The following is a 111,276-nucleotide window of genomic DNA, read 5'->3' on the forward strand; positions in this document are numbered from 1 at the left end:
TGAGCAGGGCACTGCAGGGAGTTGCACCCCGTTCCGGTAAACCAGAAGTACGACACCAGTGCCTTAGTTTTTGTGTTGTCATTTACAGGTCCTTTCGTTGAAATGTAAATTCAGAGGGGGAGAGGTGGTGGAGTTAGTTGTTTTAGCAGACAGTTTGAGGATCCAATGCAGGTAAGAGGTTTTGTCCGAAGCGCTTTTTACTACTTTCATTGGTTGAATATTCTTTTTAACCAACACACAGATGGTAAAGGGTGTTATAATTAAGTTAGGTTGTTTCCTCCTGACAGCAACGATATACAAATAAATACAGGTCTGTCTGTCTGCGTGCGTGTCCATATCCAGTACTCACAAGACACATTCCGTCCTATTCTCACGTGCAGCGATGTGAAGAGGGGAGTCACCGTGGACGTTGACAGCTAGAAGGTCACAATGTGCATCCAGGAGCAACTGTGCGATGTCAACACTGCCACTGAACGCTGCCCAGTGAAGGCAAATGTTCTCCTCCTGAAGATGCGACAAGAACAATCCCACATAATAACCACATGAACTTGTGTGAAGTGAGGGGTGCCTTTGGGGGGCACCCACTACGTCATAGTAAAAAGTTGGGGGGGGGGGTCACACACAAAGCCAGGGAACACAAAGTTGGAGGGGCTAGTGCCCCTCACAAACGGATAAGAAAACAACGTGTGATATAAGAATGACTTATTTTATTTTCCTGAACCAATTATTTAAAAATTTATTAGTTTCATAAGCTTGACCACTCGGCTTGCATTGACTTTAATGTATTGATGACATTTGTACTCCTTTGGAGTTAAAGTAACACTGTGGATTGTACTGTGTATGTAAGGCGTGACACCATGATTTCATAATAGACTCTCACTCTCACCTTGTCCCTGATGCTGATGTCAGCCTCTTTAGACAGAAGCAGCTTCACCTGGTCCAGGTGCTTGTATTCTGTAGCCCACATCACAGCCGTCCAGCCACCATCATCCTAAACAACAATCAAGCAGATCAAAGTAAATCAATTATTTGATGACATAACACGGTAAATAGGCTACGGTATATTTAGTCTGGGTTTCTCCAAATCTTCCTGTTAGATTGCCTTTTACCTGAAACGAATCTGATATGGAAGGAATCATAATAAGTACCGGTATTAAGAAAAAGTAAATCAAAGACAGGGCACAGCAGTGATCACAATACGAGTGGAGTCACTGACAGAGCCGTGGAGAAGCAGTACATACTAACCTGACAGTCGATGTCTACCAGTCCAGAGAGAAGGTACTCAACAACGTCGTAATGACCAGACTTTGCCGCTAGGTGGAGACACGTGAACCCCTCTACATCCTGAGGAAAAGAAACATGTCACATGAACCTACTGTAGACTACAGTGGTTAGCTTGAAGCTAACACTATAAATAACTTCATTGTCAAACAACCATTTTAGCTGTTGGACATGAACTTAATAATAATAACTCAGAATTATATAGCCCTTTTCTAGGGCGACGACAGAGAAAGCCCTATCCCCCAGGTATGGTAGGCCTACTTGGCCTTGCGGACCTTCAGGAGGTTGGCTTCACTGAGCAAACAGGAGGGGGCATAAGGTAAAGGTTCGAGAAGGTAGGGTGGATTGAGTTCTGTAGGTGCTGATCAGGGTTTTGTAGTGAATTCTTTAAATGAGCTTCCTTACCCTGTGTCTGGAGCTGGCTCCAGCTCTCAACAGGTAGCATGCTGTGTCTATGTGGTTGTTCTCACAGGCCTCCATCAGTGGTGTGCGCTGGTCCTCGTCACACATATTTAAGTTAGCACCAGCCTGAATGGGACACAACACAAAACAAACATGGCTATAAATACTTATGTAACAAAGGCAAATTGGCCTGGGCCGTGGCTCAGCGGTCCAGGCACCTTGGCTGGTAATCCAGTCTGGCAGTGTACCGCGGGTTCAACTCCCGATCCCAACGGCCTTTACTGCATGTCATCCCCCCATCTCTCTCCCCATTTCCTGTCAGCCTACTGTCTCTCCCTCCATAAAAAATATAAAATAAAGGCGAAAGCCACAAAAAAACCCATAAAAAAAACAAAACAAAGGCAAATTGAGTTTGAGCAAAAGGGAGTTCCACCACGCCTCAAGCCTGAGGTGGACTTCTGTTGCGTCTCAGAAGCAGGACTGATGAATAGGAAGGAAGACACTGGAGCATGGCAAATTGAGTTTGATTAGCTGTAGCCTCTAGTCTGTACCCAGGCTTTTATTTCGTTTGCATTCGGTCTAGGAGTGGGATTGAACTTCTGTACAGTGCAGAGTGGCGTCACTCCAATTATGGTGATGTCGGTTTTCTCCGCTGTTTTCTACCAGCGAGCAGAGGGGCGGAGGGGGGCAAGGGCGGGTGGCGTGCTGAGATCGGTGAACCAATATTCTCCAGGGCTTGCTCCATGCGCTACCCAATCAATGAATCAATCAATCAATCAACCAACCAAACAAACAAGAGTAACGTCACCTGTCTGTTACATTTGCCTATTATGACATGACCAGAAAAGGGACACTGGGGTTCATGTAGTTAATTAAATCATTGCAGACATCAGTGACAGAGTCTTACTTGTACGAGCATGTGACAGATCTCTTGGTGGCCCGTCTCAGCTGCAGCATGGAGTGGTGTGCGTTTATTCTGGGTCTCCATCTTGAAGTTGGGGTCTATTCCTTCCACTGGAATAAACAGACACATTTTCCATCACAAGACAACATGTCTCTGGAGTGAGACGTTTGTAATAGCCAATTACAACCACCAGAGGGGGTTAACACACCTAACATCAGCATGACGTTGTTGAGCTCCCCTTGTTTGGCTGAGATGTAAAGCTGCTTGGGATGGAAGCGAAGTTTCTTGGGTCTAATTAGAAACAAAATGAAAATCATTTAAAATCAACAATCAAAGCAGTGTGTAGTTTGATGCAAATCACATGATACTTTAGAGAAAATACTTACTTTTCTGTATCAAGGGCCAGCAGAATACTGTCCAGGGTTTCCTTCGGTGGTCCTTGCAGGGTTACAGGAACGTCCCCCATCCCAGCCAGAGCTACGCCTATCTTGGACCCTCCAGGAATTGCGGAGGTATCAATCCCCTGTCCAGAACAACTAGGCGGAGAGTTGTGTGCCCTGTCATCCACCTCACCACTTACAGCTAGATGAGCTGCAAAGACAAAGAGGGGTCCACAGTAACCATATGAGCTGGTATAGCCTACCTACACGCACTGACTGATGTGATGGAACTTGCGGAATGGTTGGTCAGTGCTGCTCAAGTGTGTGTGTGTGTGTGTGTGTGTGTGTGTGTGTTAGAGAGAGACAGACAGACAGACAGACAGACAGACAGACAGACAGACAGATGAGATTTCCACACACCAGATTTCTTGGCAAAGTTGGCATTAGAACATCATGCTTTATATACATGGGGAATTGATTCAAATAAAATAAACAATTACAGTAGGCTATCTAATTCTAATATGCGTTAATTAAAAGAAATACAATCGGGCAGCCATAGCCTATTCCACAATTAATAATTTTCTCCTGGGTGTCTGTCCATTCATTCATCCTCCATGGAATTAAAACGGGTAAAAACTAAGTTGTTGCCGGCGGGTGCTTCAGTTCGATAAATTGTAGACTACAACAATTATAAGTTATTTCATTAATATTATCATTATATTATTATTATTATATTGAGTTGTGCTTGAAATGTAGGCCTACACTGTAATTCTCCAATCTGTTAATAAAATGCATCAATCAATCAATCAATGTGTGTAAAATGATAACATTGGTAATTAAGGGAAAGAAATTTGAAACAAACTGTGTTCTGTTATAGGGCGGCTATACTCACGGTTGAGAAGCCCCCAATCAGCTCAGCTCTGCCACTATCTGCACTCTGCAGTTGCCTGGAGAGGCTGCTGGAGCGCACCGGCTGTGGGCTGACTCTGAGAGAGACTGTAGGCTAGTCACTGTCTGTAGGCTACAGTGTGCAAGCTACTCTAATCAAAAACATCAAACACATCAGCTGTATCATATTAAATTCATATCATTTCCCCAAAGGAAATGCATGTAGACTATTTAATTTAGTCTGACCAGAAGCAGCTATAAAACAGATCCCCACTGGCCATAAAGAATTAATCACCAAATGGAGGACATCAAAAGCAGAGGACTGGATGGATCCCCCGCCCAGCAATTCAACCCTGGCAGTAACCTTTGTGGAGTCGACACATGACACTTTTGACTAAAGTCATACAAAATGGTAGCTTCCCGCCGAACATATCCGATTCAGATGTACAAGCCTATACTATACAACAGTTCACAGAAGCTTGTAGATCAAAGCTAGTCTGCAACAGTCAAACATGCGATACCCAGGCTCAGTTTCGTCTGCACCTTCAGTTTCAATGTAGCATTTAAACGTAATGATGTTGTCTTGAGTTGATCATTTGCAATGACTCAAACAGGACAATGTAGAGACAGGATATGGATGGCTAAGATTTATTTTATTCTCCTCTTGTATGCAAAGGAGTAACATGAGCCACTTTCCATACTTATAATAATAATAATTTAATCTATATTATAGATAAAATGTTTAAACCTAAAGATGAGCTGGAGAAAGATAGGCAGTCCAGACCAGTGGTTAATAAAGTGAGGGTGTAAAATGTGTTCATATAGCATCAGTTTAACCACTTTAACAATACACACATCGGATATTTGAAAACAGCTGTTAAACAAGTCAAGTCAATTGTGGATATTAGCCTACTGTAATTTGTGGTTTGATCCCTCAGGGACAGAGAGGGTTCAAGTTCATAATGAACTGCACTGTGCCTTCTGGGTTGTAGGAAACCAGGATTGTATCTAGCACGTCTGTTTCCCTACACTTATACTCAACTCATCATATCAAACTTCTTTCTTTCAGAACCAAATGGAACGGATCCATTTGGTTACATGTGTACACACTTAAAGAGTAAAACATTTTTGTGTAGGCCTATAGTCAGAATTGCTGCATATATTATTTTGATTGTGAAAATCAATGTGGTGAACCAGTTCAGTTCATTTCATAATTACGGACCTTAAGACAATAATATGTTTTCAATATTTGATATTAATATCTTACTAAATTTAGTTTTTCTAATAGATGGAGTCACAACGTGACTGTCACAGCCATGTCTCGGGCGAGAGTAGTATGTGACATTCTGTACCCTTCTGCTATGCAGCGGTGGAGACTATGTTCTACTGTACAGCAGTGAATGCTGGACCCTGAGGCCTGCAGAAGACTCTAGAATGGGTGCTACACCAGAATGCTGCGTGCAGTATTGTTTCCAGCTGAAAATCAGGGCAAAAGTATAACAAGTAAGTATATAAAGTATAACCTATGCTTTAGGAGGGGCTAGAAGCAGTGGTAGAAGAGCTGGTGTCAGGCAGAGTGCTGTCTTGCTGCTGGTCCTCTGGGGTGCTGTCTGCCTGTAGCTGGGTCATGGCCGATGCTGAATACTTGCACTTTGGGGAGCCGCACTCACAGCTGAAGTATTTGCCTTTCACCTGCCAGTAGTCGTCGCCATAGTTAAATCTGACACAGGATAATGTGATGAAGAGGAATGATACGATTACTACACCATGCTTTGATTAATCACTTCTGTGCAGCAATAACTCTGTAACGTAAAGCAGTGGTTCTCAAACATGTTCATGTCAATGACCTCCCAGGGGGATGTGTTGGACCACCATTTACATTTATTTTGTGACAGGGATAAGAGAAGACTTCATAATTTTTCAAAAAGAACAAATCTGCCAGCTCACAATGTGAACTTGTGAGCAATGAGTATGTAGATGTTTCCTCATTTTGCTGGAAACCGGATCCCCTTCAAGGACCCATGGAGGTCCCCAGACTCCACTTAGAAGACCAGTGACATAAAGTTTGCTGTTCTTAATCGAGTCAAAATCTTGCATGGTCCTATGCAAGTCTCATGCCCCAAATAAAAGCATTATCATTGGAAGACACAATTGTTTTGTTTTAACAGGAAAAACAAATCACAAACGTACCCAAGCTCCTCTCCAGCCTTAATGTCTGTGCGCGTAAACAAAGCAATGTGTGGGAACCGCAGGTCCTGGTGAGTTGTGAACACTCGACAGGGAAACAAGTTGGGCTCGCACATGTGGTTAATGAACCGGCTGATGTTGCCATAGAAACGGGCATCAACGCAGTATGTGTACGAGTCTTCCAGCTGAGAGGGGAAAGAAATGAAGGCTGAAATACAACATTCATACACAGCGGAGAGCAGAGTTGTACAAAACAAATACTGTACCTCACAAAATAAATTAAAAGATGTCGTAATAGCTGAACAGAATAGCTGATGTCTGTCCCAAGATAACTCAGAAATGACTTGAGGATATTGTATGACATTTGACACAGTATGAACTGGTTAGGTGGCCACGGTGGTAAAAGGTCAAGGTCAATGTTCATTCATTACATTACAGTAGGCCTACATCAGTGGTTCCCAAAGTGGGGTCCGGGGACCCCCAGGGGTACCTGAGGGAGTTCCAGGGGGGACCCATCTATTTTGTTCATGTTCATAAAGTGCTAAAGTGTTTAAAGCAGTGGTTCCCAAACTTTTTCATGTCAAGGACCCCTACATTTAGACGTCTACATTTAGACGTCTACATTTAAACGTATACATTTAGACGTATACATTTAAACATTGTGTGTGTCTTGACCGGATGTTGATCTCTCGCTGGACGATGAGAAGTACAGGCCGACGCCATTACAGCGACCGCCAGGCTCCGTGCAATAAGCGTTGTTTTGACCAGAAATGGGATGATAGATTGGAGATAGATTTGATCTATTGGAGATAAAAGCGACGTGCGTGCGCTCGCAAATCTGATCTGATCAAACACATTTATACAACTGAATTAACGCAACTTGCGTTTATTGGCGAGGAAAGTGACATTGTGAACTTATAGCCCATGTTTTTTGAAATTTTGAAAAAAAAGGTTAGCCTCGTTTCTCATCATTTTGGACCATGGGCTATATCCCATATCGTACGGCATACTATAGCGCGCCGTTTTTCATCATTTTTGAGGATTTAAAAAAAATGACGAAATGACAAAAACGATGGGTTATAGCCCATGTTTTTTGAAATTTGAAAAAAGAAGTTAGCCTCGTTTTTCATCATTTTGGACCATGGGCTATAGCCCATATCGTACAGCATACTATAGCGCGCTGTTTTTCATCATTTTTGAGGATTTAAAAAAAATGACGAAATGACAAAAACGATGGGTTATAGCCCATGTTTTTTGAAATTTTGAAAAAGAAGTTAGCCTCGTTTCTCATCATTTTGGACCATGGGCTATAGCCCATATCGTACGGCATACTATAGCGCGCCAATTTTCATCATTTTTGAGGATTTGAAAAAAACGACGAAATGACAAAAACGATGGGTTATAGCCCATGTTTTTTGAAATTTTGAAAAAAAAAGTTAGCCTCGTTTCTCATCATTTTGGACCATGGGCTATAGCCTATATCGTACGGCATACTATAGCGCGCCGTTTTTCATCATTTTTGAGGATTTGAAAAAAAGTGACGAAATGACAAAAACGATGGGTTATAGCCCATGTTTTTTTAAATTTTGAATAAAAAAGTTAGCCTCGTTTCTCATCATTTTGGACCATGGGCTATAGCCCATATCGTACGGCATACTATAGCGCGCCGTTTTTCATCATTTTTGAGGATTTGAAAAAAATGACGAAATGACAAAAACGATGGGTTATAGCCCATGTTTTTTGAAATTTTGAAAAAAAAAGTTAGCCTCGTTTCTCATCATTTTGGACCATGGGCTATAGCCTATATCGTACGGCATACTATAGCGCGCCGTTTTTCATCATTTTTGAGGATTTGAAAAAAAGTGACGAAATGACAAAAACGATGGGTTATAGCCCATGTTTTTTTTAATTTTGAATAAAAAAGTTAGCCTCGTTTCTCATCATTTTGGACCATGGGCTATAGCCCATATCGTACGGCATACTATAGCGCGCCGTTTTTCATCATTTTTGAGGATTTGAAAAAAATGACAAAATGACAAAAACGATGGGTTATAGCCCATGTTTTTGAAATTTTGAAAAAAAAAGTTAGCCTCGTTTCTCATCATTTTGGACCATGGGCTATAGCCCATATCGTACGGCATACTATAGCGCGCCAATTTTCATCATTTTTGAGGATTTGAAAAAAATGACGAAATGACAAAAACGATGGGTTATAGCCCATGTTTTTTGAAATTTTGAATAAAAAAGTTAGCCTCGTTTCTCATCATTTTGGACCATGGGCTATAGCCCATATCGTACGGCATACTATAGCGCGCCGTTTTTCATAATTTTTGAGGATTTGAAAAAAATGACGAAATGACAAAAACGATGGGTTATAGCCCATGTTTTTGAAATTTTGAAAAAAAAAGTTAGCCTCATTTCTCATCATTTTGGACCGTGGGCTATAGCCCATATCGTACGGCATACTATAGCGCGCCGTTTTTCATCATTTTTGAGGATTTGAAAAAAATGACGAAATGACAAAAACGATGGGTTATAGCCCATGTTTTTTGAAATTTTGAAAAAAAAAGTTAGCCTCGTTTCTCATCATTTTGGACCATGGGCTATAGCCTATATCGTACGGCATACTATAGCGCGCCGTTTTTCATCATTTTTGAGGATTTGAAAAAAAGTGACGAAATGACAAAAACGATGGGTTATAGCCCATGTTTTTTTAAATTTTGAATAAAAAAGTTAGCCTCGTTTCTCATCATTTTGGACCATGGGCTATAGCCCATATCGTACGGCATACTATAGCGCGCCGTTTTTCATCATTTTTGAGGATTTGAAAAAAATGACGAAATGACAAAAACGATGGGTTATAGCCCATGTTTTTGAAATTTTGAAAAAAAAGTTAGCCTCGTTTCTCATCATTTTGGACCATGGGCTATAGCCCATATCGTACGGCATACTATAGCGCGCCGTTTTTCATAATTTTTGAGGATTTTAAAAAAATGACGAAATGACAAAAACGATGGGTTATAGCCCATGTTTTTGAAATTAAAAAAAAAAAAGTTAGCCTCGTTTCTCATCATTTTGGACCGTGGGCTATAGCCCATATCGTACGGCATACTATAGCGCGCCGTTTTTCATCATTTTTGAGGATTTGAAAAAAATGACGAAATGACAAAAACGATGGGTTATAGCCCATGTTTTTTGAAATTTTGAAAAAAAAAGTTAGCCTCGTTTCTCATCATTTTGGACCATGGGCTATAGCCTATATCGTACGGCATACTATAGCGCGCAGTTTTTCATCATTTTTGAGGATTTGAAAAAAATGACGAAATGACAAAAACGATGGGTTATAGCCCATGTTTTTTGAAATTTTGAATAAAAAAGTTAGCCTCGTTTCTCATCATTTTGGACCATGGGCTATAGCCCATATCGTACGGCATACTATAGCGCGCCGTTTTTCATCATTTTTGAGGATTTGAAAAAAATGACGAAATGACCAAAACGATGGGTTATAGCCCATGTTTTTGAAATTTTGGAAAAAAAAGTTAGCCTCGTTTCTCATCATTTTGGACCATGGGCTATAGCCCATATCGTACGGCATACTATAGCGCGCCGTTTTTCATCATTTTTGATGATTTGACAATATTGAAAAAACTGCATAGTGCATTTACTACCAGCTAAGCTAAGCCTGCCAATTGTATTTATTTTACACCTGTTTTAATACTAATGTATTGTTCTGGTATTGAGTGAGAAGAGATTTTGTAACTTTTGTACTGGTTCAAATTTGTGCAAGCTAAATACATGAGACATGTTCTTACTCTTGGATTTAACCTTTGTGTGTTTAAATCATTCAGTTGATAAAACCTTTACAATTATACAAGCTTTTTACTAAATGTACTCTGCTTTCATGCCAGAAGACTGGAGTAGATCATGCTAAAATTCTATTTAATTGTTTTTAATAAAATAAAATAAACTGCTTTAGAATCGAAAAAAATCTTTTTTGAATCGAGAATCGGAAAAATCGAAAAGATCGTTTTTGAATCGAATCGTCACCCCAAGAATCGGAATCGAATCGAATCGTGGGACACCTAAAGATTCGCAGCCCTAATTGTGATGCTGGCGAACCAAGAGGTGGAAGCATAGTCAAAGGACGGCTGAATTAGAGCTCCCACTAAGAGTTTTCAGAGCACTTTTGTTGTTAATGATTCTTCCCAAAATCTTGTTCATCACCTTTGTTGCCATGCTTTCACCCGTCAGCTTGTTGTCGAGAATACAGCCCAAATATGTAATCTCTTCTTTGTTGGAGATTATGTCATCACCTTTAACCTTGAAGTCATTTATGTTGACAGTTGACCTTACTGAGGGAATGTTTGGAACCGAAAAGATGTAGTGAGAGTTTGTTATCAGTAAGTATGGATTCGGAGCTGAGCTGAGCAGTCCGCAAAGTAAGAACAATTTGCAGTCACAGGCAGCATTCTTGTCGTTAATGCAAAGGAGAAACAGTAACGGCCCAAGTATGCTTCCTTGGGGAACCCCACAGTTCACAGTTCACGAGGACATGGTTCCATTGATGTCAAGCACTTGTTCTCTTCCCTCTGTGGTGGTGTTTATATAATTTAAAACACTCACGCACGAGCACGCAGTCGGACACGGACAGTCGGACACGGACACACACACCCACACACACACCCCTCTATTGAAGCATTGCTGGTGTGGCTGAAACTGCAATATGCTGGCGTTAACATACCTCAGAATCCAAGCTGAAAATGTAGGTATTGTTTTCCCTCATTTGTGCTTCTGCCTCTGAGATGATCTCCCCCACAAACCTATCATATACAAATAAATTAGACTCATCAACTGGCCTTGCTAGACATTAATTCATGCTTCAAATTAGCTATAACTTGTAGATTGGCTAGTTATTGAACAATGTATAGGTTAAAGTGGTTGTTGAGTGGAGTGGTGAAAGTTAATTTATTTTCTTATTCTCATACAGACTGGTAATTTTATATAAACAAAGCATCTCCATCATGAGTTCCTGTATTAGACTTCTGAAGAAACATAAAATAATTCACATCATGTTTCTCATCTTCTGTTATCTAGGCTATTATTACATTTGGCTTTTTCCCCACGCTCACAAAAGCACACATTTGGCAGAATTCTATGCCCACAACAGCACAGCGCGGTTCAGATCCGCAACTCATACACAGAGACGTCGCAAACACTGCGCCGAAACTACCGTCCCCCACTGTACTTATTACCGCTCCTCCTACGTCACTCGCTTCCCCTCCGCATTGCTGGAGCTGTATGTTCACACGCCACGGCACACCACACGCCTCCATTCCCCTCCCGCGACATCTACCAGTTCTCTGCCACCATTTGTGACCGCCACAAACCGCAAATCACAGGCCACGGTTCTTGGTGTTACCCCGATGTCATGTTATCACCAGCTTCTTCTGCTACAGCAGTTCCACCACATAAAGTGGCCTATACAATTTTGCCCGCAAATGAGTGTCAGCTCCGTATCTGTCCATGGCGATTTTTCACTATGGTCATCGTGCTATAGGGACGACTAGTGCTAGACAGAACACTGCTCAATCACTGCCCAGGAATCTCTGTTTTCTGCACTAAGCTTGAAATGAACAAAGCATAGATATTCGGTACTTACTCACATACAAAGGTCCTTTGGGGTATGTCTTGCACTGCCTGAACACCCCAGCCCTTCTTATTGGTCTTGAAGAGCTGAAGTCTGGTACTGGAATATGAAGATTCTCATTAGCAGTTGTATCCATTGTTTTTCGAACTAAAAAACAATGCCAAAATATCAGATTCTTTGCCAACACACAGGAAGATTCAAACCCTGATGGTAACACACAGTACCTTAGTCCATTCTGTACTACACGGTTCTTACAGCCCCTCCAACAGAAACAGGCATGGTTAGTACACTCAACGATGAACGGAGGGTCTTCAAGGTAGAACTCTGGTAGTAAACGCCCTCCCTGATGGTCAATAACAAAAGTGAGAGAGAGAGAGAGTGTGTGTGTGTGTGTGTGTGTGTGTGTGTGTGTGTGTGTGTGTGTGTGTGTGTGTGTGTGTGTGTGTGTGTGTGTGTGTGTGTGTGTAAAGTCTCACCTTCAGTAGGTATGTAGGCTTTTAGTTAGGCTTAAATGAGCCCGATCTCACCCAAACACGGATTGGCAATTCCGTACATACATTACTGCGTCTGCCCAATCGAACTTTGCAACGTTCACCACTGCAGCTCGCTCGCTTTAGCTCACTCTGTGGTGGCTCTCGTTGCCCCTCTGTCGTCGGATTTCAGTGTAATATGTACGGATTTGGGGGTTTTCTAGTAGTGCATGTACGGAATTGCCATTCCGTGATATTTCACCATGTTTATGTGAGACCATGTTGCTTAATTAGTATAGATAATGTTTTGCACGTGTTCTCTTCTGTATTTGTTACGTTGTTATTGTATTGTACTGTGGATGGAAATGAGCTTCTAGCTAAATATGGCATGTTCATATCTTCAATGTTCATTAATGTGCATAGTCTCGTCTATAGATAAACAAATAAAGCTAGCTTATTTACGGTGGATTCATTCTTTACACAGAGAAAATAGACAATCTATAAGCTCATGTTGTTGTGATGTGATGCATTATGTGCATATATCTATTCAGTGTGCAATCTTTCACAAAAGGTCATGGCTATAATTGTAGTTATAGCCGTCCTCAACAGTACCCATCTATTTACCATAGGCAAATAATATCGAGGCACTACTTCTGATAGGTACTGTATATATTGTCTTGAATTCAAATACACATTCATTTTCTCATATATTTGCTCACATATACTCTGATCTCCTCAAAACCAACACAACAGTTGGTCATATTCTTTTCAATAATTACCTTGTCATACCAACATCGTAGACTTAGTTGTCCACACGTGTAGACACTAGCTGCACCGTTTTCTTCACACACACAGTACTGTGGGCCAAAGGTAAAGAAGGAAAGCAGTTATTATTATCTTCCGCTGCTATGCATGACAAACCTGATTTATACTTCATTGTATGCTTGAAGATCCACAGCGTTACGTTATGAGAGACTACAAAATAAGTATTAGCGTTGGTTTAGATTTACTCTACATTAAATCTTAGATCTTTACACCAAAACCAACAAGACAAATTCACAAAAGCAATTTGTTTCTCTTGGACATAATGTTAATGCCCATGGTGTCCTGCTTGACTCACCTGTAAGTGTGTGATGTTCCTATCAATACTCATGGGGGAAGTAACACAACACTCGTTGACGTATTTATAGTTGTCTGGATAAGTGTCACTGTCCACAGAGTTGACACAGGGAATTGGAACTCTCTCATGCCCCCGAGCTATGTCTCTGTAAAGGAAACAGGATTTGGCAAGGGAGTCATGCAATAGTTTTTACCAAACACAGTGTCAGCAGAGCAGATATCTCTTTGAATGACACCCGTTTGTCATTGCCATGTTGTTCCATTGTAAACTGAATTAATTACCGTCATTGTGTTATTGCATTATTGTTACTGCTTTTAATCGTTCAAGCACTTTGTAACATTGTTTAAGAAAGTTCTAGCCAAATAAAGTTGTTTATTATTATTATTATTTGGGTAGTCCAGTCACAACAATTAACATATTCACCTTATCGCAGTTAAAACATAAAACTGACCTGTAAAGGATTATTTCTGCATTCTTAGGGGACGAGAGGTTTTTGGCTTCTCTTTCCCTCCTGTTAGCTTGCAAGATGGCCCAGACTTTGGAGCTGTGGTTGCAGCAGTCTGGAGGAGTCTCTCCCTCTCGATTCTTCAGGTTGACGTCGGAACCTTGAGACAAGAAGAGCCTGGGAAAGAGAATCCCCCCCACTTAAAATTACCTGTTTAAATGAACTGTATCCAGTTTCTTTATAGCACTAACATTTCCTAATGCCTTAATTGCTAATTGTAACACGTGCCATCGTACATCTTAGTAATTTGATGCGTTTATTCTGGGTCTCCATCTTGAAGTTGGGGTCTATTCCTTCCACTGGAATAAAGACACATTTTCCATCACAAGACAAACTAGACAATGTGCGTTGTGAGACATTTGTTATTTGCCAATTGCAACCACCAGGGGTTAACGCACCTAACACCAGCGGGATCCAAATGCAACTCTGAGGGAGAATTAGTCCAACATGTGGTCGGACTACTGTTCGAACATGCACTGCTCCTGTGCTTGCGGTTATAGTTAGGTTAGGGATAGAGGTAGGTTGTCGGTCTACCAAAACACGTGTCGGAACTTAATTAGTACTGCACCCTGCACACCAGCACTACTTTCCTGGACCCCTTGTTTGGCTGAAATATAAAGCTGCTTGGGATGGAAGCGAAGTTACTTGGGTCTAATTAGAAACAACAATCAAGGCAGTGTGTAGTTTGATGCAAATCACATGATACTTTAGAAATAAGACTTGCCTTTCTGTATCAAGGGCCAGAATAATACTGTCCAGGGTTTCCTTCGGTGGTCCTTGCAGGGTTACAGGAACCTCCCCCATCCCATCCAGAGCTACACCCATCTTGGACCCTCCGGGAATTGCAGAGGTATCAATCCCCAGTCCAGAACAACTAGGCAGAGAGTTGTGTGCCCTGTCATCCACCTCACCACTTTCAGCTATATGGGATGAGCTCCAAAGACAAAGAGGGGTCATTTACTTCTACTGCAGTAACTATATGAGCTGGTACTATAGTATAGCCTACCACGCACTGATGTGATGGAACTTGTGGAATGGTCAGTGCTGCTTAACACATAACATTAAAGGGGCTATACAGTATGAAGCTCAACAGCGCCACTTTGTCACCTGTTGGCACACTAAACAGACATACATACACACCGCACGCACACATACATAGGGAGACACATAGCTCCGCAATTAAGTGGTTGCACCACTCAAAAAGTATAGCATAGATGGACCATGAAGTAATATGGCTGCAAACGTTAACTTTCAATGTGGTATATCCTTATTTTGGCATAATGTATGGGTAGACAAAAATGTTCTCACAAATTACCCATAATGGAGCTGGTAACGCCCCTTTACCAACTCGCCCCGGGGCGTACAGGGCGGAACTGGTATTCCTATATAGTCAGAGACATAGAGTAAGACAGTTACGAAAACTCCGTTCACTTCATGGGGTCAGTCCTATGGCAGCTCTCCCATAGACTTCTATTGAGAATGGGGACAACAAATAGGAACAAGTCCTGGACTTGTAATAAACATTACAGAGACTTTAGTTGTTACTGTAGCCTACAATACTTTAAAACAGTTGGCATTTTGCACACATGTCTAAAATTGCTCTTGTTTGCCCCGCCTTTGTTGAAAACAATGTATTTAAAACTCCAGCTTGTCCCTCTCCAGGCTGCATGAACAGCGCTCGATTTCTGCCCCCTCAATATCGCAACTCTTCTCTTAGATGGCTCTGCCTAAAGTGACCCAAGTAAATTAGGCTTTTACGGTTAAACCTAACCTTATTCATACCTGATACAATTTAGAGCAAGAAATTGGACCAATCATGCAGCCATAGGCGCACCTATATACAACAATTAATGACAACAGGTTTCTACCCGAGAACAGATAAGTTGAGATAACACTAGTGTACCATTCTTTCTACCTGCCCCCAGCTGTGCGTGCGCCACTGTGGAGGTGGTCGTATCAGTCTCGGCGATGGTGACCTTCTTGGCTTTGCTTGTCTCTTCTCCACCGACTCCACGGTGGCACAATTTCAAGCATGAGGCGCAAGTAACCCTACGATGGAAATAAAAAATAGCATTGGTTTAGTGAAAATCGGTTTCTCCTGCTGTTTGTCCATTCATTCACCCATGGAATTAAAACGGGTAAAAGTTTGTATAGCCTATATTGCCGGCGTGTGCTTCAGCTCGAATAAAATACCGTAAATTGTAGGCTACAAGTTAAATCAATTAGGCTATAATTATGTCATGAATATAATTATCCCATTTCCTTGTGTGTAAAATGATAACATTGGTAAAGGGAAAGAAAATCAGAAATAAACGCTTGTCCTACTCACGGTAACAGCGAACCGAGCCAATTGCATCTTCCTAAAAAGTTCCTACTCATATGATGGTCATGGTCTGCTTGATTTCTTTCTCGCTGCATGACGCCCACAATCACGGCAATCAGCACCGCTCCGATCTCCGTTGAGCAGTTGTTGTAGTGCTAGTTTAGAAGTGGGGGGACGCCACATAACGACACGTGCGCGCACTCATGCACGCGCATTTGAGTGCACGTGTGCAGCGCAACGCAGACGCGCAACACACACACACACACACACACACGCGCGACACTCTTGATGAAGGCATTCAGAGAAATACAAGGTTTCAGCCTGACAGCAGATACTGTATGTTATTCACTGTTACATTACAATCATAGGCTGTAGATTACAATGTTGCTCTCGTAATATTCTTATTGTGAGTAGGACCCCACTGCGAGACCCACTGTTCTAGTAGAAATTGTATGAAGCATGTTAAAAGATTAAAACGTATATTCAAGATTAATGCATTAGTAGTAAATTTATTGAAAAAAGATACAACCAATTAGATGGATGTTTCACTGTCCGGAAATATGTAACAGAAATTAACAGGTGCGTTATAACATTTTTTTTATGTATTCCTTCAAGAATTTGCACAAGAGTCACTGCTTTACTAACAACATTGAAAAAGACATAGTAATGGGTTGGTTTCTGTCAACACGAGATTATGGAACAAAATTGAAACAGGCTATCTACAGGTAACTACTGTAATAAAACAGTCAAAACATTTAAAAAAAACTTAAACTTTCTTGTATTTTACAATCTATTCACTTGAGTAATACAAAATGAAAAAAGAAAACCTTTGTCAGCACCATTTGCTAATATCATTCCTATTCTCATTTGAAACCAAATCACTTCTGCACAATGTGTTAACATGAACGCTTATCAACATGGGGAAAAAATTAAAACAAAAAACATGGCCATTTCAGTCAAAATATATTCACCTAATGTTGCCGAAAATGTACATAAAATGTGTAAATTTACAAGCTATATTGGGGACCAAAAGAAAAGGAGCACAAAAGAAAAATATCTTTCAGCACCATTTTCTTGTTTATTTGAATTCATTAGTAAAAAGATCATTTATTCCACAATTGTGGTAAAATAGTCCATTTTAAAACATGCTTAAAATGCATAAAAAATAAAATCAAAACTACATTTATTTTGGAATGGTAGGTATCAACCAGACAGGTCCAACAATATGCACCCAACTGTACTGTATATGCTTACGTTAACTTAATTATGCTATACAAAAACAAAATGGAGGAAAAGAAATAAAAAATAACTTGTCCTCTCCCTAACAAAACAAATTCCATAAGTATTTCAAAGAAATTACTCTTCAAAAACATTAAGTATGATCACTATATCATTAAAGGGATAGTTCCATTTTTTGTTTTGTTATTCATAAACAGAATCAAATAGCCAGAAAAAAAGAAAAAGCTAAAAAAAAGTTGCTACAAAATGCTACCAAGTTTCCAGTGGACATTAGAAACCGTAGTGCACTTAAAAACAGTTATTAACCATTTGACAAGAACCTGGAGATGTGCAATATCTAATCCAAACGGGAAAAAAACAGAACCATCCATTTAATGGAGCAGCTTGTGATGAGCCTACATCTCCTCTCTATACATCACTGCCCCCTGCTGTTCCTGTTGGAAAAAAAGAGGGATTAGCGCTTTAGCAATGCTCTCGGATTGTGCGTTAGTTGTCTGGTTGTGTGCATCTGAAGACTTTGATGGGCTTGCTTGACACTCATGCCATCATTTCGACCAGAAACAGTAAGAGATGGAGCGATACAGTACAGGTCCATGGCAGTCTGATTCATACTTTGATGTATGATAATAACCGCAACACATTTGTTTCCAGCTGAAAATCGTTTTTTATTTACGGCGAGTGACACCGCTGTAGAACAAAGTATAACCTATGCTTTAGGAGGGGCTAGAAGCAGTGGTAGAAGAGCTGGTGTCAGGCAGAGTGCTGTCCTGCTGCTGGTCCTCTGGGGTGCTGTCTGCCTGTAGCTGGGTCATGGCCGATGCTGAATACTTGCACTTTGGGGAGCCACACTCACAGCTGAAGTATTTGCCTTTCACCTCCCAGTATGCGTCGCCATAGTTAAATCTGACACAGGATAATGTGAAGAAGAGGAATGATACGATTACTACACCATGCTTTGATTAATCACTTCTGTGCAGCAATAACTTCAAGCAGTGGTTCTCAAACATGTTCATGTCAATGACCTCCCGGGTGGATGTGTTGGACCACCATTAAAAGAATATTTTGTGCCAGGGATAAGAGAAGACTTGTCATCATTTTTCCAAACTAACAGCCAGCTTAGAATGTGTTGTGAGCTTGTAGATGGGCTTTTCTTTTGTAGCCAAATCATTTTCCTCATTTTGCTGGATCCCCTTCAAGATGAAGGAGTGAAGTCCTCAAAGTGGAGGCCAGGGAGGCCTCCACTTTGAGGACCAGTAACATAAAATTTGCTTACTTACTTAATTGAGTCAAAATCTTGCATGGTCCTACTCCAATGCAAGTCTCATGCCCCAAATAAAAGTGTTTAAAACAAAAGCCTTTAAAGTGGCAACATATTTGTAGTTATCATTGAAAGACACAATTGTTTTGTGTTTAAAAACAGGAAAAAACAGATCACAAACGTACCCAAGCTCCTCTCCAGCCTTAATGTTTGTGCAGGTAAACAAAGCAATGTGTGGGAACCGCAGGTCCTGGTGAGTTGTGAACACTCGACAGGGAAACAAGTTGGGCTCGCACATGTGGTTAATGAACCGGCTGATGTTGCCGTAGAAACGGGCGTCAACGCAGTACGAGTCTTCCAGCTGAGAGGGGAAAGAATGAAATACAACATCCATACACAGCGGAGAGCAGAGTTGTACAAAACAAATACCTAAAACATTAAAAAATAGCTGACAACTGAAGTAGTTGATCAAAGTCAAAGCGATCTCATGTCTGTCCCAACAATGAGAAGGTAACTCAGAAATGACTTGAGGAAATTGTACGACATTTGACACAAAGGTCCACCTGGACTCAAGGATGAAGTGGTTAGGTGGACAAGGTGGTAAAAGGTCAAAGCCTTCATTCATTACATATATTACAATATTATGAGTCCTTAAAGACACAGATGTAAATGGCAACTGGTTGGTGGAGGCATACTGTACAAAGGTTATTACAAAGGTTATTCCTGCTTGCAGAGCGGCTATTTTTGGTGTGCAATGCCGCCAGTGCCCGCCACACAATAAAGTATAAAACAGGCTTTACTCTCCTTTGTGTTGGTGTTTTATATAATTAAAAAAAGAGAACACACACACACACCATTGCTGATGTGGCTGAAACTGCTATAATACTGTATACTAATTATACCGGTGTTAATTACATACCTTGGAATCCAAGCTGAAAATGTAGGTATCATTTTCCCTCATTTTTGCTTCTGCCTCCGAGATGATCTCCCCCACATACCTACGTAAATAAATGAGGTTCATCAACAGGCCTACATCTGGCTAGACATTTTGTTATGCTTCAAATTAGCAATAACTTGTAGATTGGCTAGTTCTGAACAATGTATAGGTTAAAGTGGTAATGCAATCACCAATTGTTGAGTGGAACGGTATATTTGATTGAAATGTTCTTGTTCTCATAGAGACTGGTAATTTGTGCCTCTATTAGACTTTGCAAGAAATTCACATTATACAACAGGTCGTTTCGAGGAAGCAATCAGATTGGTTGAAAGAGCCTTCTAGCCGTTCCTTAAGCATTTAGCATCATGGAACACCTAATCAAAACAAAGAACTCAAAGTCGTAGTGGCTTCAACTAAAATGCTCGTAAGGGAAATGAGAGTGTCAGCTCCGTATCTGTCCGTGGCGATTTCCCTTAATTCACCATGGTCATCAGAGAGCAGGCATGCTATAGGGAGGACTAGTGCTGGACAGAACACTGCTCAAACACTGCCCAGGAATCTGTCTCCCAGATTAAACCGTTTTCTGCAACTAAGCTTGAACAATGAATGAATAGATATTCGGTACTTACTCGCATACAAAGGTCCATTGCGGTATGTCTTGCATTGCCCGAACACCCCAGCCTTTCTTATTGGTCTTGAAGAGCTGAAGTCTGGTCCTGGAATATGAAGATTCTCATTAGCAGTTGTATCAATTGTTTTTCAAACTGAAAAATGAACAATAGATGCCAAACTATCCGATTCTTTGCCAATGCCAACACACATGAAGATTCAAACCCTGATGGTAACACACATTTGACCATAACGACTGATATTAAATATAGATATACAAATTAAGGTATGTCTCCATGAACCAGGTACTATCATTCCCACACATACTGACATCTGGTTCCAAATCTAAGTCAGATGACAGAAAGCAAGATTTGGAGCAAGAGGAGGAGGTTGATCTTTAGATTCCATAAAGTACCTAATTGAAATGCAACTTCAGTACCTTAGTCCATTTTGTACTACACGGTTCTTACAGCCCCTCCAACAGGAACAGGCATGGTTACACTCAAAGATGAACGGAGGGTCTTCAAGGTAGAACTCTGGTAGCAAACGACCTCCCTGATGGTCAATAACAATAGAAAAAAGAGTGAGCGAGAGAGAGTGTGTGTGTGTGTGTGTGTGTGTGTGTGTGTGTGTAAATTATCACCTTGAACTGCAACAGCAGTAGGTATGTAGGTTTTTAATTAGGCTTAACAATTTGGGTGCCGGGGAATTTAAGAAATTCAGAATAAAAGGCGCTAGAGTGCCATGAGTCACCATGTTTGGGTGAACCGGGTTGCTTAAATAGTAGCTATTGTTTCACACGTGTTCTCTTCTCCATTTGCTACGTTGTTATTGTACTGTGGATGGAAATTAATTTGAATCCATGTCGCGTCTAGATAGATAAATGAAGTAAAGTAAACTAGCTTATTTAAGGTGGATTTATACATCACACAGAAAAGAGACAATCTATAAGCTCATTTGTGCTGCCCCCCCTCCCGACGAGAGTGCTGCGTTATGTCATGCAGATCGGCTACTTTCACCGTTTGTGAGGTCGAAAACATGGGCGTGCGTTATTACGCTGCGGAGCCGCAGAGAACATTGCTATTGTGAGGGTCGGCTTGGCACTTTTTGGCACATTTTGTTGCGCTCCTCTGCGTGTTGCCATACTTGCAGTGCGTACACGTAGCGACGTCGCTGCTCAACAGTACCCATCTATTTACCATAGGCAAATATCAATCCACAACAATTGACATGGTCATATTCTTTTCAAAATTTCAGCCTTACCTTGTCATACCAACATCGTAGACTTAGTTGTCCACACATGCAGACACTAGCTGAACAGTTTTCTTCACACACACAGTACTGTGGGCCAAAGGTAAAGAAGGAAAGCAGTTATCTTCTGATGCCATGTATCATAAACCTGATTTATACTTAAAGGCAATACTCTGTTGATCTTTGCACTAAAACCAGACAAATTCACAAAAGCAGTAGACTTTCCTTGGACATAATGTTGATGCCCATGGTGTCCTGCTTGACTCACCTGTAAGTGCGTGATGTTCCTATCAATATTCATGGGAGAAGTGACACAACACTCAGGAACGTATTTATAGTTGTCTGGATAAGTGTCACTGTCCACAGAGTTGACACAGGGAATTGGAACTCTCTCATGCCCCCGAGCTATGTCTCTGTAAAGGAAACAGGAATTGGCAAAGGTGTCATGCAATAGTTTTACCAAAAACAGCAGATATCTCCTTGAATGACACCTGTTCTTCATTGCTATATTGTCCTATTGTAAACTTAATTCATTACCATTATTGCGTCATTGCATTATTGTTACCGCTTTTAATTGTTCAAGCACTACAGTATGGAACATTGTTTAAGAAAGTTCTATACAAATAGTTTTATTTATTTTTAGTGACTGTAGGTCGCATTTACTATAAAAACATGCATTTCCGTGTGTCACGGTCACGCCTCCATATATGGTCCCGCCTCGTGTCATCACACCTCCATATATGGTCACGCCTTGTGACATCACGCCTCTTGACACCAGGCCTCCATATATGGTCACGCCTTGTGACATCACGCATTCAACTCCATATATGGAGCTGACCTGTTCTGACATTCCATATGTTGATCTGACCTCATCAAACCTTGTACACTCAAGACACGCTCCATATATGGCCAGACCTCATCAAACCCTGTAGCCCAGGTTCAGGTGGATGCGTGCACGTGACCTCGCCCTCAGGGCGTCTTACTGGTTAGTATTATTATCAATATTATTAGGACGCACACACAGATTAGACACAACATGCGGAAACAACGGTCGGACATGCACTGCTCTGTGCTTGCTCTTAGGGTTTGAGGTAGGTTGTCAGTCTAATGACAGTCGGACCAATAGTACGTCTACTCTAAACTGAAGTCTGTACCCTAATTATTATAACATGGGTAGTCCAGTCCCAATTACTACAAAACCGTCTGATCGCAATTATTTGAGATTGCATAAGCACACGCCAAAGCACCAAACAGCTATTAGAGAAAGAGGCTTGAGGTGCACACCTGTAGTGCACCAGATGCAGTGCATCAACAACGCGGTCCGATACCGGGCTAGATGAGGCTTGTATCGTGTTGCCATTTGTACCCTCAAATGTCTCGTTTCTTTACACACACACACACTCTATTGGACAGTTAAAACATAAAACTGACCTGTAAAGGATTATTTCTGCATTCTTAGGGGACGAGAGGTTTTTGGCTTCTCTTTCCCTCCTGTTAGCTTGCAAGATGGCCCAGACTTTGGAGCTGTGGTTGCAGCAGTCTGGAGGAGTCTCTCCCTCTCGATTCTTCAGGTTGACGTCGGAACCTCGAGACAAGAAGAGCCTGGGAAAGAGAATCCCCCCACTTAAAATGACCTGTTTACCTGGAATGCTAGTTTCTTTGAAGCACTCAGTTGTTCTAAACGCCTACATTCCCTAATGCCTAAATTGCTAATTGTAACACCAAGACATGCCATCGTACATCATAGTAATTTACACTTGTAATAGTAGGTTTACACTTATAATTTACCAGACATACAGAACATAATTAGACTAAATGACACTAGTATAGTGGCAATTAGCAGCGTATACTACTGTACACAGTACACCTGTGTTTGTTACATCACTGGAGGCAAACCTCACGTTATCCCTAACTACTGTAATTAAATGGAATGTTTCATTAACATTTACATGACTTTCATAATATAAAAGCAATCATATTTCTGTAGTCTCATACGTATGATTCAGGTCAGCCTGCTTTACAACGGTGAGAAAATACAATCCAAAAACAAAATGAACAAAAAGGTAATGCACCGATGTATTATCTGTACACGGCCAATATTCGCCTCGTTTACCGCTATTGACTTTCACAGATGGCATTGGCCAATGGTATGTTTTCTGCAGCCTGTCAATCTGTCATCTGCAGTTCCCAACTATATCCCTAGGGGGTGTTATAATACCATACTCACACACTACACATGCCAATGAAACAAGTGCACATGTGCATTGCAACAGGTACTGCATGCACTTCATGTTTACATGCAGACAGAGACAAGATGTCGGCTATGTGGGATTTCTTCACTGTCTCAGAGAAAGATCACCGTTTAGCAAAGAGGGGGTAATACCACCAAGGATTTCAACACCACAAATCTGAGGGTCATTTGAAAAGCAGACACATCAATTGACATGTTACTGTAAGTACAGAAAGTTACATTTTTGTCAATGTAGGTAGTTGTATGGCAGGCAGTTTTCATAGAGAAATATTTGTATTTTGTTGTAATCAGAGGCTCCTATTGTGTTGTGTTGCACAGCAGGCTAGTAGTGACTGGCTACGTTTACATGAGCAGTTAAATCCCCTTTTCATTCCGAATAGAAGTTCAATCCTATTAAACGTTGTTATGTAAACACCTACAAAAACTTACATCCGAATGAAAACGCTCGATGCGATCTAAAAACCATTCCGATGTCACTGGCCGGATTACTCCGATTTTCAATGCGATTGAAAGAAATTTGACTCATGTATACACTGCTTCGGATGTAAATTCATTCTGGTCTTTCTGAGCATGCTCCAAGGCGCTCATATAATCCAAGGCGCGCCGTCGGCGCCGAGGAGTTTGCACATAGAGCGCGTTATTTCGTTCCTTTTTTCAGATCCGAAATCCACAAAAAAAACGTGGAGCAGCAGCAGATGAGATACCCCTGATCTGTGTGTGTGTGTGTGTGTGTGTGTGTGTGTGTGTGTGTTCAACGGTCTCTCTCTCTCTCTCTCTCAAAAATAACGAGCGACCCGATACAATAATAATCATCAGTGTTGCGTTGCGTGCCCTGGCCGTGCTGTAGATACAAAGTATAGTAGTAGGCCTACAAATAAAAACGAGATGATCAACTTCCCAGCGGAGAAGCGGAGCCGCAGCGGGTGGGGAAAAAAAGACGGTAAACACTAAACATATATGCCCGCACCGCCCCTATCCAATCAAAAGCCTTCCCTGCCCCGACGCTAATGCGGAATGAAATTATGGGATCTAAAAGTTTCGTCCATGTAAACAATCATTCGGAATGACCATTTCCAATGTAAACACGCACGCAAAAACATTACATCGGATGTATTTTATTCGGAAGTATTTATTCTGAATGATCAGCCTGCATGTAAACGTGGCCATTGTGATGATTATTTTTACGGATTATTCCTGCAACTAAACTTAAAACTAAGGGGGAACGGGCATTTGCAGTGGTTCTGCGTCTGTTGACGGTTTTAAGAACTTGTTAAAAACGTTTTTATTTCGTAAGCATTTTTATCTTATTTTATCCTATGTTTTACTTGACATATTGTGCATTTCAATGTTTTGCTTTCTCTTGTTGTTCTTGCTCTTATGTTTTAATTTGATTGTTTTACCTTGTTGTCCACTGTACAGCACTTTGTAACAATGTTTTGAAAGGTGCTTTATAAATAAAATGTACTTATTTAATAGTGCATCTTGACTTCAATATATACAGTATAATCCTCCCTATGGGTTTATGATAATTTGTAAGGGTGCAATTGCAAGCATCTGTAGGCCTGGGGTTACTGTTAAATCAAATGTTTGGCTGAATAGGTGTCCCTGTCCATCCATGGCATCTAGTTACACTTGTAACAGTACTGACCATGATTCTGGCAACAATACTGACCATGATACTGAGTTACTGGCCATGATATTACTGACCAGGATACTGACAGTGACAAGATACTGACCACATCTGTTTGCAACAGAAAGTTATGAAGGTTATTTAGCTGGATGTCAGGCAACAGGTTATATTACATAACATTAAACTAAAGATTGTTTCATAAATGTGATTGAATATGTGCTCATTAACAGATAAGAGTGATAAAGGCTGAAGTAATTTAACATTGTGCTTTTTAAATAATTATTTAATTATTTTCCCGGCACAAAGGGGAAAATGAAACAACAAAAACAATCGGTATCAGCCAAGAATGTCCATATCGTTGTATCCCTGACAAAACGCCATTACGTAATGCTCAACATTATTAAGTACATAATTTGGATGTACACAGTAAAAACACTCACATTGTATAGTGTACGCATGCGTGAGAGTGCGAGTGCGTGAAAGTCACACACGTTACCGCAGTGAAATTTGTTCTCCGCATTTGACCCATCTCTTGGAGCGGTGAGCTGCAGCCGTGCCGCGCTCGGGAATCATTTGATTAGTTGATTTGACCCCCCCGATCCAACCCATTGATGCTGAGTGCCAAGCAGCATCATTTTTACAGTCTTTGGTATGACCCGGCCGGGGATCGAACCCCGACCTCCCAGTTTCAGGGCGGACACTCTAACCACAAGGACCACCGTCTGGTTGAGTGTGAGTGTGAGTGTGCGTGCGTGTCCATATCCAGTACTCACAAGACACATTCCGTCCTATTCTCACGTGCAGCGATGTGAAGAGGGGAGTCACCGTGGACGTTGACAGCTAGAAGGTCACAATGTGCATCCAGGAGCAACTGTGCGATGTCAACACTGCCACTGAACGCTGCCCAGTGAAGGCAAATGTTCTCCTCCTGAAGATGCGACAAGAACAATAGCACATATTACCCACGTGAACCCCAGCTTTCCTATTCTGGGCAAGTATTTTAACTTCAAGAGAAAATCAACAGAAAAGAAAATGTGTGATACGTCTTATTTTATTTTCCTGAACTGATTATTTAACAAAGACCCACAGAATTGTTTATTCATAAGCGTGTCCACTCAGCTCTCATGGACAATACATGTCATCCAACTTCTGGTTCCAGTTTGGCTCCCAGTGCCTGACATATCTACCAGACCATAAAGTCTCTGTTCTTTTCTTTTATAACTAGCCTAGGTAAAAAAGTCCTCCTTTTTAGCTGCTGTACCGCCTCTGGAAAAAATTATTTACCCCATGGGATAAATAAAGGTTTCTATCTATCTACTGTATCTATCCATCTATCCGATATAATTAATCCAGAACCTCACCTTGTCCCTGATGCTGATGTCAGCCCCTTTAGACAGAAGCAGCTTCACCTGGTCCACATGCTTGTATTCTGTAGCCCAGATCATAGCCGTCCAGCCACCATCATCCTAAACAATAGTCGAGGAGATCAAAAGTAAATCAATTCTTCAATGACATAACACGATAAAAAGCCTAAAAGAATAGAATTAATTCTGCAAGAATGAGTAAAGACATTTTTAAAAAGTTAAAGAAAAAAAGTCAATTATCTGTACAAATGGCGAATGGAGATTCCTATTGCAATTTTAATTCATTTTTCTCTATAGGACGGAATTAAGTAAGTAAGTCAGTCACTTAAGTTTGCGTCTAAATCAAAAGTGGTCCTTTGGCGATCAGAATGAAGTTTCCATGAAGACAGGGCACAGCAGTGATCAGTATGTGTCACTGAGAAGCAGTACATACTAACCTGACAGTCGATGTCTACCAGTCCAGAGAGAAGGTACTCAACAACGTCGTAATGACCAGACTTTGCCGCTAGGTGGAGACACGTGAACCCCTCTACATCCTGAGGAAATGAGAACAGGTTGCATGAAACCTCAACAAAAACCTCAACACATAAATAAACAGACTCCAGTGTAATTGACAAATTGTTTGAGATTATCCTGGCTGCCTTGAAAGTAACCCATTTTGGGCGGGAACCCCTTTTGGTGTTTTAAATATTATGCTATAATTTAGCTATTGAAAAATAGCAGATCTACAAGCTCATAGCGCACCACCGAGTGGCGCACTCCGAGCTTGGTCTGCTATTTTTGAAAAATCGTGAAAATATTTATTTCAGAAAACTGGAGGATTTAAAAGATTTTTATTTATTTTGAGGTCAGGCCTAAATGTGAATGAATCAATTTAGCTGTTGGACATTGAAGTTAAAGTTCTTACCCTCTGTCTGGAGCTGGCTCCAGCTCTCAACAGGTAGCATGCTGTGTCTATGTGGTTGTTCTCACAGGCCTCCATCAGCGGTGTGCGCTGGTCCTCGTCACACATATTTAAGTTAGCACCAGCCTGAATGGGACACAACACAAACATGGGTTATTAATACTTATGTACTTATGTAGGGGCATGACATTTTAGGGACGTTTGGCATGAAATAAAAACTTCAAATTCAAGAATTTCTGTACAAAATCACACCCGTGTGAACTGAGTGGTGCAACTCCCCTCTCTTCCCCCCCTCCTCTCTCTCTCTCTCTCTCTCTCTCATTAGCAGGCAACAGTGCAGCACTATCTCTCTCTCGGTTTCTGGCACAACAAGCACCCCTACTGGTACTCATAGTCATACTGGTGCTCATTAACGTCACATAGGTGAACACATAGGTGAACACGGACATTGCTGTTCCTTGGAGTGGTTGCACCACTCAAAAATATTACAAATTATCACAGGGCAATCTACAGTCCTCAACTGCACAAGGCAGTAATTGTCATTTGATTTGTATGGTCAGTGAGTGCATTTGGGGTTTATAGCCATGCGGTGGGGTTAATAGCCATGATAGTGGCAGGTTTGTGGAAATTATGCATGCACGCACACGCACACACACACACACACACACACACACACACACACACACACACACACACACACACACACACACACACACACACACACACACACACACACACACACACACACACACACACACACACACACACACACACACACACACACACGTTGGCTGAGAGAGCTGTCTAAAGAGATGAGTACTATGTAAAACACATGGCAAGCCCAGACCCTTGGGCTTAAGCGTGAACCAGCATTCTATGCAGGGCTGCAACTATCCATTCTTTTCTTAGATATATACTATCGACTTCTTTTCAGATTAATCAAACAATCGAGAAGCGAATCAAAAAAAAAAAAGTAAATACTTTTTTTTCTTCAATCATCCAAATTGATTAATATGATGAACCACTTGGGCCCCATTTCATACTTGGTCATACAGCAAAAATAGCGATCTACAAGCTCAGATCTGCTATTTTTGTTATTGTATAAAAAGGAAAATCTTTTTTACCAGCTGCGAAGCAGGCTGGTAAAGCCGACCTCTCAGCCAATGGGATAGTATTGCAGCCTACAACAACCCACTAGTGTGTGTGTGTGTGTGTGTGTGTGTGTGTGTGTGTGTGTGTGTGTGTTTGGACTCAAGCACTGAGACACATGTTTCGAGTGTGTGGGATATCAGAAGTAATTGAAAATATTTGTGCCTAATGTATTTTATAAATGTGGACTCAGATAAAGAAATTGAAGTGTGTGTGTGTGTGTGTGTGTGTGTGTGTGTGTGTGTGTGTGTGTGTGTGTGTGCAGCTGGTAAAATATGTCTTGTTTCAATTCTTTAATTCGTTTTTTTAAATAATTAAAATAAATTATCTATAAATTGATTAGTTGGGTAGCTGTTGGACCACTTATTAAAATTAAGTGATATAGATGTATAGATACATTCAGTACTAGGTGCAGGACTCCCCAGAGTCCCCACCCAGTCAGACATCGGTGACAGGGTCTCTTACTTGTACGAGCATGTGACAGATCTCTTGGTGGCCCGTCTCAGCTGCAGCATGGAGCGGTGTGCGTTTATTATGAGTCTCCATCTTGAAGTTGGGGTCTATTCCTTCCACTGGAATAAACAGACACATTTTCCATCACAAGACAAACTAGACAATGTGTGGAGTGAGACATTTGTAATAAGGGGGTTAACGCACCCAACATCAGCACTACTTTCTTGAGCTCCCCTTGTTTGGCTGAGATGTAAAGCTGCTTGGGATGGAAGCGAAGTTTCTTGGGTCTAATTAGAAACAAAAAGAAAATAAACAATCAAGGCAGCATGTAATGTTATGCAAATCACATGATACTTTAGAGATAAGACTTACTTCTCTGTATCAAGGGCCAGAAGAATACTGTCCAGGGTTTCCTTCGGTGGTCCTTGCAGGGTTACAGGAACGTCCCCCATCCCAGCCAGAGCTACGCCTATCTTGGACCCTCCAGGAATTGCAGAGGTATCAATCCCCTGTCCAGAACAACTAGGCAGAGAGCTGTCTGCCCTGCCACCCACCTCACCACTTACAGCCACGTGAGATGTACTGCAAGGATAAAGAGGACATGTATTACAGTACATTAGTACATTATTTTGAATATCGGTAATGGTAATTATAAAATACTACTCAAAGTTAAGTGACTGGTTATCTAAGTGTAGGACCGGCCACAGTGGTATCCGTCAACCCTCGTGATTATGAAAGAGTATGGATCTAAAGATCCCTGTACAATGTAGAGGTAGTTTGATTGTAAGGCCAAATATCCTGGTTTATACAGAAGCTGCTGGTGGCGGGAGCGGGCAGATGAAGGTTCTAGTCTAAAGGTCTTTGACTCTTTACACATTGGGGGAGCTGTATGGGGGGGGGGGGGCACTTGTGTGCTAGCAGCAGCCACCTGTGGGCTCCGCCAAGCTTTGGTCAACTCAACTATCATCGCATCTCTGTATGTATTTCATGTATGTAACTATGGTGCCCTATCACATATCCATATGACGTGAAGGTGAATGAAAGCCTTAATTACAGTCAGCATTTCTTTGTATATTTCAGTAATAGGCCAATTATTTGTATGACGTCAACTACAGTACCTGCCAGTGGTGGTGTCCGCCCTTCCCTCCAGTGCCCCGGGTGTGGCCGGCCCCTGTGTGTGTGTCAGGGGCACCGTGGAGGTGGTATCAGCGTTGGCGATGGTGACCTCCTTGGCTTTGCCGGCCTCCTCTCCACAGTGTGGGCAGTAGCTCTGGCCTCTCAGCACCGAGGCACAGGCACCATGGAATCTGTGAGAGATGCTGACGTCGGGCTGGCACTCCAGGAAGGTCCCCTAGATGGAAAAGCAATAACCAGGCGAAAATGAATGCCAAGATAAAGAACCACTACAAATTACCTGGATTCTTGGCTGAAAACATTCATAGGTTTGTATATTTCCCCTTCACTGTATCCTTTCTCTTCAGTAAATTGTCTATATGAATTACAATAATATTGTAATTCATACTGAATATCGGTAATGGTAATATATGATACGTCGTTACGTATCATATATTATATGATACGTAGCTTGCGGAGTTAGTTCAGTCAGGTGTACTCGAGGGGTCGATATGCTGCATTACTATGTGGGTGTATACAGTGTTATGCAAGACCAACATGTCATGCTGATGTGGCAATAAGCTGGCCAATGGTGGCGGGGTATTTAAGATCACCTAAGACTGCATTCTTCTTGGAAGAATAAATGAAATGAGTACTGAAAGCATGGTAAGACCTGCACGCTATTTCCAGCATGTCCACTCATTCAAAAAGGTCACAATACACAGGACTGATGCGCTCGCCCCCTTGTAAGTGCAGCCATTTGTTTGACCAGATACCTCAACGGTATCCTTGTGAGGGTGATCCTTTACCTCGAGTCAATAAGATGCCATTAACATGTAGAAGAGTTGATCCACTCACAGCCCTGCAGAAGAAGCCACAGCCTGGGCAGCACTGGTGCTTCACCATGCCACCGCGGTGGTCCTCGCACAGCACCAGCAGCTGCACAGAGTTGGAGGGACGCATCATCTCGTGCTTCAGCACGGCGCCCTGGCAGCGGCTCAGCAGTCCGTCCACGCTCTCCGTGGCCATGCACTTCCGGTCGGCCAGGATGAGGATCTCGCGGCTCTTGGGCGTCTCCATGCGACAGCTGCAGAGCGGCAGCTCCTGAACCAGGTCCTCCTGCACCGGCAGGCCGGGAGACGCGCCTGCTCAGTAGGGGGTGCCACAGTTGATCACACACAGTTTTGGTTATTTAACCCATTCTGACCATTCTAAAAATGTCTGTTTGAAAATGACAGTTTTCTGAAAAAGCTATGTTTCTATGTCAGTCGTTCTTCGATTTTTAAAAAATAGCGATAGTAGAAGGCCTAGTGCACAGAATATACAGTAAATCTGTTTATTGCAAAGCCGCAACTTTGATCTTTACACACGATTTGACAGCCCCACCCCCCTCCCCCAAACCCCCACCCCTTTTCATTTCTAACACTTAATCTACATGCTTGACCACCTATCCAACCACTGCAGAATAAATTCCTAGCATTTCAGCAGATTCTTTCAACACACCATGAGAATACTATTATTATGAATTCATTTTAGCTCCGACCTGTCTTTTGTGAAGAAGCAGTGAGTTGTTCTTGGGCCATGGGGTTGTCCGACACTGGGGGAATCTCTGTGCACTCTGTGCTGGGTTCGGCTGGTGCCTGAACCGCTTCCTCCTGGGGTTCAACTGGAGCCTCGGGGACTGAAGGAGTGAAAGGGTCAATATTGCACCCATACAATCGTGTGACATTATCAACCAACAATATCTGAAATCACATTTTCATTAAAAGCCAATTAAATAGTTTTACCGGTATACATTCTATCACTCATTTGTGTATCACTTATGTAGAAGGAGAAAAAAAGGATCCCGCACACTGTCTTCACTTAACAGCATTTTATTGAGCAACGTTTCAGTGGTTCAGACCTTCATCAGGCATCCATCCAGTTGCCTGATGAAGGTCTGACTCTGAACCAATAAAAAGCTGTAAGTGAAGACAGCGTGCGGGATCCCATTTTTTGTTAGGTGAAACCTGAGCTAACATCAATTTGCCACCTAGTTAGACTGATCTGATTGGAACCTCTGGCCAACAGCAAAGCTGCCTTCTGGCCAATGGGAAGGAGAGGGTCAAATATCCCTGGCAGCCACGACGCAGGCTGCAGACAGGGCAACGCACGCAGCACAGAAGCATGCTCAACACTCACAGGGTGACGGGGAAGGAAGAGTATTCGATATAAATGCGGCTGAAACGGCAGTGACACAAACATACACGTTACTAAAATAATAATCAGACTAATATGGGGGGGGAAACACAACGGAGACAGCGCACACAAACAACTGCTGTGAGGCGCGAGGTTGTGACACAAACATACACGCAATAATTATACTAATATGGGGGGGGGGGTGGAGGACAACGTGGACAGTGCTTCTTTTCACCTGATAAATACCACTATGTGATCATTTCTTGTTTCTACTTCTCCAGTCCCAGGTATCCGACGCACATGTCCTCTGTAGGTGTGCATAAGGACTTTGTTCTTCTATGCATCACTTTTATGCCCATTAATATATGGAGATTTCTGTATCTGTCATTCTGTGTCGCTTCTATGCCAGTTCCAGAGCCTTAGATACTGTATAGACAGAGTTACGCAAACTGCGTTCACTTCATGGGGCCAGTCCAATGGCCCCATACATAGCTTCTCCTACATAGACTTCTATTGAGAATGGGGACAACCAACTGGGACAACCAACCAACCAGGTCCTGGACTGGAATTAGGCAGAAATGCATTGGACTCAGGCAACAGCCCAGCTTTAATGATCTTAAATCCCTTTATTTTAGATTGTTTTGTAGTAATAATACAACATAAACATTACAGAGACTTTAGTTGTTACTGTACAATACTTGTATACAACAGTTGTCATGTCGCACACATGCTTAAAATAGCTCTTATTTGCACCGCCCTCGTTGAAACCTCGAGCGCACGGTTTCTGCCCCCTCAATATCCTAACTCTTCTATTAGATGGCTCTGGCCAGTTCTGTTTCAGGCATGCCCAAAAATGGAGTCCAGGCCAGATAATGAAGTCAGTGCTGTGATGTCACCATTGACACCTCGGGGTACTCCTTAGGTTTGTGATTTTAATCGATATTATTTGGAGATCCACTGATTCAACAATTTCTCACTTGGGGGATCACTGCCTCGAGTTGTATGAGAAGCAGTTTGTCTAAAGTTGTTTTAGAAAAGTGCAATCTATACAAATAAAGTTTATCAGTATAATTATATTATGATATACATTATGTTTTATTCCCGTATTGAAAAAGAAAGGTGCTTGACCACAGTGGGTTGCTGTCCATTGATGGTGGTGCTGAACCACTCACAAATCGATGCATGTCGAGTGACATTTGCTTTCCTTAGTTTGCCCATTTGTAACCATGTGGACCCTAACCTGTTTGGTTAGACTTCTACACTCTCAGGGTTACATTTTACAGTGTAGTGCTGGGGGATGGTACCGTTACCTGACTTGACTTTTATCTTCCTTTTCCGTTTCCTGGAAGGCCTAAGCCAGGCGTTGTCTCCCTTTGTTTTCTTTTTCAATTTCCTCTTCATACTGGATTCGGAGCTCTGAAAAGGTGAAGTGAATTTGTAATTACCAAAGTGAATTTGACTGATGGACAGAAGGCAATTTGTAGGGCCTGGCCCCAGAGTTAGATTAGATTGGACTTTAATGTCCCCAGAGGGGATTTGTTTTCACAAATCTCCCTCTGGGTCAAATAAAAGTGTAATCTAATCCTACCTGGCCCCAAATATTTGTTCAATAGGCTGCTATTCAAACATAATTTTAATATTCTGAAGCATCATTTCTATTTTCTCTCTTTTACATTTGAATCATTACACAGCCACCATGTCACATGTGCACGCGGGAGTGCATCAATTTACAATTTAGGCAGTTGGCAAACGTGATTTACAGTAAGGAAGAACACATGGTAGTACATCAAATACATACAAGTACATACAAGAAGTCATCAAGAATCATAAGCAAGCTAAGAACCCAATATCTGTCTAACAGTAGAATATCTTCTGTACAGTGAAGCTATGAAGCATAATGATCTTTAAAATGTTTCCATTAACAATGTTGGCATAAGTTAGAGATTCACAGATAAAAATCAATTATGTTTTGATCAACTATAATGCAACTTTCCCAAGTTGACATTTCGTGGTTTTACAAAATAATCAATGACTGTGAATTGTGCAACTTCGTATATTTTGCGAGTGTCTCCCGAGGCGTTGCTTACTGTTTTTAGCCTCCAAGTATTTGGATATTTGCTTGGAAAATGTGCAGAATATTAAAAGCTTGACTACTGGGATCAGCTCTAGTAATTCGTCAGTTATGAAAGATTCAGAGTTGTGCCTTAATTATGTCTGAAAAATACCAGGCACGGAAGCTATGGCTGCGTGACGTAGGCGAGGCCCAAGCCGGGGGTCATTTACCTGCGACATCAGTAGCCTCTTTGTTGAATCTTATTTAAAAAGCCACTCTGTAAAGATCGGGTGCATAATTACAATGGATGATCCCGGATGGGGTATGATATATCGGCGAAACCGATCGCTCTAGTCCTCATTAGTCAATTGATGATATATCTGCCAAACCGATCGCTCTAGCCCTCATTAATCCATTGGAGACAGGTGCATAGGTACTAAGATCAAAGTACAGCGTGAAAGGCAATCCACATACTGAAACTTCAACAGAGACTCATTTCCAGAGGGTTAAAAATAAAATAAAACAGAGAGACATATTTTAACATTGTAACATGCACTCCCAGAGCCAGAAATGAAACCTTCACATGAGGATTGGCTGATCTTACCAGGTCTGACTCGGTGCCCTCTTCTTCGCCTTCATCTTCTGCAGACTCCTCAGACTCCTGCTCTTCTCCCAACTGCACGCCACAGAAAACAACACAACTCATCACCAACACATCACAGGAACCCTGCCTCATCCTCCCTGATACAGTTTGTATGAGAACATTGAAAGGGTATGTTTACTTTGTCTCATACTTTAAGGGATGTTCAAACATAGTGTCTTTTTGAGGGGCATCATCAGAATGGTGAATATAAAAATATCTTAGCCATTCACCGTCATATGAAGCAAAACTATTCTACGACTACAGTGCAAATCAAGAATTGCAAACTGATGTTTCACAAGGAAAAAGGAGGTAATGCATGCAGATAGTAGTAAAAGAAAACTATGCATTAAATGGAAACGGTGCATTTATATAGCACCTTTATCCAAGGAGCTTTACAATGACTGAATTACATTCACCCATTTCACACACATTCATACACACACAGACGGCAGATGAAACCATGCAAGGCAGTGCCTTGCTCAAGGACACTTCAACAATAACTCTGGGGGAGCCCGGGATCGAACTGGGAACCTTCCGGTTTCCAAACGGCCGCACTAACTTCTGAGCCCCTGTCGTCCATTTGGACATCATGATCAATGGCACAACACCTACTCAAGATCTGACCACAATCGTCCGGTACCTCCTACTTTTCTGGATAACAATATCCCTACATGTAACTTTAACTGTGGGTCCAGTACACAGTGTAATTTCACTGCCAAATGTGACACCAGACAACACTCTCTCTCTCTCTCACAAGTAAGACTGTTGTATTCTCTCTCTCTCCCTCCCTCTCTCCGTCTCTCGCATGCACGCACGCTCCACATTGTAATTAGCAGGCAACAGTGCAACACTCTGTTTCTAGCTCAACAGCGCCACTTTGGCACCTGCCGGTACCCTAAACATAGGGACATACATACAGACATAGGGACAGACATTGCTGTTTCTTGGAGTGGCTGCACCACTCAAAAACATTTACTGTAACAAAGCGCAAACCAGCATGTTTTGTTATACTCGTTTGATGTGGTGGTTGATATTTCACATAGGTGTGTCTATGACCCCACACCACCATATAAGGGAGACTGTTACTTGATTACTGTCACCTGATGAAGGCCAGTCATGGCCGAAATGTTGTGTACTACGTCTGTGCTTTAATTTAATAAAAGCACTGTGGAGCAGAAGCTATTGTGCAGACTTCCCTGTATCAACCTTTAGTCCAGCACCAGCGAGGGACTGGATTTGCGCAAGCCCCTTGTTTTTTAAACAACACCTACTCAAGTCACGACAAGCCCTTTTAGTATACTAACTGCCACTGGCATGGGCCCCACTGGATTAGGTGCGTTATTTGGATAGAACAATGTTGCATATTGAATTCCAATAGAAAGCAAGAGTCAGTGATGTTATAATGAGGCCTGATGAAGGGCCATGGTCGAAAGCTTGCTATATAAAATATACAAATAAATCTAATTTTGCACAGTTTTGAGTGTGTGGACTAGACTGCCTTTTATTCTTCATATGGTTTCCTTTTGGCTCCAGCACTTCACCCATGCAAGACTACTGGCAGATGAGGGGTGGTTTTATCACTATTAGTATTCAGTGATATATAGCCATATCAGCCCTATAAGTAAATTGAGTGCATTTAATACTGAAGGTCAGTCATCCTCTCGGCACTCATTGCCCACATCTCTCTTCAATGGCCAGTCCCCAAAAAGCAGAAACGCTACGCAAGTATTTTAAAAAGCCAACGCCGTAACAAGGCCAATACTAAAATAAACGGTCTTTTGTTCCAACCTGCGAGGCGGGTTCAGACGAGCTCGTTTCCTGGGTGACGCAGACACTTCCATCTCTGGGCGGTTGCTCCTCCTCTTCGTCCGACTCGTCTCCGTCCTCCGACTCGTCCTCCTCAGACTCATTTTCCACTCGCTCCCCATTCACATTAGCCAGCTGTTTGGGCTAATGATGTGTGAAATGAGACAAAGAAAAAGAAAAAAAAGGAATGGAGATTATTCACCACTTTTGGCATCCTTAAAATAGCCAATAGATAATCTCACGGCGTCCCATCGCGGCCCGTTGTGAGCTTGTAGATCTGCTATGTTCGCTATTCATCGTACGACGCATGTATAAAGGGCTTAAGTACATCCGTTGTAAGGTTATTACACTTAGTCAGACAATGGGAATTAGCTCAGTCCCATCAGTCACCCAGTAGCGTATGGCTATTTCTCAGTCAACTGACTGACACTCTTCATAACAGTTTTGGTTACAATGTGGGTATGATGATCCAACGTTACCTAAATGCACAGACATCGAATGCTGGTATAAGTATAGACAGTATGTCCAAACATCTCATATTTGGCCTATCGTGCGTATGGTGCTGTCCTTTTTCAACTAAACTATATGTTCCATTTTCCCTGGATGTGTTGTATGTGTGCCACAATGTGTTGTGTTTTCACATCAATTATTAGATTATGGCTCTGCTGCATCACTTCTACAGAGAATATATCTGTAGCTGCCCAAAAAAGTGATTTTGGGTCGTCCCTTAAGGCAGAGGTTTTCAACTGGTGGTCTGTGGACCACTGGTGGTCCGTGAAGGTATTGTATGTGGTCCCTGGCCATGCATTTAGTATGTTTTTTATCAACCACTAGTTGGGAAACGAAGAGGAACAAAAGTCAGAACACGAAAGTTGTTTGGCATGAGGAGACGCATGCGTGTATCAAAGTTGTATTGCTGAAGGTGAACGGTTCATGAGCTATGTCTGTTCAAAATTAGCATTTTCAATTGAGTGCTATAGCGCCACCCTTTGGTCAATGGTTGTGTGCTCACTGTTTGGCCTAGCCCTCTACCATATTGCCAAGTAATGCGAAAACTGACTGCATGGTTAAGACAGAACTGCAATTTTTGACGGACGGAAAAACATACGAATACAATAAGGGACCATAGGCCCTTCGTGCTTGGCCCCTTAAAAAAACAAATCATCAACTCAATATTTAAAGGGAAGGGCAAAGACCTGTTGGCTCTCCGCCGAGCGTTGTAGCTGCTGAAACATCTCCAGCACGGTCCGCTGCCGTAGAACTTTGGCTTTCTTCTTGGGGACAAAGCTGTAGGTTCCCATCTTCCTCTTCTTTTTACGAGATGGCATGACTCCTGAGAGAGAGACTGGGGTAACACAAAAAAATAATTTTGTGAGCGTATAGTGAGTGGTGCAAATGTTCCATTCCCGTCTATAGATAACCTCAAAACCAGACAAAGTGGGCCTTAATTGGCCAGTTTTATGTCATGCTAGCCTCGATACCCAGGCTTTCATTTCGTCTGCGCGAAAAATGAAAGCCTGGATTTGCGCATGGGCTGCACTGGTCTAAAAGTGGGATCGCTCCAAATGATGTGTCGTCAGGGCTCTGAGCGGTGTGCACCCCTCAAAATAACACCGTTAGGAAATTATTACCAGTCGAATTCAAACGAGGCTATGCGTGGTTTCTGCTTCTGGTCGACACAATAACAGTGCTGCACTGGGGGGGGGGGGGGGGGGGGAGGAGAGACCGGGGCTGACGGACAGATCGGTGAACCAATCAGGGTGCGCGTTTTTCTGAGCCCTGGCCCTCCCATCTAGGCCAGAAATGTCTAGGGTTAGCTCAGGCTAATGTCATGCATGTTCTCGTCATTGGCTTCAGTGCAGTCTAACCTAGACTAGGCTTGGCTGGGGCTGGCCTTGGGGCTGAAACCACGGCCGACGCTGGGGCTGCTGGTGGTGAGCCTGATGAAGTTGCTGGAACCGAATCTGGCGTTTCCGCTGGGCTCTGAGGTAGCTGGGTCTGTGTGGCGGTCGGCTGCGTGGCGGTCGGCTGCGTGGCGGTCGGCTGCGTGGCGGTCGGCTGCGTGGCGGTCGGCTGCGTGGCGGTCGGCTGCGTGGCGGTCGGCTGCGTGGCGGTCGGCTGCGTGGCGGTCGGCTGCGTGGCGGTCGGCTGCGTGGCGGTCGGCTGCGTGGTGGTCGGCTGCGTGGTGGTCGGCTGCGTGGCGGTCAGCAGCGGGGCGATCTCCTCCTGTGGTGTAACGGGACCCTCCACTTTTGCGCCGTTTCCTTCTCTTAGTTCCCTGTTCAGAAGCTGTAAACGACAAGAACCAAGCCTTTATGATCCAGCATTTATGTGTTACTATGTAAAAAAAAAAAGTTTAGATCATTCCCATCCAGCTTATGTGTATTGGTTACCTTTTGTGCCAGGCTGACAGCAGGCCTGGACATGGTCTTGCGTGCTCGGTTTGTTATAATGAGTGGTGGAGGAGAAGTACTAGGTGCAGGACAATGCAATGGGGCTATGCCATTTTTAGTATCTGTCTGTGACGCCCCTTGTCCAAAAGTGGTTCCGGCACTGGTGTCTGTCCTTAGTGCACCCGAACTCGGGCCACGACCAGATGCCGAGGATGGTCCGCTTTTGACCATATGTCCTAGCATTGTGTGGGGCAATGAGGGAAACCACTTAGCATTCTGTGAGGTAACCCCCAACCTCGATGATGCCGCCACAGAACTACTCTCCTGCTGCTTGCTGAGGATTAATCCATTGCTTCCGGTAACAGAACCATGCGGCAGCTCCCTCTCCAACATTCCATTCTCATTGACCAACAATAACATTTTGCTGTCCTCTGAAAGGCTGTGCTTCGGGCTCCTATGTCTGCTACTGTATTCTGTGCCCTCATAGGTCCCATTTAGTGTTGCGTCACTTCCAGGCGGAGGACCAAGTCTGGTTGCAGCCTCACGGTCTGTGAAAAGGAAGAAGGAAAGAAAAGTCTAAAAGGTCAAACGAAAACCATTCAAAATGAAGGCAGGTCAATGCAGTGACTCCTTTATGAACTTTACATGACAAATTAACCAGTATAAAGACAAATATTTAAATGTATTTATATCACCTCTCTCTTCTCCATTGTTAGGAGAATCCATTCCTTCTTTCCCTGTGGGCTCTCCTTTACCCACGCTATCCTTGGCCAGGCCAGGAGGCTGATAAAAATAATACAGTTCAGGAATAGTATATTAGTGATTTATTAATCTAAATCTACATAAACCTTTTAAATGCATGGCTGTCGTGTGTGTGTGTGTTGGGGGGGGGGGGGCAGTCATTTCGAGAGCATAGATTACTCAAGTTGTTCAAATGCTAAAGTAAAGAAATTACAGCATGAGGGAAAGCCAATTGAATTATGTATGACACATATTATCTCCAGCTAAAACAGAATGTCCATTCGGTAGATTCAAAAGAATCTCCAGCACCCATAGAGGCTGTTAAAAGGTAAAACCAGTAAATATCCCTCCTCTATAACCTGCCAACCCATGCACCAGGCTAGCCTGCTGGCCACTCTGCAGTTGCAGCAGACGACCAGACCGCTTCTAAAAGCATGGGAAAATATCTGCTCTGAAGCAGGTGACAGAGGCCCTCTACCGAGAGAATGTTTTACAGAGAGCATCTGTATCTCACCCACTGTCATTTTTCAGAGACTCTTATGTAACTCTTGTGTTGTCTACTCATTGTCACTTACACAGTGACGATGCGTAACACAGTGGCAACTTGCCAAACCAAAAGCTAAAAGGAAGAGGATATTATTGGATTCACGTCAGTTAGTCCTTCAACATCACCACAGCCAGTGCCTGTATATTCAGTCACCTCATTCTCTGGGTCTTTAGGGGATAACAGAGTGAAGATAGACCTACTGTCAGCTTATTGTCCACCGTGTCCTCGATTTAGGCCTCACCCTTAACATGAACAGAATCCCATTTCATACCTCCCCACATTCTCTCAATTAATCACCAGAGAATGTCAACCAAGATTAATCTAAAGCAGACTTTATATAGCCCATGATCCAATGGCCTACTACAGGCAGGAGGAAGACTAGTTTGCATGTGTGTTAACAAAAGGGCTCCAGCAGACAAAGAAGTCTCTCCTCGATGCCTTCAACAATGAAACACACAGAATGAGCTGCGGCTAGTGAGAGAGACTGAATGGTCAAATGTAGGACTAGTAACTCTGAACTGAACAGCAGGATAATTTAGACCAGTAATTCACCAAACATAAACTGGGGGGGGGGGGGGGGGGAATCTTACTTAGAGACTGAAGCAGCAACATTAAAGCTGATGATGACTGTGAGGGCCTGTTCCAGGGGAGGACAGACCCTGTGACCAGCACAACAGTGAGTTCTTTACAGAGAACATGGAGGACAACATCTAAAGCCTCTATGGTGAGGCATCTGGAGGAATGCCGACGTAAAGGGCAGAGAGAGAGGAAGAACCCTTTAGTTTTCCCTTTATGGATTTTAGGAATGTAAGAGGAAATACTGTCCTCAGATGTCCCCCTAGTGGATGGAAAAGGAAACCACACACGTTAGAGAAAGAAAAGGGAGGGGGAGGGGAGAAAGAGAAAGCAGTCTGCAGATCTCCGCCATTTTGTAAGCAGACTGTTTACTGACACAGCATGCCATTGCCCATTGCAGCAGCTTTCCACTAGATGGTGAAGGTAGTATGGGGCAGCATTCTAGGGACCTGCCGAAAGGAGTTCTATATACCTAATGACCTACAAGTTCTCATGACAATGAATCTGCGCAAAACAAAAATAAATGATCAATGCCCTTCAAAAAACAAACAGATTGAAGCTTCAACAATGACCAAACAAGCAATGACTTCAAATCTGAATAAACTGATATGGAAAAAAATATATATATATATATTTATTCTAAACATGGTGCCGATGTCACTGTAGCTGAAAATACAGCGCTCATGACTAAATCTTACCAGCTTGGGCTATTTCTGAACCAGTGTACTCTGTCTGGAGAGAACCCTACGACAGGAAGATGATATGGTGCCTAGTGTCGAGGCCTTCAAGTGAACACAAACGTAACTGATCTTCCACAACGGGCTACATAGCTATGCCTGAAAAATGTGTCCACCTTGAGACTACCTTTGCAGGAGCAGGAACACATGCTTACATAATGGGTTCTTTTCTATGTGACTGACAGCTCAAGGGTGCCAGCAGCCCCACACCGAGAGCAGGAAGACACAGCAGCCACGCAAAAGGCCACCACTGCATGCATATATACGGGAAACAATCATCTCTCTCATCTTTTTTTAGTTATCGTTTAAACTTTATATTAACCCAAGAAGGTACGGGCAATAACCGGGTCAATGGATTAGTTGATTGACAACTGCACAAACTGAGGACAATGTATCATCATATCATCCCCCATTCCACAGGACAGCTTGTTTCTTTGGGTCCTGTGTGTGTGTGTGTGTGTGTGTGTGTGTGTGTGTGTGTGTGTGTGTGTGTGTGTGTGTGTGTGTGTGTGTGTGTGTGTGTTCAAGTATGTCCCTGATTGTATTGTACTGTATGGCTGGGTTTAGGTTGTCCATCATGCTTGCCCCATGAGATCTCATTAGACTGCCCGTGAGGGATAGTTGGAAGTAACACAAGATGGACAGAGAGAGAGGGGGAGAGAGAGAGACAGACAGAGGGAGACAGGCAGAAGGAGAGAGAGAGAGAGAGAGAGAGAGAGAGAGGGAGACAGGCAGAAGGAGAGAGAGAGAGAGAGAAAGAGAGGGAGACAGGCAGAAGGAGAGAGAGAGAGAGAGAGAGAGAGAGAGAGAGAGAAAGAGAGGGAGACAGGCAGAAGGAGAGAGAGAGAGAGACAGGCAGAGAGAGAGAGAGAGAAAGAGACAGAGGCAGGCAGAAAGACAGACAGACAGAAGGTAAAAACAGACATGCATGGTCTGAGCCTAAACATCTGCCAGGAACGTAAATACCATTGTGCCTGATCTCCATGATGAAGTCAGGCTGCTCCTCCAACATCACAAATGAAACCATTTGCCTTGTGCAGTTATTACTTTCAACACAGTTTTGAGTTCTCCATGAAAACATAAACTGTGCTAACGATGAAGAGCTCTCCAACAACAGGATCCAAGACGCTGGCTTGAAACCAATGACACAGCACTGTTTGCTGTCTTCCCACCCCCCAGCCTCTGAGGCAGAGCTAGAGCCACGGGCTACTGTACCTGCAACAGCAAAGAATCCTCGAATTCACCAAGAGCTCGGGAGGAAAAGGACTGTGATCAGTGTATGTGTGGTTTGTGCGTGTGTGATCAAGCAGCACACACTGTCTGCCACCTTTTAGTACAAACTAAAAAAGAAAAAACATCTCACTAGAAGACAAATCACAGCTTAAAACTGAAATATTCATGTCTGGAGAAAGAAACAAGAAAATAAAAAAGACCAGAACCAGAGCATGTGTATCACCTTTAGAGGTCCATTCAGAACCAATCAAGGATAATCAGTAAAGCCTAGCCCATGTTTTCCTGTGTTAAATGTGTTCCTGTAGCAAACATCATACCTGCTGTCTTCTCATGGCCTCCATTGAGAAGGAGAGCGTGGGTAAGAGAAAGAGAGGGAACTGTGTGCGTGTGTGCATGTGTGAGTAAGCATGTGTGAGTGTGTGCGTGTGTGTGTGTGTGTGTGTGCGTGCGTGCGTGCGAGTGAGATAGAGAGAAAGAGAGAGAGCGAGAGAGCGGGAGTCTCGAACAGATTGTTCCTGTTTTCCTTTCTCGCCCCACATGCATATTCACCTCAGTGGTCATGTGACCTGGTGGCTCCCTCTACTGGTCTCTCTCAGAGAGACCAGATCTTCTCAGTCTCTTCCAGATCTAAATGGCATGTCCTCCTCAATTCCAGCTCTAAAGCCTACAGGAACGTTATGGAGAAAGGGATATCAAAAAGTGAGACTTTAGATTTGATCTCTCTCTCCACCAAAGGAGAACAATGCACAATATGACCCTTCAGAATGCCACCTTTGAGACCTTTGTGTGCAATGAGCTGCAGGGCAGACCGTGCACAAAATAAAAACTGTGGGGACAGACACGTGATCGGCACTTCGGCAGACACCATATCCCACAGACGAAATAACAGAGCTATTAACATTGAGATGTTTAATAGTCATCAGAAGAGGACCAGCAATTAGCTATATGAACATCCTCAATCACTGAAGAGACTTTAGCCCAAAAAGGCTCTGCTAAGAGTGTACAGGTTTATTTTCTATTTGTGCAGCAGAGAAATATTTACGGGCTGTGAGATATAGGCGATCAGACAGTGAGAAGGCCCTGAGTATTATGAACACAGGCCAGCTTTACAGAGGCTTCTAGTTGAAGTGTACTACCGTAACCACACTCTAAGGGCTGTATTTTGCGTGTCTTAAGTACCAGGTCTTATTCCCTAACTTGAGTAAACTAAAGACCTGGAGGCGTGATCAATGCCATTTGGCTATTCTGAGTGTCCAAAGAGCATTAATCACGCCTCCAGGTCTTTAGTTTACTCAAGTTAGGGAATAAGACCTGGTACTTAAGACACGCAAAATACAGCCCTAAATGTAAAGAGTGTAAGAGGACACCTCACTACAGGCACGTGTTGCAGTTGGGTAACAATGGCTAGGATGTGTCCTATACACAAGACAAAGCCTGGATCTTATAAATGTTACATTGCTAGACAATTAACAAACATGTTCAAAGCATTTAGCAGAATCTTTTGTCCTCTGACTACACGTAACACAGTCTAAAGGCCGATACACCCTACCAAATGTAGAGACAACACCATCAGATCCAGAGTTCTCCAATAAACAAGGGTCTTAAGTTCATTGTATCGTGCACTTGCACTGCACACGACATCTACCAACAGATGCAGTGTTGCCAGGCCCAATACAGATGATACTTCCTGTATATACAATTATACATACACCCAGAACGATAACTTTAGGGGATTCAAATTCCGGTTGTACAGGATTCCATAAATAGGCTATCCTTCTTCACCCCACCCATGACCTCGTCATGAACATGCACCACTGGTGTCAGTAGAGCTGGGTGATATAACTTCGGTATAAGTATTATCACTGGTATATTTATGAACAAATCAAAAAGGAGATGCAACAGAGACAATTTTTTCTCTTTTTTTTTTGTTCTCCTTTACTTTTCTCTTAAAACATCATTCATATCATATTGGAGAATTTATAAACCATTTAGTATCTTCTACCAATCAACGACTTAAAGCACCAAGACAAGAGTGGACATGACATGGGGTTTGACGCTTGAGGAATCTACAAAGAGGAAAGTGGAGATCCCAATGATCACCGCTTGTTCTCTCTTTCTCCAACAATACCCAAGGTAACCATGCAAAGAGCCTGAAAAGGGAAGTCTGCCTCCAATAAGCAGAAAGGAGGGAGCAGCGCCAGACAGTAGGGCTCCACGCGCTAACATCTAGCAGCTACCCACACGTGCACCCTCCTCCCTTGTCAAGTCACATGGCCAGCACTCAGCACTGAAGAAAGCTCTGGCACGGCCTTTTCTTTTCTGGGCATGCTCAGATCGGTCCGTGTGACGTTCTTCCCATATAGAAGGAAGAAGAAAGGGGGAAGAAACGATCATGCAGCCATTTGTGAAACAAGAGCTGTCAAAAGCTTCTGAATCAGCCATACATGTCACAGACTAGTACCCTTGAGAGGAGCAATAGATGGATAACATCCGTCTGTTTATTTTTCCCACTGTCAATGACACAGGTCCCTCTCCAGTTTTTCACAACACCAATATTATGGCTCAACTGTGCCACGACATTTAAAGATTATCTGTAATAGAAATTCGGTTTGAATGTAACATCTGAATGAGAATGATTTGGCAGCAACAAGCTACGCCTAGAATCCCCATTCATGTGTTTACATTGAATGAAGAGGGTAGCCTAAACTGTGAGGGAAGCAAGACAATATAGGCCTTTATGGATAAAGACAAAAACACATTTTATAGCTGGTGCTTTTCTAATCTGGGTCTAGGAGGAACCCTCTGGGATCCTACACTGGGTTTTCCAACAAGGCCAAAAGCTCCATTTCAAATGTTCAATTCAATACAATTTCCATTAAGTCAAACGTTTAGAATTGTTGCTGATTTCAGCATGAAAAACTACATGGGAGTCACAGAGTCACTAATCTATGCTAGAGGAAATTAACCCAGTAAGACCTGTGCCATTAAACTTCTATCTCATGGAGATTAGAGGGATAAAAGGTGCATTAGGTCCAATAAAATCACAATAAGCCCTTACTAAGGTCTTATTTTATTTGTGTGTGTGTGCGTGCGTGCGTGCGTGTGTGTGTGTGTGTGTGTGTGTGTGTGTGTGTGTGTGTGTGTGTGTGTGTGTGTGTGTGTGTGTGTGTGTGTGTGTGTGATGTTTCAATATCTATGCTGTGACACATTTTATATATTTTCATGAAGAATGCTCGCCAGTGAGACTCAACGTTTAACATGTTTTGTTGAAAACAAATGTCACGGTCTTCTTCTGGCTTAATAATACCACCATCACTGAAGAAAATACATTGCAAGAAGCTTGTATATTAGTCTACAGTACTCTACACACCAAGTTAATCCTAGTATTGGACAATACATAGAAGCACTATTATTTATGACTGAGGGCCAAATACCGTTACGGTCTCACTGAGAGCAAAGAGCTTTATTTCATGCAGCACATGTGGGCGGAAGTTATGAAGGACGAAGGATGCATTTATTCCTCAGAGTCCCTGGTGACTTGCCATCGCTCAGCGAACCCGGCATGTCTTTCAGAACAGGCTTGAACCCTTCAGATGATTACAGCATGTGCACTGCAGTACAGGTGTTTGCTACTCACATTTCAGTAGAGAAATAAAAAGGAAGAAAACCTGTGTCTAATTCTAACAAACTACATCTAGGGAGGATTGTCTTGTTATGATGGGGAATAAATTCACATAGATTAAGCTTTTAACAAACATTGAACTAAAAACAAACATTAAACCTGCAAATGTCTTCACTGGAAATAGTACAAGCTCACGTGTCTCTCTCATTGCTATGCATTTTGAGACTGCAGATCTGCTATTTAACCGAATGTTCACCCCCAATATAGAGATGGTAGAGTTTGTGTTGTTAACTTATTCACGAGTAATACACAGTGACACATTAATTACACTATAATCAATATCCAGAGCCAAGGATTAAACAGATATGTTTGATTAAAGGGACACTTTACATAAATAATAAATGATGTGGCAGTGTTTTCTGTGGGTGGGGGGTATTTTGAACTTTATTTCCAATCCTTTGATGTCACTGACTTCCTGGACTAGTGTTCCCTTGACTTCCTGGACTACAGTGATCCCTGTAGTTCCAGTGTCTCCAAGTCGGACTACACAACATTTAGTTCAGCCAGCACCTCCACAGTGAAGGTCACTATCATACTCCCGCAATCACTTAAACACCATCTAACAGCACTAATATTTGCAGACCCAATACACATTACAATACACATAATACCTATTAATACAAGTTGAAACAAATGCATATTAATGATTTGAACTAACAAAATAGCAAATTAAAGTTAAAGATAAGCTCCAACCACAGCACTCTCTCTTCCCCCGAGCACTTGGCTACCATCAGACTGTTGAACAAGGCCTGAAGTGAACACCGCCTGTCACCAGGATGGCCTGTCACACTTTCATTTAACCTACTGTATTTCCTACTGTTGGCATATACCATAGACTTCGTTCTTGTGTCTAACCTGTACCTGTTGCTTTATTTCATGCAGAACATGTGGGCGGAGGTTATGAAGGATGCTTATATGTAGATATCTTTTCTTTTTCTTTTGACAGGTTTCTTATTTCGTTTTTCTCCACACTCTCTATTAACATCCATGAGTGTGTGTGTGTGTGTGTGTGTGTGTGTGTGTGTGTGTGTGTGTGTGTGTGTGTGTGTGTGTGTGTGTGTCTGTCTGTCCTGCTCTCTGGAGCTAATCTTGCAAAACCGCTGGACCAAACAGTGCCAAACTCATCAAGTACCTCCACCTTTTTAACAAATGTTTCAGTGTTTCCCCTAGGTTTACTGCAGGGGCGGTCTAGGCAGGACGATGTGCACAGGGGTGACTCGGGAGCTGAGCTTGCGCTTCGTGAAACAAAGAGCAGAGTAGGAGAGAAAGACAGCAACAACGCAGTAGAAACATTCTCCATGTGAAAAGTGATTTTAGATCAGTTATGTGGTTATTTGGCATTATTAGTATCAGCCTAAAATACTATTTACCTGAAATGGGTGGGGTTAGTTAGGGGAAACAGTTTTACTGTGGTTGCGCTCTGCTGCTGCTGCTGACAGTCACTTATTGCGACAGTAGTTCGCAGTTTACTATGAAAACCTGAAAAACATCAGTCACGCCTCGTGACATGCTCCATATATGGCCAAAACTGAATTAATTCCATATGTTGATCTGACCTCATCAAACCCATTACACTCTAGACATTCTCCATATATGGCCAGTACAGAATTCATTACATCTATTGATTTGACCTCATCAAACCCTTAGGCATCCATGGAGCTGACCTCTTCTGACAGATTCCATGTTGATCTGACCTCATCAAACCCTGTACACTCAAGACACGCTCCATAATGGCCAGTACAGAATTCATTCCATATGTTGATCTGACCTCATCAAACCCTTAGATCTCCATATATGGAGCTGACCTGTTCTGACATCACAATGATGTTCTGACATCATTGGTGACTCGACCAACATGACAGAATGATTGAGCTGGTCACCAGTACTATTAATCCGGTGTATTATACACTGACATGTTAGATATCTACTGCTAATGTATCACTATGATTTTCTACTGCTAATACCTGCTGCAAGCAATGTTTCACCACTTGCACTAGAGACATTTCTGCCTTGTTTTATTGCTTTTCTAGCACACACAAGACAAGAGCCTGTGATTCTATTTATGTGCCACTATCTAACTGCCTCATATTATTTCTATTTTAACCATGAATATTTGACATTGCACATATTATATTAGGAATATTTAAAATAATGTGACTGGTTTTCCTTTATACTTTCTGCCTCTATTCTTTACATCCCATGACCCTTTCTTGAAAGTTTGGGAGCTATATTTTGGCATAAATGAGAAGCCATCAATTTATTCAAATACAGTGGACCACTGACTTGTTATTTGCGGAATACATATTGGGTTCAACACATAACAGGGTCAAGTGGTTACTATGAACTAAAATCTTGAAATTGCGTGCAAAGTGCAAACCCAAAGCATATGATACATAATTTGAGTTTAAATTAAGTCATTCGAGTAAGTCATTCCAGTACGATGGGACCATAATTTGCTTTACTTTAAACTAGCGACTCAAAGCATAGTATTTATGACAATGTTTATTAAGGTAATAACTAATAATTCACCATTCATATGAAGAGCTCAATGAAATAGTTGCATGATGCCATGCCAGCCTTGCCAGGGCAGGAAGGAAGGGTTGCTGCCAAGCCTGCTATACCAAAGCAACATTCTGGAAGGGTTGCTACCAAGCCTACTATACCAAAGCAACGTTCTGGAAGGGTTGCTGCCAAGCCTACTATACCAAAGCAACGTTCTGGAAGGGTTGCTACCAAGCCTACTATACCAAAGCAACGTTCTGGAAGGGTTGCTGCCAAGCCTACTATACCAAAGCAACGTTCTGAAAGGGTTGCTACCAAGCCTACTATACCAAAGCAACGTTCTGGAAGGGTTGCTGCCAAGCCTACTATACCAAAGCAACGTTCTGGAAGGGTTGCTGCCAAGCCTACTGTACCAAAGCAACGTTCTGGAAGGGTTGCTGCCAAGCCTACTATACCAAAGCAACGCTGGTGAGACTGTCCGTCAATAATCCCTCTCCGAGGGTCGGGACTACAAACACAACCAGATGGCAAGTAATGAATGGAGTGTATTACCAGTTTACCACACTTTGTCCACGACTTCAAATTCCTTGCCATTCACATAACAGAGAAAAGCACCTGGAATGTATTGTGCACAGCAAACAATTGGTGAGGAAAGCACAGCAATGTCTCTATTTTACTTCCTCACAGTATGTTTTAACAGCGGGCGACAGCTATATTTTCCGGAAATGCATTATTTGCCTATGGGACCCGGCGAATACCGGCGATAGCAGGCGAACTGGCGATGGTCGAAAAGTAAAGTGGGCGGGGCAACGTCGCCCAAAAAGATAATAATTTATATTTTTGGGCGATGTGTCGGCCGATGCTCGTCCGCTGTTAAAACGTACTGTCAGGCGACTGAAGAAGGAAGTCAAGCAGAAGCACAGAAGGCACACTGCGTCCCTGCCACTCAAGTCTGGCCAATCACAGGCTCACAGCGCATCTTTTCCAGGACTTTCAATTCAATCCCGTGACACACACGGAAGCTTGGCAAGCTTCCGATATGCTTCCGCAAAAGGTTGCCTCCTCTCGAGAATCGAGATACACATGCCCCAGAACCGAAGGATCCGTCTACCTTTTTATGTCTATGGTACCTTCACACATCCGTGGCCCAGGTACAAGACAAGCAAAAGTATCAAACAAGAGAATAGAGTTCAGTGCACAATGGTGATGCTGAAAAAGCTCTTCTGTATTTTTATTGCATTTCGATCAATTCAGATCTTCATCAGGCAGGACATATAGATATGTCCAGATGAAGATCATTCTGAACTGATCGAAACGTTGATGACGCAGCATCATAGTGAGTGCAGACTCTATTTACCTTCTACAGAAGTACCACGAGAACATTAAAAACTTCTGGCATCACTGCCTGGTATGGGAACTGTACTGATCTCAACGGGTTGTGTGGAGTGAGTCATGGATATCAGTGAATGTGAAGCTTGTGAACTTCTCTCCATCCAGGACATATATATGGTGGACATTGTCAGCAAAGCTCGCAGGAACATCAGAGATTGTTGCCAGCCCAACCACTGACCCAGCCAATCAGGCTTATGAACGATCAGACCAGGGAAGAGCCTTCTAGAGAGTTGCGCAATGAGGGGGCAGAAAACAGCGCCGGTTACATGGTTAATGAAACCGAAATAGATTCATAGATCTAGATTCCAGCGCATTCCGTAAACCTTCGGTTCAGGGTTTTGTCACTATTCGCCAATTGACCTATAGCCAAAGCCCCTCCCCAAACTGCTACGGTCCAATCACAGCTAAGCATAACATGGGTAAGACCGGAGTGTAGAGTAGGAGAGTAGCGACACGCTTTGATCTCGCCGCAAAGCGGGTCCCTATGGGCTATAGTTCCAAACATTGCTCCTATGGCTGGAACTATCCCATTGAGATAGAATGAGCACTTCCGCATTGGGATATGATGCTACCTAGCATAGACGACGACGTCTGTATATATATATATATATATATACACAGACTTGGGGGGGGGGGGGGGTGAAGAGTTTAAAAAAGAAATGTCACTCATATTTGTCCAGTGCATACAACAGGCCTTGTTGACGGATTTGGAAGAGATTTTGAAGGTTTGGTTCCAAAAGTGAACCAGTATTTAATTTGTAAAATGCATGATATTTACATTGGAATGAATGACCCCGGCTGGAAAGTGTCCAAGTGGGAGTGTCTAAGTGGAAGAGGGCGGGGCTTAGCTAAAGGTGAACAGATGTCAATGTAGACGACCTGGCCTGATGAAGTGAACGGGTGTGACGCAACTCTCTAATAGAAGGCTCTGGACCAGGGTAAGACTAATGTAACAGCGGGAAAATTTAATCTGTGCTCAGAGGAACCCATCCCACTCCAGAGTCCACGACACCACACGATAACAATAAAGAAACTTTAAAGCGTAAATGAGCTGGTAGATGGATACTACAGCGGTGGACTAATGAAACTTTTCGGGGAGGTCAGTAGGCCTAATATCATTACAGGGGTTAATTTCAGTCAACGTTATCAGAATATTAGCTATCATTTCTTTAAATTTGACATGGGATTATATTTGCATTTACAACTAAAATAAATGGTAATTGCAATATTTTAATATAAATTCAATCACGCAATAACACAAATTAGAATTTCCTTCATAGAAAGTAGAATGCCCATTTAGATTGGGGGCGGGGTTTGGGTACAAAACAATCACACTATAAAGGTGGCATTTTAGCGCCCTCTGTCGCCCAAGAGTGGACCCTCTCTAACAAAAGACATACCGTACCATGCTCTTCTATAACACGCTTCTGACCGCAATACCTATTAAGCAATACGACTCAGGAGGACAATTTAATGTGTAAAACATTTGTCATTAAAACATTGATGAACAATGAGACAGTGTCAATGCTACAGACACAGATAGACAGGAGGACTGTGCGCGCCATGTGATCTTAAAACACCGACTGTCTGAACTTAAAAACCGACATCACTTTGTTCACTAAGATCCAAGCTCAGTGCTTTACATACGAGTTCACACTTCGCTAAGAGATAAAACACTAAAACAAGCAAGTTGTCAACATGTCACAATGTATTTGTAAGGTGCCCCGCGCTCAAATTTCAATGTTTCCTTTTAACCCAGAGGCTACAGATGTATCCGTTCCAAATGGATACATTTTGATACTGTAATCTCTCATAGTTTACACGTTGATAAGATAACACAGAGAACTTTACAGTGCTGCGTTTTACAGACAAAACAGCTCAACCGTTAAACCACAAGTATGAAACATTGTCTCGAATTGAGAACTGTTGTGCTTGGCTGCTAACTGCAGGCTACACTATTGGCGCTCGTGCCGGGGCCGTATAAAACAATACAAAACACGCCGTTTGTGCAAAGCGACATGTGCAAACACTGGGCACCATGCTGATCAATGCCCATCAATATTATTACAAGCTAAAACGGGCGCGTGCGCGATTTATTTTGTACCGCTAAAAAGCTGCTGGGCTGGAAGAAGCAAGCCAGCAGTACAGAGCAGCAGAGCAACGCGGCCCGGGAACATGTATGACGAAAAACCAACAGCACGGCTTTCAAAGCACCCGTGGCCGGCAATTCATGTTCCCGGGCTGAGCATCTTCCTGTGCTGCACATCCAGTTGCCCTCTCCCCGGGTCTTAATAGCACAAAACAAAAGGGTTGCCTTTTCTCCCCAGCGTGGAGAAAATGTACGAGCGACTGAGTTTCCCGTCCCCCGAAAATAGTGTTCCATGTGTATACATAATAATATTGTCGGTTGCGTGAACGCAGCGACCCCATGCAAGCAAAACGTAGCGACACAGACATAAAGCAAGCTTGTGTTCTCACTCACCTCGGTTCCTACCGAAGCCATGGATAGAAGCTCCACCCCCTTGTGCCTAGTGGCTACGTCATGCGTATCGATCTGTGAATCGTGATGCCACACCTGATTGAGAATATTATAAATAAATTAAGAAATACATACATAATTGATAATATTATCAATTAATCTTTTCTCTAAAACCTTGACCATTTTGACTTTTCATTGCATAGTTCCAACTTCCACTTGACCCAAGCCAAGCCGTAAATACAATCAATAGATTGATCATTAAGTTTAGCTTATACATTACAGACTATACCTTCTTATGTGAACCTACCAATGAATGTGCTGCTGCGTTTTGCACCATATGTCTATTGTCTAACCTACCTCATGTACACTGCTGCGATGTGGGCCTGCTGCCACTTTTTTGTACCTTGTGTGACGTGTCTGACTCTGACCTCATACATAGCTGTTGCTTTTTACGGAGCTATGTTGAGTGGTCCCTTGACTCCCTTATGGAGCTATGTGTGTGGGTGGATGGTGTCTGAGCACGAAAACAGCATGGTTGTATATAGTGAACAGATGTCTCTACACAGATGTCCCCCTTTGGGGCGTCCCACAAATTGAGACCCTCCCTGTCCCACATTGTGATCGACTGGCAGGCATCAGTGTTCAAAAGCTCTCTCGTTGTCTTTTTCAGCAAGATGTGTTAAGCCTGTTAAACACCATAAGAAATATCCCCTCATGGGCTACACTAAGCCGACCATACTACCCAAGACCAAAATTGGCATTTTAAAACAAAATGTAAGACGCCAGAGGGGTTTAATAACAATAGTTTAGGCCGAACGGTCGAATATGACATCAAGTCATTTAATAGCGCCGGCACTTGTCCCACACAAGCGATAGGCTACTTCTGTCCCTCAAATGAACAGTTTGGATCTGGTCACCCTGTGTGTGCATGCCCTCTTCCCATTTCCTGACCTGAAAACAATTAAATGATGGAGCTTCCCAAACTAATTTCACCCACTTCTTTACACCTGAAAACCTGTGATACAATTGATTCTGATTCAGATTAAGTGGTTAATTTAAATCTGTAAGAATACAAAGTCAAAGTCAGAAGTTGCTGACCGACCTTGACTATGCAGATGACATTGCACTGTTTGCTGAACACATAAACTCTGCTCAAGAGCCAAAAAGACAGAATGCCTGCTTCTGAATGAAGACTCTGTTCACCCAACCATCCGCTCCATGGACGGCAGTGACATCAAAGAAACTGAGGATTTCAAATATCTTGGATCATATGTAGTCAGTAGCTGAAAGGACTTCCTGACAAGGAAAGGACAGGCCTGGAATGGAGTTACATCTTATATGGCAGTCAGACATCTCAAGAGCTACCAAGATCAACCTGTTCAAAGCCTGTGTGGAAATTTTAAAGATATTTAGGATTATGTGACTCTTTTTTATAGGCTCATTACTTCATCTAAACAGACAACATTATATTAACTTATTTAATGAGGACTATTGATGTGTAATCCATACTGTTGAAATCCTATCGTTTTGTATTTCTACCTACTGTAGCTGTATCTCTTTTCTGTATCGGTCCTGTGTTTCATAACTACAATTAATTACTACCAGTACCAGGACAACTGTATTTCCCCTCTGGGATTAATAAAGATCTATCTATCTTCCCAAAGGGGAGTTCACACCCTTGGCCATGGGGGAAAGATGATGCTATCTCCAGGCAGGGCTTACACTGCTACACATACAACACACATAAACAAAATATTCAGGATCCTTCTCTTAGAACCAGCTTATTCACAAACTCACATCAACAATAAAATACATGGCAGGTGAATTTATTGTTCCACAGTACAACTTTCATTGATTCTGTGCAATATAAGTTGAAATACATTTACTGACCAAGTTGCTACTATTGTCTGTGTACTTCACCAGTATAATACTTATTTACAATAAAAAAATACAAAAGGAAAATAAAAGATAGAGCGCATGTTAGGGTTTATAAAGCTATAGTACCTTTTGGTGAGGAAGAATAGAATATGGGTTAAAAAAGTAATCATAAAATAACCTCAACAAGCTTTATACACTTTGTTGTGTTTTTTTTGTTTTTTAATGAAGGGTTGACAAGAGTACTTTAACCGTTTCAACAGTGCAGCATTATTTAATTCTTGCAATTTGTTATTGGTCCATTCTAAATAAATAATAATAATCACCATAAAAAATAAATACTTTGTTCAGCAGGTCCAAGATCTGAGAGTCACAGTTCTATATCCTCAGTATTTCCAGCGCTACATTTGTGTCAAGTCAACAGTCAAGTGCACTTAGAACAGTCCAGGGGAGACACAACAGGAAGAGCCACGGCCCAGGGAAGATAAACAACCTCATCACAGGCTCCTTCCCATACACTGAGGGGACTGTTTAAGGCACCATGGAGCCAGAGCAGTTTACCACTGTATCAATAGTTGGTATGCGTGTGCTGGAACTTCAGTTCTGGTGTACCTGCCTTAAGCCTAATTTGTACATGATCAAACAACCATGATGTCGCCTAATGAAATAACCAATGTTCAAGTGAGAAACACATTCTAACTTGTGCTAGGTGTAACATCCTTCAGTTAATGTAAGGATGATATGAAAATGTGTTGGTATCACTTGTGTACAGCATTTTCCTATAGGAAAATGCCCACAACAGAAAATTAAATGAGACTGTACAGTGTACATGCATGGGGAATGATCTCAAAATGTCAGGCATGAACCGCATGATAAAGTTTACAGGTGGATCAAGCATCTGCAGAAAAGTATCAACTGCCACAGAAAGTAGCCGCAGGACACGCGCACGTGTTCACACACATGCGCACGCACAGTCGCGCACGCACACACACACACACACACACACACACACACACACACACACACACACACCTGTACACAATGTACAGTACCTGTACAGGACGGTTGAGACTTTGCAACACAATTTCAAACTGTCAAAAAAGTGCCGTCTTGTGCGTGCACACAGTTTGTACCTCATGTTGATAGTCTGCACAGACAATTCTTTTTTCTTTTCTATTTTTTTACATTTGACAACACTTTGAAATTTTAAGGCATGGGAATACCAACATACATTCACATCTAAGCCCCAGAAAAGACCAGATAGAACATTTACAGCAGATCTATGCTAAAGCAAAAATGCTAATATAATGTCTTGTACACAACCAGTGAGATATACAGTGTATGTATATATATATATATATATATATATATATATATATATATATATAAAATATGATCTAATCTATCTATCTATAAATACACCATATCTCTGTACGTATGTCTGTAACCGTTCGCCCCGCCGACTTCACATTTGACACACGCGTTTCACACCCCCACAGGGAGTGTTCCACACCCCCACAGGGAGTGCAGTGCCCGGTGGCGAGTCGGTCGGACCCACGGTTGTCCAGAGCGGCCACAAAAGGCCTCTGCCCGGGCTCTGGACAGGGCCATATACGGTATGGAGCTGGCCCTGTTCTGACATCACAAAACTCCATATATACACTGTAGGAATAAAGGGACACAGAGAGACAGATACAGAAATCTCCATATATGGGCATGAACGGGACACAGAGAATGGTGGAATGGGTACTCTGACACTGGTACAACGTGTATTGCATAGCCGAGTGGGGCATATCGATCTCCAACTCTGTGCTCGACAGCCGGGCAGCAGTCTAGTATATATGTATATATGTAAAGGTATAAAGCTTGGTATACAGCTAGCTCTAATGCTGTGAAACAGCTGTGAAACAGCATTAGACCTATGGACCTAGGTTACAGCAGGTCTCAGGATGCTGGCGCATCACAGACAAACTTCTTGGATGGTTGCATGGCATACAGTATGTTCCAGTTTTAAGCATGTGTAAAAACATACAAACTGTTCACATTTTCATTTTGGATGACTCTTCTCCATTGATGGCCACATGGGGGCAGTCAAAGACCAGTATACTGTTTCTAAAAAAATTAATGAAACCAAAGGGTATAGTCTCCAAGTAAAACCTGCTACTTGCCACAACACAAGATGGCAATATAGCATCATGTTCATTCAAACATCAAAACTCGGGATTAACGTCCTTCCAGATAAATCACAATTTAAATATATTTACAGTAATGACGCACACAATATATTATTTCCAAAATGGTTTATAAATTTGTACAACTTCATAAGAATGTATATGCATTATATTAATGTATCATAAAATATTAAAAGTACATCATAGTATCATATGACTCAATGTGCGTGTGTGAGTGAGAGAGAGAGAGAGAGAGAGAGAGAGAGAGAGAGAGAGAGAGAGAGAGAGAGAGAGAGAGAGTTTACTGGTTGTGGTGATGTATGTCAATTGTCATTATTACAAAGTGGTTGACAGTTGACCGTGTCATTTGTCACATCACTACAGTTGTAGTTGTAACAGTTTGTAACCTTCCTAATAGGCCTTGCCTTTATGCCTGGCAATATTGCCTGTATGGTTACATTTGCGGTACATTTACCGCAAATATAGTTATTTATCCCCTTATTTAACCTGGAATTGTGTTTAATTGTTTTAATACACTGAAACCTGGGGGCTGCCAAGAACTACCTCAATCTTGAGCCAGATGTATTAGGTAACTAGGTATATAAATCAGGCTTCAAATGAGCAGCAACACTGGAACAGCTCTTGGGTTTTCTGCCTGGCACAAGAGCTCAATGGTTCAAAAGAGAAGAGTGGTCACAGGCTACTGTAATATGAACCTGTAAAAGTAACTTTAGATTATCTGAGATTGTTCTTAATTGTCCCCGATGGGGGAAAATAACAAGCTCACTGTACATAGTAAATCCAAGTACAAGCAATATGTGTTGTTTGATAAGTTCATTATCAACCATTCATGTTACTAGCTCACATTTCTGTCAACATTTGGTGAAACGTTTTGTGAAAGAGTTCCACTTTGGGATGCTGCTAGTGGGCATATACTCTGTTTATCAGCTCTACTAAGAGGTTTTACTCAGAGACCATCTTTTACACAAGGATACCTTAGAGACAGACAAAGCTTTAAAGGTAGCAGATGATATGAATCCCAGGTGAATGCAAAATGCAAGGGTACAGTGATGGAACAACAGTAGCAGTACAGTAAAGTACAGTACAGTACACATTTAGAATGATATTAAAACGAAAGCCAAGTTTTGGTCTTGTAAAATGTGACCTTCTAGCAGGCCCAATCAATTTCAAGGCATCACAGATGCAATTACAAAAAAAATAATTGATTACCGCTCCCAAGAAATTACCGGATTCCCCAACATTAAATATCTCGCTCCTTACGTAATGCTTTAAGGTACTACAATCAGGCACAGTGTAGTTCACCCATGTATCCGACACTGCCTTTTGAGAAAAAGGGCAAAATCTAATCCCAAATTCAAAGTAAAACATCCCTTTTTAAAAAACCAGACGTCATCACCAAGGGGGCCATGTCATCTGTCCAGTTCATACCAGTGTGCCACCACTGTAATTTGTCCAGCAGGTGGCGTAGGTAGGCTGCGGATGGGAGTGGCGTCGAAGCTACTGTCTACCATTGAAGCTGGAGTTGGTACTGCTGCAGCTTTCCTCGTATGTGGGAGGAGGCTCTGGAAAACATGCAAGTTGTTCACAAAAATTATCTTCAGCAACATCCTACTGTACTGTTTAAGTTATGTGGTTGTTAGGCACGTGGTTAGGCAGATGCTAACGTGAAATGTATAACCCTTTGTGCGACTGCGGCAAAATAATTGCAGATCTGCAGTGCAAGCTCAAGCTTCGCAATGAGACACACTGTGAGCTTGCAAATCAGCAAGCAGATAAAATGTACAAACAAGTATACACCTGTCTGTCTAGCATCAAATGCTGGATGAGTGAGAACTTTCTCAAGCTAAATGTTTTTTCTTGGCTTGATTACCGCAATGCACTTTTTTCTGGACTGCCTAAGAAAACAACTGACAGATTACAACTTGTCCAAAATGCAGCAGCCAGAGTTTTAACTAGAACTAAGATGAGAGAACATATTACTCCAGTTTTGGCTTCACTACACTGGCTTCCGGTTGTTTTTAGGATTTATTTTAAAATGATTTTACTTGTTTATAAAGCTCTCAATGGTCTAGCACCTTCCTAGCTACATGACTGCGTGCCTAAATATGTCCCAAACCGCAACCCAATCTTTTTTTTTCTTTTTCTCCATTGCTCTGTAAAGCACTTTGAGCTGCATTTCATGTCATGAAAGGTGCTATACAAATGAAGTTTTATTATTATTATTATTATTATTATTATATAGACCCCTAAGCCCGGGGACACTGGTTCAACAAAGTATAAAAGGTCTAAGTGTGATGTTTACCTGCTAGTTGCCTTTCAGCACACACTCCTCTTAGCACTCTATTTAATGGACCACTTACCCTTACTGGTTGACTAGGGGTTATGGCACGAATATAGGCATCTGCGAAATGCCTACATTGTAATTTGTGTACAATTATTCTCCACAAACCTGTGCTACTGTTCAATGTTCTAGAGAAAGAAATAGAGTCTGCAACACTGGTAAGGAATAAAGGCTCATTCATAGTCTGGATTGTCGGTGGTGAGGTGACCACCGAACTACAACATGACGTCACGAGCCGCGGTGAAGAGCAAACCACCGCCACCGCCCCAGCCCTTCTCTCTGTTTTTACTCACCACCGCTCAACGTTATTTCAGCTCCGGTGGTCAGCTCACCACCGGAACGGTGGTCACCTCACCACCGAAAACCAGACTATGAATAGGCCTTAACTCAGCTCCACTGGTTCAATGTTTCGATCACTGGGATCGTCTATAGGAATGAAGATTGTGTAGCACCAATTGGTGTTGTACTCTTTGGTGAATTGGTGGCAGGACAACGGACATGTTTCAACTGTACTACAATACATGACTATGGTGCGGGTGGGTGGTTGCCACACCCAATCTGCAGCCAAATTCTCGAGATACAAGATAACATTAGCCACTGTTTCTCTGTAGAGAATGAATGGAGTTCCACCACATACGTATTCGTTCTTTGGTTGGTCGTGGTAATGTGAACATTTGTGATCAACAGTGTGATCATCAGGAAACACAAATGGAATCATTAACTGTGATAATAATAGCATGACTAGTGATTGTACATGTACAGTATGTGCATGTATTTGTGTGCCTGTATGATCCAGTACATTAGCGGCCGGCATCACTCCATTCCATGGCTTAACATACTTAGAGCTTTATGCTGACAGTAGTGTCCATCTCAGGTTCCCATTTAGTGCCCACAAACACCTTCACACCATTTTCCCACATAATGATACATGTGCACAAGACACAAAAAAACCCACCACCCCCAATTGACAACCACGTCTCCTCTGACACATACATATTCACCTGACGGAGAGGAATTTCACTGGAAATGCATAACACATGCGGAGGAACACGCTACCCCTCTCAGTTGTACTCCTAGACAGGCCAACCTGTCTAGGAGCAGCTAGTGCAGTGCCATGGACTAGTGTTATAGGGCAGTGGGGTTGATGCAAAAACACTGAACATGTGTGTGTGTGTGTGCGCGTGAATGCATGCGCTGTGACTGACCGTGCGGGTAGTCCCAGCTGCTGTATTCTGGAGGGAGGATAAGGGAGCAGGACGTGGGGACGGGAGTGATGTCTCCTTCGGTGAAGAAAGGTATGGTGGCCCCCGTGGACACACAGAACATGGGAGCGGATGAGTCACTGGCATCCGGCCTTCTTTGGCCGGTGGGGAAGGCAGCACTGGGAGCCTGGCCCAACGCACCAGGAGACATGCAGAGAGGCTGGCCCCACGGGTCCTGCTGAGAGTGACTTTTGGTGGGGATCTCCTCACTGACGGGACCCCCCGCACACAGCTCCTCCTCCAGGTCCTCCTCAGCCGGCGGAGCGCTAGGGGTCACCTCACCCGGACCAGGGGCCGGACTGGAGGTCACGGGTCTCGATGGGGACAAGGTCACAGCGGTGTTGCCGATGTAGATGGGCAGAGTCACAACCGCCTCTGGAGACTTTAATGATACCTGCGACAGCCAACACACAAAGCAGTGTTTATATCATCAGTGTCGGGCGTTAGTCAGTTTTCCTGAAAACTGATACTTTTCAGGAAATAATTTGTATTCTAGTGGATCCAAAGTAGTTATCGTTCAGTCAAAAGCTCTTGTGAAGGCTTTTCACAAGAGCTTTCTGCCCAACAGCAACAATGTGAGACTCTGTGAGTACCTGTGTGTCTATGCTCATTTCATAATGTTCTCTGCGTGCTGTAGCCTAATGGCCAATCTTCCAATCTGGGAAGGAAATAGTCTAATGATGTTTTTCTATCAATTAGCATGTTCCTGGCCTAGTGGAAGGCTTATGGTACGGTAAATTGAGATTGTATGAGATTGAGTCCTTGACTCTGATCATAAAGAAGAGATTCAAACATTTAAATAATTCAAATGAATAGTCAAATCAGGATTCTGTTTAAGCAAGTGGGTATCTACAGTACATGCACAACACATACAGTATTAGTACTAGTATATTCACCAGAGGTATCTGCCAAACATGGATAGGCAGAATTTAATTTGATATAATTGTATGTTTTCATCCTCACAGTATGGTAAGGTTTTAGAATTTTAATGTTTATCCACACAAAGGCCAATTTGATAGTGTTTGATATCGATATGACATGTTATTGATCTTTCAAATATTCAACATTTTCATCCTTTGGTATAACAAGAATCCACCACCATACTTTACATAAAATCCAGCTGTGCCTCAACGAAACTGATCTTGTAGGATCGTTTCTGAAACACAGGCATAATCAAACATGCACAAAAAGCATACACAAAATAAACACACTCATGTCTCAGCATACACGCATGCACGGGTCGCACGCACGCACGCACACACACACACACACACACACACACACACACACACACACACACACACACACACACACACACACACACACACACACACACACACACACACACACACACACACACACACACACACACACGTCACACACACACACACACACACACACACACTCACCTGAATGAAGTAGTCAACATCGATGAGGCTACAACAGGAAAGTGCTGACTGAGGAAGTGGAGGAACGATGATCTGCTCTCTCCATTCTGCATGCTTCCCAGCCTTCACCCCGGCTCCCTCCACCTCCGCTATGGTCCTCAGGTCATACACAGGCCGCTTGCTCTTATACGTCACTTTCTAGGAATGGAGGAAGTGTTTCACGTTGGTACACAGCAACACCTTGCAGTATGTATTTCAATTAAAACACACACATGAATAAAAAAGTCTTCTGAAAGAATATATATATTCAAAGATTTGTGCTACATTTTCACGATTAAAAAAAAATAGCAGACCTACAATTACCTACATTTTCAATAGCTAAATAATGCTTAGTTAAAACACCAAAACGGGTGCCCGTCCAGAATGGGTTAAAATGGTAGTAATAAATGTAATGACTACCACTAATAATGCATTAACCAGCAACTGCATTTATTTAATCACATGTGAAAAAAGTGGTTTACAATATGTCGGAGAGACAGGTAAAACAATAGGTACTAGGCTGGGACGACACAGATACAATATTAACAATGCCAAAAAGACAACCACAAGATTGGTGCAACATTTCATGGCGCACGGCATTGGAGCTCTAAAATGCGCTGGACTTCAACACAATCCTAACTGGACAGTAGGACAAAGACGTTTTAATGAAAAACAGTGGATTAAGAACCTCAACACGGATTTTCCTCGAGGCTTAAACATGCCTAAAATTAGATCTTGAACACAAAAAAACTTAAACTCAGGATTAAACTGGAGAAATCTAAAAGTGATTGGATCAGACTTCCTTCGGATACATGGCGAATGCATTTAATCCTTGCATTGTGCACTGAAATCTTTTAATTCCCCCCTCCATCAGTCACCTGTCATCATCAACATGTTATCATGAGATTCTTTCTAAAATGTTATATTTGGCTGAATGCCAACACTTGAAAGACTTAAATAATAACACCTAATGCCTTATCCTAATACACATGTCTTCCAAATATGGCTACAAGGCAAAACAAGGTTTGACAAAAATCCCATGATGATAATCATCACAATCATATTAGTTTTAGTAGCATTGCGATCGAGCTGTGTTACCTGTATAAGACTGGCCAACACACACCCTGTGTCCTTGCCAGACTTATTGTGAATCTCCGTGGCTAGTTTGATGACCTGACCAGGGATGTAGCCTCTCAGGTCACAGCGAGCCTTCAGCATCAGCGTTCCCGTCTTCACCAGGAGGTAGCTGAACTTCTTAGTGGTCACGGCACAACTGGGTTGCTGGGGAGATGGCAGCGAGGGTCATCAATATGCAAAGACTTGGCCTCGTCTGTGGCAAACATTCTCTTACTGCTCTCGTTTTGATCACGAGACTATAGTATGTATGGCACATTAGGACAATGGTTGGCTTTTATTTTCAAGGACCCTATAACTCTCAGAGTTACAGGCCTGTTATGGTCATTCAGGCCATTCTCTTTTTCTCTTCGTTTCTGGTAATATTATGGTTTGCTCATTTTGTATGTCCGTAATGTCATTTTGACTAAAATGTCCACCACAAGCCAACATGGCAATGACCGCTGGACGGAAGAAAAAGCTAATTGTTTATGGTTTTTCATTAGGAGGGCCCATCAGCTGACTCCACAGCGACGAAGCTCTCCCTCCCTGGAGTCCAGAACGAACGCTGGGTCATCGCGGGTCGTGGTGAAGAGTGGCAAAGGGGCAGAAAGACTGTGCATCGTCAAAGTGATGCATGAGAGCAAAGGAGGAAATGATTTAGAGGCCGCTCTGCCCTGAAATCAAATAAACCTCGATCGAGATGGGAGCTGATCAAATAAGTGCATGCTCTACACAGCTTCGCTAAGTCCCTGTCTCTGCTGTACCTCTGCCTCTAAATAAAAAGTTTGATATGCCCGGTCACAGACCCCCGTTTGTCACAAATATTTATCTCTTGGACTCCAATCAACACAGTAATATCCCCAGTGTTTGTTTAACTCTGAGAGTGTACAAATGTCACCAATTAGAGCCGTCCATTTGTTTCCATGTGCACACTCTCAGACGTACAGACCCATTAAGGGTCTATTTGGGCCCTTTGTGGTCCCCGGACCCGACATTGAGAAAAACAGTGACCGACCGATATGTTTTTTGTTTTCTTCCGATATGTCTGATTACCGATTAGTGGAGAATCAAAGAGCCCGATAGCCGATATTATGAGCCGATATGATTTTTTTTACAGTAACATAAATTCCAACACAAGAATTCCTTTAAATGCATTGGAGAACATTTATTGCTCATAAAAAGGAAGTGCAAGAAGCACCAACAGAAAAGTGCTCTAAATCATCTCTGTGACATATTTAATCATACTGCGGGCTGGCATGAGACTGTTTACTGTTTGTAAAAGGATTGAACCGGCTCTCAAATGCCCAAGAATGTAGAAAACGGTTACAGACATTTACAGAGTACAAGTGTTTTGAAAAGCAAGCACTTGAGGAAAATCTCCGGTTCCCAGAGCTCTCACCTCAATGTCGAGCACTTCATTGAGGTTGAGCGGGTTCAGAAGATAGAAGGCTCTCTGGGCTTTGTAGTCCTTGGAGAAACGGGGCGTGTCGATGACAGCTCTCACCCGGTAAACGATCTTTCCGAAGGGCCCTTCAAAGGAGGTTGGCACGGCGGCTGGGCACGAGAAGGAGGAGAATAGGGGAAAACAATTCAAACAATAGTCTGACATCAAACACAATTGAGCGTGATTCATACTTTTTTATATGACGTGTCCCACTGCGAGAATAGCAGATCTACAAGCTCACAGTGCGTTAACCCTATCAAATAATGTTTAAAGAATGCCATGGGATTTTCTTTCTATAAAACCTTGAAAATGTGTCTTCAAGGTCTTGAAAACACAGCAGCCATTTGGCTGCCTTGTTAAGTGGTCATACAGTATGGGCTGGTCTGGCCACCAACGCTTTCAAGATTTTCAACTGAGCCCTGCTCCCAGAAAAGGATGGAAACCACTATTCTAGTCCCTTATAGGACATTGCCTAACGCAGATTTCCAGAAAGAGATCTAAACGTAAATTCACCAATCTCATTCCTTACAAGACGTATTTAGATGTATTACTTTGTACTCATGCGTATGTACATATGTTATCCAGCAAATTAAATCAAATGCTCTCAAGTTGAAGTTTGTCTAACTTACGTGTGAGTTGTTGTGAAATAAATGCCAAATCAAAGTCACATGATGCACTGAGCCCGGTCGATCTGATCTGTGGAGATCTGACTCATAAATCAAAGAAGGAAGATGTTCTGTCTATTTGTTTACGGACTGCAGCGACAGAGGAGAGGAGAAAACAGGGAGGGTTTGGGGGAAAGGGAAGAAAGAGAAGACCAAATTAACTATTTTTGGAGAGTGCTGTCAGGCAGAAGGGTGTTGATGCTAAAGTGCAGAGAACAGAGGAGGAGAATCAAGGGCGTGATTTATACTTAGTCGTACAATGGTGGTGCACGATCTACAAGGCTCACAACACAAAGCTTTATGGTGTGTTGTGAGCGTGTAAATCTTTAAAAAAAAAACATTGGTGAGTAACACCATGGTATGACAGAGCATAAATTAGTCTGATATTCTATCATGCTATTGTTATGAACTGACAAAATTGATGATAGAAAGATTGTCCATTCAGCTCAAGTGCACACTAAAACAATTTAGCAGCCTTCAATTTTTTCCCATAAACTTTTGATTATTGGATCTCTCAAACACATAAGGTACATACAAAGAGTTACATATTTATCTCTCTAATTCTGTCTATTGAATAAAATTTGTCAGGAAAAGGTGCTTTGCAATTCTGCCACTCCCTCCCACCCCAGCCTTGTAATCGGTTCGCTCTTCCCTTGATCCTCATTTGAATGATAATGTCAATGTCGGTGGCTGTTCTGGGGACAAGGCTGCCTGCCTGCCGCTGCCAATAAGGATTAAGAGCAGGGCTGTAGTCTGGTTGCAGACAGCTTGGCAGGGCCCTGCAGCCAGTGTGGGGGAGACTGGAGACAACAGCAGAGCAGACAGACAGTGTCTCTCCTCGGACACACATCATAGTCCTATTGCCCGTGGCTGGCTGCATGGACAGAGTGGACAGGAAACGTACAGTAAACCCTGTCTGTGTCCTTGAGTGTGAATAAATTGATTAATTGAGAACGGCATACAGTATTCAGCTGAAAGCGCCTTTATTACAATAGCTAATACCATCTCCGCCGCCCACACACACACACACACACACACACACACACACACACACACACACACACACACACACACACACACACACACACACACACACACACACACACACACACACACACACACACACACACACACACCTACCTCTATCTCGCATTGTAACGGGGATAGACTCCCGCGTGTTACAATAAGCCACTCCCTACCAACTTCTCATTCTCATTTTGGAATGGTTCAGTCCCAGCCTCCCAGGAATGTGTAATTGTGACATTTTCTCTGAAGGAGCTGGCTGAATGATGGTTTTGAGCAACAAAAAAAGTCATTAGAACAGAATACCAAATGCTGCCGAAGTTAATTATGCACATAACGCCATTGATCATAAATCATCTTAAGCCTGTGCTGCTGCTGCTGCACGGAGCTGGTTAGTTGTTCAGTGTGTGCTCAGTTGGTATCCCAGACACTGCCGTGCAATCAGCTCCTTATCTCAACAACATGTCTGCCTTTCTGTCTGACTCGGCCTTGAATACAAAGACAAACTTTGAAGGAAGGAGGAAGTGTCCTATACTCATTAATTTACTGTATATCACTCATCTTCTCCACAGTCTACTCTAAACCTTTCCTGTATCAGGGCCCACTCTGTAGCTCATGTGCCTTGAGAACCGCAAGACCGGCGGTGCCTACTGCCTAGTATTATTAATACAATGTTTTAATTAATACAATGGGAGGGAGGGGGGACTTGCAGTATCTTCACGGCCCACCAGAGGGCTCTGGCCCACGAGTTGGGAATCGCTGGTCTAAAAGCTCTATTTAGACTTAATTGCACAACAGCAAAAAGAACAGATATTGCCATGCAGAAAGTGACACAGTCATCGAGTATAAATTAGTCATTATTCCCCACCTCTCCCAGCTGCTCTCTCTCTCTCTCTCTCTCTCTCCATCATTGTTTCTGGGAACAAGGCCATTCACCTCTTCACCTCAGCTCTTCTTATCTAAACCCATTCATCCCTCCAGGCCTAATTGCACTGGTCCTGTGGTAGAGGCAGCCAGGGCTCTGCAGCTGTGAGTCCAGTAAGCTGAGTCAACCTCGGCCAACGCCTCCCTCGTGTCTGTCCGTCTGTCTACACTTCCTTGTTCTCCGAGGCAGACACATAAAGCAAGGCAGGATAGCCTGGGTGTTCCTTTTCATATCAAGGAATGAGGGACCTCCAAATGAACATTAAGTTTGTCTGCATCCTATGCCAGATTTGTCTTGTTAAGATGTTTAAAACATATATTCCAAATGTTTTTTCACATGATTTATAATGGGTATAAAAGGGACACAGACAGACGGGTCCAACAGGTATGCTGACTGTGGGTACAATAATGGATACAATGGGCACATTCCTCATTTGCATCATTCCCGACATGCATCTTTCCCGAGTAGGCAGGTGCCCGTTAATATTGACAAATGTTGTTGGGGATGCCACTTTGAGAAGCACCGGATACTTCCTGCAGCACACTACTTCAAGCCTCTAATTTATATTGTCACATCGCAACCCGTTTTTCAGTTGAATGCCAGTTGTTTTTGTGGAGCTATAATGCTTGAAGATCGGCTATTTTTGAATAGACTAAGTATAAAGTAGGGCTTAATTGATCGATACATTCAATCAAGTACTTCAAAATTGTACTTAAGTACAGTATTTGAGTAAATGTACTTTGTTACTGTTCACCACTGTTTATTAATCCTTTCTCGTTTTCAACCTCCTCCATCTGAAACCCTAGCCTTCAGACTCGGTAAGTCTACCATTCACAAATCCCCATGTGTGCTCTCATCTTTCTATAAACGTCTCCATCCCTCCTTCCCCTTTGTCCACTCCCTGCATCCCCACCTGACCTTTCACATTTTCTTTTGTCAACTCATCTGCACGCAAGCTAGTGGAAGTTTTCTGAAACTTGACAGGAAAATCTGTAGTGTTATTGTCTCTGCCAGGCGTGGTCAAGACTGTTTTCTCCCCTGTCAGTCCGCCCCTGTGTGTGTGTGTGTGTGTGTGTGTGTGTGTGTGTGTGTGTGTGTGTGTGTGTCTGTGTGTCTGTGTGTCTGTGTGTGTGTGTCTGTGTGCGTGCGTGCGTGTGAGTGTGCGTGCGTGCGTGCGTGTGTCCGTTTGTGTGTACAGTACACTAAGCAATTATCCGGTGACAATCAACTTGAAACTGTGCAATATCACTAACTCCCTGGAGGCCAGAGCAGAACCTCTGTAAACGACATGACATCAGCTTGTGACTGCAACTTGTTCCTGTTCGCAGATGACTCGGCACTGCTAGTCTCGGACAGGAACAAACTGCAGGTTGAAAAGACCCTCAGTTCTGAACTCGGTAGAATCTGCACCTGGCTCGCTGATAACAAACTATCTTTACACCTGGGAAAAACTGAATCCATTCTCTTTGGATTAAATAGTAACCTCAGCAAGGCAGATGGCTTCTTGGTTAGAGTTGGTGACAATATTATCACACGAAAAGATTAAATTACCTACCTAGGTTCCATCCTGGAGGCTAATCTTTCCGGTGATAAAATGGCCACCAACGTAATCAAAAAAGATTCCTTTACAGGATCTCCTCACAGGTCAACAAAAACACCTTGAAGACCCTAAACAGGAGCCCTCGTACAAGGTTTCTTTGACTATGCATGCACCTCTTGGTACCACAGCACCTCAAAGGCCCTTAAAACAAGGCTCCAGACCTCCCAAAACAAACTGGTCAGGCTCCTACTTGGCCTCACCCCCCTCACCCCTGCCCACTTTGACAGGCTGGAATGGCTTAGGGTCAACGACAGAGTACAGCATCTTGCAATGGGTCTGGTCCACAAGATTCGCTACACCACCAAGATACCCATGTACCTGTCTAAATACTTCCTTAATGTTAACGAAGTCCACACCCACAACACCAGAGGGAGTGCAACAAACCATGTGCAACCCAGATTCGGCACAAACAAGGGACTACTAAATTCTTTCCTCTCCTATTCCACCAAAATATGGAATACCCTACCAACAGTCATTAAGACATGTGAATCCCTTGACTCCTTAAAATCGCTCTCAAAGGGCACCTACGGACGGCTGCAATTCGAAACTGGCACCCGTAGAATCTGAATCCCCTCCCCCCACCACCCACCCCTTTTTCCCCTCACTGTAGTTTCTTTTCCCTTTTTTACCTCCTTTATGAATTCCTGTTCTGTTCTTTGGCTATATAGAAGTGTCTATTTGTAATTCTGCAAACTGTTAATAAATATTTCAATCAATCAATCAATGGCCCAAATGTTATAGCGCCACCAGGAGGCAGATTTTTGCGCAGATCGGTACACATTATCTCTATAGTCGTGTGATCAAGATGGATGCCTCAAATCATGAAAGCACCACAAGGCCAATGAAGAAATGCTACAATTTTGGTATTGGCCTGATGGTGGCGCTATGTATGACATGCTGATTCACGCTTGAGCCTACAACTCTCTAAATTATTTTCCATCATTACTGAACTCCCAGATAAAAAAATCGTAATATGACACATTGTAAGCTTGTAGCTCTGCTGTTGCCACTCATCATTATCTCTCCTGCCATCTGTTCATCTGCTGAAACAACACTTGTGTCGCATCATTACCTTGTAGAACAACCATCTTTGGCCAACAGCGACAATGTTGTACTAGAGACTACAAAAGTACAAATTAGGCTTAATTAGGCCATATTTGTAGAGTTTCTACACATTTCACATACTTTAAGATGAGTGGTTCTCAAAGTGGAGCCCGGGGAACCCCCAGAGGTCCTTTAGTGCGTTCCAGGTGGTCCCCAGCTAAATTAGTTATCAAAATAAAGATCTGTTTATAACATAAAGTGGCTCCAAAATGGCCGATCTACAGGCTGGTGTGATCACGTGATCACAAAAAAACCCTCTTAACGACACACATCTTGTATCGGTGGGTCCCTGGCACCAAACATTTTCACATGGGGGTCAGCAGCAAACTGCATACATACAGTATTAATGTGTTGGTCCTTGATATGGAAATGTATGAGAAACAACTATTTAGACAAACACCTGACAGCAACATGCTTGTCTGTCCCTAGGGCAGACACATCCAGCGACACCTGATCATCCCTGTGTCTGGATCAATCTGGGTTTCGGTTTCTCCTTATCCAACACACCCGTTAATGCCTTAAAGGACTATTCCGGCATTAATACATGTCATTGTCCATTCACAGCTTCAGCCATAAATAAAAATAGACCAATTTACCCTTCATTTTAGATTTAGCATTTATTTACATTTTGTCCCAAGTTATTCAAATGCTACCAAACCTCCGTGAATAATTAAGAATAAATGTTGGCTGAACACAATTGTGAGGTTAATAAGTCATGGACGCTTCAATTTCACAGATCAATCTTCTCTCCAGGGACTACTTTTCAAATCAATATGCGCTTTAAAATGCAATAAAACGCCATTATGACTTGACTTTGACATAACAAGACAAGCCAGAGAGTCTAGTGACGGCGTGGCTTCCCTGTACAAGCTGTAGCTATGGACAGCAAGTTTACAACTGTACTGTAGGTGTGCAGTTTGAGAATGAAGCATCGATGTTCTGCGAACGTGAGCTTAACAGCAGCATTGCACGCACGCACCAAAGCCTTTGGCTGTTTTGGCTCATGGCTGGCCCCTTTACTCGCCATCAATCGAAATAACAGTACAATTTCAAGATTTTCCTTAACAAACCATGAGTAAATTAATCGAACGCATTGGCTGTGCTTTGGAAAGTGATTAGTGATAGATAAGTCAAAGCTAGAAGCTAGAAGTTTGTGTGTAGCCTGCAGTGATCCACTCAACACAAATCAGGGAGATATTATAGTTATTATAGTTTAGAATTTTTCATTAGTTAGTACATTTTTGTTTTTAATTTCAGTTTAGTTTCAATTTGTTTTTGAAATTGGTTTGCTTGTTAAATCTTTTGAAAATGTTTAGTTTCAGTATAGTTTTTGTATTGTTTTGTATTATTAGTGTTAGTTTTCTACTGTAATGCGGGGCATGTGTCAGCGGCGAGATATTGACAAAGACATAACCTTCTCTATGATTTTAGTTAGTTTTGTTAAACACACAAAACCGTTTCAATTAGTTATTATTAAAGCCTCGTTTTTATTTCTTAACTTAAACGTTGTGTCATTTCTAGCCTCAGTTATTTCTGTCAGTCGTTTTAGTTAACTATGATAGCCCTAGTTAACATGTGCTGTGCAAACGCTCACAGGATCCCCATGGGGTCTGAACAGGGTAAAGAGCTGTAGGCTGAGTAGCAAAGCAAGAGTCCATGAAGAGCAATTAAACACTGACAGCACCACGAGACGCTGCGCTAAAAATAACCCCCGTCTCAACCCGCCCCAGAGAATGAGAGAGAGAGTACAACATCCCAGACAGTTCCTGCACTGTGTGCCCTCACACCTGCACAATCACCCTTCAGTCTCCTTTCAAATAGGGAGAGAGTGTTTCCTGATGTGTCACGCATGTGTGTGTGTGTGTGTGTGTGTGTGTGTGTGTGTGTGTGTGTGTGTGTGTGTGTGTGTGCATACTGTATGTAGCTGAGCCTTCGAGTACAGTATCGATGACATAGATCTAGGTGTCATGCCAATCTTTACGTTACATCACAGTGCTTTGTGCTTTACTCAAAGGAGCCCTCGTAATACACTACGAGCCTAATATGTAATACACTATGTTACATATTACGTGGTTGGGAACATTTGGTTCCAATGACACACCCCATCATTGTCAAATCATGATGCTTACATAAAAACATAAAATAAGTCATTGATATTATTGAGGCTAAGCAAGCATACAAATACTGTGTTGCTATGGTAGGTATACCACTGTGTTGGAGTGTAGTACCACTCTTTCTGTGTACGCTAAGGCACGTTTCACAATACTGAATACGCAGAGTGATACTAGTCATACTAGTGACATATTTCTACTAGAGACCGATATCCAATCTCCGATTATTTCCAGGGTCATATCGGCCGATACCGATATATTACATTATTATATTATATTCATACTTCCTACTTCCCTCCCCACTAACAGCTGATGCTCTACAAAAGCCATTGATGTTCACATTATTATTGCGTCATCAATGTCGGTGAAAATAAATCGGGATTATTCATTTCTACTTTATTGCAGCGCAGTAATAGTCATAGCCATAGTAACGTAGACGGAATGGGACCAACTGTTAAATAAATACCACTGGTGGTTATCTACTCCTGTATCTCCAAAGTGACACGATGATATGATATGATATCAGCAGTGGTTCCAACTGCAGGTCATTCTACTGTACGTCACCTATTTGTTTTGCCACGAAATGGAATTGTGATAAGGATCATGAAGTAGTTCACCTTGGAAAACAATGATGTGTCAGTGACATGGAGGAATGAAAGCCTACCTGGAATGAGGAACTGGAATGGGAAGGCGTATTCACCAGCGTTCAACGTTCCTGGAAAAAGACCATTTTAGTTTAGTTTATCATAATGAGGTTTACAGTTAATTACAAGAACAGACAAGAAAATAAGAAGAAATAAAATCATGGAGTTCAATGAAAATAATATTTTTTATATAAATAAAAACATTAATATTTAATAACAAATGAAGATTTTACTTGTTTAAACATATTCCAGTCCTCCTCGTGGACTCAAGGCAAACAATACCTATTGTCTTGATAACAAGAGAAGTGAAGTAAGAAGAAGCGACAGAAATAGGTCAGACACAAAACCTTTCAAAAGGCCACGCTGATGTTTTAAGATGATAGAACGGTCAACAACAATGTCTGGTATGCGTGTCATCGACAACATGCAGGTCAATTTCCCTACAGAGGAGGTCGGGGGACGTTTGTGTGCGTGAGCGCGCATGTTGCTTGCTACACTCGTGCATGTGTGAGCGTGTGTCTTTATTTTAGCTGTTTTTCATAGCCTTGAGCACAAGAGCTGACACAGATATATCCAGGTGACACACCACACACGGCCATGCCTGGCGGGCTTACCTATGTCCCTTTAAATGGATGGAGTTTCAGTCACAAACAGGCTTTAGTGTTCAAACACAGCCCGGCTGAGGGAGATACTTTCCCCTGCTGATAACACAGGGGGTTCACACACAGCTGAGTCTAATCACACATTGTCAGAGGAAATGACAAACTACAGGTTTCGTGAAACGCAATGCGTGTCGGCTGGGAAAGTTCAACAGTTTCCCCGGCAAAGTTAATCAATGATTTACAAAGCACAGCAAGGCTAAGCCGTGATCGACCCAAGACAGAAGGCACCTCTTGAGTTGCTATACCTCTCTCTTCCACCTTAACATCAAAGGGCCAACATCACTCTTGAGAGAATACAGTTGTCACCACATGGACCCATGAAGGGTCCATTTGGTACATTCTCCACTTTGTACATTCTCAAGTTAAAACTGAGGATTTAACTGTGCACCTCTCCCCTTACTAAGGCCCTATTGGCGCACTGGGAAAAATAGGGCTTACCCTCCTTACCCCTTATTATACCTAGACTTCTTTACCTTTTTTTTTACTATTTTGAAATACATTTTAAAATACTTCAAATAACCGATCTTCATTAACATGTTGTGAGCTTGTAGATCGGCTATTTGAACTATTTAAAAATGTTTTTCAAAACAGTAACAAAAGAGAAAGTTTAGGGATAAGGGGTAAGGCACCCGCAAAAATAGGGCTCCTAGATGTGTTGGCACCGTGTTTATAATGTCATGATGCCACTGCAAAAAGCTACTGCACTATTTACTGTGCTATCTATCTATTTGTTTTACAGCTTCTGAAATCAATGTGGGGAATAGAACTAAATTAAGACCCCAAATTCTTGGCAGCTGAAATATTGAGTCATATTATTATCTACACATTATACCTGTGTGGCATCTATACTTATGAATGACCTTAGTGATCCCGATGCTACATGTTGACTTCCTGCCTATCCAAAATCCATATAGACAAATCTGCATTCCCTTAAACTAAATAAAATGGAGGCGATCCTATCCATTCAACATGGGGACCAAGTCAGCTTTCTGTCAGTTATACCTCCAAACTACGGCAATTCTTAATACAGCAGGATACTGAGACTATATGCCTTTATGATGAGACTATTGCAATACTCTCCTCAAAGAAGTCAGTCACAAGAGAGAATACCACCGCACACATCAGCCGAGTAATGGCAGGTACGATGCATCCAAGGAGAAGGACACAGCAGCAAAGGTAACAAACCACTGGAGCGGCACGGACTGTTACGTGACTTTATTAATAAAGAAGGTGCGACGTGCACCTTCACTAATACGTACAGGCACTTAACAGTCTCTGCTCCAGTGGTTGATTTATCTCAATTACAAGAGATTCAAAACACAGCCGCTAGTCTCTGCTAACAGTACCAGTAAGGAGAGACCACGTCACGCACACTCTTGTTTTTGGCTACACTTCAATGGATTCCAGCAATTCCATTTAGAATTGATTTCAGCGCCCCAACCCCGGAAACAAAGATCCTCTGGAGCAGGTTTAATATACCCAAAGTCACTCATAAGACACTTGGCAACACTGCCTTCACACACTCTATGCTTTTAAATTCTGAAATACCCTGCACGAAGACATTTGAGAAGCAGATTTGGTATATATCTTTAAGGCAGACTCTTGGATATTAGTACCTTTTTACACTTGTTTATGATAAAGGAAGATTCCATCATTCCTTGCATACTGTACTGGTCACATGGATCACAATTTGGACTGATGCCTACAGTTGAATTGTATATCAATCACTGCATAAACATATGCGCACCAATATGGAAATGATTGACCGATATGGATGGTTAAAACTTCAATTTAGCCGATACCGATACACCGAAACATATTATGTTAGTTTTTGTTGTTTTCATTTCCCCCTTTTGTGCCAAGGAAACAAATTACAGCAACGATTATTAGCCCATTCTGGACGGGAACCCCTTTTGGTGTTTTAACTAAGCATTATGTTATACTTTAGCTATTGAAAAATAGCAGATCTACAAGCTCATAGCGCAAATCGTGAAAATGTGGCACAAAGCTTTGAATATATATTCCATTTAGGGTTAATATTATTAACCCTAAATGGGTTAATATTAGGCCCTTTCCCTCTCCTTCAAAGCAGGGACATCTTGAGCGCATCAGACCATCACTTATCTCTATAGAAGTCTAATTACATTCTCCCAGACAGTAACATCAACACTGAACACTGACCTCTTCAAGGGCAACCGAACCACTGCTCTTGAAAGTACTTCAATGTGTACTTCAAATGCCTCTCAGCCCCAAAAAGTATCAAAAGTTAATTTTAAATGCCAATCTAAGATTAGCTATAAATAATGCTATATAAACGGCCTAAGAATATACCTTTTTATACATATTCACAACACACAGCTAGCATACTTACAGATCATATGCTTGTTTATTTTTTATTAAATGTTTGCATGCCACATGAATGGAAATGGCGAGGAGGTGCAGGAGGGTGCAACACCATAAATATTGTACTGTACATTTCTACTTGTACAACAGCTGTGGGGATGAGTTTACACACGTTTGCAGAGCTGACACACTGAGCAAGTAAACACAGAGAAAGGACCCGTAGGCCAAAAGAGTCTTCTTATGTATGTATGTATGTAGTACCAAATAAAAGTTTATCATTATTGTTGTTGTTGTTATTATTGATTATAACACCACATAATGATGTTGAAACGGCAATCAGTAATAATGGAAGTAAGATGACAACAATATGTCAAGACACAGTATATATGGTGCGTATGCCTCAAGCCTGGGTGGGCTAAATATAAAACTGACAAGTTTACAAAACAAGCCCTGTGTGTCACCAAGCGTGTGACACACAAGGCTGACACGCACGCATGCACGCACGCACGCACGAGCCGCCCTGCAATCCTGCCACTCACAAAGAAAGACAATGAATGACTGCAAAAGAACATGGGAGGGGGTATTGTGACATCACTGAGGCATACCACATTATCAGTCAGCCACAGTGTGTGTGTGTGTGTGTGTGTGTGTGTGTGTGTGTGTGTGTGTGTGTGTGTGTGTGTGTGTGTGTGTGTGTGTGTGTGTGTGTCTGTGTGTGTGTGTGTCTGTCTGTGTGTGTGGTCTGTCATTTTCCTGTATTTACTCAGCCCTTGGGGCACAGCACAGCAGCCCATTTTCACAACAGGAAAGGATATGAAACTGTTGGAGATAAAGGATGTGAAATTTAAGCAATATTAGTGGGTGGGTGTACTTTACCATAAAAAAGGAGGAAAGACATCCAAACCCGATGGAGAGATCTTGCCACTAAATCTGTGAACTTCACACAACGTATTAAACTGGCTGCGCTAGCGCTGTGTCACCGACTCGCCCCCACAAGATTATATCTTCACATTATTCATTTTGGGACCTAGGAAGACAAGAGCACTGAGGGAACAGCGACACATCTAGCATGTTGTGTGTGATGTGGCCAGGGCCAATACTCTGCATTCTGTCTTGGGTCAGGATCCAACATAGAGGAACTGGAATCTGTTCCATCGCATTTGGAACAGTTTCCGGACAGCAGTTTATCACACTGTCTGAGCTGGTATGTGGACTTCACTTCTGCTATACGATTATAATAGCGGTGGTTTTCAAAACGTTTTAATTCCAAGGACCACCATAACTCTGAGAGTGTACAAACGGAACCAAATGGACCCGTCAGGAACCATTTGGTCTCAGAGTTACAGACCTGTGACAGTCCACTTGGAACCAACCTCAAGTAACCCATAGGGTCCCTGGACCTCCCTTTGAGAACCACTACAATAATGCAGTACTGTATATAAAAGGGAGAATTTGTGTTTATTTAAAAAAAAGTATAATGAAGACCTAAAAAGAAAGGAATCTTTAAAAGGAACTGTTGGCCTGGGCCATGGCTCAGTGGTCCAGGCACCTTGGTTGATAATCTAGTCTGGCAGTGTGCCGCGGGTTTGACTCCCGATCTCGACGGTATCACGGTACCAAGAACTGGCGGACCCAAATGCAGACACAGACAAAAGTTCGACAAACTAAATCACTAGAAAACACGAGGAAACTGACGTTCACTGGGAACAAACACTGGTATATACTGGCTAGAAGTGTCTACTACCACTGTGGTTGATTTAACAATCTGGCGCTGGTGATGTGGGAAGGCCGGGTCTTTATAGGCTGGAGTTGATGAGCTGATGGCAGGCAGGAGCGTAGATTGGAATGAAGGGACTGGAAACAGGTGAGCCAAGTGGTAAATGGAGCCAAGCCTATGCCCACACACACGCCCACACATAGCACAGACACTGACAAGACAGAGACAGACAAGAAAAACACAGCCCTGCCTGGGACTGTGACAGACGGCCTTTACTGCATGTCTTCCCACCCCATCTCTCTCCCCATTTCCTGTCAGCTTACTGTCTGTCCCTCCATAAAAAATATAAAATAAAAGGCGAAAGCCACAAAAAAAAAATTAAAAACAAAAAGGAACAGTTAAGGAATAGGACCATTAAGAGGGAATCGTTAAGGAACCAGGATGGTTCAATCCTAAAAGATCCCAACCATACTTCTGTCTGTCTGTAGTCCCTGGACAGCCGCATTAGATGCATGTTGGAACAGCGTGCACATTGTGTAGTCCACTCTCTGCACAGCGTGCATGTTGGCTTTCACTTCTTCACTGGGCTCTTTGATCTAACAATAGGCATGATTTCACAAGCAATCACTGGGAGAGATTATCTAAGAGGTGACAATCCCTGTAATAACGGGATCAAAACAGGAAATGTGTGTGCGTAGTGGTGGGTTAGTGAATATAACGGGACTGTTACACTACAGAACATTTTTAATCTTTTGCTCAGACGTGAAACCCGATTTGTGTTAAAAGACAATTTGTAGATGCAGAGTATCCCAATGCAGTTGTAGGTTTATTATAATTTATTACAGTTACATGGTGGACTGTAAAAGTCTAGAGAAAGGTTGAGCTGCAATGTCTGAAAATGTAAGTCGTGCACAGTAAAATTATCTGTGTTACTTTCACTCTGAAGAGTGTACAAAATACAAATGGAACCAAAGGAACACTTAAGATGCCACACTCTTCAGAATTAAATTGATTGTTTAGGCCATGTAACCACGGTGGAAGATTTATTTAGTTTGAATATACAGTAAATGGATTTTTTTGTATTTTACAAAAATGTATAAAATGTGAAGATGTTTCACACGCCTGTTTTTGAAAAAAAAAAACGCCAAACGTCGTATCAACTCTTCCATAAAACGCTATTACACAAGGGACGACGTTCAGATGTTCATGTCCCAATAGTGTATATAAATAAAAGCACCAATGGACACATCACTGACAGGACTTTCATTGTTACATTACAAGCTATGATGACATCGCTCCCAGAGGAGCGGATTCTTCTTCCAGAGAAATGATCGAGACAAATGTTGAATCTCAAGCGTGGCTTTATTTGTGCAATGCTGGGGTTAAGTCTACAGAGACATATAAGCGTGATACAGATTGTCTGAGGCTCATCTACCCCGACTTTGGCTTTTATACCGTCATTATTATCCCTCATCTTTCAATACATCTATGATTCATAGATGTATTTGCTCGTTTACATATGACATTTTCCCTTCAATGTCAATGGCGTTTAATGTTTTGATGTTTAATATTTAGCAGAATCTTGACGTAATTTCTCTGTTGATTGTCAATGGCTCATTTTGAGATGTGTGGGGACAAAAGCTGTATATAGGAGGGGCTAGTGCCCCTCAAAAACACATCATTTTTCATCGTGCTCCTAAAATAATTTGTGTGCTACTAGACTTTTCAATTTAGGAGCACACGTGCTACTTGGAAAAATGCTAAGCGTCGAGCCCTGTCTATGAATAATGTCATGTTCTTAAAGGACCACTTCACCACTTTTCAACCTATCTTCATATAATAGGTCCTCACGATAAAATGGCAAGTTTTTTCCCCCCCGACTCAGTCTGTGTCTCATAGGAGGGCTGTGAGCAGTTCAGAAACCCATCCACCAGTGACATCATCATTAGGCAGATGATTTTTTTTTAAACAAGATTATTTTACAAAAATGTTTAGATTTGTATTATCGTGAGAACGATGGCTTCCATTTTCGCATTGCAACTTTTCAGGACTAGAAAGCCTGCTGTTTCTATTTGCTTTTATTCCCCATCGATGATGTCACTGGTGGACGGGTTTCTGAACTGGCCACAGCCCTCCTATGAGACACAGACTGCGCCATCTTTTCATGATTATTAGTGAGGACCTATTATATGAAGATAGTTGGAAAAGTGGTGAAGTGGTCCCAGTTTTCACACTTTTTTAGAAATGTTTAAAACAGCAGATGCGATGGCCAAAATGTACACATGGCTGAAGCGGTTAATGCAGGGGTATTCAATTAGATTAGGCCGGGGGCCACAACTGTAGAATGATTGTGTGTGGGGGGCCGCACAGTGTGCGCGCGAAGCGCGGAAATTTGTGGGTTCTCAAAATGCTTTTTGTGCTCAAACACGAAGATTTATGTATATTTCCGAACAGTAATGAGCAGGGTAATATGCCTATACAGGTATATGCCACCTTAGAATAGATGTAGGCCTAGACCTATTTGACAGTGCATAAACAGCATTGCTTTGACATTAACGACCATCAGCTGGACGGACACACACACACACACACAAACATTACATAGAGCAGTGATTCCAAAGTGGGGTTCGGGGTCCGGGGACCCCCAGGGTCCTTGAGGCAGTTCCAGGGGGTCCCCAGGGAAATGGTTTGGAATCAAATGGACCCTTATGGGTCTGTAACTCTGAGAGTGTACAAATGGAACCAAATGGACCCTAACAGGGTTTATTATTGTGAGAATGATGGCTTCCATTTTCGCAACTTTTCAGGACTAGAAAGCCTGCAGTTTCTATTAGCTTGGATTCTCCATTGATGTCACTGTTGGGTGGGTTTCTGAACTGCCCACAGCCCTCCTATGTGACACAGACCGAGTAGAAAAAAATGTGTCATTTTATCATGATTATTAGTGAGGACCTATTATATGAAGATAGGTTGAAAAGTGGTCCTTTAATGATTACCGTCATTATGGTAATCTCACAATTAATATCGCACACACCATACCTGTAACTTTTATTAGCCCTATTATTATTCTCAAAAAAAAAACATTTTTTTTTTTTTTTTTTTTTTTTTCAAAATTCTTCCAGGGGCCACAAGGAGGCGCTCCGCGGGCCACATGTGGCCCGCGGGCCGCCAATTGAATATCCCTGGGTTAATGTATGGTCTGTAATAATACGTAATCAAAATCTACAAAGTAACTACCGGTAGTAACTAAACTTAATAATTAAACTTATTGTAGTGGAGTAGAAGTAAAAGTAAAGGTACTGAAATGTGTTAATACTTAGTCTCGTAGTATCAGTAAAAATGCCTCAAAATTAAGTACAGTACTTGAGTAAATGTACTTGGTTACTTTACACCACTGCCCAATGACCGTCATTAACCACCAGACTTACGCCTATCTGGCGAGGTCCACAGGGTCCCATGAGAACACCTTTAACCACCAGACTTACGCCTATCTGGCGAGGTCCACAGGGTCCCATGAGAACACCTTTCTATCCTATCTGGCGAGGTCCACAGGGTCCCATGAGAACACCTTTCGTGAGACATTTGTTATAAGTGTTGTGTTCTTGCCAATATTGTGGAGCCTTACATAACCATTTAGTGACATTTACTCGTCAAGTAATTTCCCCAAATTCAAGGCACCACTACCAAAAGTTAACTCTGAACTTGGTAGATCTGCTTTTAGCTTCTGTGGCCCTAATACATGTGATGACCTGCAAATTACATTAAAATTGACCACATTTGAACCCTTGAGTCCTTTTAAAACCTTGGTGAGCATACCCACAATATGTAACTGTTTTTAGATCGTTTTGAAATTTGTAATTTGTATACTTTTTTTTTGTTTTTTCCTTTTCCTGATCTTCTGATGTATTGTGATGTTTTTCTATACGATATTGTATTACTCAACGACACTAAAAATGAGTTTAATTACTCAGTGAAATTTCGAGAATAAATAAAATTTGAATGAAAAATATTTATACAGGAATAGATTTACTGTGCTAGATTACATTTTCCTTTAATACTCTCTCTTACCATTTCATTGATGCCACAACACAGTCTTTCCCCACTCTCATGAAAGGCCTGTAATTTATCTACACAAAGCTCTACACAAATGCCTCCGTCTGCTATTTTCAGCGAATGTTCGCTCGGACTGGAATTGGGATTCTACTATCTAGGGTTTCACAGTGGTCCCCAAACCTTTTTGGCCGTGCACCCCCCCTGTTACCTCCCGACCTAGCTGACCTAGGAAATGTGGCTCATTCCCCCAGCCGAATGTGAACGAAAATAAAATCCTGGGTACCGAGGCTAATAATATGGTTAACTCTGAGAGTGTATGAATAGAACCATTTTGTTCACAAACGGATACATTTACATTGGGGATTGTACTGTGCCTGCTATACAGTATACCTGTAAAGCATAGAGCACCGAAGTCCTGACGTAACTCGCTCATCCCGACGATTCCCCTGGTTCGCGGAAGTAATTTCTCTATGGAGAATAACATGGGGTGATCTTAATATCGTCTACTATAAGCGTTGTGGTCCAAAAATAAACACGCTGTCTCTGCGTTATTGTTAGGGAAGTGTCTCTGTATCGTTTGCAACAGTCAGTCACTCATATATGATACAGTCTGCTTCTAGCGAAAATCTAACTAATTCAGCAGCAGTAACATTAGCGTTTTCTCTCTGTCAGTTGATTCTTCATATCCATATGAGTGAAGCGGCCGGGGTGACATGTTTATTTTTCAAACAGTTGTTATATGAGGCGATCTAAAATCGCCTCAATGGGGATATGATTCAATGCAACTAAACAAATACATGAACCTGGGGACTGACGCCCTCTACTGAAAGTGACGTCAGACTTCGGTGCTCTATTATGAACACGTAATAATAAGCACATGTAATAATTGTGTCCGGTTAGCTCAGTCGGAAAGAGCACTCCGCCTTTCGACCGCAAGGTCATGGGTTCGATCCCGGGCACCGCCAACTCAGCGTATGAGTAGCATGGCTTGATGTCGTGCGGTCAGTACTGAGAGCTGATGGTAGGTGTTGCGCTCCACCTCAGCATTCCATCTCCCAGAGGTCTAGCGCATTGAAACGGACACTAGCACCCTAGCTGATACCGACAATAAGCCTCTCTGACTTATACTGACTTAATAAGCCTAAAACCTTCACCTTCAGTGATCACACAGCGTCAGTCAGTGCCGATGAACATATTGGAAAGGTTACTCGTTTGATTCCTATCACGTTCTTATCTATTCTATTGTCCAACTACTGCGCTAACTGAGAGAAAGAGAAAGAAAAAGGGGGAGAGAGAGAGAGAGAGAGAGAGAGAGAGAGAGAGAGAGAGAGCACGCCCTGGGGTTAAGCATTGAAGTGCTGTATCTGAGAGAGAGAGAGAGAGAGAGAGAGAGAGAGAGAGAGAGAGAGAGAGAGAGAGCACGCCCTGGGGTTAAGCATTGAAGTGCTGTATCTGAGAGAGAGAGAGAGAGAGAGAGCACCCTGGGGTTAAGCATTGCACTGCTCAGTGATGTTTTAACCAGTGCAGATTACATGGTCTAATGACCGTCACTGAGGTCCACATGGCAATTTGCATTTTCAACAGGTTTCACGCATGCATGGCTCGCACGCACACACTCAAAACATACGCACACTCACACACTCACACACAGAATTACACAGTATACACACACCAACAATAGATTCTGTAAAGCCCTCATTTCCGAGGTCTAGCTATAAGCCCCAGTGTTGTAGGCAGGGGTGGCACATGGTGAACGGTGAACACATTTGACTGTATATGCATGGCCTCACTGGCTCAGGAGGTGGAGTGGCCATCTAGGAACAGTAAAGGTCCCCGGTTTGATCCCGGGCTCCTCCTCTGGTTTAGTGCTGAACTGTCCGTGAGTAAGAACCTGAACCTCTCCCCGTGGTTGCTGTTAAATAGTTGCCCACTGCTCCTATATAGCCAGGATAGCTCTCACTACTAAGTTTGACGTCGTAGAGCAACGCAGACTGCAGTACACCTAATATATACTCGCCGGTACGGCGGTGTGTCACGCAAGCCCACAACATGTCACATCGTGACGCATTGTGAGCCTTCAGCAATCATGAGCAATGTGACGACAAGCCTTCAGCTTGTCACATTGCGATGCGCTTTAAGCTACTGAGCTTATAGGTCTGCAATTTTTCGTGCTGGACACAATCGTATGACTACCAGGGGTCAGTAGGCCTACATTCATTAGTATGGCTGGGGCGGGGGTGCTGGGGGTCTTCCTTCCTGTCTACATAGTACATACATGGCCGTAAAAAACTATTACCTAGGGCTGGGGTGGTATATGGAATTTTTATTGCTGTGGTAAAAAAGCAACGTGTCCTGGCGGTTTGTCGGTTAACGGCACCAATTACAACACAAATTCAGTGCACAGTAGGCAACGCCTCTACAATTCTGTTTGTACTCTAGGAGAGAATCTCTCCCCTCCTCTTTACATAATCCTGGAGAGCACACTATGTCTGCTGCTTTTCTACGCCACCGTTGCACAAACTACAAAGTATAATAAAAAAATCCTTCTTGATTATTCGATTAGCCTAACATGTCGGTTATTGTTTTAATTATAACCAATAACTTATTGGTTATAAAACAATCATACCGTGTGAAGTGAGGAATAGCTGTGTGCACTCCTCAAGACGCGTGACTGAACTTCTCACCCTATCTCTAAGGGAGATGCCAGCGACCCGTTGAAGAAAACTCATTTCGGCCGCTTGTATTCGCGACCTTATTTTTTCATGACCTACACTTCAGTCCAATGTATGCATGTCCAATGTATGTATGAGCAAAACCCACACAAACTACCACATACAGTATACCTTACAGTCAGGTGTTTTGACATGATGCAGATCACAACCAGTACCAGGACAGCATGACCAACATCCTAGTGTAACGATCTGATTTCAAAGCCGGATGTCCTGTGTGGGAAACCAAACCTCTACAGCTCAGTCAAAGGGAAATCCCCCTTGACCTTGTTACATGGCTTCTGGGCTACAGGTATGGATGCTATGCTCAGTGCTCACAGAAAGCCCTAAAACAACCGAGGCAAATGTTTTAAATGATCGTGATTTGTGATATTGATTTGAAGACATATCGCCCAGCCTTGTAGAAACTTAAATGACCTCACCTTTGTCAGTTACAGACAGTGTGCTGTTGAAATACTGTTCTTCCAGTGTCCACGAGGTGTCGTTCATTTTGTTGGAAACCCCACATGAGCCCTGGCAGTTCACTTTGATGGCTGGGGAGAGAGGAAAGCAAAGAGGAGTCAAAACATTGTTTGTTCCTACAATAAATGCTAGCAGTGATAAAAAGTTAGCATCAGAATTATTGTCGTAGTTTAAACTGATTTGTAGTCATCAGGCATAAAACCACAAGGCAGAATAAGGCTTGTGGTTTCCTGCCAGATGACTACAAATCATTGACTACAGCATGACGAAAGTTACCATCCTCTCCCGACTAGGGATGGGTCCGATTAATCGATAATCGTTAATATGACCCGAAATAATCTTTATTTTTTATTTTTGGAAAGGCAATATTGTCATCCAAACAGGACAGGGCTATAGGCCTACCAAAGTGTGCCTGGGATGTGTCTGTATAGCTGCTTGACTGAGAGGAGTGTGAGTGACTGAGTGTGACTGGAGATTGATTGCAATCAAGATACAGGTTTTGAGGATTTAGCAGGTGTTGGGAATTTACCTAATAAGGCCTAGGTTGGGGTTGCTATGGTGATCAATTTGCTCAACACTGGTCCAGGGGCCACCAGTGGTTCTCATAAAAAAGATGGAGAGAGTAAACAAATGGACCCTTATTAACTCTCAAGAGTTCAAATTATTGTTAATCATCTACATCAGGGGTTCCATCAGGGGTTCCATCAGGGGTTCCCAACCCCCCCCCCCCCCCCCCCCCCCCCCCCCCCCCCCCAAACGATTAAACGATTCATCGTTAATATTGAATTATACAAATCGATTTTCATTTTGGACACATTTACACATCCCTACTCCCGACCGGATCATAAACCCGAAATGGAATGTTGCCCAGGCCAGCTGAAGTATAGTAGCTAAAAAATAACAAATTGAATGTTTCCAGCATAGAGTTAACCAGTCAGGCAATCCATAAAAAAGACCGATCATTTTTATTGTTGTAGCCAATTTATATAGTGCTTTTCTAGATACTCAAAGTCGCTTTACAAAACTAAACTAACAAAAGACAGCATTTTAAGAAAATGACTAGTTAAAAGGTTAAAAACTAAGCAAACAAAATCATTAAAATTGGGATTTGAATTTGATGGGGAATGCAAGTCTGAAGAGGTGGGTTTTGAGGGTGGTTTTAAACAAGGCAAGGGTGGGGGGGGGGATTTGATGTGAGCGGGACAAGCTGGGATGTGAGCCTGTAACTCACATGCTAGCCGTCAGCTAATCAGATTCAAACCGTTCCACAGGATCTAATTTGATCCTCCGATGATCTGACACATCCTGACCACAGACACAAAGCAGATTACATGTTTACGGAGCGGTTGGGACTCCACGTGGCTCCGTCGACACAGTGTGAAAAAACGGACCTTTAACACAACTGCGCGCATTAATTAGCATGAAAATGACCCAATCGAGCACACAAATCACAGTGGTATACTTAATCATAGTGCCACTTGAGCGGCGGTGGGAGCCTTATTCTCCTCTATAGTGGTAAATAATCTATCAAAAAAAGACTGTGGATTATGTGGCTGTCGGCAGATAGAAGAGGGAGTGTGCAGCCGGCACCCACATAATTGTTACTGAAATGAAAGTATCCAGTAATCCGATTCTGAACCAGTGATCTTGTGGTTGACATGTTGGAACATGTTTTCATGTAGGAATGATAATGCAGCAACAACAATGATGCAGAAACTTATGGATCATGATTCATACCAGTGACCTTAGTGTGGACGAACTTGATACAGTACATGCTCCTACTCTGTGCCTTAATCCCACGTACAATAACGCGATGAGACTCTTCTTAATATCCATACCAGCTGATATGCTCAACACTTTATGTCTATAACTTCATGTAGCCTGCATACAATTGTTTGTCCTTTCTCCCCTTTCTCTGTCTGGAAACAACAAAAAACTATTCATTTCACCCACTGTTTTACACCTGTAAACCTGTGTTGAGACAATAAAGATGATTCTGAAGTTAGATAATCTTATGGCTAACCTATGGTATTGATAATCTTAGTTGCAGACTCAGGACAGTAGCCTATACTGTATCTCACACACACACACACACACACACACACACCTCCGTTGATCTCCCTGTCATGACGTGAAAGCCTTTTTTCATGGTGGCAAAGAAATGCCGAACAGGACACAGGGTTGCGTTTCTCTCCATTCTACTTGAAAACTGATTCCCACGCTATCATATTTCCTCATGGCCTGAAATCGTCACAGAAGGCATGAGGACCGGATACTTAGAACGAGGAAGTTATTGTTTAGCGCACTACAGTATTCACACTTTTTTTTTTTTACAAAGATTGTTAAAGACAGATAGTTTGCGAATTGGTAAACAATAACATATGGCACAAATAAATAAAAACTGCAGCAAAAAAGGGATGTATATTATACTGACTGTGAACTGTGTGTGGTCACACACACACACACACACACACACACACACAAACACACACACTCACACACACACACACACACACACACACACACACACACATACGACAGATGGCAGCACTCTTCGCTGGCAGTGGCAGAGCTGGTTATTGGCACAGTTTGGAGGGGGTGTGGTGTGGCAGGGTTGGGGGGAGGACATCTTCTGCCGGTTAAAAACAATAACCAAAATGTGTGTCGCACTAAAGGCAGTGCTGCCCTTCAACCTAGTCACTGTTGATGTGGGCATTAAATAAAATCCATGCAATCTGCTTTTGCAGCCATCTGCCCTATTTACAGAGGGGTGCTATGCCATTGTGAGACCCCCCTAGACAACCCCCACCCCACACACACGTGTCCACGCACACACACACACACACACACACACACACACACACAGTAGACATCGCAGAGCAATTAATTAATTAATTATTATTAAGCTCGCACGTAATAACATCCGTTATTTCAAAAGATAAGAGCAAAGATTACAACTTTATCAATTAAAATAAATAAACAAACAAACAAACAAAAAAACAAATAAATACACTTTTAAGAAGCAATGAAAATAGCAGATAGTAATAGTGGTGCGTTGTGAGCTTGGAGATCTGCTATTTTCACTAGTTTGGGCACCGGGCAAACATCTAATCTCTCTTTTGGGTCTTGAGCTAACAGATTTGGGAACCACTGTCCTGGAGTATTTTGCGAGTTAAATGAACACTCAGGATTTTACTGTGTACGACTGTGTAAAGGGCTCAGCCTTGAAAAAGGTCAGAGCAGGGATAATCTGTTCATATCCCCCACCACAAGCAGCAGGGAACCTGGATACTGCAACAGAGTGGAATATAGTCTAATGCCTAATCTAATGCCTGCCATAATGCCATATCACCTCTGTCGGAGGGGAACCTTGTGTATGTCCAAAACCAATACTTTTCAGGAAATGCATAAAAGAGAACCAGTGTTCCAATAGGTAAAATGTACTGTAGTCTCGCATGGCCAGACTGTTGCCTCTTGCAATTTTCAAATGCTTCGAATTCCGTCATACAGTCTGGAGCACGGAAGCTCTGATCATGAGTAAAATATAAAGAAGTGAACCCTCCTTTCCGTCTTTACAGGCGCACACATTTATCCTAATATTAATAGAAATCATCCAAGCATATAGATTATAGATGCTTCTTAGCAGAAGATCAACATTGGATTTGGACACACACCCCCAGCCCAGAACTTAAAGGAACAGAGACTATACTTACACAAATATCCAACAACAGTAACTATATGTGATTAATAGCCTACACAACACCCCTTTACCCCAGTTAGACCCCAAAAATCAACAGTCAAAAAACAATTGTGTGTAGCAAATACACAATAAAGATATTTTAAATTATATTTTATATACATTTAAATACCTGAACTATACAAGCTCACAACATGTCATGTGGCGATGTGTTGTGAGCTTTGCGTAACGCTGTCATACGATACGACAACGTACAAAATAGGGCATTGATTTATGAAAAGAAATAACATAAAGAGATGAAATATGGAGATACAAGTTTTTTTCCCCGACAGCGACGATAATAGAAGGGGCACGTATGGGCCAGATGGAGCAGTTCTAGTAATGAGTGACGATAATAGAAGGGGCACGTATGGGCCAGATGGAGCAGTTCTAGTAATGAGGCACAGCGGTGACTATAAGGATGATGTGTTGCCACATTCTGTTACACACAGCCAAAGGCACTCTTAGATTATATTCATCTTTAATTATATGGCATATTTAACCCATTCTGACCTGAGATCAGATTCATACGAGGTTTCCCCTGAACACACACTGGTCTGATTAACCCATTCTGACCTGAGATCAGATTCTAAAAATGTCAGTCGTTCTTCGATTTTTCAAAAATAGCAGACCTACAAGCTCGTAGCGCGCCACTCGGTGGCGCGCTATGAGCTTGTAGATCTGCTGTTTTTCAATAGCTAAAGCATGACATGATGCTAAACACCAAAATGGGTGCCCGGTCAGAATGGGTTAAGAACAGGCTTTGACCCAACATACTTCCCAATTGAGGATAGCCTAGTCTCCAGTATCCAGAGAACTGTCTATTCTACAATCTTCGAATGACCGTAAGGAAGCATTTGAAAATTGTGGGAGGCAACAGTCTGGCCACACGAGACTATAAGGATATAGCCAAACAAAATATAATAAATCACAATGCACACAAAAGGAAGGCTAAAATTAAAAACACGTCAATCACAATAACATTCTGAAATGATAAGGTTACGAGAAACCAAATAAAACAATAGATTAAAACGCTGAGGTTATTAAAAAGGAGTGGACTTGGCAAAGAAAGAATATGGGACAAGCTCAGAGGTAAATGCAAGAGAAAAAGGTGACGGGCTTTAAATTAGAATTTAGAATTGTCAGCTGTTGAACAAGACTGTACCACATAAATCTTGGCTTCCCTATTGTGAGGTGAACATCCATTTTGGTGTCAAAATCGCATTTTGGGGGCCTAATCAATAATTAAAACTATTAGAACCAAGCCATTCTACTTAATAGTAAACAAAAGTTACAAATGTATGTACTAGTACTGCATATATGCGTGCCTGTTACTAGTCACAACAACTGCCCTCATCAAGTCACCTTTCCAATGTGGCTCTCATTCTGAAAGGAGTCTACACTGTAGATGGAATAAAGGAAGCTAAGGGCCCAAGTATAGACCCCCAGGGGACCACGGTCAGCTACGTAAGTATGTAGGATGTATTGTAAGTGGTTAATGTGGCACATGAGACTATTCCAGAGCTAGAGGCAACAACAGAACATGCCTGGTCACCTTTGCTTTTGAGTTGTGATTAGACTTGTTGCTGAGAGGAGTGACCTGAGGCTAGAATGTGGAATTAGCAGATCAGAGATGTATTGTGGAGCTAATCCATATATGAACAAAACGTAAAATCAATCGGTTCTGTTCTGTATTTCACTGGTAACCAGTGCACTTGGGCTAGACTCAGCTAGAGTGATGTGCCGTCTTTTCCTTTTAAAGAAAGAGTGCAACTATACTTTTGTTTGCGACCACAGGACGCATTTACTATGGCATCTTGCATTTCTCGTCAGTGTGTTGGTTGGTCACCCCAGGCAAGCCTGGTGCCCAGGTCAAGATGACATCACGTGACATCAGCCCCCATATATTGTGTCCAGGTCATTGGGACATCACAGGACATCATCAGGGATGGATACGTCATGGTAAAAGCGACCTGCTGTCGTTTAGCCCATATATGGAGATCCCTGATGTCATCAATATTGGCCAGCATGTATAATGTATAATATCAAATCAATAGTCCTTACTATGAGTAATAATGACATCTTGTCGAGTACAAAAGACATGCTGGCTCCGCTGACGAGCAAAATCACACACTGATCCACAGCTGTGGATCACACCTTTGACATGCCAGCTGGCAATAGTAGCATCGGAGCCGCAGGGCGTCTCTCAACAGAGAACTTACAATGAAAACGTTTAACTTTACCTCAGGGAAAGAGTGAGTCATAAAGGCTAATTGTACTGTGCCGAGAGGCTGGAGGAGAGACTATATATTGTGATCATCTGACTCAGTTGTGTGTTGGCTGGATCTCCCCGGCAGTAAAGAGACGGTCCAGGTGCACTGCTTGGCTCAGTGACTGTCTCTCTGTCTGTGGAACATGAGGGTAGGCGTGGATGCTGTCTGCTCTGCTTATCACAGCAACAGGACTGTTACAAGCAGTATCAGACTGTGTGGGCAGATAGCGCCAGCCAGGAGGAGAGATAATATGATCGATAGCCTTCTGACGGCAAGCAAGAGTGCTTTACGATGACTGCTCTGTATTGTATCGCTTCAAAGGCTTTGCGTAGGCCGTGATTTCCTTATGTGATGTGGAAATGGTGTGTGCGTGCGAGAAAGAGACTGTGAGAGAGAGAGAGAGAGAAAGGGAGATTGTCTGTGCAGTGTGTAGTGCATATTACAGTAATATTATAATACTTAGATTGCCTATTATGGACACACACACACACACACACACACACACACACACACACACACACACACACACACACACAAGGCACTACCCTCCTCGTGAGAAGCAGTTAGGGCCAGGGATCAGGAGATAGCTCACGTTGTAACTCTTGTTACAAATAAAGTTATTATTATTATTACCCCAAATCAATGAGGACTTGGGGATCAAAACGGAAACTCTAGTCTACAGCATGTGACAACCCTGGAGGGATAATTGTAGGCCTACCTTCAGTTTTTGGTGGTTTTAATTCCCCAAGGCATCTATCTGTGGATAGGATAGATTAGGAATAATTCTCTTATATAGTTACACCTTTTTTTGAACAACTCATTTTGAACAACTCCTTCATTCCTGTGATCCTCAACCACCCCTCTCCCTGCACTGGAATTTGGGCCCTTGGGGGCAACCATTCTGGATAGAATAGTAAGAATACGTGCCTGTTATAAGCAATACCGCTGTTTGTTACTGTATGTCACTCCTTCACCATGACAAAAGGCACTTTTACTTCAAACTGGTAAATGGCGGTTCTTTGCTCATGATAATGACCACACTGGCCATCGTGTCAATACGAAAGATCAAGAGCAGAGAAATGGTTGTTGTAACAAAGGCTTTCCACTTCGTGGCCATGCAACACACAGCCCGTCTCCATCAGTCAGAACTTGACCTCAGTGATATCACTATATGGCATCACTGAGTCAGCATTTGTGTGGCGGCCATGGTGAGCAGCAGTGGTGGAGGAGGAACTATTCAGATTTGTTTACATACTGTAAGTAAAAGTAGCAATACCGCAATGTAGAAATACTCTTGTTACAAGAAAATGTGCAGCATTCACAATTTTACTTGAGTGAAAGTACAAAAGTATTGGGCATTAGTTTGTATATACATCAAAGATGCAATTATAACCCATCTATAATGGATAAAGCCTTGGCCTGGAAGAGGTCATCAGGTGGTCCCCAACATTCTGAGAGTGCTTCGACCCAGTTGGCAGGTCAGCAGTGATAATTGGCCAAATCACTGGCCCTCTCATCCAGGCTGCCAGCTATTGTCCTTTCTCTTATGCCAGAGCCAACAGGAGTCCTGCAGCCTAGGGTCCTCTTATGTCTCACCAAACTATACGTTTGTGCGGTGTGCATGCATTCGTCCTTGTCCACACTTGGCCTTACTCTGCTGTTTTCGAGTCAAAGTTGGTTCAAACGCCTTCTCTGCTCAAACGCCTTCTCTGAAGGCTCAAACGCCTTCTCTGCATCTGTGTCACTTTCGTTGTTGATGCCGTTGAAACTGTCCTAGCGAGTCTCTCTTCCTCCCCTCCTCTCGGGAGACTCTGGGGGTATTGGTCATTTGTACGATCTGTAGCTTGCGTGGTGCCCTCTTGCGAGTGCTGCAACAGGGGTTGTTGGCCCCAGCTACCCCATTGAAATATATCAAGAGTAAAAGTACTCAAAATCTTTAGAAAATAGCCAATCATCAAACCTAACCCAAAGTATAGATATATAGAGCTTAAGCATTATGTTTTGTGTTCCAAATCTAAATCTTGAAAGTAACTACCGGTAGTAATTACAATTTAAAAATAATTGTAGTGGAGTAGAAAAGTAAAATTATTTGCCTCTGAGATGTGCCGTAGTGAAGTACAACTATAAAGTATTGAAAACTTGATATACTCAAGTAAAGTCAAAATACAGTATTTATTTCCCACCACTGAGGTGCAGTCAGGGACACTGCGCCTGAAAGAAATGGTGTCGTATTTGAGGAATGATTCTGCTGATGATCTCAGGCACAACGGAGCTACAGTTTGTTTAAATTCGGAACAATGCACACTGAGGTAGACTGTAGCCATTTATCCTTCAGCCAAAACACGGAGCAGGGAAAGTACCCCAGACAAGGCGAGAACTGTGTCTATAAGATGACTGAGATATCTTCACAAAATGGGTCAAGAGGATTTAATGAGATTAGGAAGGGCCTGGTGAATCTCTTGAGAATCTATGAACTGTGAAAAATAGAGTTCCATAGATGCCAGGCATGAATACCAGAATAATAAAACCAAATATATGCTTTGTAGGTAAAGTGTTGCGTGCGACACATCACTCCCCAAAAAAGTTAAAGAAAATAATAATAATAATAAGTTGCAAGAAAATAACCCAAACTGGCATGTTCCCTCAGCCCTATGTTCAAGCCCAAGAGGACTGCCCATAATTCCGACATCCCATTACTCCGACTATGTGGCTAGGGTTAGGGTCGGGATAGTGTTACTCAGTCGGACCAACATGTCGTCGGAATAATGGGTTGTGACATGGCACTGTTCACTCAGCACCTTTTTTAAGTGGTGCAACCACTTAAAAATCAGCAATGACTGTCATTGCTGACAGTCATTGCTGATTTTTAAGTCCCCATGTACTGTACTGTATGTCTGTCTGTCTAGGGTACCACTCATAATGGTCTGATTTTTTGTTTTACATTCTAAATTAGACTAGAATTTTTAAGTACAGATCTCAAACTCGAGTGTACAGTTTCCAGTTTTTTGAGTTTTGAATTCTAGATTGTTCAACATGAGATTTTCTTTATTATTAATTATCATACAAATTCCGATAATCACAATTCATAAATAATCCGATGATCAGTTAATAGCACTCCTTTTGAGTCCTGAGTGAGAGAGACAGTGAGCGAGTGAAAAGAGAGTCAGGTACACATGGTCTCTTCCTCATGAATATACAATGTGACACTTAACCCGATAATGAAAGTATGTTTGCTACAGTTCGCCGTGATGAGTTGTAACATGGTCAAGTTTAAGTGTATGATGCACACTTTTACAGATAAATGCGCGCCATGAAGCATGAATAAAAACAAAGTAATTATTTGTAGCCAAATTAAAATATAGAAACTCCGATGAGTGCACCCTTGTCCCAATCTTTATAAATACCTGTTTTTACCCCTTGTGTGTCATACCCTGAAGAAGGCAACCCGTTTCCCGAAACGTTGGAATAATAAAGTTTATAGTATCGTGACTACGAGCTGTGCGGCCTCTTTCCTTTCTTAGTCAAAGTTTTATCTCCTGCGGTCAGCACCCCCTCACTACTGGTGTGCACTCCTACCTTTTTGTTTGTTTGATTTAGGAAAACTAACATAGAAACGAGGTCCCGATCACTTTTTTTTTGCTCCCGATCTGCCAATACCGAATTCTTCCGATCCGATATTTATATTTTTATAGAACACTTATGCCATATCACAATAGTACAATATCCAAAATCACAGACAATATCCAGTCTAATATCATGATATGGATATAATATTGATACTAGGGATTTTGTTTTTTGCTCCTGATCCGATTCCGATCATTTGAAAATGACGTGATCGGCCCCGGAAACCGATTGTAAAATCAAAATGCAAGAAGTGCTCCTCGTTTCACTGTGTGCTGCCTGGATTTAGGCAAATCAATACAGATCATACCAAACATAACCTAGGTTGTGTTGTGAATCCGTGACCATAACCACAGTGGGGTCAGCTCAGACCCAGTATGTTCCCTCATTATCAGAGCCAGGCCTTCGTGGCATCACTATAATGATAGCAGGGCAGCCTTTTTGCATACCATGACACTGAAGGAATGCCGACCTACGGACCCTGAAGACTCAGTCAATACCTTTACATACCACGCTGATGCCGAAGGAATGTGGCTCAGTGGACCGTATTGACTCACTATGAGGCCCAAGTGAATGGCCACACTGATGGTGGCCATCAAGCTGTGATGGCCACTTTGTCAACTCAGCACCGTCTGAGTTACATGATACCGATGCGGTGGGGATCGGTTAATCTATTTGGAAATGGCAACATGGTTACTGTACAGTACTTGACACATGGAGTTTACATGGTCCACATTCCACTGTCCTCTGTGTTACGACTCGAGTGTAGCTTCATGCCCAAGAAATGATGAGGCTGATGAGGGAACATAGGGTTGAAGGAATATAGGATTAGGGAACGTAGGGTTGACAGAACATAGGTCTGAGGGAACACAGGGCTGAGGGAACAAACTGGGTTGAGGGAACACAGGGCTGATGAGGGAACATATATGGGCTGAGGGAATATAGGAATAAGGCAACGTGGGTTGACAGCACATAGGTTTGAGTTTATTACCTCAGCCCTATGGTAAGTAGCCTTGCCGAGCCATGAGGCCCATAGGGCAGGAGCCTATCTCCTGTTTCTGTAGCGTGAGGCAACGTGATGTGCAGGTACACCCCCTGGACATGACGCTAGTATGTCGCAGGGATTTCCCCCCAATCCAACCCTTGATGCTGAGTATCAAGCAGGGAGACACTGGGTCCCATTTCTTTGGTATGACCCTATGGGCTGAGGTAATAATAGAACAAACTTTAGGGCTGAGGGAACAAACTGGGTTGAGGGAACATAGACATGCTCCCCAAACCTGGACAGTCGCCAGGTTGCCCCAGTACCCTAATACGTACAGTATAGTGCTGTTTTTAAATTTGGTTTTATTTTGTGTTTAACACTTCACTGTGTGAAGAGGATTATTTTCTTTGCCTTGTTGAACGCAACTGAATAGAGCGCCGCCGCCGGCCAAAGACATGATGTCACTCTCTCATCCCTTGGTTCATGGAAGTTTTCTCTATGGAGAATAACACATGCATTCCTCTTAAAATCGTCTCATATAAGCGTTGTGGTCCAAAAATAAACAAACTGTCTTGGCGATATTGTCGGGGAGGTGTCACTGTATTGTTTACAGACTGTATTTCATACAGTCTGTTTCTAGCGAAAATTTAACTAATTCAGCAGCAGTAACAATAGCGTTTTCTCTCAGTCAGTAGATTCTTCATCTCCATATGAGTGAAACGGCCGGGACAATTTCTTTATTTTTCAAACAGTTCTTATATGAGGCTCTCAAAAATACATGAACGTGTGCCCTCTATCGATATTGACGTCAGACGTCGGTGCTCTATAGTTACAGAACAGAACGTAAGCCATGGTATACCACCCCATTCCATAATATACACCAAACATCTGAGACGTGTTTGCCCAGTTTCTCACACTGTAATAACTCGAGTTAACAAATGGACAACATTAACACAGAGAACGTTACTGTACACACTACTGCACAGAGGTCATGATGTTTCATTCTCTACATCCAGACAACCATGTAATCCGATGATGCATTCTATTCACTGGCCTCATTAAATGTTTAAGTGCTGCAGCACACAATTAGTGCCTCTAGCTACTTTCCCCATATCTCCCTTGGCCTTTACACTGCCTCTGGACAGGACTCGACAAGATGACCGTATGGTCTATTGCAAACAGCTGTAAGGGAATCCTTACAATTCTTACGGCTTAGAATTGTTTGTTTCTTTGAAAATCTATACACATATTTGAATTTTCTTTGTTAAAAAAAAATGTTTTGAAATATACATATTTTTGTAGTTAAAGAAAATATTTTTTTTTACTCGAGTCGTGACCCGTATCCATGACCCACAAACGGGGCCCGACCTACTGAAACAGTGTCTTATTGAACTGATAGACATCCTTTGATCCTTATTCTTGGGACTCAATCAATGACACACATCTTACAACTTCAAACAGCTCATATACTGTATATATTAGGCCTACTATTAATAATACAAGTTTACTCAAATCTGTAGACTTGGTAAACTGGACCCGAGTTGTCTTTTCTTTCTGTCTACAATAAGTACATCAAATCTCTTTGCCAGAAATTAGCAAACCTACAAGCTCACACAATGCAGATGTTACATCACGCAGCTGCCTGCAGAGTTGGAATGTGACCACATCTGTGGTCACTCACCACAGATGAGAACATTAATCTCTACAGTATATATTAGATCCAGAGCCAAACAGGCAACCCCACATGCCCTCTGTGGTCACTGGTCACTCTTGTTCAGCTGAACTCATCTAGATGACAATGAATGAGATCGTACACACATACACACACACACACACACACACACACACACACATACACACATACACACACACACACACTGTAGTGACAGTTCCAACTAGCCAGCCTTCATCAGGCGCACACACACACACAGTCACACACACATCGACTCCACTGATGAACAACTGGACATTCTGCACAGGACAGATGGATTTTCTGCGGTGTCATAAATCTCATCTATTATTAGTAGTCCTCATTTATGTTACAGTTCACTCAGCCTGAGTAGCGCACGTTTCTGAGGCGTCAGCGAAACCAAGCCACTCTCCATCCATATTCATAATAATTTATTAGGAAAATGAATCAATACTAAATGTACTCTGTCTTGAAAATAGTCTGTTGCACTGAACATCATTTGAATTTCTCTCTTCTTTTTATTATTATCAGCATAGTTTTTCTTTTATATTATCAGCATGATTGTAATTTTAATTATGTTTACTGAATTTATACAGCATACAGTATAACAGTGCTACAACCCGCTGCACATGGGCCATATGCGGCCCCTGCTTAATGTACCTGCAGCCTGCAAACATAATTAGTTATTTTCATTGTTTTGAACAGGATTGTAGGTATATAGTATTGTTTGTTTCCGAGAGAATATGGCCTGATGTCAGTTGATTATTAACCACTTACTTATTAATTCACCTGTGATAATCTGTTAATTTATATGTTCTCTTCACATTTTGTAACTTCCTCATTAATCACAATGTTTTTGTTCATTGAGGTTTGGCCTGGAAATGTGGCTTTTTCACTGTGCGTTCCCTTATTTTTTTTGTCGTGAGGTCTCCGTTACTAAATAATAGTACTGACATTATTACCTTGCGGCCCTTGGACTTTTGCTGAGTGGCCCCTGAGCCATCTTAAGTTGAGTAGCCCTGGTATATAAGATCCAACAGAAATACTAACCCACACAGGCCTTTCAGCTGGTAGTGTCTCCAATTGTGGATCAGCAGGTTGCAATTAGGATTGATATCTGCAACAGAGCATCAACAGTATCCTGATTCTTGAATGCTCCATTTGTCTTGAACTTGTCTGTTGAATGCTGTAATACTCGTCAACATGAGACACAGTTTCAGAGATTCGATCGAGTTGTGGCTGAGTATAAAATAGTTGTCTTCTCTTTTTCAAAGTGATTTATTGTTATTTATTTATTCAGAAGGTACAGTGTAGAGCAGTGGTTCCCAAACTCTTTAGATCGAGACCCAAAAGAGAAATGTGACGTCTCCACGGGACCCAGATTAGTGAAAATAGCCGTCTTTATACAGAAACTGACTACGTTATGGTAGTTATGTGCTGTTCTGCTGAGCTTAAAATCGATTACTACAAACACTTATAATACTTAAACTGCTATTTAAGTTATGCATAATTCTAAGTAAGCTATACTCTTGTATAATGAAGTAGGGAATACATTTGCGAGAAGATTTTAAAAGATTTAAAAAAAACTAGAGCACTGTCCGAGAGCACTCTTCCACTGGCAAGCTCTTGATAGCTTTGAATGTCTTCAAAGCGTACACAAAATAAGGTTTAATGAATGATGTAGTCTAAAGTGCATTCCTCCGCCAGCAAGCAATATTCTCAGTCTTGGTCTTAACAGGCGCATTGTTACCAAACAGAAAGGGTTTGTAGCGCATACAGCGAATTGGGAGTTTAATATTGACTGTAACAGCAATATAACAAACCAATTCTCTCTATCAACGGGGTTGATAGAGAGAATTAAGGTCACAAGTTCGATCCCTGCAAGTTTGCAACATGAGTGTCCTTGAATAGGAAACTGAGCTCCAACCCCAACTCTACTCAGGGGTACCACTACTGGCTCTTCAGCATGTGTGCCATGCCTGGAAATTGAATATGTCCATGTCTGACTCCGTATAATCATCCACGTTTTGTAGACTGTGAAATCCCGAGTGTTCATTTTACTTTGAGTGTATGAATGCATTCAAATGTGGTTAAATTTGTACAGTCTCAAAGTTACAAATGGATAAATGACACTGAAGATTTTACTGTGTTAAGTTTGACTGAAATCTGTAAATACACCGTTGTTGCTGTGGGCCAGAAACGTCCAAATGATGGCAAGTGTGAGAAGAACATAACAGCCTATTCAACCTGTTGTCCCTATCTCGGGCCTGTCAGTGTACAGTATGCATTTAATAAAAACAAACTATCTATAAACTCACAACAAGCTTGTGTTGTGAGCTTGTGGATCAGCTACTGGCACTGTGTCTTATGTTATGACACACACACACACACACACACACACACACACACACACACACACACACACACACACACACACACACACACACACACACACACACACACACACACACACACACACACACACACACACACACACACACACACACACACACACACACACACACACACACACACACACACACACACACACACACACACACACACACACACACACACACACACACACACACACACACACGTTAAAATCTGACTTCAGCTTCCCGTTCTTCAGTTATGATTTACAGAACATCTGTTTCTCTTAAGTTTCAGTTCTCAATTATGCTTAGCACAAAGGCTCTCTACCTTTTACAGTCTATGGCCTCTACAGGTTGTACAAGACTTCATCTGTATGCAGTCAGTGCATTTTGGATAAGGGACATTTTCATGTTCACCAAAACCTGACAATGACCAGAAGCCAGCAGTAGACAGACAGCAATGCTATGTAGACTGTGAAGAATGGAATGTGTGACATTCCACAGGCACTTCAAGAATCTCTGCACCATCATACAAAACCTCCTCCTCCTTCATCAACAACATTACAGCCTCGCTCCTTTGCATGCCACTATATGTTTACAGCAGTGGTTGTCAAACGTTTTCATGGAACCCCCAAATTTATATCAGATATTTTTTGGGGGCGGGCCAGGAACCCCCGTACATGATTTTGATGTTAATATGTTTCAGATTGTATCACATAGGAGGCTATTGGAGTCCAGGACATGCTTCATTGTAATGTAGACTTTAAAACCAGGAACAGACTTCGCTTATGCCATATCACAGTACAACATCCCAAATCCTATATGATATCTAGGGCTGTATTTTGCGTGTCTTAAGTACCAGGTCTTATTCCCTAACTTGAGTAAACTAAAGACCTGGAGGCGTGATCAATGCCATTTGGCTATTCTGAGTGGCCAAAGAGCATTGATCACGCCTCCAGGTCTTTAATTTACTCAAGTTAGGGAATAAGACCTGGTACCTAAGACACGCAAAATACAGCCCCTAGTCTCATATCATGATGTTTCCCCAGTGGGAAATCTGGGACTCAAACGTATACAGGACAACTTGGAGATTGTAGTGAAACGCACTGATTCCGCATTAGCCCCGTTGCACTGAAACAATCACATCGCCTACGTATCATGTAAATCAAAACACCACATTTCTCCCCTGCTGTGCTGGGTGTAACCATTTCAACATGGATCAACTCTTTACTCAACATTTTACTGATACAACCAACAGCCATCGATGACAGCAGGAAACAACGTTTAATTTCTTTGAAAAAGAGTGACTCGCTCTGGGATTCTTAAAAAAAGCCCTATCCTGGATACATAACGCTGTAAACTATAGGTTTAGACCATGAGTCCTGACTGAGGTGGTTGAAGGTCATTCTCCAGCTTGGGAGCCAGGAGAGAGAAGAGTCTAGGTCAGGACACAGTTTGAAGTATTGGCCAGGGTGTCAAAACACTACAGAAGGGGAAGTTGTTGAGTCACCCTTCCTCGTAACATGTCCACAGATCAATGGACATACAGTCATATTCCAGACAGTACGGGGGAGTGACAGAGGAAGAGAATGGGGAACAGATACTGTAATACGGTCGCTATGGCATGTGCAGCCCTCGCAAAGAATCCTCTTAATGTAGTAGACCTAAATAACAGAGCATGGGGGGTTGGTTATAATGTAGTAGACCTAAATAACAGAGCATGGGGGGTTGGTTATAGGGGTCAACGGATCACCCAAGCGACATAATCCCAATCTGAGAGGACAGGTGGCGGCGACAATGCTCCAAGATTATGCTACGGACAAGGCGAACAGCTAAATGCTCTGTGTTAAGTGAGAGTATCGCAGTCTAGCTAATGCCTGGTGGTTGCGCACAGGGATGGGACGTTATTATCGGTCAGCCTGATAATCGTATTGTGGACATTTTAAATTTATCGTGAAATTGGTCTCCGTCATACACTAGGATTAATTAAATTAATCTGAATTAGCTGTTGTTGAGCTGCAAATTCAGTACCAATACAAAACAAACCTGTAAAGGATGCACCAAAAATGGCACATCTACATTCACAGATCACCACCAGGTCTGCAATGGAGAGAGTGATCAGCCTCAAATATCTCAGGGTTCACTTCACACACCACTGATGACCGAGGCTGGTCCACACCATTTGGCCAAGGCGGCAAGCCAATGGCTCTTCTTCCTCCACAGAGTGAAGCGATTTGGAATGTACTCTGCAACTTCTACAGCTGCACCATAGAGTGACTCAGTGAGTATCCTGACTGGCATGAAAGATGCTCCAAAAACACCTTACAAGCACAGTGCTCTACAGAGGCGGTTAAAACAACACAGCAGTGACAGCACATCACCAGCACTGAGCTACACCCAGAGGAGAAGGCTTAGAGACCTTAGTACAGGTGTAGCACTGGACACATTTACAAATGTCAGGCAAATTCCAATAAGATTGACAATAAAGTCTTGTGTCGGAGAAAAGAAAGGACTCCTGCACACACACTGTTTTCTTGCACACAAGTGTGCAAGAAGTTTGAAATGCAAGTTTGCATTTCAGACATCTTTATTGCTGGTGAACGGAAACAATGTTTCGGTACACTGACATTAATCAGGTTAGCTTCTCAAAAGAACCAGATGAGAGATAAGATAACCTGGTGAAGATCTGTGTGCCGAAACAATGTTTCTCGTTCCCAATGAATAATTTTTCAACCACTTAAACCCTCTATATCTAGTGTAACGGACCGGAGTTGGCTCTGTCTGTACTTGGTCTGCTTTTGTTTCCTTCTACACCAGAATGTTCCCCCCAGAATAGGGAGTGCTTAGGGTTCAAGTGGTTAAATGCAAGTAAAGTGATAGGAGACAGTGTGCGGGAACACTCTCCGTGAAATAAACATGGCAGGTATCATTACGTAGGGCTTTGTTTGTTTCAGCTCCTCTATTCCTCCACCTGCTCACTCCCTTATCGCTGGCCCTCAAGGCAATGATGTCATCATCTACCCAGGTAGGCCCACAGAGTCTAGACAAACACAACGACACACAAACCCAGAGCTCGGCTGGCTGCAGAGAAAAAGAGATGCCCACCCTGACCCTGGACTGACACTCCAGGGTTCCCTGCAGGGAAAAAGGTAGTCTAGGTGTGGCTTTGTATGGCAAAATAGTTAATGCCAAATATCTTGAATTGTATTTTATACTATAAACACAATATATGACTATGGGTTTACACACACTTATTTTTAAGTATAGCACGAAACGAACAGCAACATTCTTTAAAAAAAAACCTGCATATTAAAAGGTTTACGCTCTTATTGTTAAACCTTATTTAGTGCGATGTTTAGGCTACACTGAACTGGTCTGGTGGTGGAGTCGCTGCACTCCCTTGGTACACAGTATAATCTGCAGTGTTAATTTAACTCTGAGTATTTGTACAACCCCCCCCGGTGTTACAAATACATTTACTTAGTGTGTAGTCATCTTTTCTCAGAGCGCAGCCAGTTTTCCTCAGGGTGAACATGGTGTGCGTGCGTGTATGTGCGTGTCCTCATGATATAAACCACAGAGGGAGCGCCAGGCCCAGTGTGCAGGAGGTATCCTTTTCTATCTGAACGTCTCATCATCTTTGTTTTCTTGCACCATGATCACAATGCACATTAGTACAGCAGTGGTTCTCAAACATTTTCACATCAAGGACCCCCAAATGTATACATATTAAGCCACAGACCTCTGTTAAAAAGATTTTGTGCCAGGGGGACACCCCTAAGAGAAGATCTTATGTTTCGGATTAGATAGAGTACAGAATAATACCACTGTCTATACTGTAGTGTAAGTGGGGAGACAGAAATCTATGGTGTCCTATGAATACATCTTATACAATACAGTCTCTCATCTCATTCCGTCACATCGCGATGCATTGTGAGCCTTGCAGATAGGCTATCTTGGCTACTTTTGAAATAATGTGGTTAAACTGCTCCTTGTTTTGCTGGGGACCCCACTTTGCAGTACTGTAAGTCCTCATTCCCTGGATCTCTGTTCATGACTCGGACTCAGAGGATGCCAGGCGTAGTCAAACTTGTTGATGACACACTCTCTGGGGGGTTAAATGGAGCGGTGGCAGGCTGCACTCACTGCACCGTTATAACATGCTGACAAAACACTAGGACAGAATTAATTTAATGAAGCAAGCAGACCGAGACTGAAACCAAAGAGAAGCAAGACGTTCTGTAAATCAAGGCAGAACAGGAAGCTGAGGTCAGATTTTAAAATGTGAGACTAGTGGGAGTGTATGTGTGTGTGTGTGTGTGTGTGTGTGTGTGTGTGTGTGTGTGTGTGTACTGTGCACATGAGTGATTCCGCAGCCTTGTTTACATCAGAGTATTGGCTCTCATTACCATTCACAGTGATTCGGTTACACTACATTGTTGCTGTTTGCTGCGAGCTAAGCCACGATCATTTACCATCAATCTACATGCAAATGCTCCATACATGAGCTGTAATGATTTTTGGCAGTTTCTCTTGGAAATTACTACAACTACTATTATAACTGAAAATCACTAAAAGAAGCTTGGTGATGCCCTCTTTAGAGTATATTTCAGGAACATGACCAAATTGACCATTGTTGTTTTTCTAGCAGAAGAAGAAAGCCCACACTCTTCCACCTCCAGACCAGCCGGGATAACAGTTCAGAACATTACCTAAAGCTGCAAATCTTCGTCTGCTTGCTTATAGTACAGAGGCTATGCGCATGATATCGGGCGTTATGCGGGAATGCCTACCGAGTGGCAAAATAACAACTTTCTGGCCTTGACAGTCCATACATCCACTGTAAGCAGAAGGTGCACAGCACACCAATCCTTGTGAGGTGCCAGCAAATAGGTAAAATACTAATATTGATCAAATGTATAGCCGCACACTCGTATCTGCCAATGCCAAAAGTTTTAATGGGGACACATTCAACCTTTTGGCATTGGCACATTATAACTTTTGGCATTGGCAGCTACGCCTACGAGTGTGTGCTTAATGGCTATACATCTTTTCTGTATTAGCTCATACATCCAAACAGAAAAGACGTTAAACTCGTCAACATTGCATCTGTACGGAAAGCTTGAATTATCCTCTATTTGCAAAGTTTTTCCAAAAAGTGTCAGAGTTTGGATTTGGAAGCGCTCGTTTTCAATAAGGCAACGTCCGTCCACGGCCAACCCATCAGACCATTTAACACGTCGCGCCAGCAGTTCAGCTGTGGTGTTGAACCACGTGAATTTTCAGAGAATGTTTCATTTTAATGTTTATTTTAATAATCAATCAATTCAGATGAACCGAACTAACAGTATACTGTTACATTTTTTCTTTTAATTAAAATTAATATTACATTATCAATAAAATCTTTAAAGCATTTAGCCACTTATTTGGGGAAGGATGAGACTGACAGGGCACTGCATCAGGCACACAGAACTAGAGGCAAGCAAACTGACACTATCGCATCGCTTTTGGGGATCCACCTGCAATATCCTCAATGTCGGTCGCCGGCCCACAGGTTGTGAACCACTGGCCTGGTATACAGCCATACAAGGTCAATGGCATGGAATTCCCCTTCTATACAGGACATTGATACGTGTGCTCTCACAGCTGTCCCGATACGTCAATATTCCTGTGCTGCATCAGGTGACTAGACAGACTGCTGGGACATGGTGGACATGCCAACAGTCAACATGATGCTAAACAGACCAGACATCCTGGCTCTTACTGCCACCCCAGATCTATAACCCTATCACACACACACACACACACACACACACACACACACACACACACACACACACACACACACAGGGTTCCCTCACCTCTCTCTGCAGCCACAACCATGAGGAGTTCCCAACGCAGCTACGACCAAGTATAGACTAATCCACATTCCACAGAGACCCTCTGCAGATTCGCCCTCTGGGCTGAGGTGTAAACCATGGAACAGTGCCCTGTAGGCCAGGTGTAGCTAATCAGTATTTCTGCGCTTAACGGTACACCTTTGTGTGTCTAGCCTCAATGTCGTGTCGTCATGGCATCAGGCGCAAACAAATCAGTCAGCTCCATATACAGTATGGGCACAAAATGGGAACATACTGATGACATCAGGGATCTCCGTGCTATTTTCACAACTCCTGTACAACACTCTTGTAGGACAAAGAAGGGCATTTCATTTACAACAACAAAGTTGAAATAAGGAGTTTTCAGTGCGACAGTCTGTCTGTGTCTGTCTGTCTGCAGCCAGCCAGCACACCCCAGGTCATATTGGGCTGAAACTTTGCATAGCGTTATGATATGATCTGGGGAAGGTCATAGGCAGGTCAAAACAGTCAAAACTTAAAACGCATAAATAAATATACTATAGGCAATACAGCTGAGTAGTCGCAACACTATGGTGACTACGAGTGCAACAGACAGTTAATCAAACTGATTGATTTTAATTCATTATAAAAGATAATCTATAATCGATAATTATAAAGAATGGTTTAATAATCAATATCTATGTTGAGCATGTCATTATGATTATAGGAAAAAATGTGTAAACTATTTTAAAAACTGAAAAAATTGCCGATCTACAGGCTCAGTCACAATGCGTTTTGATGAGACACGTTTTGAGCTTGTAGATCGGCTATTTTCACTATTATTGCACGAATCTGCAGTGCAATGAAGTATAAAGTTACGCTTAAGTGGTTATTTCAATTTGTTGATTTAAAAAAATAAAAGAATATGCTTCTCATTTATTCCACCATTCAAAATAAGTCATCGATGGTATAATTGATATGAAAATAATTGATAGTTTCAGCCCAATGGTGGTGACGTATCACTGCTCCCAAACTTCAGGAAGTGGAGCCATCCATGACGTCAGTGCGTGGAGGTCAATATGACATCACTGTGAACCCCAATGTTAAGGTCTGGACACTACTCTGGACGTGGCCTCGGTTTTGACCATGACCTTCCCCGGATCAACACACCACAGCCATGACATCACATACCAGAATCAGCACTATTGGTCTACATTTAAGGGGCACATACAGACATACACACAGACAAACCCTGTTCTAGGTGGCATGGCAGAGAAAAATAATCGAGGAAAACACAACAGTTTCAGAAAATCATTGCTTTGCCGATTCAGAAGATCAACAAGGAGGATGATACAATCTTGTGGTGCATCAACCTTGCATTTATGACTCCTTAATTTTAAATGACAGTCATGCTAAGTGGGCTCATCAATGGAAATACTGACTAATGGTCTTTTCATCAATAATAGAGTGAGGTGGTGAATATCCCCTGTCCCACTTTTTCAACTCAGACAGAATCAACATCTAAGGAAAACGACACCAAGGTCTGCCATAGAGAACAATCTCTTCTCCATTTATTCCACCACAATACTAGTTGTAACAGTATATACCCCACTCAGACTACAATGTAAATAAAAGGCTAACAATGGCTAAATCCATATGGCTCACATGATTCCACAATCTACTGTATGTAATGGATAGCGTGTGGCTTATCAGCTCAGACACACGTTTGGAGAGGGTGGAACTACCACCTCTCAGCCTAACAAACATGTCCTGAATCAAAAGTAAACACATATGGTCCATTTTGAAGTGGTCCGGTTAATGTTTTCTGGCTTGTTCCCCATAACTGGGCAGGTTCAGGCTCAAGTTCCAACCTGTTCCAACTTCCAAACGACTCAATGTATTTATTATTTAGTCAAAAGCCCTTGTTAATAGTTACATTGCTTCTATAATAAAACCCATCAGCAGATTTAACCACGTCCACTTTAAACATTTTGTCAACAAAAAAAGCATGGTCACAACACATCAGAACAGGCATGTATGCTATCATTAGGGCTGAAACTATTGATTATCTTCTTAGCGATTATAAATTCAGTAGATAACTTGTTTGATTAATTAAGAAGTGTGTTTTGCTATTACTTTTTGTTTTATACAAACAATACAAATGCAAAATAAAAACTTTTTATAATTGCTTTTTACTCAGTAATGTTTTGCTACTTTCACATTTTTTTGGAAAGGAATTATTCCTTTTTCTCATCGGTTAAATCAATTAGTTTGATTAACTGACTGTTAAAGCCCTAGCCATGAGCCTAAATAAACATTGATTCCCGAGGCAGCTACAGGTGTCATATCCCCCAGCCTCCACACAAACCACAGGGGTCATGGTGTGACCTTACAGTGGGACCGCCACTGTACACCATCTGTCCTACGTCGAGGCTAATTAACATACCGTAGTAGAAACGAAGATACTATATACCATATCATACTTTCAAAAACTGTAGGGGGAAAAAATAACATACATGCAGCTACTGTAGGAAAACAGATGTTTCCTTTTATTTCCAACACTTCACGAATTATGTTTCAAAATGCCATAGAAGCATTTTAATAATAATGATAAGAGAAACTTACAAGTGCAAGATGGGAAATATGAACTCTAATCAACAAAGACACGGAGTGCAGAGAGAACTATACATGTATTGCCTGATGCCTCAGAGAAACTAGTATACGAGGTAAACAATGAGTCTAGCATCTGTCTAAACAACATGTTATCCAAATAACAAAATAACATTTAATTTGTGTATTGCCCGGCTTGTCATAAAGGAACTCTTATTGTGAGGGCATCAGATCTACACAGTAAAACCTGTGAGTAGCCTACTACAAACATGGACCTTTAGGTTATCTACTCTAGTTACCCGTTATCCTGTAGATGTGAAGGTTGGTTCCAGCCCTCTATTATCTGGAAGAATCCAACAATGGATTCTTTGTGCAGTAGTTCCATCCATGAAACTCGACAAGCTGTCCTTCACCTTGAAAAACCTACTTCTGCACCAAACACACACTACCCCACCCATCCATAAATGTCAGCTAATTCTACTGTTCATGAGGCTTAAATCAGCTATATTGGGCGAGTGACACCTGTCCTAATCACTAATCAGTATAAAATATACTATATTGATAGGCTATAATATGGATATTATGATGTGACACTATAATTGAATTTGTCTCTTATCATTTGAATACGTTTACAAATAGTCAACATTTCAATATCAAATTGATCAAAAATATAAAAAGGTCCATATTTCGCCAAGCCCTAGATGACACCTGTTGTATGATGCTACACACACACACACACACACACACACACACACACCTGTATTCTGACCATAATGTGACACCATGCTCAACACCAGCAGCCTTCCCTAAACTAAACAACAAACAACCATTACTCTGGTTTCTCACACAATGAATGAGAATGCACGTTGGAAGCAACATGCTGTAATGAACAGGATGCGGTGCAAGGATGTGGCATGGAAACATACGCTCTGACTGAAATGCAAAATAAAAACAATATCCACCCCATCATCACCAGCAGCAGCCAGCAGACAGCGAGATGAGAGCTGGGCGGATAGGAGTTAATCTGTAACGTCCGGAGCTTAACTGTCGGTGAAAAGTGAAGAGTCCGTCACTCGCCGAAGAAAATGCTCTACAAGCTCACACGGCGGCACGTCGCAACGCCTTTTGAGCTTATATATCTGCTATTTATATATCTGCATCGCGACGTGTTCCAAGTTGCACCCGGTGCACATCAACAAAACAATGTGCTACAGTATGTCCTCGCAAGTAGCAAATCTTTTATACACCCTCCTAACTATTATAGTCTTGACATAAGGAATTAAAATGGTTTAAAAACACCCGTTAACTTAACTTAACAATGAGAAGGAAACTTCATATGTTATGGGAGAGAGTCGAGAGGCACTTTGCGCTTCGGAGAACCATGCACTTGCATTGCATGCTGTTGCTAAATTGAAATTCTCTCCAAAAATGTTTACTACAGACTGTGTCACTGTATGTTCTTACCTTTATACGGCAGCGCGTTGCCAGTTCTTATTTTCAAAGTTCCACTGATGGACTCGCCGGGACTGTAAACCACTTTATTGTTGGTGAAAGTAATATCAAATTCCTGCAGCTTGCCCATGGTGGCTCTCCTCTCCTCCTGCGTTCTGCTGCCTGCTACTCAGCCTGAGCCTCCCTCCACTGAATGTGAGTACTGAGACTGAGTGAGCCGGAGCGGCTGCCTGGCTGGTAGAGAGAGAGCAATGCGCATCAGTCTCTCACCTGCTGCACTCCCTGCCTCCACCCCCGAAGTGTGACGTCATCGTTGAAGTAAAAACATCAACATTGAAGAAATGTATCCATTATTATTATTATTATTATTATTATTATTAGTAGTAGTAGTAGTAGGCTAGTAGTAGTAGTAGTAGTAGGCCTAGTAGTAGTAGTACAGAGCTGGACGAAGTGAGATTGTGAGCATAGATTATTTTGATTGAAAATGTAAAGAATAGACAAATCACATATAGTACCAATTTTTTTTTTTAAATAAGCATAATAATAATATGATAACAATAAGCATGAATAAATGAATGACTGTAATGATAATTATCTGATGTCAGTGTCTGGCCCTGACTTTGGTGGTATTTTGCAGTCAGATAGAGTCCTATACCTGTCATTGTGGTGCTTTTTGTGCTGGGCACTTTGTAGCTTTAATGGTGTGCCATATTTATGTCAAAATAAAAATAAAGGATTGCTGTTTTTACCTGGATTTCCATTTGGAATTTTGGATCTGCACAGAGTGTCAGTTTAACTGACACCTGTCATGATCCAGGTTCAATGCACGCTCTGTGAATGTTATATACAATGTTTCACAAGAGGTAATAAAGACCTTTTTTGAGTGGTGCAACCACTCCTACAACCAGCAATGTCCGTGCCTATCTATGGCTACCTATGTTGTCTTGAGCACAAGTATATGACTATAGGGTACCAGTAGGGGGCGCCAGAAACAGAGAGAGGGATAGTGCTGCAATGTTGCCTGATAATATATGAGAGAGAGAGAGAGAGAGAGAGAGAGAGAGAGAGAGAGAGAGAGAGAGAGAGGTGTGGGGGGGGAGCTGCACCACTCAGTTCACACAGGTGTGATTTTTTTAATTCACCACAGTTGTGGTGAATACATACATACATGAATGGCATACAGCCACTACTAAATCCATAATGTACTAAATATAAACTCCTCTTATTTTTCCTATGCTCCAGCTGTTTAAGGTAAAAAGTCACAGAGACACACAACCACCCGGCCAGCCCTGGTCAAATGCTCTGAGACAGATGCTTCCATGACAACAGACAAACGCCATGGTTGCCAAGTTACTGGCTGTATCCATGGAAATGGGAACTGATCGGGTCTGTCTGAAGAATCGCTTATTTTTTTCCTCCCCGCCCGGCCACGTTGTGAAGGCTATACCAGTATACTTTTACGCCGGTGCTTGTTCTCAAAGTGGGTTCTAGAGAAGAGGGGTCCTTGGGGGGGGGGGGGGGGGGTTCCAGGGGGTCCCCATGTTGCATGCAGGCAGGTTGATACTAGTAATGAGCCAAATGGACCATCACAGTCCCCAGAACAAATTGTTAACACATAGCGTCACAATCATTTTAACCACTTTATCCCTTTATACGTTGGCTATATTTAAAAATAGCAGACAAGCACTGCATGCCACGCTGTGAGCTTCTCTGCTAAATGTTGAAAATGCTTGGAAAATGTTGAATCATTTTGATAATGTTTTAACATAAAT

The 111,276-nt window shown here is 42.3% G+C and overlaps 2 protein-coding genes across 4 annotated transcripts; both read right to left on the reverse strand.

Moving 5' to 3' along the window:
- Nucleotides 1-16,600: 16,600 nt before the first annotated feature.
- Nucleotides 16,601-53,257, reverse strand: ehmt1b (euchromatic histone-lysine N-methyltransferase 1b). 3 transcript variants are annotated; one of them, XM_080756708.1, is made up of 26 exons: nucleotides 53,231-53,257; nucleotides 40,034-40,121; nucleotides 39,339-39,886; nucleotides 38,814-39,234; nucleotides 38,142-38,290; nucleotides 36,928-37,089; nucleotides 35,101-35,172; nucleotides 33,754-33,859; nucleotides 31,809-31,946; nucleotides 31,124-31,410; nucleotides 30,271-30,503; nucleotides 29,525-29,734; nucleotides 29,357-29,439; nucleotides 29,165-29,271; nucleotides 27,554-27,676; nucleotides 27,084-27,182; nucleotides 26,644-26,748; nucleotides 26,056-26,210; nucleotides 22,833-23,003; nucleotides 21,670-21,814; nucleotides 21,414-21,491; nucleotides 20,590-20,705; nucleotides 20,171-20,257; nucleotides 19,524-19,602; nucleotides 18,790-18,965; nucleotides 16,601-18,249 (listed from the first exon to the last, which is right to left on the reverse strand). In XM_080756708.1, the coding sequence occupies exons 1-26, from the start codon at nucleotides 53,249-53,251 to the stop codon at nucleotides 18,060-18,062; spliced, it is 4,149 nt and encodes a 1,382-aa protein (XP_080612834.1). In that variant the 5' UTR covers nucleotides 53,252-53,257; the 3' UTR covers nucleotides 16,601-18,059. The 3 variants fall into 3 exon arrangements, with proteins under 3 accessions (XP_080612834.1, XP_080612835.1, XP_080612833.1); XM_080756709.1 differs by lacking the exon at nucleotides 53,231-53,257 and adding an exon at nucleotides 43,722-43,836; XM_080756707.1 differs by lacking the exon at nucleotides 53,231-53,257 and adding an exon at nucleotides 43,490-43,607.
- A 3,359-nt stretch (nucleotides 53,258-56,616) lies between these two features.
- Nucleotides 56,617-109,682, reverse strand: arrdc1b (arrestin domain containing 1b). The gene is made up of 8 exons (XM_080755726.1): nucleotides 109,517-109,682; nucleotides 84,883-84,993; nucleotides 72,977-73,027; nucleotides 64,840-64,994; nucleotides 63,423-63,605; nucleotides 62,307-62,483; nucleotides 60,841-61,291; nucleotides 56,617-58,856 (listed from the first exon to the last, which is right to left on the reverse strand). The coding sequence occupies exons 1-8, from the start codon at nucleotides 109,632-109,634 to the stop codon at nucleotides 58,792-58,794; spliced, it is 1,311 nt and encodes a 436-aa protein (XP_080611852.1). The 5' UTR covers nucleotides 109,635-109,682; the 3' UTR covers nucleotides 56,617-58,791.
- Between the last annotated feature and the right edge of the window lie 1,594 nt (nucleotides 109,683-111,276).

Source organism: Protomyctophum bolini, assembly GCF_963924005.1.
Source record: "Protomyctophum bolini genome assembly, chromosome: 22".
Classification (NCBI taxonomy): domain Eukaryota; kingdom Metazoa; phylum Chordata; class Actinopteri; order Myctophiformes; family Myctophidae; genus Protomyctophum; species Protomyctophum bolini.

Bases quoted from the DNA above. Each gene is read 5' to 3' on its own strand.
- ehmt1b (XM_080756707.1), bottom strand. From the start codon at position 43,567: ATGCACACACGCACACAGTTCCCTCTCTTTCTCTTACCCACGCTCTCC. The intron at 40,122-43,489 runs GTATGATGTTTG...TATTTTTATCAG, and splicing joins AGGCCATGAGAAGACAGCAG to CCTCCTGGCCTGGCCAAGGA. The intron at 29,735-30,270 runs GTACTGTAGTTG...TTATCCTTGCAG, and splicing joins GCGGACACCACCACTGGCAG to TACATCTCACGTGGCTGTAA.
- arrdc1b (XM_080755726.1), bottom strand. From the start codon at position 109,634: ATGGGCAAGCTGCAGGAATTTGATATTACTTTCACCAACAATAAAGTG. The intron at 73,028-84,882 runs GTGAGGTCATTT...GTCTTTTTCCAG, and splicing joins ACTGTCTGTAACTGACAAAG to GAACGTTGAACGCTGGTGAA. The intron at 62,484-63,422 runs GTAACACAGCTC...CTCCATTCCTAG, and splicing joins TGTTGGCCAGTCTTATACAG to AAAGTGACGTATAAGAGCAA.